We start from the raw sequence: 144,179 nt of genomic DNA on the forward strand, positions 1-144,179 counted from the left end.
GCACACTGCTGGGGTAGTACCTCTGTACTGACTCACCAGGAAGAGTGTGACTTGTTCATCAGTTCTAAATGACACTCCCCCATAATTCAGCTCTCAGTGTCCCCCAAAAACAACAACTGAGGCAGAAAAGATGAGTTCTGTATAATTCTGCAATACCCAGGCTAAGTTATTAAATACTTACTTTTTTTGTTACCTACAGTGACTGCACAATAATTAAGAAAACTAAGCTGGAATCTCACAAAGCAATTAATTAGACTATTAAAATATGCAGCCATATATAGAGTAGGATATGAAATACGCACAGCCAAAATTGGAGCCATTTCCTGGTTCATTAAATATGAGAAGAATTTGCACATGTTAGCCTATTATCTTAGCCACAGATGCATACACACAGGGAATATTTCTCACCTTTCATGGCTATTGTAAAAAAAAAAAAATTAAAAAGCCACAGACTTCAGTCTTTCTCAGATTTATAATGCGCAGTGGGTCTGGTGCAAGAGAACTGCACAGTGGGGCTGAGTAAAGTGTATGTACATGCTACAGACAGATAACTATTTACTGTGGCGTGTGTGTCAGGTACTCGTTTCAGGATCTATCATTATGGGAGAGGAAGGATGGTTGTGTGGTTAAAGCTATCCTGGGAAGCAGTGACTCTGAAAAAGATGTAAGGGTTCTGGTGGCTAAGCAGCTGAACATGAGCTCCCAGTGTGAGGCTGTGGCCAAAAGAACTAATGCGATCCTGGGATACATAAACAGGGGAATCTCAAGTGGGAGTAGGGAGATTATTGTACCTCTGTATTTGGCACTGGTGAGACCACTGCTGGAATCCTGTGTCTAGTTCTGGTGCCCAGGATTCAAAAAGGACATTGATAAATTGGAGAGCGTTCAAAGAAGAGCCACGAGAATGATTAAAGGTTTGCAAAACAGGCCTTATGGGGAGAGATTCAAAAAGCTCAAACTATGTTGCTTAACAAACATAAGGTTAAGGGGTGACTTGATTACAGTGTATAAGTACCTACTTATGGGGAACAAATATTTAATACTCTCCAATCTAGCAGAGAAAGGTAAAACACAATCTAATGGCTGGAAGTTGAAGCTAGACCAATTCAGACTGGAAATAAGGTGTCAATTTTGGAAAGTGAGAGTAATTAACCATTGGAACAATTTACCAAGGGTTGTGGTGGATTCTCCACCAGTGACTATTTTAAAATCAGGATTAGAGGCTTTTCTAAAAGATGTGCTCAGGAAATTATTTTAGGGCCGTTCTCTGGCCTGTTATACAGGAAATCAGACTAGATGATCACAATGATCCCTTCTTGTTGTAGAATTTATGAAAAGTGCAGGATGAAGAGTCTTGCAAATGCTGGCTCTCCCCCGGCCTCTGCGATCTAGGGCCTGGTCTATTAAAACGTTCTGTCCTTGAGTTTCACCTCCCTCACAAGTGGGGATAGTAGCATTACTAGGGAGAAGCCTAGGCAGCAAACTCCTTTAAGATTTGTAAAGTGTATTAAGATGCATGGGAAGAAGAGTGGAAATGCCCAGATACTACTGTGATGGGGACTGTTAATACTGGCATGTCCATGTTCCAAAAAAAAGATTTTCAGCTCTTTTATTGTAAAATGTATTTATTTGCAATTTGTCGGCCTTCTGCAATGGGCCAGATACCCTATCCTGCCACTCTTATTCACTGTATCCCCTTTGTCAGGTGAGTAACCCCACGAACATCCAGACAATTACCCACAAGAGTAGAAACGCTGTGCAAGTGAGGGTGGGAAGCTCAAACCCTAGAAATCTGGATGGGTTTGATTTTTGCTAAAAAAGCTTTTCTATTCATTTTTAAGCAAATGATCGGATTATGCTTATTGAACTACATTACAGATCGTGCCCTCACAGTATCTTAGTAAGGAAAAACACCCAGGTCCTCAGGTGATCAATATTAGCATCAGAGATGACTTGTGTCTGCCGATAGTGGGGTGGGCAGAGTGAGGCCAGCCAGATTCAGCAGTGTTTCTGAGCATGCTCAGTCCATACTCTAAATAAAGGACACTAAAGTAAGGGATGAAAAGAGATGTTTGCAAATTTCAAAAAAAAAAAAAAAAAAAATTAGGACTTACCTCTTCAAAGGTTTTACTGTTGGTTTTGGTTGCCTGACTTGAGATGCCTTGAAAGGGCTGAAAATCACGAAAAAGCTGACCCACGTAGAGTGCCCAAAATCATACGTTATTACTTTAGTTCTGGGTAGACTGGCTCCATAGGTAACACGATGGGGAAAATTATGGAGAATGAGTCTTTCCTTAACTTCTGTGGGCTGTAGATCAGGCCCTAAAGTGCATATGGGAGACTGGATGATCCAGATGCTTGTTAACAGGATAGGGAAACTGTCACTTCTGACTTTGCAGAATCGTCTGAGGTTAGGTAATGCCTGAAAGTTGCTTTTACTTACTGGCCTCTGTATGTTTGGCCTATTGGGAAACAGGTCCATGCAAACATGTTTATGGCAATGAAAACCACTACCAGGACTAGCTCTAATTATCCCCTTCTTGTTAGCAGCCCCCCTAGAGAGGCCAAGGACTGAATGGAGTTGAGGAACTGAGTTACCCTCTCGTCCTGAGAGGTCAGGAGAGAGGCATGTTCACAGGGGAAGCTTACCCTGCTACCTCTCGTGTTTACTTGTTCTGAGGATATACAGGGGAGGTCAGTCTTCAGGGCTGTCAACGTGGCCTCTTTCACCAGTGGCCAAATTCACACGAAAGGTTTCAAAAGCAGCCTGGACTGGCAGGGTTGGATTCCATTTTACTCAGCACGTTTGATGGCCACCATTTAGATACCCGAAGGGATGAGAATAACCTCCTGTAGCATTTACATTCCTTTAGGGGGATAAGGAGGCGGCTGTATCAAAGCGTAACTGGAAAACATTACGAAAAGGCTGTAAAAATCTCCTAAGTAGCTGGATGTGGAGTCAGACTCGAGAACATGGGCTAATCGTAAGAGTGTAGGGCTAGGCATCAGGAGTCCTGGGTTCTGCTCCCAGCACTTCCTGTGACTTCCTGTGTGACCTTGGGCAAGTCACTTAACCTCTCTGTGCCTGAGCTGTTCTGTAAAATAGAGAGAATGCCTACCTCACAGGAGGGTTTGGAGGCATACTAGCTTGTAAAGGACTTTGAGATCCTTACCCAAAAGATGCCATGTACGTTGCAAAGGGTTATTTCCCTTAGTGTTTGGCAACAGAGGGCTGCAATGGAAGTCACAGTGCTCACCGGCCATGCTAAACGATATTCTGGGGTGTCAGAAAGTGGAGTGATGCTGCTAGGGAAAAATCCCACGTGCCAGCACAAACTGGGAGAGTTTCACTGAGGCAGGGGAAGGGGGCACAAAGTGAAGAAACCCTCCGCTCACACACAGCACCTGTGGCCATCTCTGCGGCCTCTGGGCTACAGTGGCCGCAGCAGCTTCTGCAATCCTGCTGACTCTTCAGCTTCACTAACCCCATCTTCAGCTTTCCCCTGCCTGCCCCCAAGCCCACACACAGAGAATAACTTGCAGATCCCTTGCATGGGGTTCCAGCCGTCCACTCCCCTATGCTGGCCCTGGAGTATGGACCCTGCACAACCACTGGGAAGGGAAGAAGGATTTACCCATACATGCTTGTGGGAGGCTGGGGAAGGGAAATAGCATCAACACCTGAAGCAGCTTAACGTGACACATTTCAGTGCGCCGGGATATAAATGCCAGAGGGGGCAGTTTCCAGTTGGCCGCACTCCTACTGTACATACAGAACCTCGAAGGCCATGTTGCTGCCTGACAGCAAACCGATGCTACTGTAAACACTAGAACAAAGGACAAGAACAAAAAAGAAGGGGAAGGAACAAGGAAAAGGGAGCGATGGAAATCCGATAAGCAGTGAAGGCTAAAACAATGTTGGGAAAACCTGAATTTGCTCAGCACCTATTCAGACCTCTGCCAAAGCTAGCGACTAACATATTCCCAAGGCCGTTAAGGAAGCCGTGTGGTCTAGGGGATTTAGGCATAAGAGCAGGTGCTGGGACTCCTCAGTTCTAATACCGGCTTTGCTGCTGGTGTGCTTTGTAGTCTCGCTATCCTTAGTGAAATTCACTCCTGTGCAAAAGGTCTACGCACCATTTAGTCCCTCAACAGAGGGTCATTTAAATCACCAGATACTGAATAATTTGGGTATTGTCAATGTTTTAATGGTCAGACTGGAATGTGCCCTAGATTGTTAGAAGTTGAATGTTGAGCGGTATGCTGTTGGAAAGCCACAGATTGGCAGTACGAGCTCTGATTTTGACCTATGGGCACACTGTGTGAATGGTTTCCATACAGCTTACGTAAGTGGAAACCTTGGCTAGTGGTTGAGAGTGGGGATCTGGGAGCCAAGATTCTCCCAGACTCTCAGCTCTACCACTCACTCGGACTTTGGTCTTGGACCTGTCACTTAAATGACTGCTAAAGCTGAGTCTGGATCCGGAGCCAAAGCATGGGGTCATGTTGCTCCATGCTTTTGTTCGACCCATGTATATAGTCGGAGAGGCCAGTTGTGTGGGAATTCCCACACAAGTAAAGGGGTATTCAGACTAAGCCCATCTCTGCCTCTTAGTATCATTGATCGAGAGCTAACTGTAGGCTCTGCATCATCCAGATATAGAGGAAGATACGTTTCCTGCCCCAAGGTATTAAATCAGACTCAGGCAATAGAGTTCAGATACATACCATGTCATCTGAAGGACCAAATTTAGGCCTTGACAGGGTTATTTTTTATATCTTTCGTTATTGAAGAGGCCATGAGGAAGAACGTTAAGGAATCATTTGAATGGGGACATGCACATTGTTTGGTGCATAAAACTTTGTCTGAGTTTACCCATCTGCAAAGAATCAGTAAAATAATACTCCATCAACTAACCCAAAATGGCAGTTGTGAGGCTTAATTAAAATCTGCAAGTGCTTTGAGATCCTTAGTTTATAGGCTCTGTGTACAGTGAGTTATACAGGCAAACAAATGTACAATTTCTGGTATATTTGCTAGGATTTTACTTATTTGCAAGGCTCAAGTCAGTTAATACAACCCTAGAACGTACCTTCTTTATACAGAATATACACATTCTTCTGTCGGGGGAGAATTCCACTAGCTTTAATGATAATTTTGATATCTGTAATCTACGTAAGGCATAAAAATCTTGAATAAGTCAATAATGTAGCACAAACAAAGACTATCTAAATTTATAGCATATGTGTAACTTTTTCAAGATTTTTTGCCTGATCCCCAGGAAATGTGGCACTGATTCTAATGGAATGGAAAACCGGAGGAGGTAAATTTAAAACCGTGTACAAATAAAGGTAACCCCAGCAAAAGGCAAGCAAGTAGCAGTAGAATCACAACAAGCAGACAGTGCATGTTTTGTGTCCAACAATAGCAGCATGCGTGACTTGAAATGCTCTTTCCTTATAAACCAAAATGCCCACTGGTATGGCTTATTAACACTAATCTTCAAAGAGTCACCCAGTCCAGAGGTTCCTGGTTCAATACATAAATTCAGTTCCACTCTAGCAAGATTCATTTGTACAAAGTGCCATTGTTACTGATGACCATGGATTGACTGTATATGTGTGAATCTTTTATATTTCCCCTTCCGTGTGTGTGTGTGTGTCAACCTCTTATATTTCCCCTTCTGTGTGTGTGTCAACCTTTTATATTTCCCCTTCCACTTGCATAAGGAGTATCCAAAACCCCTCAGCAACATGCCTCTGATGTATAGTTTACATGTGACAATGCTGCATTTGAACTTGCACTGACTCGCGCAGAGCGGATTGGGTTAAATAGAGTATTACTATGCCAAGAGCTCATCTGGAACTAATAATTTTTGAGGCCACCAAAAGTGAAGAAAAGGAGAGAGAAGGGAAGGGGGAGAGGGGAAAGGTACCTAGTTTCAGTTTGGTTTTCTATAAAATAAGGCGTATGCTGCCATCTACTGGACATGTGCATTACTGTGCAGAGTATTAATTCTTCGTTTAATACTTCCAAAGGACTGGATCATACACAGAATTGATTATTCCCTCTGTAGCCTGTTTTGTTTTGGAAGTAGCCCACTCAGAGCTCTATATGCTCTACCCAGTCACCAGCTCTGTATAAGCATAGTTGAAATCAGGCTTGCTCTTCTCTAACTCCATTGTTGAGCATCCAGTGAGTCTGCTGCAAAGGGAATCGACCCATATTTCCATCTTAGCTCAGTTTTGTATTGCTGCCACTTGCTTAGGATTCACCCCCAGGGAACGAGCTTTGCCTTCAATTTGTTGAAACGTTAGCAAAGCCCTAGGCTATTGCCTGCAAATGGCAGCAGCACAAATCGCACAACACAACCAGAGCTGAAGACACCACATCTGTCTCGTCTCGGAATGAGGGACTGATCCCACTCGTTAGCCCCACCTGCTGGAGTTGGCTCAGGCATTCCAGAGCTCGTCTGCCAAACCAGACAATAAATGTGGTCTATTTATTTACAGTGACTGGAACCTAACAAGTCCTTGGCATATTCTCCAAGGTCAAGGCATTTCAGTCACTTTTCCAATTTCTTTTTACTTTCCTCACCCTTGGTTGCCTGATATTCTTCGTGCTTATTCTCCCAGAAGACCTGTGCTTGCAACACATAGCTCGCAGCCAATTGCCAGTGCTCAGAGCAAGGTTACATAAGTGTATGGGGAAAGCAATGCTGTGTATTCAGCTAGATGAGCCAAACTATCCTGTCATCCTATCAGCTCAGAGGCTAGGTTGAAGAGGCCATTGTGCCTGACTATCTAGACAGATCAGCTCTGAGCTATGTAAAACTGTTGCTGAGCTGGGAATTACTTTCAAACAAATGGGCCTCCACTAGAGAGAGGCTGATTTTGAGATTAAGGAACAGGAGTGGGACTCGGGCCTCCAGCATTCTTTTCCTACTTCTGCCAATGGCTCCGTTTGACCTTGAGAAAGCCATTTCGCCTTTTGCTGCCTCAGTTTCCCATCTCTGAAATACACTGTCTGCCTGTGAGTGTCAGAGAATACCAGGGTGGGAAGGGACCTCAGGAGGTCATCTAGTCCAACCCCCTGCTCAAAGCAGGACCCATCCCCAACTAAATCACCCCAGCCAGGGCTTTGTCAAGCCAGGCCTTAAAATCCTCATGAGGCTCTTCTTATCAATGATCGTAAAGCACTTTGAGCTCTTTGGCTGGAAGATGCTGCCTCTGACGTTAGCTCAGGTACATTTTGTAACAGTAACCAGCAGTCCTGCCCAGACCTAGGTGTGAGCTACCAGCCCTTTTTCCTTGCCCCCCTCTGGCTCTGTGCTCCAGCTTCTTTCCTAGTGACTGATGTGACCTCAGGTTGCCTGTGGTGTCTCTGGCTCCTGCCACCACCTAGGGGCCTCTTTTCAGTGTGACTCTGGTACAGTGGCTCCCCCTGCAAGCGCAAGCAGTTCAATCCTCTCTTTTTAGCACCACATGTTCAGTCCTAGGCACCTTGGCAGGAGAGTGCAAATCAATGGCGCCTCAGCTGGACTCGACACTGGACATTTTGGGGATGTGGGCTTGAGTTTATCTTCTCACATCCTAGAAGAGCCTGTGCCGTTTTTCTGGTGTCTCACGTTTGCCGGGTTGCGAGGTGTAAACCCAGAGTCAGGGTTTTGATTTTTAGAACCAATCTTTCGTCTCGCAGACCCTTTTCTTCCCACCGACAGTGACAACTGGGACAGTCAGAAGCTGCGTTCTCTTAATCTTAAAACCAAGCTCTAGTCCTGCTTTGGAGTTGTTTTTTCCGCGTATTTCCTGCCACGAGGGGTTAACACAAACACTGGTGCCAGGGCAAAAGAAGCTTGGGCCGCAGAGGGAAGGAACACATGAACCAGTTCTTCAGCTGTTGTCTTGATGGCAGAGTTCAACTGTTTCTTGAAATGCTACATGCCTGTCAGGAAATACTTTTGCAATTCTGGCTTTGCTCTGCTCACAGCTATCATGTTTAGTTTGCTGTGCTGGGCTCTGGATGGGCATAATGGGATTATTATTTATTTTTATTGTGGTGGGAGTCCCGGCTGTGGGCCAAGACCCTATTGTGCTTGGTGCTGTATAAACACAGGACAAAAGGCCGTCCCTGCTCCAAAGAGCTTACAATGTAAGTATAGGACGAGCCAAAGGTGGAGACAGACAGATGGGAGCATAAGGAAAAAATAAGACACTCTGTACCTCAGTATCCTCATCTGTGAAATGGGAGTAACGAGACTGACTTGTAGGTCTTCTGATGAAAAGAGCTGGGTAATACATGTATTATCGTAATAAAAATACAATGTAAACACAGTCTGGAAATTAAACAGACGTCCAGGCCTCCAGCTATGAGATTTTCTGCCCTTATGTGTATATTGTTTCACCTTCTCATGTCCTCCTGCTATAGATGCTCCCCTTCTTCATTTTGTCAGATAGGGTACAGTGGCCTTGTGGGGGAAAACAAGGAGAAAGCCAGTGGGTTAAGCTCCATGGGGCAGGAACACATCATCTCTGTTTGTACTGCACTGGGAACAATGGGGTACATGCATCACACAAACATGCACATATTACTGTATCACAACTCATTATGGGTGAGATTCAGTGCTGTGCACCATATTTTAAGCCCCAAAGCAGCATTGTCAATCCCAAGAGTTCAAAAACTGTAATTCAGGTTCCCCCCAAATCTTGAGATTGCCTTGAAAATCATGAGTTTTTGAGAAATCAATGAACGTTTTGTTCTTTAGAGGTCATATTTACAAGCTTATCTCTGTAACCGCAAGGGCAAGAAACTTATTTTTTAAAGGAAAGCTGAGAATCTTATATAGTCACATGACTCCAGGAATTGAGACTTTAAGGAAAACAAATACCATGAGCCTTGTGATTAAAACCATGAGTGTAGGCATCACTTCAGTGAGAACAGCTGGCATGTCACAGTGGGTCAATTTCAGACACTGTCATTGACAGCTCTGTTTACAAAATACATCCTTTAAATTAAAAAAAAAAGCAGTGTTCAGAAATAGCACTGGACACATTTTTATTGTACTCCAAAAAATAACTCAAGACACATGTAGAATAGATTTTTTTAACATCCGTTTTCTTGACTCAGTTAAGTTTTATTTATTCCGTGAAAAAAGTTAGACATTGAAAGACAAAAAAAACCTTCAAAATTGTGCAATGAGTTACTAAAATCTGCAGCAGAAATCATTTGACTGAAAAACCATAGAAAAGCAATTGAAATGATAAATGTCTAAACGTCACTTTAAGAGCTTACAGAGGTGAAGCTAATGCTGATGAGAGTGGTTTAGACTGGTTGCCTATACTGGATGCTGAAAGTTTAGAATGATCACTGTTTGTATATATATAAAAAACCCTTGAAGTTGGCACTATATGAAGATGCTTTCTGGATCCAAGGTTACTAATTCAATTACGACAGTCACATTCTGAAGTCCATTTGAAAGAGATGTGGAATTTGTATAGGAAAATATTGTTCTTGTCTTTCTTGAATACAGTTTCTAAAGTTGTACTGACAAATCAGCTAAATCTTTCATTAAATCTTTTGAGGTCCCTTAAACAGATAAAAACATGCTGATTCTCTGTGGCACAAGGCTGTACTGTTTTGGGAAGAGAATGTTTTGCATTCTAGAGACTGACGCCCCTTTGTCCACAGAGCGTGTGATCAGTGGTAGAGCAAGCTACACTTGCCTCGCCAATGTTACTTCACACCAGCCCTGGAGAGACCATCTCTAGGTCTGAGAAGAAAGTTCAGTCTCCATGACTCCTGGCCATATAGTTTTGGATTCTCTGAGTCTGGAAACAACTTTACTAATTAGTGCTGTGTTGTAGATAGGTTTTAATGTTGTGGCTACCTGTCTGCTGAGAAATGGACAGAGATCTTCCAACTCATTTACCAAATACTGATTTGTGCTGGATTCAGTCTAGTGACCTGGAAGTGAAAATTCCATTAACTGGTAGTACCATTCTGCAAGAAAGCCAAGAAAAGTAAATATGGGTTTTGGTAGTCAGGATTTTCGTGATCCTACATATATAATAGTTTTGATCTCTGACTGCTAATCATGTGTGAGTTCTACATGCAGAATGTATACTTCAGTTAGTGGGGGTGCAACGTGTGAAATCAGTGTAGCATTTTCAGTAGAGAGCTGAGTGTAGATCACCATTTTATGGATCAGGCTTTTGCTATACAGCGAACTGAAGTAATTTGTTCACGGTGAAGGGAAAAACCAGATCTGGTTTCATTTTCCTGAAGGGGCCCCCAGATTTCAAGTTTAGGAAATGGTACCTCCATGTATATTCACCATATAAGATCAAAAACCAAAGGGCCAACACAGTTAAAAGTTGTTGTCTTTCGTTCAAATGGACTTAAGAATGCAGGCTTGCTTCTAATGTGTGTCGTGAACAATAAAACAGACTCAAATGTTAAATAACTGGAAGAGTCACCATAACGGAGGGTACAACTAACAGCCTTTTAGCTGAAGTATTCAATAGTTTTGTTTTGTTACAGTAGGAAAAACCCAGTCACCTCCCAACTTTTAGGGTAACAATTCGCTTCACATTTCTTAAAGCTACTGAAACAAAACAAGAACAAAATCTGGATCTGGATCGTGTGTACCGTATTTACAACAACCCCCGCCCATATCTGTGAACAAGATTCTGTGCTTCAAAAGTTCATAAAAAATATACAATTTTTCCATAACTGCATCGATCTTGCTCATGCTCCCTGGAGCTTATAATTTTCTATTTATATAAAATACACTAGCCCTGTAAGGCTGCTTTGCCAACAGCACAGTGGTTATTTTTGCTGAAAGGGAAAGTTTTGAGGGTTGAGGATGTCTCTCCATTACAGCACTATTCACACAAGGTGAAATTCACCCCAGGAGAACTTGCACAAGGTCTATGACCTGCTTAAGTGCCATTTAAACCCTTCAGCGAGCAAAAGCAATGCTCAGGCAAATGTGCAGACCCAATGCACTGAGCTTTATTCCACGCACATTGCATTAACTGAGGCACTGTTAACCAGGAGTATTTTTCATTTGCAACCAAGTGTTTCAAACTGGAAACAGTCTATGTTTTGTACAGCTGAGAAGTGAATGCAGTGACACCGGTCTGAGTGACCAGCAATGATCAGTCACCCAAGCTGAAGTAGGTCTTTAACTTCAAAAGTTTGAAAACATCACGATCTGAGGAACTGTCATAGCGTATTTAAGTGGCCATGAGGTTAGTTATTGGAGTTGGTCCTTAGTGTGTGTTTCCCTATATAGGAACAAAAGGCAATAGGCCAAATTCTGCTTGCCTTACTCAGGTGAGTAGTTCCACTGAAGTCAATGGGACTGCTTAGGTGAGTAAAGCACACAGGATTTGACCAATATCAGTGTTCTATAGACCCCACCCCCCCTTCTGAGATACTCTTATTCTAATTTTTGTAGCGATTGTGCAGAAATATCTGTTTAATAAGAAATAATAACCACATCCCTAGGTTTTCTTTCTTTCTTTTGGCCATTTCCCCACTTTTCAAGTATTTGAATCATTCAGTAAATCTAGGAATTTGTCACTCAGGGTCAGATTTTTGATTTGGGTACGCTAGTGTAAATCAGGAGTGATTTCATTTACACCAAAGTTTGCTGCTCAAAATTTGTATCTCAGAATAGCATCTGGCCCTCAAACCAAGTAAAGAAAAACACATCACAACTCTACAAGCTTAAAATAAAGAAGCAGTGTCCACAAAAACCCATTCAATTCTGGTCCCCCGGAAAAAAAGAAAGAAAAAAGAACCAATTTGTCACTTGGGAATGACACTCTGTCAGTAGCTGAAAATATATTTAGTATTTGTTTAGTGTATTGAACCATACAGAACTTCTACAGCTTATACATTTTCTTATTTGAAATTAAATGAATCACTTGTTTATCTAAACATAGTTGACCCTTCTTTTTCTCACTCTATCCATAGGAAGACTGTAATTATATTTTCAAGTTACACAACAAAGATACTTTTGGTTAAAATATTTATATCATGACAAGATGGCACATTGTATTTTAGTGGTGTAGAGCTGATAGACTTTGCATATACAAAGTATGTATAGATGTGATCTGTGAACACTCACTTACATCATTTGCTCTCCAGCTGGCAAGAAGTTTTGACTCTGTGGTGGGATTCAAACTCTACTGTCACAAAAAAGCTAGACAATGGTACCAGACGTTTTTAACAGCTAACGTTTAGCTTTATAGCCAATGGTGTGTCTACAGTAAGTGCATAACAGATAGTGATCTGTATATATGTTTTACTTCTGAAGTTGAAGCTAAAACCACAGCTACTTTTAGGAAAAAGCAAGGAAGGAATATAGTATCCTTTTGTAACCTCAAATGAATTCAGATTTTCTAGCTTCGTAAGACTGCGGAAAACCTGCAATCAAAGCCCTTCCTCTAGTTTTAGGTAGCATGTCCCCACCCCAGCTGTCCATCAATATATTAGCATCTTAAAGAAGTGCCATAGAGGAAACACGTTTGTCTAATTGCATGTGACAGCATGTACTGAAATGTGTTTTTAAAGACAGTCAGTGGCCACATTTTCCTGTTAGTTTACAATTTTTGTCAATAATATATTTAACTAAAGGATCAGGCTACAAGTGAAGGGCAAGGTTAGCAAATCCACTACTGTACGTAACCCTAAAGCATTTAGGACAGTGCTGGTGATGCACAGAACTGCATAGACTGTAGGTTTGTGAGGCAGAAAGTAAGGGCCAGAACTGAAAACTTTGGGGCTTAGGGTAGTCATCTAAATCCATGGTAAGGGCCAGATCACTAACTTGTGTAAACTCACCCACGTGCATAAATATCTGCACAGTCTGGACCTTAATCCCCTAAATTAGACACTGATTCAGCAGTGTACTTAAGTATGTGCATAACTCTATGTACATGAGTGGTGACTTCCATGAGGGATATTTACGTGAATATTGGTAGGCACATACCTCAGTACTTTGACTGAATCAGGATCAAAAAGTGGCCTGATTGACTCTGTCCCTGAAGCTGGTGGGAGCTGTGGGTCCCCTTTCTGAAAATCAGGCCACTTACATTTTTAGGTCTTTAAACAGACCTCACTTTAGGCCCCCTGGTCTGATTCAGTAAAGCACTGTACGTGCAAAAGTCCCAGTGAAATCAATGGGATTTCAATACATGCTTAAAGATAAGAAAGTGCTGAAGTAGGGATTGGTCCTGCTTTGAGCAGGGGGTTGGACTAGATAACCTCCTGAGGTCCCTTCCAACCTAATATTCTATGGTTCTATGAAGTGCTTTGCTGAATTGGGCCCCAATGTTTTAAAATTTTGACCCAGTTTTTTAATAATGGAGGGGGGGAATTAAAATTAACGATTTTTTTATTATTACTGCAGTAACAATGATTGTGATACCAAAAATCTACTGCAGGTCAAGATAAAGTGGCACACATTCTATCTACACAGTGTGTACAATGTCCGATGACTCTGAAAATCTGATCTAAAGCATATTTCCCAATAAATTAACACAACAAAAATACTTTCATATAAAACAAAGTCCAAAGGATTTTTTTAAAGTAAATGTAAAACCTTCAGGGACTATATTACTTGTCTCCTTCTCTCTCTCTCTCTCTCTATATATATATAATCTCCTGAATTTTTTAAAATAAATTTCTTATTGTCTTAGAAAAATAAAAAGAGTAGCCAATTTAGTCAACAGAAAACATCTCACAGACTTAAAAGCATGCCCAGCAAGCATAGCCTTGTAAGACTAAATTAATGTTAAAACAAAGCAATTCGGTTCTAAATCAACCTGGTCTGCAGTTCACAGTTGATTACTACAAAGTGTATTTTTTTATTATTTTTTGGCCCATATAAAAATAATGTATTGCAACTCAAAGTGCATTTTTAAAATAAACCATCAACTATTTTTATCAAATGAAATATTTACACCATTTGGTTTACAGTCAGAAATGCGCTTCACGCGATGACCATGGGAACGTCATCTGAGAATCCAGTTATCATAGGGGCTTCGTCATCGTCGTCGTCTCCTGGAAAGTAAATGCAACGCTCTGTCACACAGCTACAGTAGTTTCATGCATTCTAAGACTAGAAGGGACCATTACATCATCTCGTCTGACCTCCTGCATAACCCAGGAGAAATGTAGCAGGGCAGGCTAAGCAAGCGCTCGACCGTTTGAGCCAATTTTCCCTCCCTAACTGAAGTAGCAGAGGACAATTTTTCGGTTCCAACACAGCAGTTTTTGCATGATTGGGAGATCTTGGAGTAATAATAATAAAAACCATCTTATGTTTATGTCGGGCGTGATCCACCACATGGGATCAAACCCTACCAACAGACCTCAACTAGAACAAGAACAAATCTACAGAGACTCATCCCAGAACCCAGAACAGCAGTTAGGTGCCTGTTCTGCTCCCATTTAAATCGATGGAAGTTCTACAGGAGTTGGATACAGCCTGATACACACACACACACACACGAATGTATTTGCCGTTGAAAATACAGCTGTCTCTGGGGTGGAGTTGGAACTGGGACAATTTTGGCTGAGGACACTAGAGTGAACTCGGATTCTTACAATGAGTGATCTGTAGTATCCTCTCACTACAGACATGAGACTAGATTCTCTGCTGGCTTCAGTGGAATTATGCTCGCAGAGAGTTTGTTCCAGAGGTTCTAAACCTTTGAAGTGCATGGGAATCTTGTCTCCAATGGGCATAGGGCGGAAACCCCAACACAGTAAGCTGCATGGAATTCTCAATTTATCTGACTCGGAAGGATGAAGTGGCTGAGTTGGGAGTTGAACCTGTGCTCCCATGTATCAAAAATGCCAAGAGATGGTAGATAAGAAGGGAGAAAAAGAATGAATCTGTCCACGCTCTGTACATCTTTCTTGGTCAGAGCTGTGCATGTGATGTGCCATGTTTGCGCATGGCTAAGAGGTCACCGTCAGTGGGGCTGCTCACATGCTGTACAGATTACACCCTTGTAGATGTCTGCAAGGGAGGCTGAGCCTAGAGCCAAAGGCAGATGGGACAGGAGCTGCAAATAATGCTGCTACAGCCACGTGAAATTGTGCATCGCTTGGAGCCTGCTCCCAGAAACGGAAATGTGATCAGGAACTACAGTCATTTCAACAGCTTATCCACTACCCAGGTCAATGCACCAGGAGAGCTTCAGTGGATACAGGTCCACAAACCTCTCATAAAATTTCAGGACATGGACTAGCGCTACTTACCTAAATCGTCACCAGAAGAGAATATGGCTGACCCAAGACGGGAGCTATAGTGGCTATTTGCAAAGGCAGTGAAGCTATTCTGTAGTCTTCTGTGTCTCATGTATAATACAACAAACCCTATCCCCACGGCCACGAGCAATAGGAATAATATCGGGACCACGATGGCAGCTACATCTGTGGATTTACCAGTTTTAGACGAAGAGGCATCTTCACCTATGAAGGGGAGGAAAAAACTGCCATTTGCAACTGCTGCTTTACAGTGTTCAGGTAACTGCTATGAATTCAGTTTTCTGAGGATCTGCCAGTGGAATAATGAATCTGCATCGTGTAAAATCACAGTAACATTTAAATCCTGCTAACTGTGGTGATCTCCTCTAGATGCCCTCTAGCAGAACACAAATATAGATTTTATTAACAATATTGTATTTCATTAAGTCCTTGGCCTGAAGAGCACACAGTAAAAAAACCACAAAACAGCTTTGGTTCTCATATTTAAAAGTTAGGCTTTGATCATGTCTGGGTGAAGGCAGAAACACAATGAATGAAAACGTACCAGTTCCAAGTTCATCGTACAGAAGAGTAGCAGGCTCCCCACACATCTGTCCGCTATAAAGACATCTGGCCTGAACGGTGAATGAATAGTTATGGCCTATCTTCAGATTGGAAATTTTGAAGAAGTTCTCTGTGGTGTTCCCAAGATAGGCTGTGATGTTCATCGAGCTGTCAAACATGTGTATCTCGTAACCCTGATATGCCGGGGGGGGGGGAAGGACACGACACAGAGAATAAAACAGATCACTCAGTTCTTCAGCTGAATGAGCCCTCCCATTCAGGGTTTGCTACTTCTGACACCGTTTTAAACTTCTTTTTGCTAGTGTATTTAGCCCTGTTGATACCTCATTGACAGCAATAGTGCAAAGCTTCCTTCAGGAAACCCTGTCAATAAGCTTCACCCCTGACCTGGAGAGACTAGTCTAGAACTGAGAGATTTCAGCCTCCGTGGATTACTCAATGCTTAGCATCTCCCTGAAATTGCCAAAGAGGGAATGACACTTTTGTGACATGGACCCCCATCCACTAGAACTAGACTGAGAGCCCCAGTAATTCACTTCCCATAGATCTTCTATCTTCTTTAGATACTAACACTTTTCAGGCACTGCTTCTGTGGTGACCTACATGTGAAAGGCTCTGCGTCCTACTCCCGTTCCCTTAGACGATTTGATTGCCCCATGTAATAGAGATTTTCAGGAGGAGAGCGATGTCCTCAAAAGCCAATGGAATGGGTCTTGTATCATTAATCAATAAACAAAGCTACCTGCATGCAGGTAATATCAGGAATATCAGGAAAACTTTGTGGAATAGAGTGTACTGCCCTTCTAATGTCTTTATGAAGACACCCCTCCTAGGCCAGTGCTACTCCATTCCAGGTTTTCCTTGAACAATACCTGTAGGATGGGGATCTGGGTCAATGAGGGGGGAAGAACTGGCAAGGAGCAATCTGGAGTTCATTAAAAACACCAGAATGCTGACCCTAGCTCTGAGTCCTGAGGGTGGCATTCCATGAGCAAGGAGGGTGGGTTGGAACTTGCCTCTCCCTTCAGTCTGTCCTGGTTCCTGGTGGTTCTAGGTGTCTCACCTCCAACAACAGGAAGGAAAGGCAGGTTGGGTAATGAAGTCTACTGGAACAGCTGTACTGCAGTGCTAGTGTGGGGCACGGCATGCTGGGAAATAAGGGAGCGACCTCTCTATCTATCCACACACACACAAAGGCATGTATATACAGACACGCACATCAGTGTATTGTGTTCTCAAACCGTTCTGTAAAACGTCACCCATTTCACCTCTAACCAAACCAGTTTCTTAGTTAAAAATAAATAAATAAATAAAAACCAAAGCAACCTCTGGGACTTACCCGGCTTTCATTAAAATTACTTTCTTTCAAGGCTAAACTCTTCCAAAAAAGCAGAATGTGATCATTTTCCGTGATAATTTTTAAGGCATCTGGTGCAGAGAGTGAAACTGCAAATGGGGAAAATGGGCAAACACGTTCCTTATCAATAATATCTCTGTTTTTAGAAACTGCACTAAACAAGCTCACTACTGAGCATTTATATCTATCTATCTATCTTCTATTCAGCACGGTATTCTGTGTACACTGACATGACACACAGGACTTGCATCATCGAAATCAACGAGAGTTTTGCAATTGGTATCAATGGGAGGGGCAGAGGCCGAGTAGGTATTCTGTTTCCTCACTATGACAAAAAGGACATTTTTAATTCCTCCGTTTAAGCAGGTGAAAAATTCCCTGCCTGCCACTTTAGTGACTGCCCTCTATTAAAGGGTTGGGTTTTTTTATTGCTTTCCCTGGAAGCTGCAGATGCTCAGCATCTCTCAGGATCAAGCCTCAAGTATGAAAGATGGACTGGATGACACAGGAACACGGGAGTCTCATACCAGATCAGATCAGTGGTCCATCTAGCCCTGTATCCTGCCTCGAACTATGGGCAGTATTGGGTGTTTTGGTGAAAGGTGCTAGGTTCCCCTAGTGGACAACCATGCAATAATCTGCCACACTATCCAATGTTAATACTCTTTCCTTACCTGTGGTAATTTTCATGCTGGATTCTTTGCTCATGTTTCCGAGTTGAACAATTATATGATATTTTCCTCCTGGCTCCAGCTTTTTAATGGTGTATTCCACTGTGCTGTTACGGGTTTTCACCTTGTAGATTTTATCTGTTTTTTTAATTAAATCTTTTACTGCGACAGCGTACAGCTGCAGGGAGGAAAGTGACACACAGTGAATGACGGAAGCTCCTACTTCCCATCCAGAGGCTGGTGATATAAAATGCCAGTTAGCACACGAGACTGGGGGAAAGAACCAAATTTAACAAAGTCTTCTATGTGTTGGAAACCTATAAAGCCAAATGGGATTTTAAACTTCTTATAGCACATTATTAGCAGCAGATGGACCAACACCCCAGAAAGCTATTTACTGACTCACTAAATCTAGCAGCTGGGGAATAAGATAATTTTTCTTTTTTTTTCATATCTGCCCTTTGTGTTGTAGTTCAATGTAAAATACAATCTTTTTCCATGTTTACATTCAATTTAAGATACCAGTTTTACAAGGATGATTTATAACTCTTGTATTATTATATATACAATAGTAATATCCTAGCTCTTTCATACCACTTTTCATTAGCAGATCAGCATTATTTCAAAGAGCTTTACAAAGGAGGTTGGCGGCATTATCCCCATTTTACAGATAGGGAAACTGAGGCACAGGGAGGTGACATCACTGACCCAGCTCACCAATGGCCCAGGGCCTGATTCTGATCTGAATGCCCCTTTGCAAATGCACTGACTTCAGTGGAGTTAGTCTTGAGTTACCCCAAAGCAAGTGAGATCAGAATCAGGACCACTAAGATGCTGAACGCTCTCCATTAGTAGGGCACTGATCTTGCAGGTAGAGTAAGTGTCTCCCAAATGAATCTGAAAGCACTTTACAGAGTTGAATATCCTTTTCCAACAGCATAAGTCACGTGCGCAAAGGTATTACCATATCCTGGTCAGGCGAATCGTAGGGAGACTCCCACTTGATGACAGCAAATGTCTTTCTGGTGAGCACAGAATGCAGATGCCGAGGGGGAAGCCTATTGTCCGGTATCATCTTCACCACGATGTAGTCGGAAGGTGGTCCTTGGTACGGAGACATCACACGGACCTTAAAGTGACAGCATGCTGGTTAACATCATGTCTTAAGATATCAGTAGCAAAGGTTAGTCCAAGCTGTACGTGTGTGAAAAGTAAACAGAAAAGCACCCTACCAGAAACAGGTACTGCTCGTCCCTGTTCACGATCACAGTGATGTTGTGCAAAGCAGTGGTGGTGTTATGAGGGTTTCTATATAGTTCTAGGAACGATGTGGCATAGAAAACACCATAGACCTGTAGAGAAGAACAAAGAAGAGACTCTTCAGCAGCTGTGCTCTGCAGCTGTATGGGATACAACCGACCAAATGACCCAGACTGTGTGCGAAATCTAGGGTCCTGTATTACTGTCTAGGACAAAAGAGGGGCTGGAAATTTAGCATGTGGCACAGCCTCCCTCCCTTTGAATCTATAATGACCCGATGTCACAGCATGGTGTTTTAGTTTGGAGTGGAGGTGTTCCTGCCCTTTTGAGGAGACAAAACACTTTGGTCCAGACCAACTAGGGTCATGAAAGATCCCATGGAACCTCCGATACATCGAGGGAGTTAAATGTGTATATTGCAGTTGTCCATGTTACTGCACAGGCATCCACAGTCTGCCTAAATCCCCTAGCTGGATGCTGCCTTCTTCACTCCCTGTCTTAACTGCTGTGCGCTGCTCTGCCTCTGGTATCTACCAAGGATGGCCATATAGCCTTACAAAGACCTCACCCACTTTAGCTAATTATATTCGAGATTGCATATGATGGTACGGTGAACCTAATCGCAGCCCGCAGAGCGGTGATACTCAGACCTCAGTGATTCCCGAGCCAAATTAGTGATCAACATTACCCATAAGAGCCACTGTCACGTGAATTTGCTGTTTCATTTACTATACTACTAGATATTCATATTTAAACAGTGCGAAAGGGGAAATATTTAGCTTAGCTATTTATATATGTATAAAGATAAAAACTAAATATACATATTATTCTCACAGCAAAATGACTGACCAAGTATTCTTATTTTTATCAACTACAATTGGTTAATAACCTAGAAAAAAGCATTCTGATTGGTTAATAACTTAGATAGATTAATAATTAAATCACACCGTGTTTTAATATCATGTGCTGAAAAGAGCCACAGGAGACACATTAAAGAGCCACTTGCAGCTCAAAAGCCTCAGTCTGAGTATCACTGATTGAGAGGCCAGGGGCTTGTTGTGTTAGGTGATGTACAAATACCTGAAACAAAGATAGTCCTTGCCCCAAAAAGCTTACAATCTAACAGGATACTTGATGTGATTTGCATCATTTTTCACACATGTGTTTTGCAGAGTCCATGGTGCAAATCACTATAAATGGTGCAAAGTTCACCATGCTTTTCCTAGGGGATAGGATTGGATGTCCACACAAGCCTATCAAACAATTCTGTCCAAATGGCTTATGGCCTGAGGTTCCAAGGCTAAACTGAAGACAAGTCATGACTGGTAAGAAAATAACGGAGCCTTACGACGTTCCTCGGTCCGGTCCAGTTACACTCCACAGCAGTCTGATTGATGGCTTTGGCTTTGAGGCTTGGCGACGCAGGTCTCGTACCACTGGTCACAACATGTGCAAAAGACAAAGGGCTGTCACCCAGTGCAGTCTTGGCCCAAGCAGAAATTTCATACGGTGTGTGCGCTGTCAAATTACCCACTGAACAAGAAGAGAAAGTTGAGCCATTTCGTTAAGTGAATTATTTGTAATCACTTAGACAGTAGTGAATGCTTTAATAAATATTAAGCACTAATACACAGTCAGTCACCTGGCCATTTGTTTTGTATGTTCATTCATTAGGAGTCATTTTTTATTACAGTTGCACCTAGGAACCTGTCATTTAATCGAAACAGTTGTTTTATTGGGATGACAGTAAATGGAAATGATTTCTCCTTAACTGATTAGCAGGGACACATCTGATTAGCTTCAGTGGTGCTTTGACCCAATGCTGAGAAGGTACGAATTTCTAAGCCGCAGTCTTAATAGGAAGGTAAAATGTTCAAACTCATCTAGCCAATCTGGGCTTTTAGACATCTAAGTTGCTTAAAATACACCTGCAAATACTCATGGGGTGCAAAATTGCACCTCCTTTGCTCACAATTTGTGTCCACCACAGGAGCCAGTGTCTGAAAATCTGGCTCGTCATCTGGCATTTTCTGCAGATCTTTTTTTCTTTTGTTTCCACTTGTGTCTAATCCTTTCTCCTTCCCAGAGGGATCCAGTTGTGTATTGGCGGGGGAGAGCAGAGCCTGTGCTGAACTCTGTACATCCATGGGTGCATGGTCCCACTGCGGCAGTGCAGAGCAGTGCAAGGGGGAGGGATGGGGGGGCGGGTTCATGACCACTCCGCCGCAGTGGCCATAACCCCGTGTAAAGGAAAAGGGCAGGGGCTACACGTGCCAATGTCACTCTGAGGCTGGTGGCTTCATCCCAACTTACCTGGGCTTTTCACAAAGGTCAAGGATTTGCAGCCCAGCCCTGAAATCCCTTGCTCACAGGAGTAATTCCTACTTACATGATTAATCATCCTAAGCTAAGGACTGCTCAGTTGAGCCCTATTTGCAGGACAAGCCCTGAACCCCGCAATGCCAATCTGCTCATCGGGATGTCTGAAGGCAAGACAGCTCCAGCTACAGGTTTTACCTGTTTGTGCTGACTTTTCACCGTCTAGGAACAAAGTCCTTTTTTCTTGCCTGTGGGTATCGAAGGTCCAGAAGAAGTTCACGATATAACCATTCACCTGTCAAGGAGCAACACCACAGAGAATGGATGATCTGTTTGTTATGCTGTTTTTATATGCTGTTGAATGAAAGTTTTAAGTCTTCATATTATATTTCCTGTAACAACTAAGGGACCTGGTGTCGTCAAAAATGGAGTTTATTTACCCTCCCCAGCCCACTGTCTCTGAGGGTCTCAATCCATTCCCCATCTTTCCTCCCCTAAGGTTCAGAGGCAGTATAATAGGGGAGCATCAGGGAAACCAGATTGTGGAAAAAGGGCTGAGTGTTTTTAATAGAGCTGGTTGGGAATTTTGGTCAGAAAATGTTGATTTGTTGAAACCGAAACTGTCTGCAAGAAATCGTCTGTTTCGCCGAATCTTCCAAATCAAAATTAAAAAAAAAAAAAAAAGTTCTGAATAGAAAAGTTTTCGCTTTTTGATTCAAAATAGTTTTGTTTGAAAATATTAGTTAAGTTATGCTTCTAAGAAGTTAAAAAAATAACAAAAACTTGATATTGAAATAAAACAACTGACCCAATCTGAAATGTGTTTTTCAGATTATCAGTTCATAAAATTTGTTGATATTTTGACTTTTTCCCATCCCAAAACAGGACAATTCCCCTCCCCCCCAAATCTCACTCTAGCAGGCTGGGAAAACCGTTTCCCTGTGATTTTTAATGATGAAGGCAAGGGAAAGCTATTTTTTGTTCTTGCTTTGCTGGCTTGTTGTTATTTAGGATTCCAACACATACAAATCTCTATCAAACAATTCACAGCCCATGCAATAAGTGCAGGTGCCTTCGTTGTGTTCTGAGTGAAATCTGATTATACAGGATAGAAAAAAGCCCCACTTCTCTATCTTTCCCTCGAGCTCATCTGAAACTCTCCAGGAAACACCTACCTCAGGTAGACCTACCTTCTCACATGAGATGAACTGTGTTAGCCCACAGCATAAGGAGATGTCATTAATTCTCTAAATTACAAGGCATACATAGTTCTACCAGCATCCTCTGCCTTTGTATGGGAGCTGGGAACCCTTTCATTACATGGTAAATACCAGACTGAAGCAAGGTTCTTACACATTAAGTATTAAATAATTCTTAAAACAAAACCCCCAAACCCTCAATGACAGTATATTTGTTTTCTAATCAGGTCATTTGCTTGAGGACAGGATTATTTTTGGCCAAACAAGACTCGGATTGTCATTCTTGTTTATGTTTGCAGTGTTGTTGTAGCCATGTTATATATCCTGCCAAATATTTATGACTGATCTAGCTCCCTCTGCTCTGGTTATAGCCAGGAAGTTCAAACTTTACCTTAATGTTAGTGTCCACTTTCAGGGTGAAACTTATGGAGTTTTCATTGCAACTCTCAATACGGATGGTAGGCGGTGGGATGACTGAAGGGAAAGGAAGAAACAGACATGAATTAAACGCCAAAAACATAAAACACAATCCTATTTTTATGGGGCTGGATAAATGCAGAGTTTCAGTTACTAACTATCCTGAAGGTGTTTTTCAAAAAAGAGTTTCCCAATCTATAACAGTTGCTAGAATCTTTCTAGCACCCATCACTGCTCCTACAGGAACCTGTTGGAGTAGTGTGCCGACGCTTGAAAGGTACATCTTAAAGGGAAGTTACTGTTTTAACCTGGGGTTGCTTAAATGCAAGGGATCCTATATACCAGGCCATCCTAAAATACAGCCCTAGGCTTCCCTGTCTTTCTAACCACAGGATGAAGACAGAGCGGATCGGATGTAGGTTTTTTATTGCTTGTGAATTCAAACAAGCAATTATTTGCTCTTGCAACTCCTGAAGTAAATGGCACAACTCCCACTGACTTCAATGAAGCAGAATCAGGATTGTATTGAGAAAGATACAAGTACCACTAACACATTTCTTCCAAGAGGCCCCAAGGCCTTGGTCCTTCCCTTGAAGGAAAGTTTAATAAAAGCAGGATGCGTGGCAAACACCTCTGTTCAGTCTTATCATCTTACTTCCCATCTGCTGCCCTACTGTATCTGTTTAGATTGCTATTATGTCCCCTAGGTGTTGTAAAATATGCCTCCCTTCCCTACAGCAGGTGATAGGCAAACTGCCCTCTCTGCTACAAAAAGCCCTAATTGTGGAAGGAAAGATAGACTTCTGCTTCCAAATGTATTAAGGTAAGACCTGACAGGACCAGTACTTTAGAGTAATGGGTAAAGAGAGGAGAATGAGGTTAGAGAAAGCAGAGCTGCTTAAAAAATTCAGATGAAAAAAATGCAGATGAAAATTGTTGCAATTTATTCCTCCTCTGTTTTCCCAACTAGTTCTCACAATTAGTTACTGGTTGCTCTTCACGTTACCAAGGATACTGCATTTTCAGTAGCATCGTTTCCTCTTCTCTGTCTTTGTTACAATGGGGAGAGAGCACTTAGGGCTTGTCTACATTACCCCCTCCCCCTTCAGTGTAGACCAGGCCTTAGATCTAACAAGTTAATGCTGAATTTTTAAAAAAGGACACTGTCAGCAATTTAGGGATGAAAAGTATGTTTTATTTCAAAAAAGTTTATATAAAACTTGATAATTTAAATGATTTCATGATTTAAAAAAAATGCCACAGAAACAGGGTTTTGTTGTATTTAAACAATTATCTGCGACCTAACCATTGCAACCTTGTTCTAAAAAAATGCCACAGAAACAGGGTTTGGTTGTTGTATTTAAACATTACCCTGCAATGTCTGCAATCTAACCATTGCACCCTTGTTCTAATGCATGGGCTCCTGAGTGAAACTGACTCGCCTACGTTGACAAGCTACATGAAATGCAAAAGGCAAAATCAACAGAGCCTAACAACCCCAACCAAATAGATTTTAAAAGTTCTTCAGTATAAATAACCAAACGATTTATTAGTAATGGGAGTATGAAATTTGGTTGTCTAGAGCTATGATTTTTAATTTGACAGTCTACGTTCTTTTTAAGGTTTCCGAGTAGCAGCCGTGTTAGTCTGTATCCGCAAAAAGAATAGGAGTACTTGTGGTACCTTAGAGACCAACAAATTTATTTGAGCATAAGCTTTCGTGAGCTACAGATGTAGCGAGCTGTAGCTCACGAAAGCTTATGCTCAAATAAATTTGTTAGTCGCTAAGATGCCACAAGTACTCCTGTTCTTTTTAAGGTGTAAATGCTATAGCTCCTCTTAATACAAAATACAGCCAATTCAGTACAGATATGAAATCACTAAGGAAAAGACAGAAAACTACGATTCATGCTAATGCTTAAGTTCAAGGTTTTTTTCTGTGTTGTCCAAGTCCATTTAAACTGAAACCCAGAAAAATGTTTACCTTTGCCTTTCATGGTGGTTATGGACTTGGAATCACTCCAGTTTCCTACGCCCCGGCTAGTTACTGCAGCAACCTTTTTCAAATTAGAAGGTGAGTTAAAATTTTATAATGAGAACAATGAATGAGTTTAGAAAAGGGTTACTGGTGCAGTGGAACTGATGAGAAATGGACTTTGAAACAAAACACAACAGCTTGTTTAATGACTTGGTACTATAAGGTTTGTGAACAGAGATAAAGCAGAGCTGCTTAGAGTTAATTAAAGTAATCTATTGAGATACATTGCAGATAACAGTATATGGCGAGATCTTTACCAAAAAAGCATGTAAATAAGGGGGGCTGGAATAATTCTGCCCAGTATAACCTAGCACTCCCATGCCGGCAGCAATTTTAGCCCCAACAATTTATTAGAAAGTGTCCTGTATACAGAAGTGATAGTGCATATAGTAAAAGGTACCCGCTTCTTGCACACACATGGTATTATACAAGTAACAGTAAGAATAACTTTGATTCATGAGGGTTGTATCCTGCTATCTGAATTGCCATGAATATCAATGAGAGTTTAGCATGTGGAAAATTGGCAAGTTAAGGCTGTACTCTTCGCAGTGTTCGCTTTGCAGGCTTGCCTCTCAAACTCAAATCCTGTCTGATTTTAATCTAGCCTTTAGCCCTCCCTAGCATCTCTCCTGCCCCATCCCCAACCTAGAAATACAGGGCTGGAAGGGACCTTGAGATGTCATCATTACTTGCTGTCCTACAATCAGTGGACAGAAAACAATTGATTACAGTCCTCTTTACAACAGTCCTTAACATATCTGAAGACTGATATCAGTTCTGTTTCTTTCCCCCATGAAACAATTACAGCCAAATCTGTCTCTGACCTATATCCTGTGCAACCAAAGTGACTTCAGAACTGTGCCATCTGTGGATGACTTTTAAAACTGCAACTTGGGTTTCTTGGATGGGGTGAAAATCTAAGGACAGAATTTGAGCCTTAACTTTTGCCTTTTTTTGTCAGTACACAATGAAGGAGTCCGCAAATGTGCTGGCCTTCTATGTACTTTTAGCAATACAGTGTCTTAACTTGCCACGGTGGCACTAGTCTGTCAGTTAACTCAGTGCACTGCTCCGATCATCCAGTAAAAGAAAACCCACTTGAGAATGTGTACAGTACACCTAGAATCACCGGCTTTTAAAATACTCACTCTTAGGGTGTATAATTTGTTGACCTGCAAATTCTCAATCTCGGTATAGTTCTTACTGGCTCTAAGTGAGGACCACTCCTTGGAACCATTTCTACTGTATTCCACCTAACAGGGTGAAAACAACAGAGGAAGGTCACAGTCAACAATACAACAGGGTGGGATGGGGGATGGATGGGTGGCTAGCTTTAAAGTACCACGGACCATTAAAACTACACAAGGGCCAGAACTCAAACCCTCAATCTGAATGCTCAGATCTGGAGTGGGACACAGCACACTTGTAATCAAAACCATGCAACATTTTCCCCCTGTCTTATTTAACTCCAGGGATGGGGAGAGACTGTCTTTACAGTATTTGCTATGTGGAACCCTTTCTGCAGAGTATAGGGACCCCTGGCTGCATTTCTCCTGTGAGAAAGTGGATGGAAGATTCCACTCTGCTCCACTGTACCCAAAGGCAGAACCTGGTCTTTATCAATGATCAACAAGGCTATTCATTCAGGGGCCCCATCAAGCACATAAAACCTTAATATAATTGATTAAAGAACTAATACAAGCTTCATCTTACCAGCTCTGACAAGTATAAAGGTTGGATTTATTCTGTGTTTAGGAGACAGGTGCGTCTTAAAGTTGCCAAGTTTTTTGAACTTTTTTTTTTTTTAATTATTTTTTATCAGTCTAACTCAGGGGTAGGCAAACTTTTTGGGCTGAGGGCCACATCTGGGTGGGGAAATTGTATGCAGGGCTGGGGCAGGGGGTTGGGGTGCGAGAGGGAGTGCATGGTGTGGGAGGGGGTGCGGTGTACAAGAACGGGCTCAGGGCAAGGGACTGGTGCAGAGGAGGGGTGCGGGGTGTATGAGGGGACTCAGGGAAGGGGGTTGGGGTGCAGGAGGGGTGTGGACTGTGGGAGGGAGCTCAGAGTAGGGTTTTGGGGTGCAGGAGGGGTATGGGGTGCGACGGGGCTCAGGGCAGGGAGTTGAGATACAGGAGGGGTGCGAGGTGCAGGCAGGGAGTTGGGGGGTGGGGTGCAGGAGGGGTTCGGGCTCTGGCCCAGCGCTGCTTACCTAAAGCAGCTCCGGGGTGGCAGCGGCGCGCCCCGGGGTCAGGGCAGGCTCCCTGCCAACCTGCCCTGGTCCCACACTGTGTCGCTCCAGGAAGCGGCCGCACCATGTCCCTGCGTGGCCCCTGGCGGGGGTGGGGGGCCCACAGGGCTCCGCATGCTGCCCTTGCCACTCCTCCAGGTACCTCCCCTGAAGCTTCCATTGGCCACAGTTCCCCATTCCCAGCCAATGGAGCTGCGGGAGGCGGTGCCTGGAGATAAGGGCAACGCACGGAGCCCTCTGCCCCCTCCCCGCTCCTGGGGCCACAGGGATGTTGTGCCGAACACTTCTGAGAGAGGTGTGGGGCCTGCGGCACCACGGGGGGCAATCCCGCGGGCCAGATCCAAAAGCTCTGAGGGGCTGGATCCGGCCCACGGGCTGTAGTTTGCCCACCCCTGGTCTAACTGAAAGAAAAAGGAATCCACCCCATAGAAACAGGGACAATCACTGCCCTCCCATATGTCTCTAATAAATGCAGACGACTTTCTTACATTATTAAATCTGAACTGGAATTTCAGTGACTATGTATAAAGGCGATTTTGCCTGAGCTCCCCAATAAAACTCAATTTTCCAACATCCGCACCTCAATCTCATTTATTCATCTTCCTCGGTATTATTGTAATGGACCTGGAAAAAAATATTTACATGATCTTTGCAATAACTACACTGTGTCTTCTGCTCCTGTTTCGACTCCATCTCTCATCATTGTTAAAGCCTCACAATCTAAATTAACTGAGCTGAAATTCACTCTAATCTCCAATGACTTGAATTGTAAGCTCTGTGGGGCAGGGACCATCTTTCTGCTCTACAGTGTTTCTACAGTGCCTAGCACAACAGGATCCTTGTCCATGACTAGGGCTCCCAGGTGCTACACTAATACAAGTAATTAACTGTAATAATTCAGGAAAACATTTTAGCATATGTTTAAATCCCATTGATTTAAATGTCAGGTTTCAGAGAATGTATCCGATGAAGTGAACTGTAGCTCACAAAAGCTTATGCTCAAATAAATTGGTTAGTCTCTAAGGTGCCACTAGTACTCCTTTTCTTTTTATTGATTTAAATGAGATTCAATCAATGCTTACAATTGAACATGTGCTTAAGTGCTTTGCTGAATTGGGACTTCTGTGCAAAGGGGCTCACACAGGCTGTATTAAGGGCTTGAGTTATGCTGAATCTTCCTGCAGATGGTATGTATATGCACGGGGGGGGAGCGAAACATACTTCTGACCACTTCAGTCTCACTTAAGTGCATAAAACAGGCCTCTTTGGAATTTAAGGTGGTGCACAGGCCTTGCACAGATGTGATTTTCACCATGAGTGAACAGCTGCAGATAGTTTTGTTCAGAAGGGTCAAATTCCCAGAGCCATAAACCACTGACGCCCTTTGCAGTGAGGAAGGAATCCTTCCTTCTGCTGCACATGCAGGGCTCCCATTCAGCTTTGGGTCTTGACTGAGGAACAAGGCGCAGAATACTACTTACAATGTACTCTCGGATGAGGCCGTGGGCATACATGGGCGGAGCCCAGCGAGCGATCACCACGCCTTCCACCTCTTTCTTTAGGGACAGCTGAAGATGAAGGGGGGGATCGGGTACTACCAAAGAAACAAACGAGTTAGGGACAGACTGACCACAGGGATCTGTTCATCAGAATCATAAGGGGAAAAAAGTAAAGAACAAGTGTCCAGATATTAGTGAGCAACTTATTCCCTACTGGAGCTTGGTCACACCACGGAGCCAGTGGGCGGGGGGAGTCAATGTAAGAGCGCACCCTTCCCATGGATCCTCAGCTAGCAGAGTGCCCTCGGAAGGGGCAACTAACAACCTATTGCTCATGGGAAGTGGAGACCCACATGTGGGAGGCTGCCTTCTGTGTGCAGATCTGCAGGGAAAGGATCCAGGCTCTGAATGTGTACCACTCATCCCTTAGAGATGCTGTAACTAGAGGGTGCAATCTGGCCCCAGTGGAGTCAACGGGGGTTGTTCTGTTGACTGCAATGAAGCCAGGATTTTGCCCAAAGCGGTCAGCATCAAACTTTATTTTGTACCTTTCCCCACCCCCACCCCAAAAAAAGCACAGATAAAATGGAGGGACATCATTGTATTCCCTCCACAGAGCTCTTCATGGCTCTGTAAGAGGAGATGAATTTCCCAGGAACACCTTTGTTTTGGGTAGATTCGCAAAATTACAGGGGGCAGATCCTTGAATCAGTGGAGTTATTAAAATTTACCCCAGCTGAGGCTCTGTCCCCTTGCCTTCTGCAAAAAGTTGTGGGATGCTATTCAGAAAGCACGTCTCCATCTTCTCTTTTGTGGAAGCACAGTGCTGTGGCTACTTGACGGATTAGAAGTGTTACATATACAGGAACTTAGAAGAGAACATGCAAAGACCACTTACAGCCCTCAGGCGTACGCAGAGTGATAAAGTCATTGGTGTTGTACACTTTGCTGAGGCACTGGACCTGAACTTTGACCTGATAGGTGCAATCTGGCTTGAGGACTTTTAAGACACTGTTTGTTTTGTTACTGTGAGTTTCTAAAGTTTTCCACATGCTTTCGCCAACCATTCTGTGGGAGAGAATAAAACCACTTAACTCAGGAAGTATTTCAGTAGCCGGAGGTGTTAGCTTGTTCTAAGAGCACCCATCATCTAATGACACTTTAAAGGCCTGCTTAACGGGACACTATTAACTTAAAGCTAGTCCGCTTCAAAATATGAGTTAAAAGTCATTGAAAGTTTTACACTTGCCACTTCCTAAATTTTTTTACAACACTGCCTTAACTTCTTGACACTTTTTCTTTCATGGTAGCTCTGTGCCACACAAAGGCCTAAACAAACAAAAGGGGAAACTGACTACACACAAATGGCTGGAAGTTGAAGCTAGTCAAATTCAAGGGTCATGGTGGATTCTACATTACCGGCAGATTTTAATGTCACAACTGGCTTTTTTAAAAACAGATATGATCTAGTTCACACATTAATTATTTTGGGGAAGTTGTACAGGATGTGTTATACAGGACCCCTGACTAGACTATCACAGTGGTCCTTTCTGGCCTTAGAAAGTATTAATTTAGAAAATGCTGGCAAATGCACAAGGTAAACAATCTGAAAAACACAAAGACAAATAATTTTTCTGTAATCTCTTCTAGCTAAAGCCATTTCAAGTCTTGTTGGTAACACTAATAGGTAAAACAGAAATGAGATTTTTAAGTTGACTTCACAAGGTGCTTAAGAGAGTGCCTGTCTAGCCTTAAACCAGGGTGGACTGATTTAAAACGAAGTGATTTAAATTATCAATTTTAATCAACTTTTCCATTTGTACATCACTTATTTTCTAAAGAGCGGTGCATTCTAATTGGTTGATATAACCGTTTTGATTTGAATTATGACGTGATTGGAATAACAGAGACTTGGTGGGATAACTCACATGACTGGAGTACTGTCATGGATGGATATAATCTGTTCAGGAAGGACAGGCAGGGCAGAAAAGGTGGGGGAGTAGCACTGTATGTAAGACAGCAGTATGACTGCTCAAAGCTCCGGTACGAAACTGCAGAAAAACCTGAGTGTCTCTGGATTGAGTTTAGAAGTGTGAGCAACAGGAGGGATGTAGTGGTGGGAGTCTGCTATAGACCACCGGACCAGGGGGATAAGGTGAATGAGGCTTTCTTCCGGCAGCTCGCGGAAGCTACTAGATCGCACGCCCTGGTTCTCATGGGTGACTTTAATTTTCCTGATATCTGCTGGGAGAGCAATACAGCGGTGCATAGACAATCCAGGAAGTTTTTGGAAAGCATAAGGGACAATTTCCTGGTGCAAGTGCTAGAGGAGCCAAGTAGGGGGGGAGCTTTTCTTGACCTGCTGCTCACAAACCGGGTAGAATTAGTGGGGGAAGCAAAAGTGGATGGGAATCTGGGAGGCAGTGACCATGAGTTGGTTGAGTTCAGGATCCTGACGCAGGGAAGAAAGGTAAGCAGCAGGATACGGACCCTGGACTTCAGGAAAGCAGACTTCGACTCCCTCAGGGAATGGATGGGTAGGATCCCTGGGGGACTAACATGAAGGGGAAAGGAGTCCAGGAGAGCTGGCTGTATTTCAAGGAATCCCTGTTGAGGTTACAGGGACAAACCATCCCGATGTGTCGAAAGAATAGTAAATATGGCAGGCGACCAGCTTGGCTTAACGGTGAAATCCTAGCGGATCTTAAGCATAAAAAAGAAGCTTACAAGAAGTGGAAGGTTGGACATATGACCAGGGAAGAGTATAAAAATATTGCTCGGGCATGTAGGAATGAAATTAGGAGGGCCAAATCGCACCTGGAGCTGCAGCTAGCGAGAGATGTTAAGAGTAACAAGAAGGGTTTCTTCAGGTATGTTGGCAACAAGAAGAAAGCCAAGGAAAGTGTGGGCCCCCTAATGAATGAGGGAGGCAACTTAGTGACAGAGGATGTGGAAAAAGCAAATGTTCTCAATGGTTTTTTTGCCTCTGTCTTCACGAACAAGGTCAGCTCCCAGACTGCTGTGCTGGGCATCACAACATGGGGAATAGATGGCCAGCCCTCTGTGGAGAAAGAGGTGGTTAGGGACTATTTAGAAAAGCTGGATGTGCACAAGTCCATGGGGCCGGACGAGTTGCATCCGAGAGTGCCAAAGGAACTGGCAGCTGTGATTGCAGAGCCATTGGCCATTATCTTTGGAAACTCGTGGCGAATGGGGGAAGTCCCGGATGACTGGAAAAAAGCTAATGTAGTGCCAATCTTTAAAAAAGGGAAGAAGGAGGATCCTGGGAACTACAGGCTAGTCAGCCTCACCTCAGTCCCCGGAAAAATCATGGAGCAGGTCCTCAAAGAATCAATCCTGAAGCACTTACATGAGAGGAAAGTGATCAGGAACAGTCAGCATGGATTCACCATGGGAAGGTCATGCCTGACTAATCTAATCACCTTCTATGATGAGATTACTGGTTCTGTGGATGAAGGGAAAGCAGTGGATGTATTGTATCTTGACTTTAGCAAAGCTTTTGACACGGTCTCCCACAGTATTCTTGCCAGCAAGTTAAAGAAGTATGGGCTGGATGAATGCACTATAAGGTGGGTAGAAAGTTGGCTAGATTGTCGGGCTCAACGGGTAGTGATCAATGGCTCCATGTCTAGTTGGCAGCTGGTGTCAAGTGGAGTGCCCCAAGGGTCGGTCCTGGGGCCGGTTTTGTTCAATATCTTCATAAATGATCTGGAGGATGGTGTGGATTGCACTCTCAGCAAATTTGCGGATGATACTAAACTGGGAGGAGTGGTAGATATGCTGGAGGGCAGGGATAGGATACAGAGGGACCTAGACAAATTGGAGGATTGGGCCAAAAGAAATCTGATGAGGTTCAATAAGGATAAGTGCAGGGTCCTGCACTTAGGACGGAAGAACCCAATGCACAGCAACAGACTAGGGACCGAATAGCTAGGCAGCAGCTCTGCGGAAAAGGACCTAGGGGTGACAGTGGACGAGAAGCTGGATATGAGTCAGCAGTGTGCCCTTGTTGCCAAGAAGGCCAATGGCATTTTGGGATGTATAAGTAGGGGCATAGCGAGCAGATCGAGGGACGTGATCGTCCCCCTCTGTTCGACATTGGTGAGGCCTCATCTGGAGTACTGTGTCCAGTTTTGGGCCCCACACTACAAGAAGGATGTGGATAAATTGGAAAGAGTCCAGCGAAGGGCAACAAAAATGATTAGGGGTCTGGAACACATGACTTATGAGGAGAGGCTGAGGGAACTGGGATTGTTTAGTCTGCGGAAGAGAAGAATGAGGGGGGATTTGATAGCTGCTTTCAACTACCTGAGAGGTGGTTCCAGAGAGGATGGTTCTAGACTATTCTCAGTGGTGGAAGAGGACAGGACAAGGAGTAATGGTCTCAAGTTGCAGTGGGGGAGGTTGAGGTTGGATATTAGGAAAAACTTTTTCACTAGGAGGGTGGTGAAATACTGGAATGCATTGCCTAGGAAGGTGGTGGAATCTCCTTCCTTAGAAGTTTTTAAGGTCAGGCTTGACAAAGCCCTGGCTGGGATGATTTAATTGGGGATGGGTCCTGCTTTTGAGCAGGGGTTTGGACTAGATGACCTCCTGAGGTCCCTTCCAACCCTGATATTCTATGATTCTATGATTTGGTACATCTTTTTTGCTATCCAGGGGGCACACTATAACTAAATACATTTATTTCAGCAATTACATAGCTTAATATTTTCAGATTCTTATTTATTGTACATGTTAGTATGTTAGAAACTGGTAAAAGATATATTGCTTGTTTACTTGATACTTAACTTTTTTCTTATGATGAGAATGGTAACTGCAATTTAACACAAAATGGTATATACAAATATTTGTATTAAACAAAGCAGCCTTGCATATTTTGGATGCATAAACTTCCTTTATCAAAATATGTTTCACATTTACAACTACATGATTTATTAAACAGAGGGGTTAGCTGTGTAGTAAGCTGATTAAACATTATTTCAGGTCAGCCTGGGAAAATTTTCAAATATGCCTAAGTGAAAGTGACTGGCCCTTAAGTGCCTAGTCTCACCAGAGCCTCTTGAAAATGAGACCGTCTCCTTTGTTACTTAGGCTGAGCTATTGCACCTTATTTATAAAGCCTGACCTCAAAAGTTTTCCCCAATTTTCTTTGTATAGAAAAGCATCCTTTAACTCAAAGTTTTTGATAGAGGCTCATGGATTTATCGTATTTATTTTGTATTAAAATTGTATTTAAATATTGTAAGCTATTATAATAAATTTTGGCCTTAATGTGTTTTGTATTAAATTCAGATTTCACTTTAAACAAAAACAACTTATAATTTAAATAACAAAATGAAAAAAAATCTGATCTCAATTAAAGTGTTACAGATTTTTATCTACCCTGCTTTTAAACATGAGTAGTCACAATGAATTTAGGACTACTCACATGCTTCATCTGATAAAAAAAATAATCAAGATTCGTGCAATTTACCTGTAATAGACATTATACACACAGGATGTTGAGGACATTTTTTTAGGTCGAGCCCACGTTAAAGTGACTTCACCAGAGAAATCAGCCGTCCACTGGAGATTCTGGACTTTGTACACAATTGTGTCATCTATGCAGACAATAGAAAATACTATTTTAGAGAGGAAAATGAAAGCAGTGCTTTACAGAATAGGGGGCAAAGGGTTACGTGGCAGAAGCAGTGCATATAGCTGTAGACTGAAGCATACACTTAAACAATCAATGCCCACAGACAAAGCACCCTCTGAAATTATTCAGAAGAGCATTAATGGTCCTGGATTGGCCCTTTTCACCAATATGATCTAAGAAGTCACTTTTCTACTTGTGGAACACCTCTAGGTCATGAATCTCTACAAAGCTTGTGAACTGTCCGGATCATGGACCTTTTCTGCACGCTTTTCTTTATAATGCCTCGAACACAGAGGGAGGATGGCGAAGAAGGCTGGTCTTGGGGCCAAGGCAGTGAGATTCAGGTGATCTGGATTCTGTAGCTTGCTTTGCCGGAGTCTCCCTCTGTGACCTTGGGCCAGTCATTTAGTTTCTCTGTGCCTCAGTTTCCCCACTTGTAAAAAAGAGGAAAATTGCACTTCATTACCACACAGACATGCTGGGAGGATCCATTCACTGATGTTTGTGGGACACTTGGATAATACAGCGCTGAGGGCTGCGTAAGCGTCTAGACAGATAGCTGGTGCTAACCACCAGTGTTCAGATAGTGTCATTTATTCCTTTAGGTCACCTGCTTCTTTCTCCTTATTGGAGAATGTGTGCGAGGCTCAATGTCCGAGTAAGCCGGGCTGCCAATCGGCTCTACAGTTCGGCTCTGTGGAAGGCAGCGCGCTCTAGCGGCTGCAACAGGGGACTTGCAACCAGGACACGTCGTTTCTAATTCTAGCTAGTGCCCTGCCCTTCTCTGTGCTTCACTTTCTCCATCTGAAACACATGAGGCTTAATCGCCAGCTGTTCATTAAGTACTTTGAGATCCTCAGCTGGAAAGCTCTAGAAATATTATCAAAGCTAACGAATGTCTGGTAGTTCCACACTCTCCACTCGCTGCAAATACAACCCCCCCCCCCCCCCCCATATCTGCAGGCCACCTTATTCCCCTTTATGTGCAGTCTGTCGCGCTCTGTGTCCCACTTCCCCCCCCCTCATTGCTCAGCTGCCAGGCCTCTGAGCTGTGGACTCCAGCTCCGCTCCCAGGACCCTACTTAGCCCACTGGTTTCATTTCCAGTTTATTAAGGAAACTAAACAGAGAGCTCTGAGTTGCTCCTGACAGTTTCCTAATCAGCTGAAAATTAAACCAATGAGCCTACCAGCCTATGGGGGAGGAGATGAAATCTCCCAGCACCAGCAAGTCTAGCAAAATAAAGCAAGGGTTTCTTGCCTCACTTCAGCATTCCAGCCCAGCTGTGGGTCTCAGTGGCTCCTTGGCCCCCAGTCTGGGCCGCTTCTCAGAATCAATATTTAATTAAAGAACTACAAACTGATTGATGTTCAGTACCCCAAGCAGTTTACTGGGAAAATGGCTGAATCCCACATCTGGGAAAAGACAGTGATCGATGTTGTTATTATCTACCCAGAACGGACCAGGACTTCCAATCAACGTGTAACACGTCTGGCTCCAGGGGTAATGATGGAGGGGGAAACTGAAAGTGGGGGAGCGAGGGAGCTTAGCTCTGTGCCTGTGCACTCCGGGATATATTTTCAGAGCAGGACACAGTGGGCAAAACGCACCCACTTATTGGCTGTGCTAATCAGGGAATGTCCTGTATTTGTATGCCGCTAAATGACTAATGTTATTTGCCTGCGTCTGCAATTGCTGTAGATGCATTGAAGGAAATTATGTGTGTGGAAGCAGGAAGGGAGGTGTCCGATTGTGAGCGGGAGGGGAGATGGACCATACGACTGTGAACAAAGCAGGGTTGATCAAGGTGATTGTGAATGAAGGACAGGCGCCCGTGAGACAATGTCTGTATAATAATGTGGTCTGTGCTATGGAAAAAATGAGAACTTCCATGTCAGTGCATTTACTTACCGGTGCAGTTTCTCTCATCGCTACTATCTGAACAGTCCAGAAATCCATCACACCGTTCTGTTGTCATGATACAGGCTTCCCCATCTTCACACTTATAACCATTCGGGCATGATAGTGTGCTGTGAGTAGCTGGAAGATGGAAAAGCATTGCATGATTCAAAGCAGGAGAGCTCATTTACAAGTTTCCTATCCGGAACATCTCACACAGTGCTGTCAAGCACGACGCTAAACAGCAGCCATACTGAAATGCAGAGGTGGCCGCATCTCGTTCATGGGTAAAGTGATCCCAGTATAGAATTTGTAATTATTGTTGTTACTACGTCCATATTAGAACATCTTGCTGAGAACTTCTGGGGTGAATGGCATGACAGTGTCAATCACTAACCATGCTGGTAACTAGAGTGCTCTAGGAGGGTTATATTTTGCACCCTGAGGTTTAGAAACTAATCTTCAGTTGTGCCAAACGGTAATTTTAAAAAAAGCAAGTGATAGGTAATGGTTTTATTGTGAGCTTTTAGCATAAAAACAGAAATTTTAATGCATCTCTCTATAGATGAAGGGACTGAGCTTAATTTTCAAATTTGGGAAGTTGAGGCAAAATGGCAGTCTGGCATCTAAAAAGGTGCCCACGTTTGTTTGAGTCTCTAAGCCCAATTTTCAAACACTGAGTCAGATTTTCAAAAGTGCTCAGCCCCCAGCAGCTCCAATAGTTCTCTGAGCATGTCTGAAAATCTGGTGCTATATCTTTCTGTCTGTACTTAATATATATATTCATATATATTTCCCCGCCGCGTGAATTCTGAATGTGACGTCCGCCTTTGTATTGTTTTCCATATCCTTATCACATTTTCACACTAGGCCAGCAAGAACTTGACAGTGCCCCAGTGAAGTCAATAGCAAAACTCCCAATGAGAGCAATATCACACTATGAAGCTACCAACTACCATCCTGTTTTAATTAATGTTTTCTGATCAACTCATATAACATTGTCAGGGTATGATGTTATAAACAGACACAAACTGAGTCTCACTCAAAACTTATTTTTCCAATAGGAGGGAGGAACAGACACCCAAGCATTAGTCTTTTCGCAACATACCCTTGCTATTTCTCTGATGTTAAAGCCATATAAAGAGGGCAGTCTCGTCTAGTGGTTAGCGCAGTAGGCTAAGAGTCACACGAACTGGGCTCTACTTCTTATTCTGCCCTTGGCCTGCTGTGTGAATTTGCGCAAATCACTTCCTCTCTCTGTGCACATTTCCACTTCTGCTCTTTGTCTACCTTGTCTGTAGAGATAATGAGCTCTATGGGGGCAAGGACCATCTCGCACTAACTCTGTACAGCATCTAGTACCGTGATGCTCTAACCTAGGCGCTACCGTAATACTGCTAATAAATGTGTGTCTGTTTTTACTTTGGTACTGCACTAAATGCATTACAGTGCATTATTCATTGCATACCACTAGCATGGATTCCGCTTGCACTGACGCGATTTTCTGTGGTCTTTTCTTTAAAGAAAGCCTTGCTCAGAGAGAGCTAAAGCACCGCTCAGCCTGTGGGAAATGAGCACTTACGACAGTTCATTTCATCTGTGCCATCCTGGCAGTCTCTCAAGCCATCACATCGCTTCCAGTTAGGGATGCACTTCCTCAGTTGCTGACACTCAAACTCAAACCTGCTGCACCGGCCGAGGGAGGTGGTGGAAGTCGCAGTTACATTGACTACTGGGAACCAGAGGAAGAGAATAGTCAGCAAACTACACAAGCAATAGCAGAACCCCCCCACTGGGCAATGGCAATGACTGACAGACTGAGTTGTCTATTGGTTCCTCTAGTTCAGAATCGGTTTGCATCTCCCCACTCCACCAGATGGCAGCCGCTTCCTGTATAAAGAAGTAACTAAATCCACCGCTGCCTCCTTTACCAAATCCCATATGTCCTAACCAGGGCCAGCTCCCCTCACCGTTTCAGGGGTTACAGTGCAAAAGCTGGCCTGCTACTCTAAAGGCAACCTACAAATGGAGATGCTGGCATGTGCTCAGGCTTCTAAGTCTGCAAAGGAACCAACCGCAGCTCGCTCCCACCTGAAAGGTGTCTCTTCCTATACACAAGCAGAGATTGTTATGGCTGCAAGCATGTAACAACCTACTTTGAGCTGGGACAGAGATGTGTTTTCTAAGCAGCCACTGCTCCATGGCAAATATTTCCACTGATTCTCAGAACTCAGAGTGAGTGAGCCAAATTCTCTCCTGCTACAAGTGGGTGCAAGTCCATGTGAGTGAACAGATTGGCACCCTTTCACCCAGCATATAGTTTGGCCCAAATCTTTTCTAACATTTACATTTGGGGCTTTATTTCTCAGGAACACATTTGCAGGGAATAACCACCACTGAGTGTAAAACGAAGCGGCAGGGAAGGAGAAAACCTTACATAAAGTAGGGCAGGCTTCTTCATCTGAGCCATCTGTGCAGTCCTGATATCCATCGCAAACCCAGCTGTTCATGATGCACGCGCCGCTGTTGCAACGGAAGTGGTTAGGTAAACACGTCACTGGGGCGGATGTCGTAAAGGGAAGGATCTGTGAACCTAAAAATAAACCAGTGAGAGTTGATCTTACTGGACATGTTCCTACGTCTGATTATGTGCTAAAAGCTTTTTCTGTTCCTAGGAGACTGAAAGGCAAAATCCCAGGACATCAGTTGGAAAAGGAGGAGGATGGGGAGTATGTCACAAGCATAGTGTTTTTATTCTAGCAGCACAAAGCTGGCTCCGAGAGCCAGACCTAAACATAAAACAAAGCTGCAGTCAAAGGACAGGAACCTGAGGGTGAAAACACAGTGATGCATCTTACTGGTGTGTTTTTAAAAGGATAGTACCACTTTAAGTGCGGGAAGGTGCACAGTGATTGCAGTGAGCTTTGTAGCCTTGGTCCCTGCAGGATGCAGACTATTCTACTGCCCCCTAGATTTCCTGCAGACATTTCCCTATAGCAGCTTCCAATATACATGGGTCTGCTCCTATGCACCCTCCCCATAAGTGGATACAGACAAGCCACAGCCTCGTCAGCGCAGAGAACTCCAGTAGGTCAACACAGACAAAGTATGCGTTCTGGCTCAGCACAGAAACCCTCTCCACATGCTAAAGCCATGGTCCTGCAAATCAGATCTACCTGGGAGGACCCTTATATAATCCCAAGGTTCCACTGAAATCAAGGTTTTTCCATAAACAGATCTGATTGCAGCACTGGGGCCTTGATCAAGACAGCCCAGATGCCTTGTTGACCAGATAAAACAGTCAGGAAAGGGTGAAGGGCTTACCTGTCTGTCACACAACTTAGCAGGGGATTTAAGGGAAGGGTGTGCTTTCCTCCTAGCAGGAGAAATAGGCAAGAAGACCTCTACAGACTGCAGCCCAGGTGGGGAAGGGGAACTGCTTTGATGTTACTCGAGTTTTCAACTTAACCAATATTGTGCCTGAGGGAAGGAGCTGTAACAGACACAGAGACCACCAGCTTACACGATAGCACGCAATCCAAAGAGCCTGGTCTACATGCCGCATGTGTGCCGATTTCACTAAATCTGTTTAAAAACCAATTCAGTTAACTCTGTGCAGCCTCCTAGTGTGAACGTGCTCAACCTGGTTTAGGTGCATCTATGCTAGGGAACAGAGTAACAGCCGTGTTAGTCTGTATTCGCAAAAAGAAAAGGAGTACTTGTGGCACCTTAGAGACTAACCAATTTATTTGAGCATAAGCTTTCGTGAGCTCATCCGATGGAGTGAGCTGTAGCTCACGAAAGCTTATGCTCAGATAAATTGGTTAGTCTCTCAGGTGCCACAAATCCTCCTTTTCTTTATGCTAGGGAACTGCATCAATTTAACGACACGGGTTTCTAAACAGATTATGTGAAATGGGTGCACATATTTGTCTGTAGACCACGCTAAAAGATTCTCTGCTGGACAGGAAGCTTCTGTACTGTTTATTTAAACAAACATACTGTGTAAAAATGACTGAGTCAGGGTACTTTTGTTTTGTGCTACAATCAATGTAAAACATGGAACTCACTGCTTGAACAAGGCAATAATAAGGACTCAGCAGAGGGCTAAGTGCTACAACTGTGATGTATCAGCTGTTTTAAAAATGAGTGGCTCGATGGACCATAAAATCATCACTGATAAAGTCTCCAGATGACACAGAGATTCAGGGAGTGGTAAATAAGGAAGAGGACAGGTCACTGATACAAAGCAATCTAAATTGCTTAGTAAGCTGGACACAAGCAAACAATATGTGTCTTAATAGCTAAACGTAAAATTATACATTGAGGAACAAAGAATGTAGGCCGTACTTACAAGAGGGGAGACTCTATCCTGAGAAGCAGTGACTGAAAAAGACTTGGGGTCATGGTGAATAATCAACTCTCATTGTGAAGCTGTGGCCATTAAGGCTAAGGTGTGATCCTTGGACATATAAACAGGGGAATCTTGAGTAACATATAAACAGGGGAATCTTGAGTAGGAGTAGAGGCTATTTTACCTCAGCATTTGCCATTGGTGCGACCACTGCTAGAATACTGTGTTCGGTTTTGCAGTCCACATACCAGAAGGATGTTGATAAATTTGGAGAAGGCTCAGAGAAGACCCATGAGAATGATTAAAGGATTGGAAAACATGCCTTAGAGAGAGGGATTCAAGGAGCTCAATCTATTTAGCTTAGCAAAGAGAAAGTTAAAGAGTGACTTGATCACAGTCTACATGAGGAGCAAAAATTTGATAATGGTATAGCAACTGCTGGAAGTTGAAATTAGACAAATCCAGAGTGGAAATAAGGTGTAAATGTTTAACAGTAAGCGTTATTAGCTTTTGGAACAATTTACCACTAATTGTAACGGATTCTCCATCACTGGCAATTTTTAAATCAAGATATGGGATGTTTTTCTAAACTTTGTGCTCTAGTTCACACAGGAATTAATTCAGGGAAGTCCTATGGCCTGTGTTATGCAAGAGGTCAGATTAGATGATCGCACAGTGGTCCCTTCTGGCTTTATAATCTATGGAACAGATAACTGAGGCAGCAGCCACCCTTGCTCTTACCCCCACATTCCTTCTCGTCAGACCAATCACCACAGTCGTTCTCCTCATCACATTTCCACCGGTTAGGGATGCAGTGGCCATTCTCACACTGGAACTGGTAGTAGCGAGAGCAGTTCGGCACTTCCGTTGGGTTTTCTAACAATGATAGGAAATTGTCATGAGGTCCAGCATTCCTGACTCCTCGGTGACCCAGGCTCTGTCCATCCTAAAGGTGAAGCCTGACTAGTGGTGCTCCATAGCTCACAGAAGCAGTGCTGTTTTCCTGATAAGCAAACCCCCCATCCCTCACAATCTCCACTAGGGTTTTGTCATTGTTATTTACGCAGCTCCCGAAGTGGGCTAGATGGTGTATGGACAGGGAATAGAAACACCCTCTGCTCCATGGAGCTTACCACTGAAAACCAGATCGCGCACAGTAAGGCAAGAGATGAGGTAGGGGGGAATGGAGTGGAAAACGTGGCTAACACAGTCTGAACATGCGGTTGGCTGTGCATGTTTTCCTAAGGCTTGCAGGGAATAATTACTAACCCTGCTCTCAGATATAAGACTGGACTGGGAATCTGTGCAGCAAATGTGCTCACATATGGCTTCAAGTCAACCACAGTATAGAGAAGGCCCGATATCAGATTATCAAGAATTCAGTGGATATGGTCATGGGAGGCAGCACGGTCTAGTGGATAGACACGGGACTGGCATTCAGGAGACCCGAATTCTGTTTGCAGTTCTGCCACTGGACTGCACGGTAGCCTTAAGCAAGCTAAGTTACTGCTCTGTGCCGCAGTTTCCCTAATGGTAAAATAGGGATAATGATACTGCTCTCATTAAAACAGTGAAATCAACAAACAAAAAACGCTATCCACCTCTCTCTCTATAAAGTGATTGCAGTCTTCCGCATGGTGACCACTTGGTATCTTAGGGTAAGGCAATGCTGTTAATACTCAAAATAAGACTGAGCTGAGGTAGGAAGGGTTAATGATCCTCTCTGCTCACCACAGTTTGCTTCATCAGAGTAATCCCCACAGTCATCCATCCCGTCACATTTCCACACCAAACTGATGCACACGCCATTCTGGCACTGGAAGTTGAACTGGTCGCAGGTCCGGTGAAACTCTGGGTCTTGAGCTAAAAGGGACAAAGCGAAGTTAAAAAAATAAAAAGTCAAATGCAGCTGTTCTTTCTGAGAGATTTAGTACAAAGGCAAAGGGCTCAGATCGTGGCTAGCTGTGAGGAGGAGAGGGCAGGGCACAGAGAATCCAGTCTGCCTCATTGCAGAATGGTTCCTTGTGCATGGTTGTGCAATGGTTCCTTGTGCATCTGGCCTGCAAGGATTGGCACTGCTTCACACAGACAATGCTGCTAGCAACCCATAGGAGATGGAGCAGCTTTCTGGCCAGACAGGGGGAATGGAGCTGATGCACGGGAAGCACCAGCTGTACCTTTACAAAGAGCGGAAGCAGATTCCTTATACAGCAGCAAGACATCAAATGCTAACTGCCTAGAGCTTGGAAGAAACATCCTCTGCGCGCAGAATAGCCCATAACTGTCTATTATGGGCTTCCCTGCACCTTCCTCTGAAGCTTCTGGCACTGGCCACTGGAGGAAAGAGGATACAGTACTAGATGGACCACTGGTCCAGTTTGGCAGTCCCTATGTTCACACACAGACGTACACTCCTCCAGCTGCCCTGGCTGGCATTACATTGACTCAGCTGGAATGATCTGCGAGAGAGGATGTATGCACCCACTGGCCCCAAAGCAGCGTCTGGCTGTAAAAGCCAGGTTAGAGTCCTATGGGCCAAAAGCCCAGCTTTGTCAAACATGCTGGTGAAACAACTGGTCCCACTGAACTTGGACTAAAAGCATCCCAGGGATAAAAGTAATTGCTTGGATTTTGGTGACAACCCACCCAAAACAGCAGCCAACAGAAACCAGGATTTTTAATGTCAATGAAGTGCTACTCAGATCATTTACATCCAGAATGGTCCTGATTTAAAGGAACATACAAGTGGCTTGGTATGTCACTGACACAGTCCAGAAATGACACACTAAACCCCTCTGTGCTCTCCCGAAGGATGCTTATTTATTCCCTTCTGGTATCTCTTCAGAGCGGTGTTGCCTAGTGGATGGAGCATTGGACTGGGGTGGGGCTCTGCAGACCGTGGTTTCTAATCACAGTTTTGCCACTGGCCTGCTGGGTGATATGGGGCAAGATATTTCACTGCCCGGTGCCTCTGTTCCCCCCCATGAGGATAATGGTACTGACCTTTGTAAAATACTTTGAGATCTACTGATGAAAAGCACCAGGTATTAGGTAAAGGCGAGGTTATTGGTATTGCTGTCACACTTACAGCATCCAGCATAGTTGGCGTCTTCATCCGAGCCATCCCGACACTGCACAATGCCGTCACACACCATGGAGTGGAACAGGCACTGCTGCCGGTTCTTACACACAAAGTCCATGTAACGTGTGCACAGGGGGTCTGGAGGAATCAAAGGGATTGCAGGGGGAATGACAGCATTTCAGTGCATGGCGGTAAGAAACATTTGTACAGTGCCTAGCACAATGCGATCCTGGTCCGTGACTAGGCTCCTACATGCTATGGTAATACAAATAATATGTAATAACTACACTGTACACCAAGTTCTTTTGTTGTCTAATCTATCTGTACTTAACCACCCTCTCTGACTTACAGAGAGTCAAATACAGTGGCTAGATCTTATCAAGCGCTGGATAATTTTGATGACCAATAATACAAGCTACGCAGCTATTCAGGCTTATCTTGTGTCATGTGTCAGGATGAAAGCGACATGCAGTAGGTATCAAGAAGGAATCGCCCGCCACCCTGTCTATAGAGCTACATAGGTGGCTATGTACATTATACAGGGAGCTTTTGCTTTCCTTTGAAGCATGAGGTGTTCCAGACGGGATGTGGTATTCAACTGACCCATCTGGTGCTGCAAATTCTGAGTCCCTGTGTGTACCCACCGCAGTGCTGTTCATCAGAGCCATCAGAGCAGTCATGCAGACCATCACAGTGCTTGCTATTTGGGATGCAGGTTCCATTCGGACACTGGAAACCGTTGCACTTTTTTTCTGAAATTCATTTGAAAAAGCAGCCTTAAGTATGGAAGAACTTCAGCACAGAGGAACATAATTAGGGTTTGGTTTTGTCTGTTAGTCCAGAATGGCCAAATCCCAGGTGCACTCGACACCACGAAGAAAACCCCCAGGATCAGCTGCACCCTTTGTCCATATAGTCTATTTAGATTGGAGGCTCTTTGGGACAGGGACTGCGCACGCAAAGGGGCCCTGGTCTTGGACGTGTGCCACAATAAACCAAAGAATAATTATGTGGTTTTAGGGCTCCCCAAGTTTGCTGCTGTTCTGTTGCATCCGTGACACAGCTCGTGTCCATTCCATAAGACGACAGGCCAGTGACTTAGAAAGTAACAACTGTAATTTCCCCCCACCCCTCGGGCGAGATGAGAGCTCTCACCACACTTGATAGGGTCTTCGTCGGAGCCATCCTGGCAGTCAGCGTCGCCATCACATGCCCACCTCTGGGGAATGCAATGCCCATTGTGGCACTGGAAACTGGAGGCTTCACACGTATGGTATACTGCTGAAAACAAACAGAAAAAAAGGAAGCATTTACAGACTCATTGATTTCAACTAGGCTCCATGTAAATCAACCACCATTCTTTTCTTTTGTTAAGTTTATTTGTGACACATTTAAATATATGTTCACATACATACTATTATTAATAATTACTATTTGTATTGTGACAGCATCTACGAGCCAGAGTCATGGGCCAGGACTCCATTGTAGTAGGCACTCTACATGTTGATTTATCGTCCTCTAATGGGTGTCAGGGCTCCAGGGTTCCATTTGGCTGGCTTGCTGACTTGCTCTGTGATCCTGAGCAAGTCATCTTATCCTCTTGTGCCTCAGTTTCCCCACCTGTAGAATAGGGACAGTACTTACCAACCTACTGTACCTCATAAGGTTGACTATGGAGGTTAATGAATGTTTCTAGAGCTCTCTGAGACCTCTGGAGTCAGCCCTTTCTTATCGTTTCAGTCCTTTGGGTCAGTTGGCAAAGGTAATGATGTCTGGCCCTTGCTGAAACAGCAACTGACAAACCTTGGTGAGCTGGCACCCCCCTTTATATCGGAGGTGATACCACCAAAAGGGTTTTGAGCACCATTGCCATCTGCTGGCAGGGAGGATCTGCACACAAAAGTCTGACTTGGCACTGAGTGTCAAAAAGAGAACTTGTTTGTATTTTAGGTTCTCGAAGATATTCCTAACTAGACTTAAGATGGGATTTTTCAAAGTTTCCTAGGAGACTTAGACACCCAATTCCCAGTGGATATCGATAGAACTTGGGCACCCACCTCCCTTAGGCTCCCACTTTGAAAATCTCTGCCTAAAATATATTTTGTTTAAATAAGTCATTCTGGAGCTTAATTTATGTGCCGTACCTCTTCAAATAAAAAAACCACCCTAACATGAGAGAATACTCTTCATCACCTAGAAAAAGAAAAATCAACATTTGATTTAATTAACTTGCATGCTACTACATTTTAACCTAGCTAGTGACATGAACTTCCAGATATTTGAAAATACTAGTCGTCTGGTACGAATATTCTATTAGGTATTCACTGTGAAATGTTATTATTTTAGATAAGAGCAATAAATGCGGCCAGCAGAGTTAGACGACATGTTTCTCAAATAATTGTGATTCTTATCGATAATTTCAATTTTAAGCTTAAAAAACCAATACACTTTCTGAAGTAGGTTCACTTCTTCCTCGAGTAATTCTCACTCAGAAAGTCATGAGAGATCAGCGATACCAATATGTATGTCCTTTCACACCCACACACTTGGAATACCAACTACTGGAATCCCCAAGCTAAACAGTTCCAACCATATATACTGAAGAAATTCTGTAATGGATTTAGTAATTACATATGTCTAAATTCTGTGGTTATGGTTTAAGCATAACTCCCATTGATATAAAAGGGAGTTTGCTCAAGTAAATTCTCCAGAACTTGATCCAGAACCAGGACATTTATTGTTTAAAAATATATATGTTTGGAAAACCGCACTTAAACCTGAAGAATTTACACTGCGTAACTTTAAAGCCAAAAGAGACCATGCTGATAATCTAATCTGATCTCCTGCATAACCAGATTAGAGACCTTCACCCAGTAATTTCTGCATCTAACCTATACCTTCTATTTGGGTTAGGGCATATCTTTTAGAAAGACAGCTCATCTTGATTTAAAGATTTCAAGTGATGGAGAATCCACCACATCTCTAAATAAGTTAATTAGCCTCCGTAACACTGCACCCCGTATTTTTCATAGTGATATTATGATATGATTATGATGCATTTTATGAAAGATAGGTGATGTGAGATGTCATTAGAAGAGTTATATTTGCTGAATATGATTATCCTATTTGTATGCATGTATCATTTTTGTATCCGAAGGTATGAATATTGACTATGTAACTGTATTTCAAACGTAGTCACCCCTGGGCAACACCCACTAGACAAGATGTTTTCAGCCTAGATAGTGGGTGGGGAAGGGCCTATTCAGGGCAATGGGCCATTAGGAAAAAACAATAGCCATTAGGAGAAGCTTATCTCCCATCTGGGGAGCCTTCCCGAAAACGATACAGACAGCCTCTGAGTACTGGCTGCTATGACTCTACAAGGACATATGATGAAACCATATGTCTCTGGACTCCATCTTGGGATGTCAGTATTTTCCCACAGACTAGTCTGGGAACCACGCTTTGGGAACACAGGATTCCTGCCCTATGCAAAAACTATATAAAGCAGGGAGTGACATCATCTGGACTTCTTCACTTCCCACACAAGAAGACTCCTGGAAACACCTGAGGAACAAAGACTAATTTGGGGAAGTGCTGGACCCAGGCTAAAATGATTTTTAGCCTGTGAATGAGACACCTGGGGATTCCAAGCTGTAAAACAAGTGCAGCTTGCCCCTTAAGAATCTGCAGCCTGCTTGTATCATCATAGAATCATAGAATATCAGGGTTGGAAAGGACCCCAGAAGGTCATCTAGTCCAACCCCCTGCTCGAAGCAGGACCAATTCCCAGTTAAATCATCCCAGCCAGGGCTTTTTCAAGCCTGACTTTAAAAATCTCTAAGGAAGGAGATTCTACCACCTCCCTAGGTAACGCATTCCAGTGTTTCACCACCCTCATAGTGAAAAAGTTTTTCCTAATATCCAATCTAAACCTCCCCCATTGCAACTTGAGACCATTACTCCTCGTTCTGTCATCTGCTACCATTGAGAACAGTCTAGAGCCATCCTCTTTGGAACCCCCTTTCAGGTAGCTGAAAGCAGCTATCAAATCCCCCCTCATTCTTCTCTTCTGCAGACTAAACAATCCCAGCTCCCTCAGCCTCGCCTCATAAGTCATGTGTTCTAGTCCCCTAATCATTTTTGTTGCCCTTCGCTGGACTCTCTCCAATTTATCCACATCCTTCTTGTAGTGTGGGGCCCAAAACTGGACACAGTACTCCAGATGAGGCCTCACCAATGTCGAATAGAGGGGGACGATCACGTCCCTCGATCTGCTCGCTATGCCCCTACTTATACATCCCAAAATGCCATTGGCCTTCTTGGCAACAAGGGCACACTGCTGACTCATATCCAGCTTCTCATCCACTGTCACCCCTAGGTCCTTTTCCGCAGAACTGCTGCCTAGCCATTCGGTCCCTAGTCTGTAGCGGTGCATTGGGTTCTTCCATCCTAAGTGCAGGACCCTGCACTTATCCTTATTGAACCTCATCAGATTTCTTTTGGCCCAATCCTCCAATTTGTCTAGGTCCTTCTGTATCCTATCCCTCCCCTCCAGCGTATCTACCACTCCTCCCAGTTTAGTATCATCCGCAAATTTGCTGAGAGTGCAATCTACACCATCCTCCAGATCATTTATGAAGATATTGAACAAAACCGGCCCCAGGACCGACCCCTGGGGCACTCCACTTGACACCAGCTGCCAACTAGACATGGAGCCATTGATCACTACCCATTGAGCCCGACAATCTAGCCAGCTTTCTACCCACCTTATAGTGCATTCATCCAGCCCATACTTCCTTAACTTGCTGACAAGAATACTGTGGGAGACCGTGTCAAAATCTTTGCTAAAGTCAAGAAACAATACATCCACTGCTTTCCCTTCATCCACAGAACCAGTAATCTCATCATAAAAGGCGATTAGATTAGTCAGGCATGACCTTCCCTTGGTGAATCCATGCTGCTGTTCCTGATCACTTTCCTCTCATGCAAGTCCTTCAGGATTGATTCTTTGAGGACCTGCTCCATGATTTTTCCAGGGACTGAGGTGAGGCTGACTGGCCTGTAGTTCCCAGGATCCTCCTCCTTCCCTTTTTTAAAGATTGGCACTACATTAGCCTTTTTCCAGTCATCCGGGACTTCCCCCGTTCGCCAAGAGTTTTCAAAGATAATGGCCAATGGCTCTGCAATCACAGCCGCCAATTCCTTCAGCACTCTCAAATGCAACTCGTCAGGCCCCATGGACTTGTGCATGTCCAGCTTTTCTAAATAGTCCCTAACCACCTCTATCTCCACAGAGGGCTGGCCATCTCTTCCCCATTTTGTGATGCCAAGCGCAGCAGCCTGGAAGCTGACCTTGTTAGTGAAGACAGAGGCAAAAAAAGCATTGAGTACATTAGCTTTTTCCACATCCTCTGTCACTAGGTTGCCTCCCTCATTCAGTAAGGGGCCCACACTTTCCTTGGCTTTCTTCTTGTTGCCAACATACCTGAAGAAACCCTTCTTGTTACTCTTGACATCTCTTGCTAGCTGCAGCTCCAGGTGCGATTTGGCCCTCCTGATATCATTCCTACATGCCCGAGCAATATTTTTATACTCTTCCCTGGTCATATGTCCAACCTTCCACTTCTTGTAAGCTTCTTTTTTATGTTTAAGATCCACTAGGATTTCACCATTAAGACAAGCTGGTCGCCTGCCATATTTACTATTCTTTCGACTCATCGGGATGGTTTGTCCCTGTAACCTCAACAGGGATTCCTTGAAATACAGCCAGCTCTCCTGGACTCCTTTCCCCTTCATGTTAGTCCCCCAGGGGATCCTGGCCATCCGTTCCCTGAGGGAGTCGAAGTCTGCTTTCCTGAAGTCCAGGGTCCGTATCCTGCTGCTTACCTTTCTTCCCTGCGTCAGGATCCTGAACTCAACCAACTCATGGTCACTGCCTCCCAGATTCCCATCCACTTTTGCTTCCCCCACTAATTCTGCCCGGTTTGTGAGCAGCATGTCAAGAAAAGCGCCCCCCCTAGTTGGCTCCTCTAGCACTTGCACCAGGAAATTGTCCCCTACGCTTTCCAAAAACTTCCTGGATTGTCTATGCACCGCTGTATTGTTCTCCCAGCAGATATCAGGAAAATTAAAGTCACCCATGAGAATCAGGGCATGCGATCTAGTAGCTTTCGTGAGCTGCCGGAAGAAAGCCTCATCTACCTCATCCCCCTGGTCCGGTGGTCTATAGCAGACTCCCACCACTACATCACTCTTGTTGCACACACTTCTAAACTTAATCCAGAGACACTCAGGTTTTTCTGCAGTTTCGTACCGGAGCTCTGAGCAGTCATACTGCTCCCTTACATACAGTGCTACTCCCCCAACTTTTCTGCCCTGCCTGTCCTTCCTGAACAGTTTATAACCATCCATGACAGTACTCCAGTCATGTGAGTTATCCCACCAAGTGTGGGCTCTTAGGGTGAGAATCTGCTAATTCATATCCAGTCTATTTCGTAGATTAAGCTTAGTTCGCGTTTTTTATTTGCTAGGTAATCTGCTTTGATCTGTTTGCTATCACTTATAATCACTTAAAATCTATCTTTTGTAGTTAATAAACTTGGTTTTGCTTTATCTAAACCAGTGAGTTGGAGTAAAGTATATGGGAATCATAACTCAGGGGCAAAGGCTGTTGCATGTTCCTCTCCACACTGAGGGAGGGGGCGAATTTTATGAGCTTATGCTGTACAATTCCCTGTGCACCGCAAGACGGTTTAATTTTGTGTTTATACTCCAGAAGGGGTGTGCGCCTGGGAAGCTGGGAGTTGCCTAAGCTGTAGCCTTCCTATGCAGAGGCTGGTCAGAGAGCATGCATATAACTGCAGCTGGGTGTGTCCCGACCTGTATGTATGCTGGTGAAAGTGAAGGCTGGAGGGCTTTGCAGGTGATCATAGTAGTACAATGGGAGAGGGAGCCCAGGCTGGTGGGAAAGGGGCCTCAGTGGTACCCCAGTTCCAGGTGGCACCCCAGGGGGAACCTGCCACAGCTTCCCTCAAAAATCTTCATCTTGTTTCTTGTTTCTCGTCTGAATTTGTCAAGCATCAACTTCCAACCACCAAACGTCATTATACCTTTTTCTGCTAGATTAAATAGCCTTCTACAATCAGAATTCTCTTCACTGTGTAGATACTTGAAGACTGTTTAACTGAAAATATCAGAGCAGATGTAAAGTATGAAAAGTGGGGACTGAATTTTAGTATGTTCTTAGGACTCGTCTCACTTATACCCACTAGTGTAAACTCCGTTGTCATCACTGGGTTGACTCCAGTGTATGAGTAGAGAATCCGGTCCGCTAATTCAAGGCCTGATGTAAAAGTGTCAATCCGGAGTGACTCTATTTTCTCCAGCTGAGTTGCACTGGTGTAAATCAGCTGTCAGTAAAAGGGGAATCAGGTCCTTAGTGTACGACTTTGCATAAATTACATCCTCTTTATAGCTCAACCGCTGCAGCTGGAATGCTAGGCAAAGAGGCAAGCATGCTGAAGACCAGTCGCAATTGGAGCTGAGCATCCCTTCTCTGAGATAAATAGTTTAGAAATTGCTAAGAAAACCCTTCTTTCCTGCAATGCGTTTTACTGTTACAAAACAATCAGAGTCCAAGCTGTAAAATTAGGTCAGTGCACACCTAGCTTATCTTCAGTCTGTACATATTGTAACAACTGAGCACTTTTCAGGGAGAAGTATTCTTATTAGTTAACATCTTGATCTTCAGGACCAACGATTACAATTATGCCTCCTTATTTTGCAGATCTTCAAAGGTAGGGCAAGCCTGTTTTTATAGCAGACCATGGGGTAATACATTTTTTAAGCAAGTTTTGAAGCACTGTCAGGTGTAAACGGCTCTACAGATGAATGACCTCAACATTGATTTGATTCCATCAGTGCAATCTTGCAAATATAAGCAAAAATGAATCATTGCGCACATCAAAAAAACAGTCAGCACTTTCAGAAACGCAGCAATTAAGTTGCTAAAATCAACACATCGTAAGCTAGATGCTTATTCTCTCAGGAATAAGATCTTATTAGTTTCCTGGCCCAATCTGTACATGCTGGGTCACCCACAGCTCCAACTGACAAGTTGTTCAGCACCTGGGAAAAACATGGCATGTAGCAACATGTTTGTGGGGCTTTATGCAAAAAGGGCATTCACTGGTGAGAGGTTTTTATTTTTAATAATTTTGAAAATCATGTTTCTCCCTTACTATTTATAAGCCTACAGAAATTTAAAACCAAAATTTGTTTCCCTGAAATTATTTCCTCTATTGCTTGTATCTGCCCTGGTTTGTTATTGTAGGGTCACTCATAACTATTGGGCTCCTACCACGGTTTGAGTTTTAGACTGTATTTCATACGCACTGTGACAGGGCCGGGCCAGATGGCTACAGGAGAGTAATAGAAGGCAAATATATTAGCCCCAGGCTAAGTAGCTCCCTTTTCCCTGGGTAAGGTAACAGGGAAGGTTCCAGAACAATCAGGAACCTTCTGGAGACAATTAAGACAGGCTGATTAGAACACCTGCAGCCAATCAAGAAGCTGCTAGAATCAATTAAGGCAGGCTAATCAGGGCACCTGGGTTTTAAAAAGGAGCTCACTTCAGTTTGTGGTGTGCATGTGAGGAGCTGGGAGCAAGAGGCACTAGGAGCTGAGAGTAAGAACACAGACAGTTGGAGGACTGAGGTGTAAAAGCATTATCAGACACCAGGAGGAAGGTCCTATGGTGAGGATGAAGAAGATGTTGGGAGGAGGCCATGGGGAAGTACCCCAGGGAATTGTAGCTGTTGCACAGCTGTTCCAGGAGGCACTCGAGACAGCTGCATTCCACAGGGCCCTGGGCTGGAACCCGGAGTAGAGGGCGAGCCCGGGTTCCCCCCAAATCCTCTCAACTCCTGGTCAGACACAGGAGGAGTCGACCTGGACTGTGGGCAGAAAAACGGCCAAGCTGAGGGCTGCCGTGAAGCTCCAAGGTGAGCAAATCCACCAATAAGCGCAAGACCCACCAAGGTAGAGCAGGAACTTTGTCACAGCACAAAACGATACATAGTTTGCCAATAAATATTAAGAAGGTGAAAAGGGGAGATGATCCACATTTTCTGTCTGCTAATTAACCTGGAGCATGTTTTAAATACAGGGGAGTTTTGTAAGGGTAGGGGAGCCACTTCAGCTAAGAGAGACAATTCAGAGCTAAGGCTCTCACTGCATTCTTCATTCATGCCAGAACAAATACTTAACAGGTACCTTATTTTCAAATCACATTAACGTACTCCTCTTCAAAAACCCCTTGCAAGGCAGGTGACTATTATCCCACTTTTACAGATGAGGAAACTGAGGCATGGAGGTTAAACAATTTAGCCACGGTCTCGGGGCAAATTACTATCAGCCATGGGATTAGAAATTGGTTCTGGCTCCATGCTCAACCCACTCGCCCGTCTGCTCCTATATTAGGATCTAGCACAGTGGTTTCCAAAGTGGGGCATGAGTTTGTTTTAATGGGGTCGCCAGGCCCCGCATTAGACTCCCCGCTGCTCTGGGGCTGAAGCCAAAGCCCAAGCAACTTAGCAGGGTCCCTTGTGGCATGGGGCCCCCTGATTCTGGACTTTAGAATCTAGAGTAATACAGGGCACTGGGATCATGTAGTAATTTCTGTTGTCAGAAGTGGGCTGCAGTGCAATGAAGTCTGAGAACCGCTGATCTAGTCCAAAACCCACAGGTATCTCTCCACTGACTTCAGCCAGTGCTGGCTCAGTCCTTCAGTTGCAGCAGTGTTTCCATCTTAACTTCTGTGCCACTGCCCATCAGGATTCCCCTGCAGTAGCCACTCGCACAAAATACAGGAGCAACAGGGCAACGGAAGATTCAGTCTCATGACACGGCAGGGTTAAATTGACGCCTTCCTGCGCAGCATGTGCTCTTCCGCACAGAGCTACCCGAATGCAAACCCTTTAAAAGCACAGCAGCTGATAGCTAGCAACGAGCAACTCCAGCAGAGGGTTTCTCGATCACATCCCAACGCTTACCCGTGCAGTTCGCTTCATCTGACCAGTCTCTGCAGTCGTTATCGCCATCACACATCCAAGAAAGACGAATGCACATCCCCGAGCTGCAGCTGAATTCATCACTTCTACACTGGTGAGCGTCTACAAACAAGGCACCCAAAGTTCAGATGGGGTGACGGGGGGTGGGGGGGATTGAACATAAGCTGTTGACTTAGAAGAAAGAGCTGACATTTCATAACCGGCAGCCTAAGCAGCTCAGAAAATCTGTTCTGGTCTTGAAAGTATTTTTAGTGCATTGTTTCTAGCCCTGAAAGATCAAGAGCTACCACGTCACTCTGATTCCCATCTTCTGTTCTTCCCGTGGATTTAACAGTCTGCTGCTCAGGAACTATTAGCCTTAGCCTTAGAGGTTGACAGCCTCACCCACAACCCATTCAAGACGCTGGGAGCTGCAGATGCTCAGCTGCCTTTGAAAATCAGGCCAGAATCTCCTTTGAAATTAGGGATTCTGAGCTCCTGAGGAAGTGCTGCAAAGAACTTGCTAGTGTGTGCCTACACCACTGCCCCCTGCTGGATGGAGGTGGAGCTGCTCGACACTTTGCCATACACCCTAGACTGCATACAACTAATGGAGACTCCCCTTTCGGTTAGGAGCCTGTGCTGTTAATGCAGGAGGCTGAGTCCTAACCCTGCTATTACTGTGCTCATGATGTGCAGCCATGAACTTGCTAAATGGCCAAGGATTTCTTACCAGTACGAAGCAACTGGGGGAGGGTGAAGGGGAACCTACTGTTGCAGCACTTGAATTTGTAGCTTCAATGGCTTTAGGAAATACCAGACCTTGGAGCTGTCTAGCCTGTCCGGGTGCCTTGAGGCAGCTGTGTTTTTACCCTGCTCCAAGACCAAACATATCAACTCTCAGAAGCTGCATGAGTATAATTTTTAATCCCTGCCCGATTATTTTGTTTTAAGGCAGATGTGTATGGCAGGTGAAGGGAGCTGGGAACATCTGATATCAGCGCCTACCTGCCAGCTCAAGGCGTCACGCCTCGGGTGGGGTGGATATGGGCTGTCATTGCACTTTACTGCTCCTTTGTCCTATGCATCTCATCCCCTCCCCGGACCACATCTGCACTAGCTGCCTGACGGCATCCAGGGAGGGGCTAGCAAGCCCTGGACAGTGCAGCAAGGTGGGTCCCCTTCAGTGATCTCCTGAGAGCCAGAGATGCTGTCTTGCCCTGCCTCCATCCGGGCAGGCTTACCCCCTGCCTGGTGGAGAGAACAGTGATATTCTTCCTAAGGGGGGGAAGGGAAAGGACATCCAACTGAGACAAACAGCTCGCTCCTTATCACGCTTACCGCAGTGGCTTTCATCACTGTTATCTCCACAGTCGTCCTCCAGGTCACATTTATAGGACAGCGGGATGCAGGTCCCCGAGCCCTGGCAGCGGAACTGAGTCTCGCTATCACAGACTGTTGTGGCTAAAACAAGGCGGAGGAGGGAGGGAAAGAAGAGAGAGGTTTCAAGGCCACCAATTAAATAATTCTGCCCCGACCCAAACTCGCATGTTAAAATAAAAGCAAGGGGAATAACATGGAGGGAAAGAGCTTCCTCGGAGCTATTCTTGCTACGGATTCTGGCTATGTGCTGGATGAATTTCTCCTAGTTCAGGGCAGTAAGGGCTTAATGGTCTGACCTGGAGATGGGACTGAAACCAGTTCCACACTGCAATACCACGCCTGGAGAAAGTGCCCTCCAACCGGAGAGAAGAAAAGATGAGGAATTTGGTTTCACGGCTGGCTTGGCCTGACGTGGGGGACCTTGAGTCTAAGCAGCCATCAGTTAGGAACCTTAGGAGCAACTAAGCCTGGGGAGACGGTTTGGCCTGGACTTTATTGTCTTATTGTTCAGTTGCTTGACGTTCGGACCCAAATCCAGGTCCTAACTTTGAACCTGGCCCTGTTTCTGTAATGGGCTGAGCCACACCTCTATGACTTGGGGACAGTTCGGCCAGATGGCTGTTTCTTCCCTTCATAAGCTCATTGGGCTCTTTGTCTGATTTTCATTGAGAGGATGGCTTTCTCCTTGAATGTACCTGAACTAGCTTCATTAGGATATACCACGCCACAAGGGCTTGTAGGAAGGGTGGAAAGACCATATTCATTATTACTAATCCCCTCTCCATCACTGGTGGAAGCATTTTGCTCCCCAGGCAGGCTTGATAAATGATTACCGATCAGGACGCATACATAAAGTGACCACAGAAGGACACTTACGGCAATTCTTCTCATCACTCATGTCTCCGCAATCGTTATCGTTGTCACACTGCCAAATGCTGTTGATACAATTCCCGTTGAAGCATCTATACTGATTAGGCAGACAGGTGTTATCTAGTGCCCAGCGTGTGTTTAAAAAAAACAAACAAACAAGCTACAATTAGGCACAGCACCGTTATCTTTGCCAAAACAAAAGGAGTACTTGTGGCACCTTAGAAACTAACAAATTTATTTGAGCATAAGCTTTCGTGAGCTACAGAGCTGTAGCTCACGAAGGCTTATGCTCAAATAAATTTGTTAGTCTCTAAGGTGCCACAAGTACTCCTTTTCTTTTTGCGGATACAGACTAACACGGCTGCTACTCAGAAACCTATCTTTGCCAAGTGTTCGTCGCTCTTTCTAAGCTTTACACTGCAGGTCAAAAGGTAAAGTCAAGCTGACCTATCTCCCAACCAAGGAATTTATCATTTTTCAGGATTAAATAGCAGCAGGAGTTAAATAGGGTTTTACCTTCCTTGATGCAGGTGTTGTTCTTCATCACGTATCTATGTGGACAATCACACTTCACTTCCCCTGATGGGAGCACGCTGCTGGAGACTCCCTCAGGACACTTGCAGCTTCTGCTGTTGTTTGATTTGGGCAAACACAACAAACTGCAAGGCTTGGTGATGCAGGCATTCCGCCCTGTCGGGAGGGAACACAGTAACTATCTGGCACTGCAGTACAGGGCAGGGAATCTGACACCACGTCTCTCATCATCCCCTTGATTCAGGCTGCTACGCAGGCTCTCTGGGCACCTGGGTGTCAGCTTCACTTGGTTACGTATTGAGTCTGGCCTTGGGAGATGCCAAGAGCCCTCCACACCCGCTGACTTCAATGAGGCTTGAATGCACGCTCAGTGCCCCACTAGATCAGGCCCTTCGATCCTAGTGAGAGGCGGTTTTCTGATTAATAAGTAAACACCAAGCAGATCCCCCACTGCCTTATATAGTCGTGAAATATGAATAATTGACTGGAGGTTTTTTCCTCGCCTCAAATGAGATGGCGAAGTCAAACCACGCTCTTTGGGACAGAAACCATGCTTTTATTTTGTGTTTGTACAGCGCCTAGCACAACGGGGTCTTTGTCTACGAGAGAGGCTTCTAGCCATGGCTACAATACAAATAAATGATAATTAATAATAAACCAACACTGAGAATGCAGTGCTCTCTCGCTTGAGCCTGGGGAAGATTTAATTTAATTCCCTAGAACACAAGTTTCAACTAGGGCTCGGTACCACCCTCCATTTCTTAAGCGCTTGATGGGAAGAGTCATAGGGCTTAAGACCAGAAGGAACCACCAAATTGTGAAGTCTGATCTCCTGCATATCACAAGCCACCAAAACTACCAACCACAAACACACTAATCTCAACAGCGAAAATGAGACCGAAGGATTACAGCCCACAGGCGCGAAGACTATTATGTGTCACAGGCAGAGAATAGGAGGGACCGAGGTGCACCAACGCCCGAGGACCCTGCAATGGCAGGAAACTGATGGAGATAAACCCAGATGATTCTGGCAAGTGGTCCCTTCTAACCCTACGATTCATGCTGCAGAGGGAAGGCAAAAAAACCCTGCAGAAGGTCCCAAAACTTCTTCCTGTCCTGACAAGTTGTGGCAGCCTGGAAAGGGTCGAGAAGCACCGTCCTGGAGACCCTTCTGAAGGCCACCCCAGGAAGCATTTCTTTCCAAAGGCTCGCTAATAAACCTCATTCAAGAGTCAGGAAGGAAGCAGGGGTTTCTCCTCAGCAGCTTCCATGCTAACAAGAGCATTTCAGAAAACACAGCGACTTAAGGGCCAGTTAATCGGCACTTAACGGCCTCCTGATCAGGCTGAGCACCTGCTGAGGCTTAAACACAACTGAACGGCCTTTTGTTTCAGAAGGATCAGATGAAGTCCACAGCATCTCCTGGAAACTAAGGGGTCAGTGACTTTCTGCTCGGGTGGGCTCATTTTAAGATGGTACTTTAAATTCATTCTAAGCCATCTGGAGGCCTCTCAGTCACAGGCTCTGAACTCTAAATATTCGTGCTACTGTTTCATCTAAAGACAGTTCACTCTCAAAGCCTGTTCAGTCCCTGACCTCTCCGCTTCGAACTGTCAACATGGGCTCCAGCAAGGCCAGTGGTTTTGTAATGAGTGCACATCTGCCCTTTAGCCTGAGACCCAACAAATCCTCTTTCATGTAGGTCACCAAGGAGCTGTCGGATAGTAACAACTGCTACCTAACCAGACCTGCACTGGACTCAAACCAGCAACCTCGAGGTGACAGAGAGATTTTAAGATTTTAAAGCTGAAATGTGATAAAGAGATCACGATGTACATCTATCTTGCTGAAATTTACCGTCAGCAAGCACCATTCACAAAAGATAGACAACGCTTAGTTCTATGGCTGAGAGCTGCAAAGTCACCTAAGGAATTTGGATGTATTTGGACTCAAAAAATTTGAGGAAGGATGGTCCAGTGGTTAGGGCACTAGCCTGGACTTTGGAGACCTCGGCACAATTCCCTGCTTTGCCAACCCCCCCGGGTGATTTCCCTCCCTCTGTGCCTCACTTCTTCATCTGTACAATGGGATAACAGCTCTGCCCTACCTCAGGGTGTTCTGGGGATAAAATACATTAAAGATGGTGAGGCACTCAGATACTATGGTGATGGGGGACAATATAAGCAGTTAAGATAGACAGACTCCCAAACCCCATTCAATGGGAATTAAGCAGCCAAACACCCTAGATGGCTTTTGAAAACCTCTGCGTACAGTCTACTTAGAAAAGGTCTTTACAAGCACTCCACATTACCTGTTGTCTTTCCTCTGTAGAAGATTTTCATATCCATGATCCCATTTAATCGACCAACTAAAATCTCCATTCTCGACCCACTGTATTTAGATGCTCTAAAAATACTCAGCTGCGACCAATCATTCCAGTAGATTTCATTCTGAAACACAAGCTTTGCTCCTTAGTCCATGCTTTGGTGGAAACAGGCAAATAACATGACCTCTGCAAACCTATTCTTTTCCAAATTCAGGATTTGAAGGAGGATCTACAGATCAGGAACTCCCAGTTAATCCTGATTTTTCATCCAACTAGCCAGTGCAGAAGACCAATTTCATAAAGTCATTTTCAACTGAAAACCGAGGGTAATATTTTGCATGGCGGCTGCCTGTGCTCCCTAAGGTTTCATAGACCGCTAATACTACTTTGCACTTATCTATTGCTCTTCATGTGGCTTCAAAGCACTCGGCAAGGCTGGGTCAGTGTCATTACCCCCATTTTATAGATGGGGAAAGTAGGATTGTATTGTAATGGAGTCATAAAGTGAGTCAACAGCAGGGTCTGGAACAGAACCCAGGCCTTCTGAGTCCCAGCCCCTGCTTGCGCGTGTCTGCTTGCATGGACACAGCAGTACAAACAAGAATTAGTGAAGCACAAACATGAAGCTGGGTTCAGATAAGCAGGCAGACATCTCAGAGACGTTAGCCAAAAGTTATCCAGATTACTGCGGTTCTCAAACCTACGAATCTCAGAACAGGATTGTCGGAATGTTTCTTAAGTCCAAAGGAAAGAAGCTAACAAAGGCTTAAAACTGGACCTGTGCAGAACCTGAAACAAAAGCCATGTGTGTGCGTTACAGTTGCAAACCATTTGGTGAACTGGGTCAGAGTTCATGGTGAGCTTGGGGCCTCCCAACACAGCTCAGTGTCTATCACAGTTTCAGTCCCAAACTGGGCAGTCTGGGCTGAGCCCCTATATCTACTATACTTATCTCCACACACACTGTATAAATACCTTAAATACAGCAATAGCATAGGGATGAGGAAGACTATCCAGTATCACAGATCTCTGCATCCCATTGAAATCAATCCTCTCGATTCTATCCATATAGGCTTCCGTCCAATAGATCCAGTGATCATCCACAGAAATGCCATTTGGCCATCTCACTCCCTCAGAGACAATGCAACTGGCCGACGAACCATCCATATCGCTTCTGTAAATGCCAGGTCTAGAGTCTCCCCAGTCTGTCCAGAACATCAACCTGATTATGTCCATAAGCAGAGTTAATTTAAAATAATAATACAAGGCCTCATCTAAACAGGTGTCCACACGAAACAGTGAACTCCACCCTTTAAATCCTATCTCGCAGAAAGAGTATGTCTTTTTAACAGGAACTCAATGGAATTCAATGGAATGCACCTGGCAGGGGGAATATCAAGGCTCCAGGACTGTTTAAATATCACATGAACCACAAGTAAAGAAGTGATTCAGCAAACAGTCAGTTTCGAAAAGGTCAACTTCTCACATACTTCCACTGAAGAGACCAGTATTCTGCCTCCTCTACTGCATAACCATTAGCAGCTTTGCCGGTTCTTACCAAGGCAACGTTATTGTGAGGGAAATGGAAAATTGCTCCCAATCTCAATCGAACCGAAGCCCAGTTACCCAGATCATAATATTTAGGTGAGAAAGAGCCACGCAGGGAAACAGCTTTCAAAACAGCACATGGAGGAGCGCACTACGTTGATCTGGTATGAATTTAGTACTGATGAAAAGTGCTGGATTGACTTGGTTGGTTTTAATACAAATTAACACGACTATTCACAGATAGGTCCTACTCACCCTTCTTTAGGCACCAAAGCTAGGGCTCTGGGTCGTTCGAGTACAGAGGAATTCAGAACAGTAAATCGCAAGTCTCCATCTGGGTTGGCAACCTAGCACAAGATGTAGAGGTGGGTGGTTTTTGTTTGCAATATGAAGAGCAATTGCATTGTTTAAAATTAAATGAAATTCTGGAGCATTTAATTACAACCACTTAGCAAATGACAGTTCAACGCATACATACTTGACAAACAGTTATCTTAAGGCAAGTGATAAAAGTTTATGGGCTTCATTTACTTATGTGATTTCCACATTGCTGAACAAATTGCTTACTGCCGTAATGCACTATGTGTAGCTAATTCTATCCTGCCACATGACAGAGAGGAAAATGTTCCATTTAATGCAGTTCAAATAACCTGTTGCAGGTAAATTACCTGACAAATTTATCCCTGATGTTTGCCAGTCGCTCACAACTTGTCCTTAATTTTGATGAGTGTGTTTGTTATTGGGCAGTAGTTGAAGAACAGGTTACGCATGCAAATTTGAGTCTATGGGCTCTGCTGGGAACTCTTCATTTGAACCATTTGCAGTCTGTAATTTGTCACCAACCATAAACCACGATATTGTTTCTGCTCACTGACTGGATGAGTAAAATTTTTAACTAGGAGAATGAGGAAGAGTGATGCACAAAATTTGGGGGGTGTAAGAGTGATCCAAGTGATGCACAAAATTTGGGAGGGAGTAAGCTTTTGTGATAACGTTTGTGCATCTTTCACGGTTCACCGCTGTTTTCCTGAAGGAACCAGCAGTTATCCAAATACTGGTGATCAACAACAGAGCAAACTTGCCATGTTTATTTATGAGCGTACTTGTGAATCCCTTTTTGGACTGTTCAGCCTTCCCTGAATGTGTCATATGGATCTGAAAGTGTCAAACTGATTTACAGTGTAAGCCCTCTTCCATCATCATCATAGCAAATCCTAAAGGGATGTAGCCTCCTTGCAGATCGAGCACCAAGCAGATTGATCTCTACTTAGGTTCATAAGACAGTATGGCTGGATATTCAGTCTATGTCCCTCACTAGCCATCTTACTGCAGCTTTTGATGCCTATATGATTACCGATGGTGGAGCGTCATTCCTTGGTAAATGCATTTTGTAATTCACTGATCTTCCATTTTAAATACAAAAGGCTGAATTCTACTCTGTCTTATGCATGAGTAGTTGCAATAAGGCCTTGGATGAGAAGGCTGGATGGCCTTACTGTCCCTAATATGTCAGCCAACATTCAGCTGCCCCCCCACAACCATCCTCCAGGAATGGAGACTCAAAGATACACATGGTGCAACGGATTGAAGGCCTGGTAAACACACAGCAATGTGGCTACAGCTACCTGCTATCATGAAGATCGGTTGCAGACATACCTCAATTTTTGGAATACCAGCGTTCACCCAGTAAAGCAACTGACTGAGAGGTTCAAAGGCCAACGCTTCCACTGTTTCTAGGCCAGTGCTAATGATTATCTCCTGTCCAGAGCTGCCGTTTAGACAAAGACGCTAAAACAAACAAATAAATAGAAAATTCTAAGTATCAAGGTTAGTGCACTCAGCTGTTCGGGGTGGGGAATTAGCAAAGGAGCCACTAACGAGAAAAACCTACCAGCAGTATTTGCATTGCAAAGCGTATCTATTACAGCTCCCCTGAGATACATCCATTTCTGGGATGTAGGGAGGCCAGGAGATAAACAGGTGTCCAGCACAAGAGAGGGAATAGGAGACATTTTTGGCTAAAGGGGAAAATACTCCTCTTGTGATATGTGCCACCCTTTATTTCCATTCAGAGCAGAAGATAGGCGCTTTGAAAAGTGCTTTGTAATGGTTTTCAAGGTCTCACCCACAAGGACAAGACTAACGCAATTTAATTTCTCCACCTCGGTAGAAGGTTCTCTGCTTCAGTAGAAAATTCCCAACCTGGGGTTTAACCAATGAAATCCTCTCATGTGGCTTAAAATAATTATTAACTTTTTCCTCTTATCATTTTCAGTAGCTGCAAAAAGAACAGGAGGACTTGTAGCACCTTAGAGACTAACAAATTTATTAGAGCATAAGTTTTTGTGGGCTACAGCACTGGATGCACAGAATGGAACATGTAGGAAGAAGGAAGATAGATACATACAAAGAAGGTGGAAGTTGCCATACAAACTGTAAGAGACTAATTATTATAATAATAATCATCTTAATTAATTAGCCTCTTACAGTTTGTATGGCAACTTCCACCTTCTCTGTATGTATATATATACCTTCTTACTGTATGTTCCATTCTATGCATTCGATGAAGTGGGCTGTAGCCCACTAAAGTTTATGCTCAGATAAATTTGTTAGTCTCTAAGGTGCCACAAGTACTCCTTTTCTTTTTGCAGATACAGACTAACACGGCTGCTACTCTGAAATCTGTCTTTATGTAGCTGCTATCTTACAAATCAGATATACAGGGCCAGATCCTCCGCTGGTATAAATCAATGTAAAGTCATTTACACCAGCTCAGGATCTGGCCCTTAGAACCTAAAGGACATTCATGACCAGACTAGCCCTTCTAAGATGGGTTACATGAGGGTCTCAAAGACAGAAAAACATAGCTCCGTCCTGGCTACGGCTGTGTTTTTCATTAATAATAAGGATGCTTCGCTCTTATACAGGGCTTCTCATCAACAGACCTTAAAGCACTCTACAAGGGTGGTCAGTAGCATTCTCTCCATTTTACAGATTGGCAAATTGAGGCACATGAACGTGAAGCAATTTACCTAAGGTCACCCAGCAGGCCAGTGGCAGGAACAGTACCCTAGTCTCCTGAATCCCAGTCCACTGCTCAATCCACTCGGCTATTATATCACACAAGGTATACGCTCTTCTAGGAAAACATCCCAGAACATTGTGCTAGGCAGGGACTGCCCAGAACCCCGCTCACCTGTATAATGTCAAGCGTCACATCTGCCCAGTACAAACAGTTGTGGTCGTAATCAAAGTCCAGAGCCACTGCCCCTCGCAATCCAGTCAGAGGCAACTCCTCGCTGATTCCAGAAGAGAGATCGTACCGGTGGATGGAGTAGCGCGTGGCATACAGAATAAACTCATTCTCTTCTAGAGGTACAGAGAAATATTTATGTAGAAGCCTTTTCCCACGAGTTCCCTTGGGGATAAGGGGAATAAATGGGGTCTTCTTCATTTCTGACCAAAACCACACAGTTAGGACCTTATCATAAATGAGACTCAGGCCCTTGTTTTTGGAGAGAGAAGATTTTAATTGGTGTATGTCACTAGCCATAGATTTCTGTAGCTCACCCACAAAAGTGAAAGGAAATTATTACCACTATTATTTATTCAGGTTGGTGGAAAAAGAGGCTGAAAATTGCAAAAGTAGGTTCTTTCTTTTATTTATAATGTTAAATTTTGTCAATATTAAAAAAAAAAAAATAACCAGCTCAAAACATTGGCCAAAAAAATAATTGTCCAAGTGCTTTCTCTGGAGCCTAAATGCATTATGTTTGCAAGCCATAAAAGTGCCTAAGTCGATAGATCCCAATTGGCGTCTTTGGGGTCTAATGTAACATAAATACTTATCATATAAGAAATTGGGGACCATCCGTCTGTTTTGTACAACACCTAGCACAACGGGGTCCTGGCCCAGGACTGGGACTCCTAGGCACGGAAGTCTGTGCCAAAATCCCAAACCAGGTGAGGTTTGGTCCTGTAAAGAACATTTCATGCCTCTCTGATTACCACTCGGCCCTTCCCTAAGACACCAGTCAGGCTAGGGGCTGGACAGAGGGAGGGAAAAGAGTAGGGGATCTTGATTGACACCAAGAGAATAACTCCCATTGATTTTGGCTTGCTTTGGATCATGCTGTACTTCTCCCTTGCAGATACCTCTCCCCCTCTCTCTCTTGCACATTAATCACATTGCACATAACGCAAGATTCAATTAAGGCTCTAATGACCGGAATGCTAATTACGTTGGCAGCACATGGGTGAATGAGATCACTGCAGGGCCCTCATGTCTGGAAAGAGAAGGGGAGGAGGCAATATATTCGTGTGACTTGTCTGGCTCACACCACTGAAGTGCTAAGGCATAAATTTTGCCCCACATGGGCACAGAAAGCCCCAAATGGCCATCAGACTCAGTGGGAGCAGGACGGGGAGCCGTGGCTGTCTGGGGGCTCTGCAGGCTCAGTAAAGGGATGGAGAGGTAGAATTCTTGCTCTATTTGTTCTGTTTTAATCTTATTCTAAACCTACTACAGTATGAGTCAGGAAATCATGGAGGAGTTTGGTTCCCAGTTCTCACCTATTTTCATGTCTTCAGCTCCCCTCAGTGAGCAAAGGGTGTTTAGCACCATGTGGAATTGAGCCCTTACTCTGACACCCAATCAAGTGGAGTTGGGGCATCCAAACTCCATGTCACGTAAAAGTGTAAATTCAAACCTGCTCCCATGTCAGAAACTCTCACTGACTCCAGTGTGAGCAAGGCTAAACCCTCAAAAACTGTGTAAGGGACCCAGAAGGAAGAAAAGACTTTTTACGTGCTCAGATATTTCAGATGCAGTTCCATTACCTTTCTCAGATTTCTGAGAGCCTCACGGGAATCTGTGGATAGTCCCTAAACAGGCAGTGAAAGGAACACAGACTTTGCAAGGAAGCCACCAGGGTGGCAGTGTTCCCACAGAGACTTACCTGCGAGAGGACATGGCACCAGTTCCCCTTCTAGCCGTGATTCAACGTCTCCTCCTACACACGTGTCCCCAGAGATCTTGCGGTAGCTGGAATATATATATATATACACACACACACATTCATTTCTTAAAGGAAAAAGCTAGCATACTCTCATGTGCAACCAACCGGTTCTTGTCGGATTTAGAATTAAGGGAGTTGATAAATCACATTATATTGTGCACTCCATGGGTGCATTTCCCTTAATCACTTATTTATTTGATCCTTCTTTTAATATCATTCAAATAAATTTCAAAAACTTAGATTGTAAACTCCTCGGGGTAGGAACCCTCTTTTTGTTCTGCGTTTGTACAGCACCTAGCACCATGGGGGTCTGACTTGGGGGTCCAAGGAGCTACAGTAATGCAAATACATAATAATAATTTGAAAAGACAAGTTTCTTGCCCATGTGCAGTACGTACCCTCTAGTCTTTCTATAAGTTGAGCCAACGGGACAAGGCACAGGTGGGGAATATGGTTTCCCAGCAAATTCGGGATCAGGGATGCAAACTTCTAATGATAAGTCATCGCTCAGTTTAAAACCAAAATCACTGCGGGCAGAGGGAGGGGGGGAAAGGAAATGCTATCAAGTTATATTGCTACTTTCATGTATTCTTTGCAACAGTGCTAGAATCACAATGTGTTGGGAAGACCATTAATGGTAACATTCAAATTAATAACAATGTTTTGACATCAGACAGCAGCTTGTATCGAAAAACCTCAAAACATTTTACAGGCATTAAGTAATTAAACCTCACAATCATCAAAACACATTAGGGCATGGGTGCCAGCACTGGACTGGGACTCCAGATACCCGGGTTCCATGCCCAACTCTGCCACAGGATTACCGGGTGACGTTGGGCAAGTCCCTGTGCCTCAGTTTCCCATCTGTACAATGGGGATGCAGTAGAACCTCAGAGTTACGAACACGAGAGTTAGGAACTGACCAGTCAACCACATACCTAATTTGGAACCGGAAATACGCAATCAGGCAGCAGCAGAGACCCCACCCACCCAAAAGAATTAAACGAGTACAGTACTGTGATAAACATAAACTTCTAAAAACAAAATGGAAAGCAGCATTTTGCTTCTGCATAGTAAAGTTTCAGAGCTGTATTAAGTCAATGTTCAGTTTTAAACTTCTGAAAGAACCATAACGTTTTGTTCAGAGTTATGAACATTTCAGTTACTAACAACCTCCATTCCCGAGGTGTTCGTAACTCCAAAGTTCTACCATAATGATGCTTACCTCCTTTGCAATCTATGCAAAAAAGTGCTAGATAAAAGCATTATTGTTACATTATCTTAATTTTACAGATGGGTAAACCGAGACACAAACCAGTCAAGTGACCTGTCCAAGCTTACACAATGAATTAGTTGCAAAACTGGAAACCAATCCCACAGTCCTTATTCCCCTTCTGACCAGCTCTAACCAAATTCATCATTATTCCTTATTTAGGTGCCTAACAGGGAACAGAACTCTTTATAAAAATCTGGCCCTGCCCAACAATTCACACATTAACGAATAACCTTTACATGCGATTGTCAAAGCAAAGCTCCTTTATCTTGACAGCTGTTTAGTCTCACTGATATCTAAATTAAAAATAAAATTACATAGCAGCACCAATCACATCCATCTGGTTAAATGGTCTCTTAGCTTTTCTATAGTAGCTCTCTGTCATTGGAAATCATCCATTTTAAGGGAGAGGTGATGCGGTAATAATACTTTGCTTTTCTATTGCACCTTTCAGAGTCTCTCAAAGTGCTTCAAAGACATGAATGAAACCTCTTACCTCCTATTAATCAAAGAATGTTTTCAGTCTATTTAGCCTGTTCTTTGTTATAAAACCAGGCCATAGATACAAAGAGATAAATAAATTGGATCTGTTTGTTTGCTCACTGTTGTTAGTTACTGATATTTATAACTGAATAACAACCCAGACTAAAGGGAATTAATTGGTACTTACCATTCAAAGTCTTCTCTTGTACATGAGCAGTTGGAGACCATAACTGGTCTATCAAAATCTTCCCCATTGAAGCAAGTCGCATGAGGAGTCCTCCTTTTGAAAACTGTCTTATGCCCCAGTAAGCACTCATTACCTCGCTCATCAGAGGGTGACCACAGTTTGTAATCATTTTCTGTGCAAGGGACGCCTATGATAAATGACATGCTTGGGTTAAATAAAAAAGTCACCATGACCTACATACCCAAGACTTGAGATTTAAAAAGAGGGGGCCTGATTTTCTTCTGTCCCTGTATCGGGAGTTGTCTTTTACCCCTGTGCAGAATGGATGCAAGATGCTGGGGGGCTGAAGATACTAACCACTGCTGGAAGCCAGTTGATCTGCTAGCATTTTAATCTTTGCACAGCTGCCAATAACCACACAAAGCGCAAAACTGTGGAGAATCAGGCCTAGTATTTTGTCTTTTCAGGAGCCTGAGTTACATCGTATGAACATTCACATTCCCTGCCGCTTTTGTACCAAGAACAGCACCTCAGGCTAACGTCACTGATTCCCACATACTCCGCCCCTCTCTCTAGGGTGCTGGGGTTTCACAATATAAAGGGCTCCCAGAAGCCCATACAGGGGATATGAGCACATTTTGTGTGCTGCAGAGCAGGCTCTTAGCAAGGATTTATGGACTAGAAGATCTATTGCTACATGGATTTTCTGAGGCTTCGCCCTACAGAGCAGGCGAGCAGGGGGAAGGAGGTGATTCCAGGTCTCAGTGCTCCGGTGGCAGTTTGCAGTGGGATTCCTCTCCACCATGCCCTGCTGAGTTCCGCAGATTCCAAGCCCAGTTTACAGGCCCGGTGCTGCGGAGAAAGAGTTGCATTTAATATCTTTGATGCCTTGGGTTTAAAAGAGGGAACTGGCTAGCTCAAAGGCTTGCCAAGGCAGCCTTTCCACTTCCTCCAGGTTAACTGCTCAGTTCCGGACAAAGTTGGTAGTCGCTGAAATCCTCTTACGGAGCCAATTTTCCCTCTCTTTCACATCGGGGGAATCAGGGGTCTCTCCATAGGAATCAGTGGAGTAGGACCCACTTGCCCAAAACAAATAGAAAAAGAGGCACTATTCCGATTCAAGACGCACAGCGTAGGGAAGAGGAGAGACGTTCGGTGACAGAAGGCAATAAACGACTCCAAAGCTATGACAGTGCATTTGCGACGACTTACTTAAATGAAGTCAATCTGATCCCCAAACAGATCCACTTATAACAAAACATCAAGGGAATCGGTTATAAATTTTAGTCAGGCAAATTCCTCTGCCAAGCATAACTGTCCTTTGATTAAAATGCTGCTGCACAATCAAAGCTGAAATTGGATATAAATCATTCATTGGCCTGGCTTTCAGAAGTGGGTTGTTGGGGTGTTTTGTTGTTGTTTTCCCTTTTTAAAATCCTTCAATTCCCTGAGAGGAGATTTTAGCTACAGAGGAAAAATGCAAACGTCCTTGGCGACCATTTCAATCTAAAAGTTCCGTCAATGGGCATGAAGGGGCACAGAACCTGAGGAAGAGGAACAGTATCACTGAAGTTCCTGGCTTCTGAAGGTGAGCCTCTCTTAGGGTACGTCTACACTGCAATGAAAGTCTTCTGGCACAGGCTGCCGCTGGCCTGGCTCAGCTGACTCAGGCTCACAGGACTATAAAACTTCAGTGTGGACTTTCAGGCTTGAGCTGGAGCCTGAGATTTGAGACCCTGCAAAGGGGGGTGGGTCTCAGCCCAAGCCCAAATGTCTACACTGCTGTTTTTAGCTGTACAGCCCAAGCCCTGTGGAGCCCGAGTCAACTGACCTGGGCTCTGCCATTAGGTGGCAAGGGTTGTTATTGCAGTGTAGACATACCCTTAGGCTCTGAGCCTGCAAAAAGGACCACATGGGTGGCGCCCTCAAGCCTTGCAGAGCCCTGCTGAAGAGCTGATTTGACTTTCAATGAGACTTGGGCTCCTAAGTTACTTTTGAAAACAGGACTAATGCCCATAAGTGAGTTAGGTGCTTTTGAAAACGTTATCGTTGTGATCAGATGACTAGGTTGTACTTCCTCTTTCTCCCTCTCAGCAGATAAGCGATGAGAGCCCATGAGTACATGAACTTTTAAAGGCCCTACTTGTCCCCACATTAATAGTCAATGGGGGAAGTTGCAGGGATCTGCTGCTTTTCAATGAATGGACGGACACCCATGTGTTTGAAAAGCAAGGCGTTGGGATAAACAGACGCCGTACATGCAAACCTCAATGCCACATTAGTACACCAGGTCCCTTACCAAGCACGTCAGTGGTGTTGATCTGCAGTATCAGCCAGCTGTGGCCGTTCTCTTTATAGGAGCCGAAGATGGTGAACACAGTGCTCTTCTCCCCCGGCTCGGTGAGAAGCCCATACACAAATACCGGTTTCTCTGAGAAAGTGAATGTTTTCCAGGTCTCCCCTTCATTTGTGCTGTACCTAGAGGGGGAGAGACAAGGACGGTGGGACTGCTGCAAATAAACTCCTGGTGGCCTCCTGGTTGGGATTTATTTGCTCATTTCTAAATTTACACAAAACCAGGTTCTTTCAAAACCTTACTAAGGTCATGGTCATGACTAGTAACACTTGGCTTTTCCATCCATAGATCTCAAAGTGCTTTACTAAGAAAGATCAGTGTCATTAGCCCCCTTCTGCAGGTAGGGAAACTGAGACACAAAGAGATGTGACTTGCTCAAGGTCAGTGATAGAGCCAGGATTAGAAGCCAGGTTTCTCAATTCCAAGTCTACCGGACCACACTCATCACGAAACAGAAACAAGCAGCTGCATAGTTTATCTGGACGATATCTTTTTTTCATAGATACACCTGCACACGTATGTAACAGGACAGTGACAGCTGCTTGCAACTATGTGGCTTAAAATTCTGTCAGTGAGAAAAGCCAAAGCTTGTGAGAGTCTGTGCACAAAAGGAAGAACGTGGCAGAAGCTGCTCTGTAGACGGTAGTTGGTTTCCCAACACCACAGATGTGAACCAGATGCAAATTCCCTACAAGGCTCTCTGACCTTTTTAAGAGAGACTGACCCCGAAGCAGCCAAGGGACATTGGTATGAGGCAACACATGTGCTTCCTTGACACAACAGTGATGCTCATATCATAGACTAAGTTTTAGGCCTAAGTTTTTGGACACCAAAGCTATGTCAGAGGGGATGCTCCCTTTCAATGTACATCTCTGTAGCATATTTAACTTCTGTAGGAATCCATGCTCTTTGTCATGTTGAAACCTTTCCTGTATAATATTTAAATTAAGCTCTTAAGTTAGTTCACTGTCAGAACAGCTGAGAAAAGCAGCCCTTCCAGTGCAAAAAGAAAAACAAGGGAAATTAAGCCAAAGCATTTAATGGCATTCGGGAGAAAATAGGCTAGACTTCTCCCACATCTCTTTGCAGTTATCTAAAACAGTGGGCTGTAAACTGATCCTGCAAACTGTTACGTATGCAAGTAACCCTTGCTCATGCTAGCTGCCCCCAAGGCTTCTGAGGGACCACCCACACACGAGCAAATGCTTGCAGGATCAGTCCCTATGCCGGTAGAGCAAGCATAGTAATTACATGCTCAATGACCCACTGTCAACGGCGGGTGTTAAATATTTGGGGTCTTAGGCATGCATGTAAAGGCCAGGGGAGACTGGGATTGTACAGGGGAGAAAATGGGGAATGTGTAAAATCAAAACAATAATTTAAAAAACCCTCTCCTCGGTTCTATCGTAATATATAGCTCTGTCCCTGACAAGTTGGGGATGTGTGTTTAAAAAAAAAAAAAAAAATCCTAAAATATATATATATCCTAGTCCAAAGTGTGGCAATGCTACAAACCCTCATACGCAGTCCAGTTCTATTGGACGGGGGCTGGCCGCCACTGCGTTGCAACAGCATACCTCCACCGAAGTCAATGGAATTGCCCTATTGCAAAATGGAAGGATGTACTTGGGGTTAAAGCACTGGGGTTCAAGTGATCTTGGTTCAATTTCTAGCTCTGCCAGGGATCTCCTGTTGGACACTTAATGGCCCAGTGCCTCAGTTTCCCATCTGTAAAACAGGGATAATGCCATCTCACCTCGTAGAGGCTGTGAGGATAAAGCCTGTAGTGTTGGTCACGCACTCAGACACTTTGACTATAGGGGCCATATAAGCAGCAAGGCAAAGAGAGAACAGTGAAGAATAAGGCACAGAGCCATGGAAATACAGCACTGTACCACAAACACATATCCTGTATACCTCAGCCTATTCCTGTTCCACTAGTGAGAAGTTTCTTTAAAATTTTTAGAACGGGGCAGGGGAGAGGGTGATGGATTAGCATATCAAGGATATGTTAAGGGCAAAATCAAGGGGTCACTTGCTAGTCTATTGTTTTTGTTGGCTCACATCTCTTGGGAAGTCATCTGCTTCTGTCAGGCAATTTGAAAGAAAACCCATCCACCCCAGTAACTTACTTGAGCTGGTCTGTCTCTGTGCCCTGCGTTATTGCTACGAGAATGCCACCATGGTCACCCCAAGTGTAGTAATGGGGTCCGGACAGTGCCTGAGAAAAGAAACACCGACACAGGAAGCTTAATGAGAGAATGTTGAGGTGGCTTTGATATGAGGTTATAAAGCATCATATGAACCATAAAATATAACCACAAAGGCTCTTGTTCATTTGAGTCCTTAAGTATATTCATCGTGTATTGAAGTCCCATTGAAGCTTTGCTGAATCAGGACTGAAATCCTTGGTATAAAACACGCTCTATATGAACTGGGTATTTGAACTGGTGCTGATTTTCAGGTCTCCTGGGCTCCGGCAATAGAGACTCAAGTGTTTACAGGCTGTGGTCTAGGGTCAACTGGAATCATCGGACTGGAAGGGACCTCGACAGATCATCTCGTCCAGTGGTTCTCAACCAGGGGTCCGCGGCCCACTGAGGGGCCGCGAGCAGGTTTCAGGGGGGCCATCAAAATAGACCAGAAAGCAGGGCCAGCGTTAGACGCATTGGAGCCTGGGGCTCAAGCCGAAGCCCGAGCCCCACTACCCTAGGCTCAAGCTGAAGCCTGAGCAACTTAGCTTTGCGGGGGCCCCCAGACAATTTCCCTGCTTGCTACCCCCTAATGTCAGCCACGGCTTTTAAAAATCCGCTGGATATGCAGAAAAAGAGCTATTGTGGCACAGGTGGGCCATGGAGTTTTTATAGCATGTTGGGGGGGCCTCAGAGAGAAAAAGGATGAAAACCCCGATCCAGTCCAGTCCCCTGCACTCATGGCAGAACCAAGCATTATCTAGACTGCAGCTGAGTTACTCTGAACTTGCACAGCTGTAACCAAGAGCAGAATAGGACCCTGGACCCTTATTCTCCTCTCACTTAAACTGGTGTAAATCAGGAATAACGTCACCGAAGTGAGAGGAGCTGCACTGGTGTAAACGAAATCTAGAGCAGTTTGTTATGTTTGCAAACCTTCCGGTGAGCTGAGTGGAGACTGGTTGGTTTCCCAGGATTTCAGCCAGTTTTATGTTTGAGTCTGTGAGGTTTCTTCAATACTAAGAAACCAAAGGGTGCTTGGAAACCACATGTTAAATGGTCCATCAGCCAGTTCACACATCCATCATGGGAAGAAGAACTGTCGTGTGTCAGACCCACCCGCAGCTCTGTTTTGAAACAATACCAGCATTCGACAGACTGCTACGCTTTCCAGGCTGGAGCAGATGATTTTCACACAGCTGCTTGCCAAAACCGAGAGGCAGAAACCGAGGTCACTCCTGCACAGCTGCAAACTCGAAAGTGCTGAGTCATTCCACTTCTGCTCCCCTCTTTGCACCAAGAGGAAGATTTAGACAATCCCAACAAGAAACTCAGAAGCCAGGGTCTTGTGAACTAAAGCTCCCTCTTGCTCATCACATTTTTATCTTGTACTTTTACATGGAGCCCTCCCCGTGCAAGGTCAAGTCAGAACAGGAAGCACGCATGTGGCTATCTCGCTTTTAAAGATCAAAGACTTCCACGTCACTCCAGAAGCTCCTACGTGAAGAAACACGGCTCCCCCATTGCCTTTCCTAGGTTGAATCTCTGATATGTACATGCTTTCAAGGACAGGGGTTCTTTGGACAAGGTTGTATCTCGGCAATAACAAAAACAGCGGCATGTTCCCACTGCTGCCCCAGCAGCCCAAATGTTAACCAAACCGCACAGCATTTACTGGGAGGAAAAGGAGGCCATTTTATTCACAGGATTAAACAGTTTACAGATGTTGAAACACCATATTACACTAACAGCAAAATGTACAGACAGACCACAAACCATGCCACAGACCAGAACACCCAGTCAGTAAAGAACATTCAACACCCGTAAACCGAGAACAACATCTCATTCCACTGGAAGGTGCCAAGGGGTTTCTCAGCCACTCAAACAGGCAGAAAGCACTGGCTTTTCTCTGAGTTTTGTCTGCATTTTAAGAGGGCAGCACTCAAACATAGAAGATATATAAATAGGTACATCGAAAGCTTTAATCCAACATGTCTGACGCCTCTGAAAATCCAGACGAAAGCAGCACTAAGCGCAAGAGGAATGTAAACATTATTCTCGCTTCCCTGGGTCCCCTGAATTCAGCAATCCTCAGTGATGCCCCAGTATGTGCTATTATTATTATTTCCATTACATTGGCACCTAGAGGTGCCACCTGACATCAGGTCTCCACTATGCTAGGTACTTCCCCAAAGAGTTTGCTATCTAGAGAGACAAGAAAAACAGAGGAAACTATACTGTCTCTCTTTGCAGATGGGGACTGAAGTTTAATCTCTCTTGACTAAGTGACTTGACCAAGTTTGCAAGCAATCAGTCTGTTGCAGAGCTAGGAACTGAATGCAGATCTTCTGAGTTCACTGCCTTTAACACAAGGCCAACCTTCCTAACCACCCACTCTGGCTGATGGTTCAGCTGCATCATGCTCGTCTTGGTAAGTTCAGCCACAGAAGGCTCTAGCTGTATGGTGTCCAATGCAGAAAGAGAAATCTGGTGCTTTCTACTGTTCCAAGCCCTTCTATGGTTGAAATGACATCACCAGAATAATAGCACCTGTCAGAGTAAGTAGGACCAGGAAACATCGGTTGGACGCTCAAAGCCCTTTTTAATTCCATTTCTAGGGCTTTCAGCACGTTTCAACGAAAGCTACTTGGTTTGTGCTTGAATTAAGGATGTGTCGGTCACCTTTAATACATAACATACTGTATATAATAGTTACAGACTAACATAGCAATGCTTGCCTCACAGAGGTGCCTTCTTGGCCAAACCGCCATGCAGGTTCAACGCAAATGGCATCCTTACCTCTCTCCACCTTGCTCCTGCACTGCTTGAAACGTACACGTTCGTTTTGCTTGCCATATTCTTGCCAACTGAGCCTAAGAGAACGAGAGCGTCATTTTTCTTGATGTTTCTTAAAACAAACTCAGCTCTCTCTGAGCTATTTTTTAACTTGTAATCAAATGAGTTGTTTTTGAGGAGTTGATTTTTCACACTATCAATGAGTTATTTTAAATAAGAAGTTTTAAAAGATGATTACAGGTTTTAAAAGCAAGCAGGAAAACCACATCAAGGTAAGGACGGCCAGATGAAATCAGCTCTGTTTGAAATGTTCAACAGAGCGAGCCTTCCGCAATAGAATAGTGAATCAGAGATGAGTCCCTGTATGTTTTTTAAAAGCCTTCATTTTGAGAGAGGCAGGCACAGACTACAAAGCGTGTAATGGGTTTCTACCTCCAGCAATAGGGTGGTGAAATTTATATGCAGTAATAATTATATGAGGCGTGCTGAGGACAAAGGATTGCAAAATTCATATTTTAATTGATTTTTTTGTCACAATGTTTTTCACAGATGCAATGGCTCCAACCCACAACGTGCTGAAGGCCTGCAAGTCAACAGGGACTGAAGACTGAAGACAGTACTCACAGGATCAGGCACTTGAGGAAAATATACCTGTGGCAATGATCAGCCCTGGAGCAGATTCTTTGGAGAGAATTGGCATCCTACGCAACTGGAAGTTAAGCAGCTGACTCAGTCGCTGGGCCAGATGAAGAGAGCAGCCTTTTGAAAACTGGAATAGAAAAAACACACTATGCCACTTGCTACTGTAAAAGGCATTTCATGTGCCATGATCCTATGTGAGCATCTCAAAATGCTTCCCAAACCTTTGTAAATTCAACCTTCCAACACCCTCATAAGGTAGAGAAGAAACCTTGGTCACCTTTCAGCTTGACTAGAGCAAGGTGATATATCTGCACATAAAGCCTTCAGTGTTTAAGAAACTCCAGTTGGTACAGCCCGCTGCAGCGTGTCACCTCAAGGTATCACGAGCACATCACACCTGCCGTCCACTTCCTACACTGAGCTCCCACAGAATATCAAATCAAGTTCATGGTCTTGGTCCTTCAAAGCATGCAGTGGCCTGGGCCCAGGATATCTAAAAGACCCACTAAGGATCCAGTATGAAGACCACCGTGGAAAGTTTTACTCCTCTGGCAAAATGGAAATCTCTTCAGTAAGGGTAATGCTTGTCTATATATGGAAGAGAGAACTGGCCCAAGACTGTGCAATGAACTCCCCCAGGAATTAACATCACAAACCTCCATGCCTCAATTTCCCCATCTAGAAGAAGAAGAAGAATGCTTCCCTACCTCACAGGGGTGTTGTGAGGATAAATTCACAGGTCTACATGAGGTGCTCAGATACTACAAAGACACCACCACAGAAAAGGCAAAAACCAATAAGATTATATGATGTAAAATCTGCCCAAAGTGAACTCTTATGATGAAATTCCTTTTACAGGGGATGTGCTCTGGGTTTTCTCAGTGCCCTGCAAAATGTAACTAAACATATAATTTATTTCTTCTGAATAATAAAAATAATAAAAGGGGCCTCCACTGTAATCTTTACAACGCCTAGAAAAACCGTGACCTTCAAAACATTAATTAAAAGCTACATTTGGAAGAAAAAAAATCCCAAAGAACACAAGGGAAAAAAACTCCCAGCACTGTAATCAAAAAGCCACTAACAGACACACAGAAAGTGTTCTATTGTCCAGTTTAAACTGCTTCATGTTTAAGAGACTTTCACAATGAGGAGGCCTTTTAAATATGTCATGCTTGTTCAGTGCATCAAGCCACTTCCCCACGCCAGGTTCTTGTGCCTGGCCCCGAACTGGGGGGGCTAGACTTGGCAGTGAAGCCGGCAGGGGAGCAGGGCTTGAGCTCTCCAAAAAGACAGAGTACATCCATCCATACATGGGATTCACAAAGACAGGTTGCTCCTTAAACCCTCTTACCCCATGCTAAGCGACATCGAGCCCTATATTTTTAGCATCTGTGTGATTTGATATGGAGACAACAGGTGGAATCCTGGCCCTACTGACGTCAATGGAAGTTTTGTCACTGACTTCAACAGGGCCGGGAGTACACCCACAATGTCTTCAAACTGGTACCACCTCAGATCCTTTCAACTGACTCTGTTGTAACAGGCATTTCCTTTCTTTACAATAGACACACAGGAGCTTCATCAACAATCAGGGCTAACATCGGCCTCCTGTAACCAGCCGGCTAGGGACATGAGTGGAAAGACTCTAGCCCCAGTACTGATCCAGTGCTCCAGCATGATGCGGGGGCTGCTGGAGGTGCCATCCTTCTGACCGCAACATCAAACCAAGGTCCTGTCTCACAAGATCCTCAGACACTTTTAGTACTATAGGGTGCTTAAGCCTGTTTGTAATCTAATTTTGTAACCCTTCCTGTTTGTAATCTAATTCCCTTTAAAATGATCATTCAACCACAGTCTGTACCACGGGGACTGATGACCGGATATTTCATAAAACAGATTACATTTTCATTTTTGTCATCTTTCTTTTCCTTTTCATTCTTGCACTGATCCTTCCAAGGGAGCAAATGGTTAATGACTGACCCAACAGGGGAAACAAGGTTAAAAATGCTCCCTCCCTCCTGCAAACACCAGGTTTTGCTCATTGTTACCTCACAATCTATTTTTTCTCCATAACCCGTATACGCTGGAGCCTGCAGGAATTCCCAGGTTCCACCTTTGTCAAAGGTGATGACAGACCTCATGTTCTCTTCACTGAATGAGCCGTTTATCAGGGTGGCAATGTACACTCCTCTCACACCCTCGACACGGTGGAAGTCTGCAAAAGGCTCGTTGGCAAAATACCTGCAACAGCACGCACATGTGGGTCGTTTGGTTAACTGCAGTAAGCGCTGGGATTCTGGGGGAGAACGCGCAGGTACGTTCAACATGAGGGACCTCTCTCCTCAGAGAAATAACCAGATCAAACAAAGCATGGAAAGCCAATTTACTAAGCGAGAGTGACTAATTTACCTCTGTCAACTATACTGAGCCCTTTCATCAAATGCTTCTACTGAGTCACCTCAAAGCCCCCAGTAAAAAGAAGCCCCAGCCTCTCTGTACCTTCCTCATAGTGTAGGTTCTTCAGACTGAGAGAGGGAGTAATGCTCCGCTCACTCACGCTGGTCTTACGCCATTAACACAATGCAGTCATAGGCGCCGATGTCATGGGTGCTCCGGGGCTGGAGCACCCACGGGGAAAAATTAATGGGTGCTCTGTACCCACCAGCAGCCAAGCTCCCCTCCCCGTCCCCCCAGTCCCACCTCACCTCCTCCTCCGCCTCCTCCCCTGAGCGCGCCAAGTCCCCGCTCCTCCACCTACCTCCCAGTGCTTGCGGCCGGGCCGCGTAGCAAGCCCTGGGAGGGAGCGGGGAGGAGTGGGAACATGGCGCGCTCAGGGAAGGAGGTGGGGCCGGGGTGGGGATTTGGGGAAAGAGTTGGAATAGGTGCAGGGAGGGGGCGGAGTTGGGGCGGGGACTTCAGGGAAGGGGCTGGAATGGAAGCGGGGCTGGGGCAGGAGGGGGCAGGGCAGGGGTGGAGTCGGGGCAGAGGGCGGGGGGGGTCGAGCGCCCACCGGTGCGAGTAGAAGTCGGCACCTATCAATGGAGTTACACCTAAGGACCTGGTCTAAACATAGGAGCGGGAGCCCAGAACTCCTGAGATCTAATCCCAGCTCTACTACTAACTTCTTCTGTCATCTTGGATGAACCACTTAACAACTCCACCTCCTCTGTAAAATGGGCATAATGCCTACCTTTTAGGGAGCTGTGACGTTAAATGCTCATTACCTGCTACCCACTATGTTGCATCCTCTCTCATCTTGAGTTCCTCAAGCCACCTAGCCCAGGAGTCCCATCAAGCCAGCCCAGCCCTCCTTACCTGACCAGAGTATCACTGCCTGCCCCTCCAGGGCTATAGTACAGCACGTTTTCTAAAGACAGAGAAAACTTCAGGCCTTCTGCTTCTGAGATGTAGAGGTTGGTGCAGTTGTTACTGTGGCTGACACACACGAACACCTGGTCCTCGGACGCATCCGCAATGTAGTATTCCTTAATCCGGGGGGGAGGGGTTAATGACATTAATTTACTCAGCCTATCCATCACTTACATAGACACACGCTGGGAGGTTTTCCCACCCTCCATTGTTTGTCGTTTCCCCTTAAATGCCTAAAAATAAATCCTCCTCCCTCCACCAAAAACAGCTTTTCCACTTGGCAAACAAATTTCTCTCCTCTGCTTCTTGCACATGTCATCTCTCTCTCTCGCTCTCTCCCCCTCCACCAAAACCCTCCTCCAAGCACAGTCTGCCGACAAAGTCGCCCAACAAAGATTATTAGAGCGGCACCATTCTTAAAATTCATCCCGCTCACACTGGCTCGCCAAGCCGTATCTCTGTCTGGCCCATTTCTGTTTGGATCTGAACAAGGCTGCCAGCGCCTCGAGCAGGGAACATGCCCCTGTGCATACACCTCAGCAAATACCACAAAGACAGCAGGGCACTTGTCTGTGAGCTCCTGCTTTGGGAAGCGGCAGAATCAGCGGTGCCAGACCATCTCTGGGTTTGAACCCCTGACAGATCCACTGTGCTCCTTCTGAGTGGCAGAGCGTGAAACATTCCAGACCAGACTGTTCTGTCAAAAGCACTGGCCCACACTGAGCAAACACACACACTCAGGAGGCACAATCCTTCCCCCCAGCCCTCTCCCCGAGTGGGACACGTGTATGCCGCACCGTCCTTTTGCAAAGTGCTGCGAGCTCAGCTCGTCCCATCTGCTGCCAGCCAGCTCCACAGGGTGGTGTAGAAGGTGGGGAGGCCATGACACTACTCTCTTCCCTGCCCCCATGGGCTGATTTGTATCCACAACAGTGCTATCAGGGAGCAGTCCCCACACTGGCCCAGATTATTGTGGCAGGCCCTTGCATGAGGGGAGAGAAGGACCTCCCTTCCCCCCCTGCCGACAATGATTTTCTGAGACACAGCAATGCTGTCAGTATTTAGAATCCAGAGGCCATTCCCCTCTAGATTACACTAATTTAAAAATCTATGCCTAAAAAAAAATGATCAGAACTATTTATCTCGGCTCTACCAGGCTCGATCCTGCAAACACATATGCACGAGTGATTTTACTCTTGTCTGTAGCCCCATTTATATCAATAGGCATCATGAGCATGGGTAAAGTTACTCCTGTGTAAACAGCAGGATCATTGTAACACTTTGCTTCCATTCCATTCCAAACATGAGAAGGCCAAACTGTTTTGAACTAAGTATAGAATAAGGCTACTTTTCCTACCCATCTAGCTACTGTAGTTACTAGTTTACAAGTAAAAATGCTATTCGGATCCTAAGGTGCCTTTGGCTGAGGGAGGAATAAGTAGATGCCATAAATCAACTCCATTTTACCTTAACTGGATGTCTGGTTACAAACTGCGCAGCTCGCATTGGCTTGCGGTTGAAGGAAACCCAGAGCTGGACTGAAGTTTGCTGCTGGCTGCCCAATAAATGCTGTGAAGAGGAGGAAAAATGCTAGGAATCTTTTTTTATTCCTAAATTCACAATTCCATAGAGAACAGGTTAAAGACAGATCAGATACAAATTAACAAACTCAACAGTACAAAAGGCAAGCAACTACCTTACCCACTCTCCAAAAAACCACAACACAATTACTTGATGGCAAGTTTGGATGGGATCCTGAGGTACTAGGATACCACAAACATTAAAACAGCTTAACTGTTCCCTGTCATTGTGAAAGCTGAAAACTGTATGCCCCCTTATGCCACTACATGAGATATTATTATTGGTAACATGGCAACCTCTCTGCAATTTATTCATCTATTCGCCCCATACACTGTCAGTGCTAACTAAGGCGACAGGAGCCTTGGAAATCCCACAGCTTGGCTATATGGCTAGAAAACTAGCTTGAACCTGTTGGGGATTTCTGTCCTTTTGAGAAAGGAGAGTGAGACCCCTTTCAAATGCACAGCATTAAGTCTTTGGATTCTTCATTGTTCTGAGCACTCTTTCGGAAGTTGGAAACAACCCCACCTCTCAACTGATTAGCCAGGTTGTCAAAGGCTGATGTTTTCCTCCCATAGTTCTTCCAACCAGACTGCATGAAATTAACGTGTCTGTTTTTATGTATGCCCTTTGCAGATTAGCCTCAATGCTTTAATGTTGATGTTTACTGTTTTAGGGATGAGTATCACATTATAAAAATCATGGCCAAAATTTCCATACATGGGATGTCTAAGTTAGGCACCTAAATCTGTACCTGGGCTCCAAAAAATGTGGCCTAATTTCTGAGTTGCTGAATACCCACTGAAATCAATAGGAGTCAAGGGTGCTCAGCACACAGGCAATGAAGGTGCCTGTAACCAGATGTATCAACCCCCCACTGAGCAAACAGAGGCTGACCAATCACTGTGGGCCTAGGAGACCACACCCTTTGCCCCTGCTGCACATGCTCCAGGTGGAGGGGACAGATAAAAGGAGGCAGCCCAGCTCAGTTGGGGCTAGTGGAGGAGGAAAAAGGACATGTGTTGCAGGCTCCTGGAGAGGACCAATTGACTCTTCAGGCTGTTGGGACTATGGAGCTGGATTATGATGCACATGACTAGCCGACCACAAAGACTGACAGATGCTGAGTCACTGCCAGCCCAGGAGATGCCTGAGATGGGCTTTATGGTAGGAAGTGACCCAGGGAATGTGTTAGGAGCTGATGTTTGAACCCTTAATGGGGAGTTTACTGGCTTCACAGGGCCCTGGGACAGAACCCAGTGGCCTGGGGGGGCCTGGGTTCCCCTCCCCCAGTATTTACCACTAGGCATGGCTACTGTGGACTCCTGATTTAGACTGATTGCTCACTCTGCCCTGCACAGAAAGTCAGATTCTCCCCTCCCCTACTCTAAACTGCTTTTATTTGCCTTAGCCAGGAGGCTCAGGGGCTACAGACTGATAGTTTGCTCAGTCCTGCAAGGAGTCCTGGGCTCCTTGGTCATGATTGTTTCTCTCAACAGAGAATCCTGACAACTGTGTGGTGAGGTGTATCAACCCCACAGTGAGAAAATGAGGCTGGCCCTACTCAAAATGCTGAGCCCCCATTACAATGTCTAAATATGGATTTAGGTGCCTAACTCAATATTGTCCACTCACCCAATTTTATTGCAATTTTCACAATAGTTGTTTGACTTAAAGCCCAAGCTCCAGGAGTCATTGGATTATGTGAGATTCAACTTTTTTTACTAATCCTTATGGTTGCAGAGGAAAACTTGAAAATGTAACCAAAGTGAATCCTAAAGGCTAAAAATCCAGCAGGCAAACCAAATAAAAAAATAAATTTTATTACATTGTTAAAAATCTCATGGTTTTTTGGGGCCTGACTTGGGAATTTTGAACATTTAGGGTTGGCGATGCTGCTAAACTTCATGCTCCCAAATTGGATATTTAAAAATAGCAAATTTTCTTCTCTGTTACTCAAAAGTGCTCAGATTGTTATAACTGTATTGCCAAGGGGAACAACGGGCAGAGGGACATCCTGAAAACCTCTCTCCCCCAAATCTGCAGCGCTGGGGACTGATCTCATCCACTTCGACAGCAATAAGGAAGACTGATCCAATGATTGAGGCACTAGTCTGGGGTTCAGGTTCAATTCCCTGCTCTGCCACAGACTCACGGTATGTCCTTGGCAAGTCATTTAGACTCTCCGTGCCTTAGTTTCCCAGCTGTAAAATGGGGATAATAGCACTACCCTCCCTCAGAGGGTCATTGTGAGGAAAAATGCATTAAAGATTATGAGGAGCTTAGATACTAAGGTAATGGGGGCAATATAAGAAAGACGTGGGGGACAAAGGCCTGTATCTCACAAAACAAGACAACAGAGTACAAACTTGCAATGTCTGCTTCCTATTTGGGTTAATTTAGCACTAAAAAGCATGCAGCTCCCATTGACAATAAAGCAAGAGAGAATATCTTAACTCTCTCATATGACTCAGGGCCTGATCCTGCTTCGGAACAGGCCCAGTGCCAGCTCAATATATTCAAAAAGTTGAGGGTTTCAGTTTTTGCAGGACTCAACTTTTAGCAATTTAAAGTGTCCTTCAAACCATTCTCTTCAGGCATGCTTTTACCTGTTGAGTATTCACATGGCTAAGGGTAAACATTACTCCTGCTCCAGTGTACGCTCGTGACTTAATGCTGCAGAAACCACAGAAGCATTAAACATTTTGGGGGAACCACAGAGAAGTGGCTAGGGGCTGGCTTGTTAAAAAGTCGATAATGTTAGGATAAAAACATCATGTGTTTATTCGGGGGCGGGCGGAAATAAAGCTTTTCATATCAGATTAGAATAATTTTGAAGTCGGTCAATTTAGTGGCCTTAATCTATTTGACACGTGTCCTTCTAACTAAATTATTGCAGGCATATATCCTCTTTTCCTAGCTCCATTCCACTATTGTCAATTTCTGCTTTCCCTTTACTTATAAGCATTTAGTTCTTTCCTGCCAGAATTCGAGCCCTTTGCAGCCTGACCTAGTTCTGCCTAACTCCCTAAAATCAAATAAATATATAAAAAAACTGCTGTTCCAAGCGGATCTCCTATTAATCCTGCACTGCAAATTGTTAGATGAAGTGTCAGTATTTTTCTTTATCTGGTCATTTTAGACCATGTCTTTCCAACAGAGCCATTTAGCCATTCTTGTTCATGTGTGCTAGGGTAAGATGCCAGATGAACAGCCCTGGAGACTGGACTCCTCTATTTATCCACACAGCATGGTGGTGCTTTTACAGTGGACGCAATAAAACATCTCAAAGTACTCTGATGCAGCAGTAGGCATAGTTTTAGATCTGCTAAATGCTCTAATCATCTCTCTAGACTATTCGTTCAAATGCGTGTCAGCTCTCAGCAGAAGTACTGACTGGCATGTCCAGGGTGCTGTTTGTTAATATGCTGTGGGTTTTTTTAATTTTCACCCCTGGTGTCAGGAGCTGTATTTCTCTTAGAAAGCACAAGGCTGAGCACCAGTCACTAAAGGATAATGAAGTCAGCTCACTAACTCCAGCCAATTTTTCCTTCTCAAACTGACCATGACCTTTTTACACAATCTTTAATGCTTTGCCTCAAGGCTTAAAGTATGTTCCCTTACTTTTGTTCTGTCATTAATGGAGCCTGACTAGCTAAGCACTGTCTGTTACTATACTGCATGTTTGGAGCCCAATTCAGTTCCATGAAATCAGAGCCCTTCCACTGACTTCAAAGGGTGTTAGATGGGATTCAAATCATAATACCTAGCTCCTTATATAGTGCTTTTCATCTATAGATCTCAAACTACTTTATAAAGTAGGTCAGTATCACTATCCCTGTGTTTCAGATGGGGAAACCAAGGCAGTGAAGTGACTTGCACACGGTCACCCAGCAGATCAATGTATTACATCAGCCTACACAGTGATTTTTCTTACATGCTACTTACCACAGTCTTTGTGGCAAACAGATACTTGTCCCTGAGCTGGAAGTCTTCAACCTCTTCCAGAACGATTTCTTTATTTTCCCTGGTTTGAAAGAAATCTGTGCTGCGAATTATAGTTGAGGACCCTGTAGGCTCATGTCGTTCTATGTAAACTGTCTTCAGCTTATCATATGGGTCAATGCCCCTTGCATTTAAAAAAGAAGAAAAAAAAAAAAAGGCAGGTATATTTTTTTTGTGCTCATGCCACGATCAAGATAGCACCAGGTATTTATAAGCAAGTCATTTAACAAGAGATGGGCTCAAACATCAAAACTTGGATCAGAATTTTGAACACCCTGAAATTGGACAATGAGATCCAGGGTTTTGGCTCACCTCATAAAGAGAGGTTATTTGCAAAATTTGGATCGAAATTCTGATTTCAATTTTCAAACCACTCACAGAACAGCTGGTCAAAATAAAGGGTGACAACTGCAAAAAAATCTGACATCTCCCCCCCATTTTTTAATTGATGTTCAAGATACACTGAAAAGACCAAGTAGGCAGCTCAACAGCTGGTTGAAAACCAAGGAAATTGCAATGTTTTATTATTTTTTTCCTTGTTCGTTCTTCATAATCCATCTGAAAGTCCATTTTCTCCCCAACCGCCATACAAGTTATAAGAGGAGTATTTTATTAAAGTTAATAAATAATATTCAAGATGTACAGAGAGATGGTTTTGGTTCAGTCCCATGTGCATGTTTCAGAGATTTATCAAGGCAAGTTACTTATCAGTAGAATGTAAAAAAAAACCTGCAAGTTAGAAACTGATGGATTCTTGTACTGGACAACAAAAGTAATCACAATGGCAGAGCAATCAATAACTGGGGAGCATGTGCTATTTTTTGTTTAGTACTCTGAAATCTCTTTATAGTGACCACTCAAGGAACAAGCAAAAAATCACCTCCCAATCGGAAATGGGGCCCTTAGTGCAAGTTTCACGGCAAACTGATGGCATGAAATAGATGTAAGTAGTTTTGATCTCCAGGGACTTTCATTAGCTCTATTAAGGCCTGATCATGTGCCATTTATGTCAATAGGAGTTTAAATCTTAAGAGGTCTTTCATTCAAAAGGCTCTCATTGCAGTTAATGATTAGAGTAAAACTGTCCCCTCAGACCCACATAACAGATCTTGATTCTGATATTTTGCTGCAGCTGTTTAACAGTGCACAACAACAATTTAGCACTGGAAGTGAAGGAGAACAGTCTCTACCTGAAACTGCAGAAGGAGTTCAGGGAATAACTGCATGAGCTAGATTTTTTTGGGGGGCAAGACACCCCTACTCTTTAATGAACAGTAAGTTTTAAAAATGGTTTTTAAAAGTGCCTCTTAGTATTATGTCTTGCTGCAGTGCCTAGGGACTCCAGTCCTAGATCAGTATTCTAGGTGCTGTACAAACATGGAAGAAAAAGATAATCCATGTCCCTTAGCCTCACAGGTCAAAATCAACTGACAGGGCACCCTACTGACCCACCAACACCAGCTATATGCTGGTTTTTCCTTCGCAGACTCTATCCAAATACCAACACAGCTTCATAATCCTTAGCTTGTGAAAGCTGTGGGGGCATAATATGAAGAAGCTGGAGAAGCTCAGAGTACTGTTAGCTTTCTTCTGTCATGCTTCTGCCCCATATCCCCATGGTAAACTGCTGTGATCTGATTGCCACTTATTACAGGGTTAACTTTGGGGGTGAACAGAGTTCTGTATCTCAGTACTTGCCAGCATCTTCTATGCCTGAGTTCTTGGCAAAGGATGGGGAAGAAATAAGGAGGCCTGGGAGGACATAAAGGGGGAAAAGGTTCCAAAGTGACTCAAAGATCCAGTACGTACCAAGAAAAAGATTTCACGTGTTCCTGAATCATTATCCAGGTCTGCCCAAAATCGTCAGATTGCCAGAGCTGCAATACAAAATGTCAGACACAGGTGGGACTGAGATACTCTAGGCACTAGAGCAGGGATGGGCAAACTATGGCCCGTGGGCTACAACCGGTTCTCCAGCCGGTTTAATCCGGCCCTTGAGTCCCTGCTGGGAGCAGGGCAAGCCCCAGACCTTGCTCTCCGCACTCCAGCCGAGGAGCGGGGTCTGAGGCCACTCCGCATGCCAAGGTTCGGAAGCTAATGGGAGCTGCAGGGGAAACATCTGTGAACAGGGCAGCTTGCGGAGCCGCCTGGCCGCACCTCCAGATAGGAGCCGGAGTGGGGACATGTCGCTGCTTCCAGGAGCTGCGTGAGGTAAGCGCCACCTGGCTCCTGCACCCCGATCCCCTCTTGTGCCCCAACCCCCTCCCTCAGCCCTGCACCCCAATTTCATGAGCATTCATGGCCCACCATACAATTTCCATACCCAGATGTGGCCCTCAGGCCAAAAAGTTTGCCCATCCCTGCACTAGAGCCTAAATCATTGCCCAGGCTGGATAAAAACTAAAGGGCTAAATTCTGGAAATCTGCTTTGTTGCTCCCCAAATCATACACTACATAAGCAGGGCTGACGTGGGGACCTGGATTCTCACTCGAAGCAGCTCCATGTACTACTATTCTACAAGTGAATGCTGCCAGGAGCAACTATTATCTGCTTGTAAATGTGCAGGAGCCAGATGCCAGGTTCAGGTGAATGTGCAGTCCTAAAACCTGGACACATGCCATATTACTGCCTGCAGAGACGTCCTTGCAGGAGGCTAACCAGAATTAGGAATAACTTCTAATGTGAAAGCAATAGCAAGCGTGATGCCTCAGGGGCAGAGCCCGTCTTGCGCTGTTTCTATTACAATACCAGCCACCCTGTTGGCACTTAAATCATAATAATTACATTTATTGCTGGTTTGTGCAAGGAACCAGCTAGATTGCAGACCCAATGTTCAGTGTAACAGTTCGATTTCAAAAGGCAGTGATCACCAATAAATCTAGCATGACTTCTAAAGGCAACATTGCCACCCATTAGCAATGTAGCTCAGCACATTCAGAGAGGAGAATTAAGCTCTTTAGCTCAGAATTAAGAGTACAAGGCTGTAACAGTCTGCAGTACAGTGACTCAGGACTGGTTATTGCCCTTTCACTGATCTAGCAGAATGGTGATGTCTGATAGAAGTGATGTGTGAGCATTAGTCTTAGTCCTTTCCATTTCAGAGACACAGCACATTTATTTAATCCTCTAAAATATTACTCTGTGCTTCCATGGCACCTTTCTTCTGCAGATATCCAAAAGCTTTTGCAAACATGAATGTAGACCCTTACAAAGAAGGTAAGTATTATCTGTCTTACAAATAGACAAATTAGACTTCAGTGACATGATCTAACCAATCACACAGTGAGTCAGCTACAAAATAGGGATGAGAACCCAAAAGTTCTGACTTGGACAACTGATCAAACCGCAAGATCAACCCTGTCTCTGCATTCTCAGCTAGCCTAGTGACAGCAGCTAATAAAAACACAGGGGCCAATTCTGACCCTTATACATCGTTCCAGCTGTGTACGGGGTACACAAATGAATTGCGAAGTCCTGGGGGTGAATTCCCAAGGTGCAGGAGCATGTCAGGCAAAGGAGTAGACAGGCTGAGAGTAAGCGCAGGAGTAGGTATTGAGTTCAGCACTGTGCAAGTTGTGAGCACGGGGTAACCCCGAGGAGGCTGCTTTAAGTTAGAGGGGTTTGGGGGCTGCTCTATCCTTTTTGTAGGACTCACTTCACACATTCCAGCAGCAGCCCAGAATCAGGACAACACACACAGGTGGCATAAAGCTTACCTTTCTCCAAACTATGCCTGTGTGCCTTCTGTGCTGGCTGTCTGATGGTGCAGCACAGAATCCAGCCCCCTAGTATGTAACTTAAAGATCGGACTGTAGGGAGCACTAGACTTTCATTTGTGTTTTAGGCGAGGGGGATCTAGCTTTAAAAGGTGTAGGCACAAGTATTTAAAAAGCTTTGGCACCCACCCATTATGGCCCCACCCCCAGCCTAAAAAGAAGCCATTTGTGCCAAAGCAGCAACGTGCGGCGCAAGGCCAACTGCAAACATCTGCAATGCAAACCTTTGCAACGCAAAACCGCCAGCCCATGGTAAATGATCCAAAGGTCATTGCTGACTTTACAGGCAGTGATCTGGCATGAGTTACTAATGATGCAGTCAGTGGATCAGTAGGACTGGGGGGAAGGGGCACAGGGGAGCCTGTCGAAGGCTGATTCTGTCCCCCACCCCCCCCCCCCCAAAAATCCCACCACTTTTATCCTTGCTGCCCAAGGGAAAATGCATTTATCTATTTAAAAGGGAGTATCCTGGCTAAGCAGGGCTGGGACAGTAGTGGATGTTCTGTGTGCTCTACCCTGGGTGAAGAAATCATCTACTAATTATGGCAAGGAGATATCAAAACACAAACCCACATGATAGTGGTATGTGACTTTCCAAGACAAACACTTGGCCACTGCCAACCATAAAGCCTGCAAAACATGCAACAGCCTAGTGTTTGTTAGCCTCCCGGCTTCCTCCCAGGGCAGAGTACAAATAAGGCTTACGTCTTCTTTGAAGTGGGCTCTAGTTCACCTTCTCTCTATGACAGGTCTTAAATTAAGTAAGATTGCTAAAGAATGTGCCTGAGGAATGGACCAGAAAGTCGGAACTCCTGGGTTCACACCCTGGCTTTGTCCCTGATGCGTTGTGTGATCTTGGGTGAGTCTCTTAAGCTCTCGATGTGCCTCAATTTCCTCATCCAGGATATTTTTACCAGCAGTGTCCGCTGGCCCATACGTGTGCTGTAGCTCTCCTCATGCTCTCAATCAAGGGCATAAAAGGTGATGCGGCCACTTTCCCATTTCTACCGAAGTCCAAACCATTTGCAGCAAAGGGGACAGAGGGCAGGTAGTGGAATACAAATAGGGACAACACATCCCGAAGAACTTCCAGTTCCAGGCAACTAAACGCCATTTCTTCTTTGATGATCCAGTGTATATTCCACAGGTGGGAGATTAACAAGCAGTAGTCCCACACGGGCTGGGTGCGAGGACACAGAAGTGATAGCTGACTGGAATACTGCTTGCCCCTCGGCTGCATCAGCAGCTGATGACTGGACCAGAGCGTAATGTCTCCTGAAGGTATGCAAAGAGCTTCACGTAGCTGCACTACATATCGCCAGTACAGGTATGTCTCTCAGAGATGCAGTCGAAGCAGCTTACCCTCTGGTGGAATGAGCCCTTATCCCTTCCAGGCGGAGGAATGTGAGCTAATTGGTAACTGAGGGTAATACACCGCAAGATCCATTTTGAAAATCTCTGAGCTTATATAGCTTGACCCCCCTCAATTGCTCTGCTATGGGGGAAAAAAAAACAGTTTAGGAGCCTTTCTAATTCCTTTGTTCTTTGTAGAGAAAAAGGTCAAAGCCCGTCAGACGTCCAGAGAATGCAGCTGACTCTCCTCTTCCAAGGCATGCCGTTTAGAGAAAAAGACAGGTAAGTGAATGATCTGACTCATATGGAACTTAGAAATTACTTTAGGGATGAATCTGGGGTGTGGGCACAATGAGACTCTTTTTCTTTGTAGCAGGGAGTATGTGGTGGGTCTGCCATGAGTGCCACCAGCTCACTGACTCTTCTGGTGTTAGCTAGCTGAAAAGGAACTGGGAAGGGGGTTTGTACGTAGGATTTACCAGCACCTCTATCAGACAGAAATAATTCATGGTGGCTAATACCCAACTGTCTGTAGTTAGGGCCCTCCAGTTTTTGGCAAATGGGGTAAGGCGACCTGAATATCTGAGGAGGGGAATGAAGAGGCATCAATAAAGGGAGTGGGTCTTGACAATCCCCTCAAAAGAAACTTCGTTGGGGGTCAGAGTTTGATGTGGCGGTGGATGTTGCAGAGGCTGGGTTCCTGCGTCTATAAACACGTCTCTTGTATGGTGGTTCCTGAGGACATTGATTTAACACACAAGGCTGAGGAGGTGCCCTACACCCCATCAATGGTGTTTTCTTTTGAGAGCAGGGGTATAAGTGTCCAGCAAGTGAAACTTTGTCCTTGAGTCTTTAAGGGAGTGGAAAGACTCATCTGCCTTCTCGTGGAACAGGCTGGTTATACCAAGGGCAGATTCTGGATGGTACTCTGCACCTCTAGGGAAAACTGAGGACTGCAACCATGAGTCTCTCTCCTCATAACAGCACAGACATCATCCTAGACACAGTATATGCTGCATCCACTGCGGCCTGGAGGGAACGGTGGAGGCCAATCTGCCCTCATCCACTGAGGCCTGGAAGCAGACTCTATCCTCTTCAGGGAGCTTGTCCTTAAATTCATAAGCTTGGTATAATTGGTGAAATCCTGTTTGGCCAAGAGGGCCTGATAATTCAATAAACTGAACTGGGGGGAGGTGGAAGAGCAGACCTGACTTCCTAGGAAGTCAAGTCACATCTCTTATCAGAGGGAGTAGTCTTTGGGTGTTGTTGCTTGGACCGCTCTGCAGCCACCTGCACCACCAAAGAGTTCAGTGGTGGTTGAGAGAACAAAAACTCTTCCCTCCACCCCCATGGCATATGCTCTTGTCCCTCTTGGGAGCAGAAGCAGAACAAGCAGAAGTGTGACCAACTGTCTTTGCTGGTCCATGATGACCTCATTGACGTAGAGGGCCACTTGACTGGGACCACAAGACTGAAGAATGTCTAGTAAACTCTGCTGAGGTTCCTGGACTTCCTCAAGCAAAATCTGTTGCTCTGCCATAAGCCTGTGCATGAGCTCTTGATATTGCTTGAAGTCATCCGGTGGAGATGGAGAAGATGGAGTTACTGCCTCACTGGGGAAGACTACGAGTTTGCTCACAAAACTGTCAGATCTGGCTCACCTTCTTCCTCCAAATACTCAAACAGGGCTGGTTGTGGATGGCCAGGCAACAGCAAATAGGACTCGTGAACCAACCTTGGGTGACTAATGTAGGGCTCCCCTGGTCCCCAATATAGCCAGCAGAATGGATCAATCTGCAGAGGAGGACCCCATGGCATAGGGGACCACCTGTCTCTTGGACAATCATGTCTGGTCAGAGGCTGGAACCCTGATCTTGCACTCCTGTCCCGTTCAGCTCTGTCTGATGCTGCAGAGACTCCTGCAGGGCCTGTGACTCATCCCAAGAGAAAGCTGGATCCCGTACCTCCAGTGGAACCGACGTTATCGATGGCCGCGCCTCAAAGGTGGGAGGAAAGAGTCTCTTCCTGTGTCAGGAAGAGATGGTCCTGATAGAGATGAATGAGGACAGGGAAGAGCAAAGATGTCTTCTGGGTAGACGTAGATCTCAGGCTGCCCTAGAGTAAGAGGAGTGGCCACTGGTGGCACCATAGGAGCCAGAGATTCCCTGGTCACCACAGCAGTCGGCTCCCTTCAGGGCTGTGTTACCAGTAACACACCAACTCCAGAAGTGGGTCGGAGCACCAGAGCTGTTTGTTTCAAGTCTTCGCCACCAGAGTCAATACTGGAACTGCCGGAGGCATACCCTTGTGCACCTCCTTCTCTTGCCTAGATTTACTTGGGCCGAAATTCTTGGCGCTTGTACATGCCAGCTCTCCTGACTTTGATAGGGTTGGAGAGGGATCCTTTCTCTTCAGGGCAGCTTTAGACAAGGATGGCTTGTCCTTACACCTATGAGTGCCCCTTACACTCATGTGAAACCTTCTCCTTAGGCTTAACAGCCTTAGCCTCCATTCCCCAGCTCGTGCTCGGAGAGCCGCTGCCTGTTTATTCAGACTGATTTACAGGGGGTGAGGGATCCCCCAGCCCAGATCTGATAGGGGCTTCATTACCTCTTCCATCAGATATTTTCTGAGTCTCTCTTCCAGCCCCCATGAATTTTGTGAATGTGAAACTGGAGAGGCATCAGCCTGCACCATCTTTTATGCCCTCCATTCGGAGCATGAGAGCTACAGCACATGGGCAGACCAACAGACCCTGCTTGTAAAATAAATACGCATACAAACACACACATTCCAGACTCGGCACAGGGTGTGCATGCATTTCCCACATGTGGCATACACCCACACTATCACTTGAAGTATTACTGCTTACTCAGTTTGACTGTAACACCAGAGTAAGGATGGAAGATGGATACCACATGGATAGCTGCCTTATCAAAATGATGGATGGATAGATGACTGGAGTCACATGCTTCTCAACCCCATATGCAAAAGGGAAGAGGTGCACTGCACCTCTTCCATCAAGCACATCTCGCAGCAAACCTCCCAACACGTATGTAGCAGTTTAGGTACTCAGAAAAGCAACAGAAGCAGCGTTACTTGGCACTCATCTCCGACTGCAGCTCCTCACCTGTTTGTTGGGATGAGACCTATCGAAGCCCAAAACAAGGTTAGGGATCCTACTGTGTAACAGCAGATCTGCGGCTCTGAATGGAATAGAGAAGCCCTGGATATTACTGCAGAAGTCCATGGTGATCCAGAGGTACTGGGTGTAGGCATCCACAAAGATGTACTGGAGAGGGGAAACAGGAACAAAAACAGTCAGCCAATGGGAATTATAAGCAGAAGATGATATAACCGTACAGAACAAGGAAGCCAACGTCAGTAGTGGAATATGGACTGCAAAGGCAGTGCAGGAGAGCTTACCATCTAAACCTATCTGCAGTGGAATGCATCCTGTATCTGCAATACTCATTCTAGCAGAACTGGAGCTGAGCTACCTGGGATGTTTGCTACGATACAACCTACACTAAAGACAGCACCTGGAAGAGGCAAGAGCACTGTCTCAGGGCCTAGCTACTGCACAAGGAACACGCTAACGTCCGTTCTGCTCAGGGAAGAAAAAAGCGCCTTGCTGCTTTTTACCCCGTAAGCACAGCAGGATCAAGACCACTCTAGCAGAGCTAGCTGGAGACTTTGCCGTTCCCCTCCCCCCCACTATCATCAGGACTGGTAGCTAAGTTTCAGTTGCAGGGCCAAGGAACACCTGTGCAACTACACTGAAGACAAGGGAATTGCAAAGGTGTAAGTGAAGGCGGAACTTGGTGATGTAGGTTCTCATTCTGTTTCTTGGTTCCTAGGCTCAGGTCCTGTCTTGTCCCCAATGTATATCCCCCTAAAGCCTCTGAGATTTACAAGCCAGGAAGGTTCTAACCTGACTCTCTGATCCCAGGGTAAGTTTTCAGGGATGGAAGTTTGGGGGGGCGGGCAGGAGGGGAGGAGGAATCTTTTAACTTGCAAACTTGACTTGCAGTCACTAGGGCACAATTAAATGGAATCTCACAATGGAGTAACTTCCCAGAGGAAATATGAAGTTTCCCCCATGGGGGGTGTTGACAAAGGGGCAGGCAGGAGATAAGACTAGGGATGGATTAAGTCAAGCTGACTGATTACTAACCCACTTCACCTTCAGCTTTCCAGCTCAGTGTTGAAGGTTATTGGGTTGGCGCACCACTTAAGAGTGGGATGCAAGAGAAGCCCTGTGGAGTGGGGCCACGTGCTACAGAGCGTTTGTGGACCCACTCTGTAGGTGGTGGAGTGGGGCTGCATGCCAAAGAGGGGTCATGGACCCATGCCGTAGACTGGCCCTCATCCAGCACAGAGGAATTTAGGTTTCTGTTGCATTTCGCACCTTCCACAAACTGAACGGTTGTTGCTCAGACACCTGTTGAACCCTAAGGTCTCCTTCACCATTCTTGCCTCTAAGCCTTCTTCCTCACCATCCTGTCTCCACCTTCAAGAAACCATTAACCCCACCTCTTCCAGGAAGCATTGAACTTGGCTGTCTTGTTCACCCATCCGCCTGCCTTTTTGCCATAGATTTTAAACCCTGCAGGAGGGGTGGGAGGTGGGAACCTGTCGTTGGTTTTCCCCCACTCCCTGGGCACAATTTGCTCCTACAGAATTATACAAATGGCACATAACAAAGCTGCCTAGGTTCCTACTAGAGAAACTAAAATTACTGGGTGTACTTCTTTCTTCCCTAGGAACAGTCAATTTTCTTGATCAAATTCAATTTATAACTCCCAAGAGACACACGTTTTCTTTCTGCTGTAAACCTTGGAGCTACTTCCTGCAACACTAAGCAATCCTTTAATAATAATAAAAAAGCTAGCAAAGAACATTATATAAACACTACTTCTATTTGCAGAAGCACATACAATCTCCTGAGTGCTTTCCTGACACATGGGAAAGATTGCCCCATTAAAACACCTAACCAGACAGGTTTGTCTAGTCGACAGCATGGTGGACTGAGAGCTGGATTTTATTCCCACTGGTCTACTGGGTTCCTTTGGACAAATCACTTTAATGCTCTGTGCCTCAGTTTCTCTATCTGTAAAATGGGGATAATGATACTGACTCCTTTGTAAAGCGCTTTGAGATCTACTGTTTACCAACACTACGTAAGAATTAGGTATTGTTCCAGCTCATAGACTAAGGCCAGACAGACACTGGGGAAGAGAACAATAAAAAGAATATTCTATACAAATGGACAAGATTCACTATAGCTGGCATGGCAGTACTGGGCTTTTAAGAGCCTCTTAAAACTGGAGAGGGGAAGCTTTATTTATGTAGCCTATTTAGGTTTTGTACTGGTGTAACTAGTTTAGCTAGGGGTGTGAATCTTTACCAGCATCATTATGCTGGCACATCTCCTAGTGTGGATGCAGTTCTACTGCTCTAAAGGTGTCTTTATACATGAGTCGCTTATTCCCCTTCATGTACAAGAATAGAGATACCAGTATAAAGCACCTGTCCACTGGGATAGTTAAAGCTGTACAACTTGTGTGTGATGGGAAAGCCTTATTTCTGCTTGTTCATTTCTTACCCTTTTGTTGTCAGCAGGGCTGTGGTAGAACTGTGAGATGGCCACATCGCTGGTGTTCCCTGCACCGAAGCTGAATTTCTCCGATATCTTTTTAAAGGCCTTCCCATAGTCATATGACACATAAACCTGCAAAAGAAAAAGCTCCTGCTGTTATGGAGAGACAGGTTTAATTTCCCTGATGGCAGTCCCTTCCTTGCTCTTGAGAACAATGGCTTCTTCAAGTTTTATGCAACTATGGGGAAAAATATACACAGGGTAATGCACAAAGGGAAAGACTATAACATGACAAGATTTGTACGCTCTGCACCGGCTGTGTGCCAAAAGCCAAGGCAATAAAAGCCTAAGCCAATACTGTTCGTAGTATTATTGTAGTCTTGTTGGGCCAATGATATTTGAGACAAAGGGGTGGGAGGTGAAATCTTTTATTGGACCAAATTCTGTTGGTGAAAGAGACACTCAAGCTATGAGGGCCCAAAGAAGAGCTCCATGCAGCTCGAAACTTTCTTTCACCAACAGAAGTTGGTCCAACAAAAGATATTACTTACTCACCTTATCCCACCGAGACAGACCTGAAGTAGTTTCCTAAGCAAGCTGTTCCAATGGTCTCTATCCAGCTGGCAGAACAGACAGGTAGTTAACTATCTACGTCCTCTCTCTCCAGCCAACGTCCATGAATATTTCAGTGCGTGCATTAATATTTATTATTTGCATGACCACAGCATCTAGCAGCCCCAGTCATGGACCAGCACCCTGTTGTGCTAGGTGCTGTACAAACACAGAACAAAAAGACAGTCCCTGCCTCCAAAGAGCTTACAATTACTTGCGCATTGTTGTAGTGATATGAGGAATGTCTTGTCTAAGTGCCTGGAAATGGGATACAGAACTTTTCCTCTCGAGAGAGGGGGCCGTTCAACATTTATCACCACAGTCGTTGACTTTATCACCGGAAATGGGGTATCTGCCATTCTGTGTAGTGATACCACAGAAGTGCAGTCAGTCACCCCTGCCCTGTACCTTAGGCAGTCATTTATGCCAGTGCAAAATGAATGTCAAGTGCTACTCCTTTGACTGGGGTAGTGTTTTACACCTGCTTTCCATAGCTGTAGCCATGGCTACACAAGGTGCTGGGCAGGGGTGAATCTGGCCCAAAAGCTATAACTAGTAAATGGTGGTTCTTATTTTTATTTTCAGTGGTACCTGCTGCCCCCGTATGAATCAAGCCTGAGCTGCTATAAACCAAAAGACATCACCCTGCGATTCTCGTTTGCTGGCCTGTGTGAAATGCACCAGCAGGGGCTTCCGATTAGTTCATTCTGAGCAGGTGTCCACCTTACAGTAACAGCCACAACAATTGACGCTCTGCTCCCTCTTCTTGGCAGGCAGAGATGAGAGGCCAATGATTTAATGAGGCAAGGAGAATGAAACCCCTTCTTTGCCCTCCAGAGTTGGGTTAAAGTATGTTGGCACAGGCCAGTTTGGTGAGGCCTGCACTGTTTTTGCTCAGAGCGTAAAGAGAGAGCGAGAGCTACATTTTCTGGGACTATCAATCTGCCACCTCTCTCCAGCACAAATTCACAGAAACGAACAGTTTCTAGCGCGCAGGTGAATACAGTGAAGTAGGGAGAGCCACCACAAACACACCAAGATTATAAGATAAACACAGCCCAGTATAAGAGGAAGGGCTAAATAACGTATTCATACTGGGCCCTATACTTCTGCATTCATGTCTTGGCTTTTCTATTACAGTGCATGGAACGCCCTTCGGGGAAGCCCTGGGGATAGCAGGTGCCATGATGCCCAGCGTGTGGAAGGGGTCGCAGGGAACTAGAATCTAGTATGGAGATATGGCGTCTTGGAAGGAACAATGGGCTTTGGAAGCTGAACCTTGTGATACGTTGAGGAGAGACCGATTCCCCCTCTCACCAAGGGAAAAGACATTCAGGAAACTTGTCAAGTCTCAGTTTCCTATCCCCTACCTGCCATTAACAGCACACAGTAAAGGAAATTTAACAAACAATATGATGCAGATCACTAGGACTCCATTTGTCTGCCTGGGCAGGCTCATGGTTGAGTCAGCCCTAGCCCAATGGGAATCTATGGGGCAAGAAAGTCTATAGGTCTGATACCTGAAGTCCAGATGAATAGGCCATTGTCTTTCATGCATAAACAGAAAAGCCCGTTCTTACCAAGAAGTAGAATAGATTAAAATGTGTCCCCTCACAAAACAGTACTTCCAAGTCTCCCTCTGTAGTAATAATAATAAAAAATCCCCATACTTACATCACTTTTCTTGGGCCTCAGTAACCCCAGACTGTCTCTAGCCAAGGCCACAATCACATTGCTCTTTTCTCCTGCCCAGTGAACGACCATCTGATTGTGAGAATCATTCAGGCTGACCTGAAACCCAAACAAAATGAATATTAAAATGGTGAGCCAGGGCCCTGGACATAGAAATATGTGGACAACCCCCACACAAGTCAATTTCTTTCTCTCTTCCCTAGGAATGTGCGAGGATGGAGAAAAATGGTTGTAGGAACTGATTTAATTCATATAAAGAAACTGAATGTTCCGTGTCACCATGAAGACACTAGCACGCAGAAGTCTGATTTTAGGACTATGCCCTTGGAGGACAGGACAGCTCAGGAACTGCTGCTTTGACACAGTGCATGGATTCTCTAGGTCCACATTTCTCAAATGTGGCCCCAGCCTCCTGGGCGGTCACTGAGGGTGGGGGCAAAGCAGTGGTTCCTCCCCTGGAGCTGCAAGGAGGGGTTGGGTCCTGCCCCCCTTTGGAGCCACAAGCACCAGACAGCTGGTGTGTGTTCCCCACCTTCCCGGGGGCGGTGGGGCTCAGGCTTCCAGCTTCAGGCCTAGGGTGGTGGGTGGCAGGTGGTAGGCTCCAGCCATGGGCTCTGACCAGGGGGTTTGGGGCTCTGGGTTTTGGCTATGCAGTAGAGAGCACCGTTTCCCTGGCCTCTGGGCTCGCCACCCCCCTCACCCATCTACCCCATTGGCCTTGGCCCCCACTGTCTCCCTGCGCACCCCCCCATCCAGGGCTTAATTTGTCCCCCAGCTCGACCGGGCTGAGTAAATCTGCAGTGAAAAGTGGTATACGTATGTTTGTAAGTATTACTCATCACTGCCTCAGAGCTAGATAACAAGTCTGCTCCTGTGAAAAAGTGATATTAACAAATGTACGAATATCACTTTTTCACAGGAGCAGACTTACTAGCTAGCAAGTCTACAAAAAACCAAAAGCCACAACCAAAAAAAAAAAAAAAACAACAAGGACAAGAACATGCAAAATACCTTATCTGTGTTTTTATTCTGTTTAGGTCCAGTAAAGAAAAGAGACAACTGCATTATTATTGTTGTGTGCAAATAAAAACCCTACATAAATAAATTACTATGATTTGGCCTTGTGTATGTACATACATTTGTTTTTTCCGACATTAATTATTTTAGGGAAAATTGTCATAGTGGCCACCAGCAAGATTTGGTGACCGAACGCTGAGGCCACCAAAAAATTTGTGGTAAGAACTATTGCTTGAGGTGGCCTGTTCATATTCAGCTCCAGTTAGTAGGAACTGGGAGTTGTAATTCTCAGCTAGCTATGTGGATGTTTCTGAGAAATAAGTTTGGAGGTGCCCTTCTACTGCTGTAGTACACACCACAAAAGAGTGCCTTCATAACTGGTCCCCCTCAAAGGACTGAGGCCCCCAAAGCACATGCCTAGCTTTAAGCACAGGGGCAGTTCCATTGATTTCAAGGGCACCACTCAGGTACTTAAGTGCTTTGCTGGATCAGGGCCTGAATGAGCTGTTATGACTTGAGCCCTCCTCCTCCTCCTCATGCTGGAGGGTCTTCAACAAGGAGAGGTGAAGCATGTTAACAAAGAGCAGCGGTGCAAGCTTCCCCAACACTGATATCTGTTCTTTGGAGAACTAGATTCAATCAGCAGGGTCGTGCGTCTAGTGCCTCTCATCAGTGCTACTTTCTTTTTGTTTTTTTTTTCTTTGTTTGTTTTTAAGGAAACCAGTTCCTTAGAACAATGCCCACACTACACCAGTTCCTAAACCAAGCTTAAAGGAAAAAACCAAGAGTGCTTTGTATCTAAAAGTCACTACAGGTTGCTGTGACCCAGACCAACCCAATTCTTTCCATTCAGTTGTGTAGCTCAGCTCCATTGTTCTCCGGCTCCGCAAGAGGCCATGTATAAAAATTGGCCTACTGCAATTATGTCAGAGGGATGCCAGCAATTATACCCAAGGCTATCCTGATGCCAATGAAAGGGGAGAGAGTGACAGATATGCATGCTGCCATTCAACCAGAAAGACAGCTTGGAAGGTGACTGGTAAACCTTCTGCCTAGACTAAAACCCCCTCTGTTTACATAGCAAAGCCCTCCTGTAGAGCTGATCCTTCTGCCATTGCCTTCAACCGGCACCACCTGAAATAGGCAATTCCTCACCCCCCTGATGATCTCTGGCACTTTAGGACTATTTCTAGCCATAGCACTGAGATTATTAATGGCACTCCTGTTCACAGATTCCAAGACCAGAAGGGACCATTGTGACCATCTAATCTGACATTCTGTATGCCACAAACCACACAACTTCCCCCCAGGTAATTCCTAGCACATCTCTTTAGCAAAACATCCAATCAGCAATTAAACATTGTTTGTGATGGAGAATCCAACACAGCCCCTGGTAAAATCATTCCAACAGTTAATTACTCTCACCGTTAAAAATTTACACCTTGCTACAAAAAGAAAAGGAGTACTTGTGGCACCTTAGAGACTAACCAATTTATTTGAGCATAAGGTTTCGTGAGCTACAGCTCACTCACAAAAGCTCATGCTCAAATAAATTGGTTAGTCTCTAAGGTGCTACAAGTACTCCTTTTCTTTTTGCGAATACAGACTAACACGGCTGCTACTCTGACACCTTGCTGCAGTAATTTGTATAGTAATAGGCCCCAGTCCAGCAAGATACACAAGCATATGCCTAGCAGACGACACCCATACTTAAAGTTTAAGTGCCTTGTTGGACTGGAACCTTAATAACCCATGCTTTAGCTGAAATAAGAGTGTCCATATGGCAGTTTAATCCAGTTTAACTAAACTGGTACATGTTTTGAGTGTAGATAAGGCCTCAGATTGATTGAAGGGGCCTAGTTACCCACCCTGTGCAGTCATTTACAGCAGTGTGAAGTGAGTGTGAATGGTTACCATTCAGATTTGCATTTTACATCCATTCTGCACCTGTGCATGGTCACAGGCGTTGCAGGGACTGGAGACGCAGGCTCGCAGGCTCAGGGAGTTGGGAGCCCTGTAAAAAATGCAGGGTCAAATTTGCAAGCCGTCCTCGCACTCTTTACTATGGGAAAGCTCCCCCTGTCCACCATAGGACTGCAGCCTGTGTTAAGGCTTTTGGAGAATCTTCTAGCAATTGGAAAATAAGCATTTAAAACACAATGCCATTATCCTGAGAGTGCTGCTGGGAAAAAGGGAATGAAATAAAAACTGCACTTATGTAACTGCTACATGCAAGAAAAGAAAAGGAAAAATGAAAATGTTCCTATGACCTGGCAGCAGCAGCCCATGGGGTCACGTGATCAACTCCCTGGTGCACCCTCGCTGAGTCACTCACTGCCTGTCAGTAAGAGAAACCCCCTGACAGAGGCGAGATGAGCCAAAGCAACGTGTCAGCAAATGCTCAGGAGATGTAGGTCAGCAAATAAAGCAAGCACCAGCCTCGCACAGTTTCTAATGAATAAAAGAGCTGGGGGTAGTCGAGTGTGCGGGGGGGCTCAGAATTTGTGAGGTCTAAGCCCAGCTGTGCCAGTGACTCAATGGGTGCCCTTGGACTTTAAATCAGTTTCCCTCACGCTGTACAAGGAAGGTAATAATACCAATCTCACAGGGGTGTTGTATGGATTAATCTTTGTACAGGGCTAGCAACAACAATGGGCCTGATTCTGCCACACGGACTTACATCAACTATTGTCTCAGTCAATGATTAGCACCAACAAGGCTACTGTGAGCGTGAGGGTCTACGGTGCACACACCAAGCAGGCAAAAGCCAGGCACTAGATAATTCTGGCAGCACACCTCTCAACCTGCCAAAGCCCAAACATGTGGAAGAGACCCAAAACGAGGGACACGCAAAAAAAAAAAAAACACCTTATGATGGCAGGAAACCTGAAATGCAGGCTTCCCTCCTGTAGCATAAATAGCTCTCTCTGGCCCCTTAGTTCCATGCTGCTTTATTTGAAATCGCAATAATTTTCAGCAGCAAAAGTGAGGGGACATCAAATCTGAAATAAGCAACATTCCACGGGATGAGGAACATTTGGGAGGCACAGTGAGGTTTTTTGCTACTAAATGATGCCAAGTTTAAAAGTGGGGCTCTCATGCACCCCAACATTCTCAAGGGTTTGGATCAGAGGTTTTGCTTTAGCCTGCTATGAATTCCCAAAAGCCTCCTCCACACTGGGCCATTATGGAAAACTTGTGGGATTACACAAAAAAGCCAAAAAAGTCCACCACCACCCATCACTGCAGTATCAGGGCACTTGCCACCCAAAATAAACAACACCTATTGAAGTCCCTAGTGAATTTCATGGAATTTGTGGCATTTCTCCCTTTTGGGGTCACAACTCTGGGGATAGGGTAGTTTGGTTTTCTGTTTGGGGGATAGATTTTATGGATTTCCTCTTTTTTTTAATTGGTTGTTGAAAGGGATTTAGGGAGGCTGTCAATGGTGTGTCATTCTTATGGCCAAAAGCCCTTTCTGAAGAGGACAGTTTTGCAGCGTTCCCTAAAGACAGTCAGATTCTGGATGCACCTGATCTCCTCTGGGAGTGTTCCCTACCTGAAGCCCCTCCACTGAAAATGTTCTGGCCCCAACCTGATTCCCCTTGATCATATTTACAGTTGCATTTTGTGTTTCCTTTTCTTTATACTGGGGAAAATTTGGATGAACCCAAGACTGTGATAGCATGTACCACAGCCCGTGGTGTGGGCGTAACATCTCACCCTGCTGTACACACAGGAACAAACCTCCTTGGTTCTTTCAAATGATGCTAGGTCATATACCTTGCCCAAGACACCTATGGAAGTTAGGTGCCTAAATCCCTTAGGCTCTAGGCTAAACTCCTGAGGAATGGAGTGGGAGGGGGGACTGTGTTTGGGAGGAGAAGGAAGACAGCTGAGTTTTATTAGGAACATCAGCCAGTCAGCCCCCAGGTGACCCTGTTACCTTTAACAAGCCTATTTAAGGTTGAGTCTTTATATAGAGGCTAAACTGCCAGTTGGTGAAGTTTTTCTGAGAAGGATCATACAGCTGAGCAGGGTAGTAAGAGTCTTAGGAGGTTAGTTAGTATGTAGGCTCTTTGAGCTATTAGGTAGGGAATCTAGCAAAAGGGCTTTCCCTTTTTTATTCTCAAGCTTCCTGTGAAGCGCTGACCCAGAATTAGGAATTCTCTCTGCCTCTGCTTTTATTCCTCTGATCCTCCCTGAAGAGACTCCAGTCTGTTGCTGTGCAGTCTTATGATCCTGGGGGGGAACTACTAGGAACTGAATGGCTGTAGGGATTAGTAATGGGCCTCTGAGCCTTGTTTCTTTGGTTTGCTGGTCTAAGTTATGCCCCAGGTTGGTAATGTCTGATGCTTATCACCTGAATGTTTTATGTAAAGTGAACTGTAAAGGAAGGTTTATGTTATCCTAGAACCTAACAATCTAACTCTCCTGGCCCTGGGGTGCCTTCCTTAAAAACCTTTTAAATCTTGGCAACTCTCCATATGCCAGAGTGCACAGTGCTGTGCTTAACTGGGGAAAATCTCCCCAGGAACTGATTTAGCCTAATGAGAGGGAATGGCAAAGTCTGCTGTTTAATTGAGACAGTATTTGCATCAGTTCCACTTAATGGAGATGTGTTTTGGTCTTTGCCAAGTGATTAAGTAGGTATGAAATCTGCATGAAATTCTAATTGTTGTCCTGCTAATACAGAAGCTACTGAAAAGTTCAGAAGGGAAAAATCAAGTCAAAATGCAGTGAAGATTTTCCTGTATTTGTAGTTTAGCATTTTGCTACTGGGTCTCTTCCAGTTGTGGGGTTTTTTTTGTATTTAAGTATTTTCTCCTTACTGGAACCACTGCTTAGCTGAAGCAACAAGATGTCCACCCCAGCAGCTCCACCTACAAGCACTGTCCTTTGCAGAATTACAAGCAGGTAATTGCTAATGTAGACCAACAGACTAGCCTGGGGAAACAGCCACTGGGCATCTTTACTGCTCCTGCATTTTGTTTCTTTCTGTGAAAGGGGTAATATTCTCTGGCACCCAGCATTCTAATGCAGATATCTACACAGATGAGCAAAGCTAGATTCTGATCTATTTAGCTTGGCCTGTAGAATGGCTCAGGAGGGGAGAAGGTTTGCTGTGTTTCAACAACCCTCTACCTTCATATTTTAGCACTTCCAACAACTACAAAAATACTGCTGTTTAAACGCATTTTATACCCTTAAAAGTTACTACCAGGCTGTGTAGCTGTTGTGAGGCTGCTCTGCACACACAGTTGTACCTATTTAACTAAAATATCATTTTTATACTGAAGTTAAATGAGTGCAATTTTGTGTGGATGCTGAATCAGTGTGCCCAGTATGGGGGTTAGCACTCATCTAATTAAACAGGTGCTGTTCTGATATAAACTGATGAACTTAATCTAATTTGAGGGCAAGTGTCCCCACCACAGCTGACACTGACCAGCCCCTTTGCTAAGGATCTCAGCAGCAGGACTCAATAGATTGTGCCCCCTCCCCTAATGCTATAGAGTTTCTCCAGGCCATGACTGAGACAGTAACTTAATTTAAAAAAAAAAAAATTTACAAATCATAATACTTAAACATACAAATGTAGTGGTGGCCAAATACCTGCCATTAAAGCTCTTCTTAATGGGCTCAGTCATCTGCATCAGTGAATTCATTCTGCTGTGAATCAGCAATCTGACTATATGACTCCAACAACAGCATGGGCTCCCCGCTTCCCTCCCCCAAGCAACTTTATTAATGAAAGTTCTGAGAGAAATACTTGTAGGCTGCTGCTATGCACTTCAAACAACCAGTACTGCACAAATGTGTGTCTAAGTATTTGATCATCTTCTCCCTTCCTTGTATGGATCTCTTCCAAAATGTGGAATTTAAACAAATTTTGTTACATTGTTTTGAAGTCTAGGAGTAACAAAAACAGTCATTCAAAAGGCTGACAGCTGTGTACATTCAAGTTAAAGGGATACCATCACTTAAACCTTGGTCTGACGCATTTAACTTTGTTACAAGTAGTGTCTCTCAGATTAAAAAATATATATATATTCTGTTCAGTTTATTTACTTAAGCCATTTGGCAACACTCTGTAGAGTCCTCTCCTTGTTTCCCATCTCTGTGGACCTTTCATAGGCCAACAGCAGGTGAGAGAGGCTCAAAAGCAGACTGTGGTTTTAGGCAGGGCAAGTGCAGTATCTGAAACTGACTAGACTTCCAGCTGCCCACTGACAAGATTTCTATGTCCCTTTAAAAATACTCACAATATCGTAACAGGAATATTCACTCTACTATGCTCCTCCTCAAATATTTAAGCAGTTACCCGAGATATCTCAAACTTGATTGGTGAAGAAGGAATCCCAAGAGAAAACCTTGTAGAAAACAAGTTAATGCTTTAAAAAGCTTAGTTAGGAGACCTTCGAACAGCCTTCTGAGAAAGTTGTGCAATTTCCTTGTGTGCTACTCTCTAGTGGGTCAGAAGGGAAACTATGCTATGACATGTATTGACAAAAGCAATGGGGCTTTAAGGCAAGGCCATCCTAACCCTCTTCTACTTGTCCTTTAATGAAAGTCATGCATTAAGTCTGGTAGGTAAATACCACACCCCCCTCTTCCTCCTGCTCACTCCTGAGAGTTCTGCAGCATCTTGGCACCGTGGATGCATTAAGATGGAGTGAGAACTTGAATGTTGTCTCCATGCTAGTGCCTTTGCATGTCACGTTCCCCATCACCTCCATCACGGTACCTTCTGCTTTGCTTCCGAGCATCTCTTTCTATCCCTGCCAGCGTGCATCACTTCTTGTGGCGCTTGGGTTGAAAACACACATGTGCCTGGATATGAAACATGGATGATTCGTTTCAAAGAACTAGCAGGCTAGCCTCATCCTTTTACAGTGAAGTCCAGTGTTTCCTCCTTGCGCCTAACGTCTCTGCTGTCAAGAAACCACCTCTACCAAACCCTTTTTAAGGTGTGTGGACCTCTGAAACATTGGGCTTTTACAAAGCTTAGGATAATATGGGTCCTCATCTTAGAGAGGTGGGAGCAGCACCCTGTTGGAATTCAGCTCCCAGAAATTGAAACAATGCTCCTGGGGCCCTCAGTTACTTGGCAAGAGTGGAGTCTCCAGGAGCAGAGAGGGAGTTGGTGCAATCCCAGGGAATATAAGGGGGCTTCAGTCATGGGAGCAGGGAAAGTTAAGGCTCTGCTGAGGTCAGTGTATTCTAGAGATGGCTCCATAGAAAGCATTAGATGTAACAGCCACCACGCTAGGGGGCTGTGACCTCTCGGTTAAGATTGCAGCTAAATGTTTTGCTAAGCGCTCTGGCTGAAGGACACAGGGTCAAACTGTGCAGCAGAGTAAAGCCACTGACTGCACCAGCTTTACTGCTGACTTACCCCAGTATAAATAAGAGCAGAATTTGCCCAAATGCCAGCCAAACGATAAACGCTGAAACCTACTGTTGCATAACAAAAATACAATGAAACCTTGAATACTTCTCCCCACCTGCTTTAACTGGAACAGTAGAAACACTGTGATGGAACACTGTTCCCAGGTAAATATCTCGCCTGCCAAGTTTCAGCATAAAGCAAGCATCAGAGACCGAGATAAGGCCACCTCTTCCCACCAAAATCCTATTGGTGAGGACAGCATGTAAATGCAGAAAGTTATAAAGTTATAGCACTAGCTGCAACGGTATGGTCAAGTTTATAAGAGGCAGTGTTGTCCAGTGGATAGATCCGTGGACTAGGACTTAATAGACTTGGGTTGCAGTCCTGTCTCTGCCCCTCGTCTCCTGAGTGCTATTTACCCTATTTATTATTTTCCCTTTTGCACAATGCTTAATGGGCAGCAGGTTTAAACAAATAAAAGGAAGTTCCTCTTCACACAGCGCACAGTCAACCTGTGGAACTCCTTGCCTGAGGAGGTTGTGAAGGCTAGGACTATAACAGAGTTTAAAAGAGAACTGGATAAATTCGTGGAGGTTAATAAGTCCACTTATGGCTATTATTCAGGATAGGTAAGGAATGGTGTCCCTAGCCTCTGTTTGTCAAAGGGTGGAGATGGATGGCAGGAGAAAGATCACTAGATCATTACCTGTTAGGTTCACTCCCTCTGGGGCACCTGGCATTGGCCACTGTCAGCAGACAGGATACTGGGCTGGACGGACCTTTGGTCTGACCCAGTATGGCCGTTCTTATGTAAATCGGGGATCACATCATGAAGTTAACAGGCAGCAAGTTTAAAACAAGTAAGAAGTACTTCTTCACACAATGCACAATTAACCTGTGGAAATCGTTGCCATGGGATGTTGAGGGCCAAAAGTGTAACTGGATTCAAAAAAGAACTAAATAAGTTCATGGAGGATAGGTCCATCAAGGCTATTAGCCAAGATGGTGAGGGATGTAACCCTATGCTTGGGGTGACCCTAAACCGCCTGCAGCCAGGAGGGGAAGATAGGGATAGATATCTACAGAATTGCCCTGTTCTGTACACTCCCCATGAAGCTCTGGTATTGGCTACTGTCGGAGACAAGATACTGGGCTAGATAGCCCATGGGTCTGACCCAGAGTGCCCATTCTTATGTGCCCTTGCATAAATCACTTCACTTTTGTGCCTTTATTGCACCATCTGTATGCAGGGTGTGTGGGGGATGATACTGGATGCTTTTGTTAACCAACTGATTTATATCAGCTGGGTACTGCTATGATTTTTGGGAATGAATGGGAGAAAATGGAACTTTTGGCTGATTTTCTGTATTGCTACAAGTAAGCTTGTCTGAACCATACAAAAGTTACTTTGACAATCCAGACTGGCTACCTAATGCTCAAGGGTTGTTTAATTATCATTTGTATTAGACACCAACAAACACCCAGCACAAAAGCTGGATGCTAGAAGGTTAAACTCTGTTCTTGGAAGGACAATTATTGATGGGCTGGCAAATTAGGTCAAAATTAAGTATGGTTCATTTCAAATGTAGTGAAATTGATTTCTGCATTCACATAAGATGGAATTTGCCCTGCCAAGCAGATTTCTATACTCTTCAAAAATAGAATGTTCTCTGTCCACATCACCAAATCTCCTCTCTCCCCCTCCTCCCTCTCACAATCAGATCAGTCCCCAGAAAAGGTTTGTTCCCACAGATGTTGGGCTATTTGCCCCTTAAACAAATTAACAAAATGTGATCTGGCAATCCTCAAATGTGATCAAGTTGAAAACAAAAAAAAAATACAGTGAAGCAAATTGAGCATGGGGTACCAGCCTGGGACTCCGAAAATCTAACCTTAGCTCTGCAGCTGAACTGCAGCACGGCCTTCAGCAAGTTACTTTACCTCTGTTCTTCTCCCTCGCCACCCCCGGATGAAACCTATCAATCTGATATTTCTGACAGTGCTTTGCAATGGGCGAGTGTGCTACGTAACCCAGCTAAAAATACTCTTTAAAAAGCCAGCTGGATATTATTTATTGGATGTGGGGTGCAGGGGGACTCAAATGATTTTTCTCACCAGCCTTGGCAAATTAACACCTTGAAGACCCAGTCTGAGTTTCATTGTAGGGACCTACTACATTGTAATATAATGTAGGTTGCAGTAGGGCTCAGCACGGTAGGTGTTATGCAAACACAAGGACGAGACCGTCTCTGCCCCCAAAGAACATGCATTAAGAGGAAAGGTTACTGAGGTGACGATAGGCCTACAGTTTATTAGTGACATTTCTTTTGTTTAACATAAATGCAAAAGGGCTTTGCAGACCCCTTTGGGGACGATGCTCCATGCATAGCCCTTGAGTTGGAATCGAGGCTACTGTTATTGGCAGAGTGAAGAGGGCTGGAGCACCAACACAAGGGGGGTAGTAAAGTAGTCTTTAAGGGGCAGAATTACACATGGCCTTGACAACAACAGCAAGAGTCTGAACTTGATGTGGCGGAGAAAGTCAGTGGCTGGTTTCAAAAGGGGTTTAACGTGGGGTCAATGAGCAAGACTTTTAACTGCTCTAGTTTGTCTGAACTGGAGTGGGGAGGATGGCATGGGTGTCAGAAGCCAGTGCGGAGGAGGCTGCAAAAACTGAGGCAGGAGACGAGGCCTGGATGAGGGAGGTCTGTGTGTGGACAAAGAAGGGTCAAATTTTTACACACCGCTTCATCGCTTTAAACTAGGAGCAAGGCTGTAGAAATTCCACTCCTTAACGTGTCCATTTCCTTTGTTTCCATCAGAGTTGGGAGACAGCCACTGAGATCTCGCTTGTGCTGGTTCATCGGTTCCTCTTCCAAGCTGGCTACGGCACGAAGCGGATTTAGATACTGAATTCCACGGTGGTGGAGGAAAGCTAGTCCAGAGAAGAGGTAAGCCATGCAATGACAGTGGGGATCTCTGTTCTCCCCCTTGCACACACAATAATATACACTAGGAATGGAATTCCCCTTATTCCTAAGGGGGACACATCTGCGTGTCCCAGGAAGTTTTTCAGGTGGCTGAAATGTGCTCTGGACGCCAACAGAGATCTGTGACAGCGGGCTGCGAATGGCTCTCTCAGGATTCTCTGGGTGTAGGGGTGCTATTGTTGTAAGGAAGCACGGAGTTAAAAGCACTGGAACTGTTAGACAGGAAAGGAGCAGCTGCGGGCAGGTTAACAACAACTAATGTCTTGGGTCCAATCACTTGATGACGCCTTCAGCAGGGAAGGGGCTATCCAGAGGCAACCAAGTTGCTGATGCACGCCCAGCAGTGCAGGTGTCGAAAGAGCAACCTTCAGAACTGTAGGCACGTCTCGCCAGGCTCCATGGAGCTCTGAGCAGAACACGGGGTTGCGCTGTGTTGATTCGTTTCAATTTCACCCATGAGCAAAAACCACTCTTATCTTGAAACCGAGTCTCCTGAGTCTAGCTCGCAGCTTGTGAGGCTGAAACACAGCAGCCGATGCCTTAGAATAAGCAAGAGCCAGATGGAGAAAAGGGGCGCAAAGGGAAGACAGAAAGCTCCCGACAATCGGACCTGGAGCATACCACTAAGTTAAATACGTTGTACGTCTCTGATGCAGGGCCTGACTTCCAGAGGCGCTGAGCACCTGCAGCTCCTACTGAGTTAAGCTGTGGGTGCTCAGTGCTTCTGAAAACTGGCTCCCGGAAACCATCCAGGGAACTGTCGCTAAATACAGTGGGGGAGAAAAGGAATGTTATAATTCCTTAAGCTTGCACATTAAGCCAAGTGACAGCTGAGAGGGAAAGTTTCCCGTCCTTGCCACCCATCTTGTTGGCTCTCTGGAACAGGGAATGATCTTAAAGCACCTAGCGCTAGGTAAGCTATACCCTGGTCTCATAGAGTCCCCCAGCTTTAGGTCTTTCCTTTCCTGTCTCTGGCTCCCTGATGATCCCCAGACACACAACTAGGAGCCAGGGACTCTACAAACCCTTAACTGCAGCATTCCCTTTGAGATAGGAAGTACTAACCCCTAGCTACGGGGGGGGGGGGGGAATCAAAGGATTAGCGATTTGTCCAAGATTTTGCAGAGCCAGGATTAGGTTTGTAAAGATCCCTGAGGAGCTGAGAAGTGCTTAGTATTGCATTTTCGTTCAGGTTCTCTATCTCCTATTTGGAGAGGGCTGAGGGGGACGCGCAGAGCTGGACTTCTTATTGGAGAAACAAAATGGGGATATGAGAGCTGACGTGACCACTAGCAAAGGCCCCAAATCGTGTCTGTCACATTGGGCTTTTAGTCAATATATCCCCAAAAAATCACGCTGCCCATCTGCTTTTGTTCAAGTCAAAAGGAACCAATGGACAAGCAAACTTTTAGCAAGACCGTATTGCTGGATGGGGCCTCCATGAGATTTTGCCCGATATGCAGCTGTTAGAAGGTACGGTGAATAGAAGCTGGGCAGTATGTTTCCTTTGTCTTGCTGACTGTAGCAGTCTTGGACTGATCTATCCAAGGTACTTCACTCAACTGGAGTCTAAAGCTGATGCTGACCCTTTCTAAAATTGCCCTTCTGTCTGAATCTTTTCCTACTATTGTTACGAGAAACACCTGTGACAAAAGGAGAGGGGTTCCTTTACGTTGGTGCATTTGACAGTACTTCAAGGGTAGCCAGTTCTAGAATGTCCCTTGCCTAATCACTAAGCTCATCCTTTCCCTCTGTTTGGGTAAGTAACAGGGGACAGGACACTTTAGAAAAGAAAAAATGCCATAGTTAAAAACTACAAGATGGTACCGGAAACTTCTTTCTGCAATGAAGTTTCAAGCTGACATTCGCCCTCTGCTATCTGGAACCTGGGTCCTAGATTTCTCATAGCCTGTTCTGTAGCAGTGGAAGGATAAGAGGTTAAAACTCAAGCCTCAAAACAGCGTATCATGCTGTTAGGAAGAGTGACTCAGTTCTCCAGGGAAAGCGCTCTTTGAAAATAAAGGCAACAAGAAAAGGCCAAATAAAGTGGAACTTTGATGTTTTACTCCTACTGCTGCTTCCCATTTGTCCTGGTCTGGTTGGCAATGGAATTACTGTGGTCGGTTTTATTCAATCTCTGATGTTGCAGACTGCTGCCAAAACTTTCCACCTGAGCTGTTCAGGAGGGTTGAATGAAAGCCACTGGAGGCTGAGTGGGAATTGATAGAATAGTGGTACTAAAAGCGAGAGTGAGTGTCAGGTTCTCTGCAAATGACCTCATTATGCTCTCTCAAATGCAGTAAGTGTCAGGAAAGCCAACAAGCATTGTGTCAGATGTGTAGGAACTGCTCTCTCCAGGCGTTCGGAGAAATGACCTCAGAGCAGCCTTTCCCCAACCTGCTCTTTTCCTGCTTCACCATTAAAGCAGCTCTTACTGTGCCAAAGAATCTACATCCTCTATTTCAAATGGGATGGATCAGTAGATCCCATTCCACATCTTGCTGCTTTGCCGTATTCTCCCTTCAGGATATCAGCAAAAAAATCTGTAAGATGTGATGAACTGAAATGGCATTAAGGGTCAGAATGTGTGGGGAAACTAGACTTCTTTATGTGGCAAAACCCAGACTAAAGCATGAAGCAAAACATTGCTCAATGATGGCTAGTTACACTTCCCCTGAGCAGCCTTGAGCTAACGCGGGGTTCAGAACCAAGTTCAAGTAAAGGCCATCGCTTGAATAACTTAATGTAGTGGGGCCTTCTGTAAACTGGACGAGCTGCTTTGTTAACTTCAGGGCTGCCTCTAGCAGGCACCAAGCAAGCTGCATTACAACACTCCTTTCCTGTTCCTGCTTAAAGTGACCCCCTGCAATTCTCAAAAAGGGTTTCTGTGAACTATTGTCAATGCAGTGAAACGTGTTCAGTATCAAAACTTGTGCTAGGAGACTACAGTGAAACACTTCTACTCTCTGATCTCCACACCACTTTCTCTCAACACTATTCAGAAACAGGTTTCAGAGTAACAGCCGTGTTAGTCTGTATTCGCAAAAAGAAAAGGAGTACTTGTGGCACCTTAGAGACATCCGATGAAGTGAGCTGTAGCTCACAAAAGCTTATGCTCAAATAAATTGGTTAGTCTCTAAAGTGCCACAAGTACTCCTTTTCTCTCTCCTCCCTCTTCCCCTGCCGCGCCCGGGGTTGATGGAAGGCAGATCCTGAATCCATTGCATGGTGGCTTCAGAAAGGTGCATATAAAATGCCGCCTTGGGATGCGATTTCTTTTATGGCGGAAGGGTGGGATAAATGAAGTACTAAGTGCAAATCACTCAGCCACATTCATTTTAGCTGTGCTTTGTATTATGTTCAGTCTGAATAAAATGCCTCTACCCCTTCAAGATGTGCATTTATAGTTTCACAGGCAAAGTGAGTGATTTTTTCCATGCAATCCCCTCTTTCCCCTTCATTGTTTCCAGAGAAGGGACCTACCTTGCTCCAGGCAGATCGTTCTATAGGAGATGCTACCCTCTTTTACACAGGTAAAAGTCTCGTGTATTTATCTGTTGCTAACATTTAGATGACTAAAATCAAGAGGTTTTCCTTCAAGTTCTGCTGCTACGTGTGACTAAAGCAGTCTCTAGTCTAATGCACTTCATGCCAGCGAAGGAGTTGGAGTGTTGTGGGCTACAAGCTGCAGGGGGAGGAATGTCTGTCTCCAAAATCTGTCATCAGTTTCTCAAAACTGTCATTTCAGGACACCTACTAGGCTGAATAACTTTCAGCACCCAAACTTTCAACCTGTAACTGCCTGCCCATGTCCCATCTACAGGAAAGGCCACCCACGCCTTTTTGCTCGAGGCAAAAGGTGAACATTGTATTTATACACAAAATGGGACTGGACGCCACTTTAGCGGGAATGGAAGTCATTTGCACAGCACCGAGTGTCAGAACAGAGCCTGTGCAGTTGATTTCAAACTACTTACAATTTTCAGTCTGAAATTTGATTTTTTTTAATTGATTTGTTTACATGTGGGCCAGACAATGTCACCTTGGCATTGTCAATACCACAACCCGACCACCGATCTCCCTGAATTTATCCACCAAGCCTATTGTTTTATTAGCACCGTCGGGGGGGAGGGAGGGTTAAAGGAGGTCCTCAAGAGGAAATCTGATTTCTTGATAAGAGGACACAAACTGGGGAAACCATCTGCACTGTTTCTGATTGTTTACAAGATAACCTAACCTCTGTATGGCAGAGGGCAATTTACCCTTCCGGTTGCAGCACCCAGAGCCAACCTCAAGTAAAACGGTTCAGAGTTGCCATTTAAATTATTTGATGAGGGGGTGCATGCAGGGTGATTTTAATATTAGTTCTAAGCAGAACAGTGTTTACTCCCTTGCACTGGACTGATGCAATGCTCCCTTCTGCTCGGTTTGGTTTTAACTACCAAATATTAAAATAAACACTTCTGAGTTCTCCAACCAGGGAGCAACGAATCATGCTCTAACGGGACCTGTGCGTGACCTGGGCCACCTTTCCTGAAAAAACGGGGGGAGAGCTCCGGGAATGTGCACGGAGGGTCTGGTGCTTTGGACAGGTGAGAGAGCCTAGATGCAAGGTGCTCCGGTCATATTTAGAGTGCGTGCCAGTGACCGGGGGGGCGAATGACTGCATGCATTGCTTTCAACACCCCGCTCTATAAGGGGAGCGCTGCACAGAGCCACAGCGCTCCTAGCAGCCCCTTTGCAATGGGAGGGGAAACGCGATGCAAGGAACGAGTGCCGCTGGAAGCTGGGGCTGCAAGGCGTGCACACAACAACATGCCCCTCATTGCACGCGACGCTCCCCTTTCTCAACTGGGGGGGGGGGGTTTCCGTGGCCGGGAACGCCTGCAACCCGGGGTCCTGCAAGGGGACCCCGGCAAGGCAAGCGTGCAGCGGGGGAGTCGCAGGGTGTTGCCAGGCTACTCACCTGTCCGTACACCGTCATGAGCTCTTGCTGCTGTTCCGCAGCGCCCCTCTTCCTCCGCGGCTGAAGCCTCTCGCCTGCCCTGCCCGTCCCTCTGTCACCCGGGCTCAGCGCCTCTCCCTGCAGCAGCGCGAAGCCCCGGTCCTGCGGCCGGGCTGCAGCCCCCCCGGGCAGCCGCAGCGTCCCGGCGGCGGCCGGGTCGGGGCTCCAGGCGAGCAGCAGCAGGGCTGCCAGGCAGGGGAGGCTCCGCTCCCCACGGCTGCTCCCTGTCGCCATGTTCCTCCTCCTCCCTCCTCCTCCTCCTCCTCCCGGGTGCTGGAGGGGGCTGCTGCAAAGTGGGGCGCCGCCGCCAGGAGAGAATGTGCAATAGGGACGGGGGGGGACGCAACCGCGGCGGCCGGGGCTGGCGCGAGCCGCGGCCGGGCTCTGCACGCGCGGCTGCGGGGGCTGCGCGGCGCCCCTTGCTCCGCGCGTGTGGCCGGCAGGGGAGGGGAGGGGAAGCGCCGCCGAGCTTTGCTCGCACCGGCCGCCTGGGTGCGACTTGCAAGTCACGTGTAGTAGCCGGACTCTAAGCTGCTTTGCTTCCTCTCCTGACCCAGAGGAAACAGGGCAGCCCCAGAAGCAGGTGACCTCTTCCCCCCCCCCCCCCGCCCCCGCCGCCACCCCCAGAAATCCTAGCTACGAGCTTCTTGAAGATTTTTTTTTAAATCTGTTTGCAAGGCATGAGCTGGAACGGCCAGTGTGTTCGCTTAAGAGGGCGGTGAGGCCGCAAGGTCTGCATTTGCGGGAGTAAGAAAGCATCCCACGTGCACCCCAAACTCGGGTGCATCTGAAAAGGGGTCTGGATGCAGATGGAACATGACATCTGGGCCTTTCTATCTCGGGGTTTTATACTGCCACCTATCACTGCAGCATCTGCCTGCACTTTCAAAAGTAACCTCTGTGTCTGAGCTCGTGCAAGCTTTTTGCATGTGTGAGGTGGTAATTATCTAAATACAGTTTATTTTACAGAGCCCCCAAAAGCATGCAAGGTGCTACACCGAGCTAGAATAAGTCAGCTTTCTCCCCCTACCACTTACAATCTTACACCATCATGGTTTAAGAAGACGACAGGTTTCAGAGTAGCAGCCGTGTTAGTCTGCATCCGCAAGAAGAACAGGAGGACTTGTGGCACCTTAGAGACTCACAAATTTATTCGAGCATAAGCTTTCGTGAGCTACAGCTCACTTCATCGATACTCTAAGGTGCCACAAGTACTCCTTTTCTTAAGACAAGTGAGTGTGGACACCAGATGGGTGGCTTTGTGGTCACGTCTTAGGTCAAAATGATCAGAGATCGGGGTGGCCAACCTGTGGCTCCGGAGCCCCATGCGGCTCTTCAGAAGTTAATATGCAGCTCCTTGCACAGGCACCGACTCCAGGCCTGGAGCTACAGGCGCCAACTTTCCAATGTGCCGTGGGGTGCTTACTGCTCAACCCCTGGCTCTGCCACTGGCCCTGTCCCCACTCCACCCCTTCCTGCTGTGCCCTGGCTCCTCCCCCTCTCCCCCGGGGCCTCCTGCACACCACGAAAGGCGGCAGGGCACGGATCGGCTTAGCTGACAGTGGGCGGGAGGCGCAGGGAATGGGGGCGGGAACTGATGGGGGGCTGCTGAAGTATTACTGTGGCTCTCTGGCAATGTACATTGGTAAATTCTGGCTCCTTCTCCAGCTCAGGTTGGCCACCCCGTCATAGACAATCACTGGTGTTGGTTGTCTTCGCTGTGGGGAGGGCTAACTTGAGACATCTTGTACCTGGTTTTCATAAGCCCTGAGCATTGACAACTCCACCTGAACTCAGCTGGAGTGATGGATGCATGGCATTTCTGCAGATCATGCCCAAGATATCTACAGCTGAGTATGCAAAAATGAGATCGCTAATCAGAGGCTGCTCAAAAAATTGCGGTGGAGCTTTCTTTGCGTTACTTTTCCCTGTCTATAAAACGGGGGTAACGTGCCCATCAAGCAGGGATTTTGTGAGGCTTTATTACAAAATGTTTGAAAAGCGTTTTGAGAACTAAATGCCATATAAATTACAAGTGTTCTTTGCACCAGCAAAAGATTGATTACCCACGTGAAACTGCAAATGCAATATTTTTAGGCACGCACCGGTTTCAAATTGCCTGCATCTAAAATTTTACTGCACACAACAGTCATTTTGGAGGGGAGGATGGCAAGTCGTATTGTTTCAAAGTCTACATTTTGTGAGCAAAGGTAGAGGCCATGTGACCGCATCTGAAGCTGGTGCAGTCCATCTCTTAACCAACAAAGGCAGGTAGCAACATATCACCTCCCTACCCACATGATGGGGATGTTCCAATCTACCACAAGGAATGCCAAGCCATTCACACTGCTCCAAGACACGTACAGCATAAAGATGGTATGATAAATGTAAGTCATGAAGCTGAGGCTAGAAGGTTTATAGTGGTGGAACCTGAGCTGGGGAGCACCTTACAAGAAGGAAATTAGAAGGAGCTTGACCTTGGTATATCTGGGGCTAAAGACAAAAGCCACCTCTTTGGAAATACCTTTCCTCTGCAATATATTCCTAGGACCAATCCACAAATGGAGAAACTGGAACAGAAGAAATGTGAGGGAAGAGGAAAGCAAGAATCCCTTAAATCTGCCCCAAGAACAAATGCAGACTGTGAGAAAATTGCTGCTTGGTTACCCTGTGTCCTATCTTTAATTTCAAAGGCTACTCTGGCCTAATAATACTGAGCACCAAATCTCCCCACTTTTGAAAACATGGCCATTAAGTCTTTAATGGAAGAATGATTTATTTTTTTTAAAACACCTCAGGATGGTCCATGGCGGCAGCAGGTCTTCTAAAAAAAAAAAAAAAAGTTTTAGTATGAAGATTTGAAGGCTAATTTTTTTGATTAATTCACAGTTCAAACCTCTCTGGCTGTATTTGGGGTAGGTTTCTTATTTAGATTTGAATCAATTGACCTCGGATCACAAATGTGTTGTGAAGGGTACATGTCCCCTTTCCACTCCGCACACCTGTCACCCCAGACTTGGTCTGTGGATGCCTACAAGTGACTTGTGCAAAAACTTGGAAGATTTTGAATGATAAAATACTTAATGAGGGCACAATCCTCTCATCCCAATCACATTTGTTCTCCATGTATGTTTATTTATTCAGCTAAGCAAGGAGATGCAAATGAAGTGGTTTAACTTAGTTCATACCAAAGTAGCTTCTTACATGTGGTAGTTAATGAAAAGAGTCTGATGGTATAAAACAAATAGACTATTAAATTATGAGAATATTTCCGGTCAAAATTGACTCCTGTTTAGGGCCAGAGCATCTGCAAACATTGGCCCTGATCTTCTAAACAGTTATAATTTTACTCACACAGCTAAAGCTAAGAATATGCATAAGCGTTTGAAAGCTTGGGGTCATTCTCTGTGCAATCATTTATATTGTATATTGATAATAGCCTGGACATGATGTGTTTATTATGCAGATGACATTTTTTTCAATACAGCCTGTATTTATGCTACTCAGAAAGTCTTCCTTGAGCAAGTTCATCATACTGGCTTTTTTATTTTTAGTGTAAGTTGTTTTACCAAAGCTCAGTTACTCTAGCCACAAATGTAGTTCCGTATTCCTTCTGGAATTCAAGTAGAAATTGCTAATGAGAGAACCCACTCATGGGACAATTTTCTCTTTACACTAAGCCAAACCCCAAACGCATAATAAATTATTAAAATAACAAGATGTTTGAACTATACCATAACTAAAGAGGTCCTAGATAATGCATTTTCTCAAAGATGGAAGGGAATGCAGTGAGTTAGAGGCTCTTTAGGGAATAGAATATCAGCCATATACATGATGAAACTTGATGGGCTAAATTAAAGTTGCAGTGATAACTCTACGTTTTCTGGCAGTTTTTAAGTCAGCCATACCGTGTTATTCTTAGCACAGTTTACTTTGTACGTGAATTTTCTTTTCCATTTTCTGTGGGAGCCTGTGGGGCCAGGAAATATCCATGGAAGTGTGTGAGTTAGCACAATTTTTAGAATGCACCTTGTTTCATTTTAGAGACTAACCAATTTATTTGAGCATGAGCTTTCGTGAGCTACAGCTCACTTCATCAGATGCATACCGTGGAAACTGCAGCAGACTTTATATATACACAGAGAATATGAAACAATACCTCCTCCCACCCCACTGTCCTGCTGGTAATAGCTTATCTAAAGTGAGCAACAGGTTAGGCCATTTCCAGCACAAATCCAGGTTTTCTCACCCTCCACCCCCCCACACAAATTCACTCTCCTGCTGGTGATAGCCCATCCAAAGTGACAACTCTTTACACAATGTGCATGATAATGAAGTTAGGCCATTTCTTAAAACAGAGAAACTTCAAATCCAGACTCCAGCGAGAAACTGCTGAATTGGAATTCATTTGCAAATTGGATACTATTAATTTAGGCTTAAATAGAGACTGGGAGTGGCTAAGTCATTATGCAAGGTAGCCTATTTCCTCTTGTTTTTTCCTACCCCCCCCCCCCCCCCAGATGTTCTGGTTTAACTTGGTTTTAAACTTGGAGAGTGGTCAGTTTGGATGAGCTATTACCAGCAGGAGAGTGAGTCTGTGTGTGTATGGGGGTGGGTTTTTGGAGGGGGGTGAGGGAGTGAGAGAACCTGGATTTGTGCAGGAAATGGCCTAACTTCATTATCATGCACATTGTGTAAAGAGTTGTCACTTTGGATGGGCTATCACCAGCAGGAGAGTGAATTTGTGGGGGGGGGTGGAGGGTGAGAAAACCTGGATTTGTGCTGGAAATGGCCTAACCTGTTGCTCACTTTAGATAAGCTATTACCAGCAGGACAGTGGGGTGGGAGGAGGTATTGTTTCATATTCTCTGTGTATATATAAAGTCTGCTGCAGTTTCCACGGTATGCATCTGATGAAGTGAGCTGTAGCTCACGAAAGCTCATGCTCAAATAAATTGGTAAGTCTCTAAGGTGCCACAAGGACTCCTTTTCTTTTTGCAAATACAGACTAACACGGCTGTTACTCTGAAACTTGTTTCATTTGAAGACTCTATAGCAAGGTAAAAGAGCCATTGCTGTTTGTCATGCAAATGGGGCACTCAAGTCTACAAGCCTCGCTCAGTACTTATGTCTGGTCTGTGCTTAAAAATTAGGTAGACCTGGCGATGTTGCTCCAGGCTGTGGAACATTTCATACCCTGAGCATCATACTTAGGTCAACCTAACCTCCAGTGTAGACATGGCTAAGTCAACGGGAAATTCTTCTGTTGACCTAGCTACCACCTCTTGGGGAAAAAGATTAGCTACATTGGTGGAAAACCCCCTTCCGTCAGTGTAGGAAGCATCTATGTTATGGTGATGTTTCTATAGCTTAGACATGTCTTAGCCCAGTGGTTCTTAACCAGGGGTACGGAGAGGTCTTCCAGGGGGTACATCAACTCATCTAGATATTTGCCTAGTTTTACAACAGGCTACGTAAAAAGCCCTAGTGAAGTCAGTACAAACTAAAATGTCATACAATGACTTGTTTATACTGCTTTATATACTATACACTGAAATGTAAGTACAATGTGTATATTCCAGTTGACTTATTTTATAATTATGTGGTAAAAAGGAGAAAGCAAGCCATTTTTCAGTAACACTATGCTGTGACACTTTTGTATTTTGTGTGTGATTTTTGTAAGTAAGTAGTTTTTAAGTGAGGTGAAACTTGGGGTATGCAAGATAAATCAGACTCCTGAAAGGGGTACAGTAGTCTGGAAAGGTTGAGAGCCCCTGCCTTAACCTTTCTACTGAGTCTGCTAGGGAGGGTGCTGAGTATTGCTAAAGGAGACCTGAATACTTCTTCTCTAGGCACTAGGCTGTTATCCCCAGATAATACCATATGAATCACTAAACAGCTCTCTACTGATGGAAGCTTTTACAGCCAAAGCAGAAGATCCACCACGGGTTGGATCTGTCAGTGTGTGTGCTGCTCACCCACATGGATAAAATTACTACATGAGTTAAGACCACTCCTTCCTTTTTTACCCATTAACGATATATAATTTTGAAGGCTAGAACATTTGTATCAAAATAGAATTAGGCCAAGACTGCCCAGCAGAAATCAATGTGCTTTCTGCTTTTGTGACTTGCTAGCCCAGTGAACTGGCACATGTATAGTCTTTCATCATGGTTATTACCTGCATGCCACAGCTGAGCAGTGCAGGGGGAAGGACGCTGCTGCTCTGGAAGAAATGGAAACGCAGAGGATCCTGTTATGCCGCTTGAAAGCAGAGTCGTGTGATAGGAAAGCGTTAAAGGGAATAAGGAGTTAGGGCCCCATTCTCAAAGGTATTTAGGTACCATTGATTTCAAGGGAGTTAGGAGCCTAAAGACATCTGAGGATCTGGGCCTAGGTCTGTACACTGCCCTCTGTTTGTTTTGTTGTGCTTTTATTCATGCAAAACTCCCCCCTTGAATTCCACGGGGAGTTCTGGATACAGCCTCTTAGCATGCTAAGGCATTTAGTGGGTGTAAGGACTAAAGGACCGTATCCAGTTCCCAAGGAAATCGATCAATGTCTTTCCATTGGCTTCAATGGGAGTTGGATCAGGACCTAAATGCAAATAAGACACATGATTGATGATAATGTAGGAGCAATTCCACCCTAGCAAAGAGATGCGTTTGGTGACCTAAGATATTTTTTCCATCTCTAGCTTGTTTGAAAAAATCCCTGGAGTGAGGCGCTCAAACTCTCCTCCTATGTTAAGAGGGAGAGAATGTGATTAACTTCATTGTACTTGCTATATTGATTGACTTTCCCCTTACATACCGTGAGGTTCTATTACTGAATATTAACACTATTTTAGAATTGCCCACGGTGATTTCTTTCCTCATCTGACCATAACATCAGGTAGGAACAGTGGCTGCTCCTTAGCAACCCACAAGAGAGAGCCCTTTTAGCAGGGATGTAAGATCATGAAGAACAGCTAGATAGGAGTCCACGGCCCTGCAAGAATAGGGTATAATTTCTGGCTGCAGAAGGGCTCAGATATTAAACTGATACAGTTGATCTTAGCCAAGAGGCAAAGAGGAAATGAAAAAGGCTGTTGCCCTTCACAATTAATCATCCTACCGCTACTTTTGTGCTAGCACAGTGTGCTCATGCCTCAGAAACCCAGCCCTTTCCTTCCGGCGTGGCTCACTTTTAAGCTCTGTATTTCATCTGAATTGTGCTACTATCATCCTATCGCCCTCACTGCCTCGAACACGCAGCCATCCACGAGGCAGTGCACTGCTGCTGTTCTGTCAGGCCTTTACGTCACCACAAAACACTGGGTAGAGCAACATGATTCACACAGCCAGAGAATTCATCCGCCTGCCCTTGGGGATGTACATAGGGGTAATACAGAAGCATGTTAGATTATGGTTCTTCCACATGTCTTGGCTCAGCAGCGTTGTCTTGCACGATCTTGGGGCATGAGGAGACCCCAACAACTTGATAGAGCTCCCCCTGGATATCCCAGGCAGCACACTGTCCATCAGGGATGCTTCTAAAGTGTGTATTGCTTGGTTTCATTTCTACAGTGGGAGTATTTGGGGGAGCTGGAATCTTCATTGCAGAATGCAAGGAAGGGTACTCCACACAGTAGACTTTCACTTGCATGCTTAAAGACTCAAGACTTAAATTGTGAGCTCTCCATGGCAGGGAGGGCCTGTCTTTTTGTTTTGTGTTTGTACAGCACCTAGCGCGGTGGAGTCCGGGTCCATGCCTGGGGCTCCTAAGTGCTAGTGCAATACAAGTAATCAATTTTATAATAAGAAGTCTAAATCATATTCAAATCAGCACACTCAAACCGCTCCTTATCATCTTATTAATAACGTTTTAACCTAGTGTAACCAAGATGCATCACATTTCTTTTACTATTTTCCCCCATCCACACACACAAACCAAGGGTTTTAACTTTCAGTAACAGAGTTAAGTTCCGTTCCAGTAACTGGTGACAAAGGGAGAGATTTTCAAAGGCCCAAATGAGCGTTAGGGCCACCAACAGCCATTAGCTTTCGATGTCGTTTGGGCACCTAGCTATTGCAAATTACTACAATATGACATTTGTTACACGTACAGTGCCAAACTGCAGCAAATACCCGCTTAGCACAATGTGCAACTAATGTAAAAAAATGTATTTACTGTATGGGTGTTTTCTTTTAAAACTGTCATCTGCATGGAGTTCATTCTTAGCCTTGGCCAGGAACTTTAATGGTCATCTGTCAAATGTTCCTTTTAGTAGCTAATTTGCAACATCACTGTCATCCTCTCTCTCAGACACTTCTTTGGCCTCTGTTACCACAGTGTCTGAGCACCTCATGATATTTAATATGTTTATCCTTACGACACCTTCTTTGTGAGGCAGGGCAATCCCCATTTCGTATATGAGGAAGTGAGTCAGAAAGAGATTATGTAACTTCCCCAAGATCACATAGGATGTCAGTGATGGAGCAGGGAATTAAGCACTCTGAAGTGACAGGCTACTGATCTAACCACTGACCCATCCTTCCTTTCCCGTCTTCCTGCTTCTCACCATCTTTGGCAGCTCCTTCTTACCATCCTGGAGTCTGACTAGGATTCTGCTCTTGCTTTCTGCTGATCTTCCCTTTTCCTGTGGCAGGCTCAACCATTCTCAGGTACTTAGCCATCTGCAGCTCTCTGTGTTCCTACTTAGAGAAGACAATACCAGTGACCCTGGATGACTGAAAAGATGTGACTATGGCTTTTGGTTCCCACTTGGCACTTTTTGGTCTCTTATTGGTAAACCACAGATGTCTGGTAGGAATGGTAGCTGCGCCAGTAGGAGAAGGTCTCAAGTCGTTTCCATTCATGGTTTTCCAGCTAGGAGATTGAAACCAGAATAGTAGATTTCCCTTCTTGCTTCTCATGCACTAGCTGCTGTCTGGAGACTTGCAACTGCTGGGAAATACATAAAAAGATTCAAACTGGCAACCGATGTCTGAAAGTTCATAAATCCCGTGAACGACCCCTGGGCCATTCAGTCCCCCATGTTTTGGTTGATATTAACTGTAGAAGTGTTGTCCAGATCTTTCCCTGGGGTACTTTTCTCCTAGAAACCGAGTTAATGTATTTCACTTACTGAGTTAATTCAACTATAAGGCTTACTAATAAAGCGTGTAGCTATCTTGATTCAGTGTAAATGTCCCTCTAGAGGATTAGAGGTCAGGATGGATAAGGGCAGAGTCGACTGTCATGCTTATAAGATTTTTATTGTGCAAGAATCCATAAAACTGATCCTTATCAAGAACAAATGTGCAGTGCAGATAAGAGAAATTGGGGGAAAACATGTCATTATTTGGAAACCACTGCTAGAATCTGATTACTTAGGCCATGTCCCTTGAATTAACAAAAGGCCCTTTTTTTACAAACAAATATGGAGAAGTCTTTATAACAACCCTCCCAACTTGGGCTGTAGTCAAGGTTTGAACCCAGGGCTTTCCAAACTAAAATCATGAGACTTTATGAGCTAAAATAGTAATTCCCTTAGCTAGAGGTGACTCAGCTTCTCACCTGGATCAGCCATTATATGGGGACCAAGACCCATACTCTCCATGTGTGGGTTGGATCAATTAAGATGACAGTAACTGGCTTATCATGTATTTCAGCCCAAATGGTTAAAGTTTGGCAAAGGTATAAGCAACTGAATACAGGGTCTTATAATGGAAAGTGTTGGGCAGCACTAACAGCTCCTGCCTGTTACGATTTGGCTTATATAGGCTCTGGCTTAATTATACAGCATTTGACTTTGTTAGATAGAGCTTTTCTTCCATCATGTTATAGTATTTCATAAATGCTCTGGCCAAGATTTTCAAACCAGCTGCCTATGGTTGGCTCCTAAATCAATATTTAGGTTCTACATTTCTAAAATAGCTTGATGTTCACCTAATTGGAAAGAGGAAGGGTAATTTAGTCAAGTTTTGTCTAGATACCTGTCTCCCCTTCCCTCTCATGAAGGATGCAGAGGTTCTAAGCTAGCTGAATTCCACCCTCCCTTGTTTTAGGAGTTTCTGATCTCGTTAAGCATTATGGGCCTGATCCATTGTTCACTGGAGTCAGTGGGAAGACTCCCACTGAGTTCAATGGTTGTTAGATCACGCCCTGTCAGAACTGGCCTTTCCTGTCCATGCTCCGTATAGTGATTCTTATACAGTGGACAAAGCTATCTGCCATCCACTATACATAGAGGAGAGACGAGAATGCCTGTTTCGTTCTTAAAGGACTTAACTGTTTGAGGTTGTTTTGTGTAGCGGTGGGGGGAAGGTGCCAAGGACCTTTTGAGTGTATTTAGTGTGCTGGTAAAATGGTAATGGGTGCATAATCGTTTCTTTGCTGAGGGAACTAGCCTATCCTTCCTTTTGAAGCAGGTTTTAAAATCCATCCCATATTATGAAGGGGAGAGGGACAACACAGCAGAGTTTGTTAAGGAACATCTGGATTTCATTGGCAATTTACAATGTGCACTTAGAGCTTTGAGGTAAGGCGCTCCCCCCAACCCTTTCCTTTTCCACTCTCTTAAAGGCACTTGTGTGCACTTTGAGGAATGTTTAACTGCATTCTAGCCACGGAGTGGTAAGATAAAATGCATCAGCCATGATTAGAGTATAGTCTACAATTGAGTCTACAGAGGCGAACGGATAAAGAGCCAATAAAGCAATTGAAACAACAATCTCTTATGTGGCTGCAGGTGAAAAACAGAGTAAAAAGGTACACTCTAGATGGGGCAGTGAGGTGGAACATGATTCCTTTCCCTGAGCAGTCAGAGGCCAAAATCCCAGGAGTGCGAGGAGGGAGATAAAATTTTTAGGGTCCAACTACGTTGCAATAAAAGACCTGAGAGGTGTGGCTACAGCCAGCCTGGTGAGCTGACTCGGGCTCAAAATTGCGGAATAGATGTTCCAGCTCAGGCTGGAGCCCGGGCTCTGAAACGCCATGTGGGGGATGGGTCTCAGACCCCTGGCTCCAGTCTGAGCCCAAACATCTACGCTGCTATTGTTAGCCCCACAAGCTCGAGTCAGTCGACCTGGGCTCTGAGATCTGGTGGCACAGATTTTTTTTTATTGTGGTGTAGACATACCCGTAACACACACACACACACAACCCCCCTGTCAAGGTTCCTCCCCCACTCTGAACTCTAGGGTACAGATGTGGGGACCTGCATGAAAAACCTCCTAAGCTTATCTTTACCAGCTTAAGTCAAAACTTCCCCAAGGTACAAAGTATTCCACCCGTGGTCCTTGGAATGGCCGCTACCACCACCAAACTAATACTGGTTACTGGGGAAGAGCTGTTTGGACGCGTCTTTCCCCCCAAAATACTTCCCAAAACCCTGCACCCCACTTCCTGGACAAGGTTTGGTAAAAAGCCTCACCAATTTGCCTAGGTGACTACAGACCCAGACCCTTGGATCTTAAGAACAATGAACAATCCTCCCAACACTTGCACCCCCCCTTTCCTGGGAAATGTTGGATAAAAAGCCTCACCAATTTGCATAGGTGACCACAGACCCAAACCCTTGGATCTGAGAACAATGAAAAAGCATTCAGTCTTTTACAAGAAGACTTTTAATAGAAAATAGAAGTAAATAGAAATGAAGAAATCCCCCCTGTAAAATCAGGATGGTAGATATCTTACAGGGTAATTAGATTAGAAAACATAGAGAACCCCTCTAGGCAAAACCTTAAGTTACAAAAAAGATACACAGACAGAAATAGTTATTCTATTCAGCACAATTCTTTTCTCAGCCATTTAAAGAAATCATAATCTAACACATACCTAGCTAGATTACTTACTAAAAGTTCTAAGACTCCATTCCTGTTCTGTCCCTGGCAAAAGCAGCACACAGACAGACACAGACCCTTTGTTTCTCTCCCTCCTCCCAGCTTTTGAAAGTATCTTGTCCCCTCATTGGTCATTTTGGTCAGGTGCCAGCGAGGTTACCTTTAGCTTCTTAACCCTTTACAGGTGAGAGGAGCTTTCCCCTGGCCAGGAGGGATTTCAAAGGGGTTTACCCTTCCCTTTATATTTATGACACGCCCCCCAAATCTCAGCTAGGGTGAAACACTGGCTGGGATTTCTTCCTGGAGCTCTAGGAAAAACAGAGTTAATAAGACACATGCATCTCTAAATATACTACCAAGTACATAAAGACTAACAATATTTTCCACATCTCAAGGACGATTTTAACCAGTTGACTCTGGGAAACTTTCACGGGAGAGTGCATCAGCCACTTTGTTAGAAGCTCCTGAGATGTGTTGAATGTCGAAATCAAAATCTTGGAGAGCTAAACTCCACCGAAGAAGCTTTTTGTTAGTTTCTTTGACGGTGTGAAGCCATTTTAGTGCAGCATGGTCGGTTTGCAGGTGGAAACGCCGTCCCCAAACATATGGGCGTAGCTTTTCCAGAGCGTAGACAATGGCATAACATTCTTTTTCAGTGACTGACCAGTTGCTTTCCCTCTCAGACAGTTTTTTGCTGAGAAACACTACAGGGTGGAATTCTTGATCAGGTCCTTTTTGCATTAAAACTGCTCCCACACCACGCTCGGATGCATCTGTGGTTACTAGGAACGGTTTGTCAAAGTCTGGGGCCCTTAGTACAGGGTCAGACATGAGTGTCGCTTTAAGCTTGTTAAAGGCCTTCTGACACTTTCCGGTCCACTGAACAGCATTTGGCTGTTTGTTTTTGGTTAGGTCTGTCAGTGGGGCAGCGATTTGGCTGTAGTGCGGTACAAATCGTCTGTAATAACCGGCCAAGCCTAAGAAGGATTGAACCTGTTTCTTTGACTTTGGGACAGGCCACTTTTGGATAGCATCCACTTTGGCCTGTAGGGGGCTGATAGTTCCTTGACCCACCTGGTGTCCAAGGTAAGTCACTCTGTTTAGGCCTATTTGACACTTCTTAGCCTTAACAGTTAGTCCTGCCTCCCTTATGCGCTCAAGGACTTTTTGTAGATGTTCCAGGTGGTCTGCCCAGGAATCCAAAAATATGGCCACATCGTCAAGGTAGGCGACTGCATATTCTCCTAATCCCGCTAGGAGACCATCTACAAGTCTTTGGAAAGTGGCGGGTGCATTTCGCAGCCCGAAAGGGAGTACATTAAATTCATACAGCCCGAGATGTGTGATGAAGGCTGACCTTTCCTTGGCAGATTCATCTAGCGGTACCTGCCAGTACCCCTTTGTTAAGTCCAAGGTAGAGATGAACTGGGCCCGTCCCAGTTTCTCTAACAGTTCATCTGTGCGTGGCATTGGATAGTTGTCTGGGCGAGTTACAGCATTTAGCTTACGGTAGTCCACGCAAAAACGTATTTCCCCATCTGGTTCGGGAACTAGAACCACTGGAGATGCCCATGCACTTTCAGAGGGGCGGATTACACCCATCTGTAACATATCCTGGATCTCCCGTTCTATAGCAGTTTTAGCTTGAGGAGACACCCGGTAAGGTTGGACCCTAATTGGGTGAGCATTACCTGTGTCAATGGAGTGGTATGCCCGTTCAGTCAGTCCTGGGGTGGCTGAGAACGTTGGCGCGTAGCTAGTGCACAGCTCCTGGATCTGCTGTCGCTGCATACGCCCAAGGGTCATGGAGAGGTTCACCTCTTCCACACCACCAGCACATTTCCCTTCGTAGTAGACACCTTCAGGCCACTCAGCATCATCTTCTCCCTGGGCTGTAAACTGACAAACCTTTAATTCTCTGGAATAAAAGGGCTTTAGAGAATTAATATGGTACACCTTAGGCTTTCGGTTGGAGGTGGGGAATGCTATGAGATAATTAACAGCTCCCAGGCGCTCCTGGACCGTGAATGGCCCTTCCCACGATGCTTCCATTTTATGGGCCTGGAGCGCCCTTAAGACCATGACCTGGTCTCCTACTTTGAAGGAACGCTCTCTGGCATGTTTATCATACCAGGCTTTTTGCTCTTTTTGAGCATCCTGTAAGTTTTCTTTAGCAAGGGCTAAAGAGGTTCGGAGGGTGTTTTGTAGGTTGGTTACAAAGTCCAGAATGTTAGTTCCTGGAGAAGGTGTAAATCCCTCCCATTGCTGCTTCACCAACTGCAATGGCCCCTTAACCTCACGGCCATATACAAGTTCAAATGGGGAAAACCCTAAACTGGGATGTGGTACAGCTCTGTAGGCAAAGAGCAACTGCTGCAACACTAGGTCCCAATCATTGGAGTGCTCATTTACGAATTTACGTATCATGGCCCCCAAAGTTCCATTAAACTTCTCCACCATGCCATTTGTTTGATGGTGGTAAGGAGTGGCAACCAAGTGATTTACCCCATGAGCTTCCCAAAGGTTTTTCATAGTTCCTGCCAGGAAATTAGTCCCTGCATCTGTGAGGATGTCGGAGGGCCAACCTACCCTGGCAAAAATGTCTGCTAGTGCCTGGCACACACTTTTAGCCCTGGTGTTGCTTAGAGCTACTGCTTCCGGCCATCGGGTGGCAAAATCCATGAAAGTCAGTATGTACTGCTTTCCTCTGGGTGTCTTTTTCGGAAAAGGACCCAGAATATCCACAGCTACTCGCTGAAATGGAACTTCAATGATGGGGAGTGGTTGTAGAGGGGCTTTGACCTGGTCTTGGGGTTTTCCCACTCTTTGGCACACCTCACAAGACTGGACATAGGTAGAAACATCCTTTCCCATTCCCTCCCAGTGGAATGACCCCCCCAAACGGTCTTTGGTCCTGTTCACCCCAGCATGGCCACTAGGGTGATCGTGGGCTAAGCTCAAGAGCTTGGCCCGGTATTTAGTTGGAACTACCAACTGTCTCTGAGGATGCCAGTCTTCCTGGTGTCCACCAGAAAGAGTTTCCTTGTATAAAAGTCCTCTTTCTACAACAAACCTGGATCGATTAGAAGAGCTGAGAGGCGGTGGGTTGCTCCGTGCCGCTGTCCAAGCTCTCTGGAGGCTTTCATCTGCTTCCTGTTCGGTCTGGAACTGTTCCCTTGATGCTGGAGACATCAGTCCCTCATTGGATTGTGGACCTAGGCTTGGTCCCTCTGGAAGCAATATAGGGGATGGAGCTGTTTCTGTTGACTGTGAACCGCTCTCCGCTGGTGCACTATGTTGGGATTCAGGCTCCGGCTGAGCCTCTTGTGTAGGGTTATCGGCTGCTGCCAGTTCAGGTTCAGTGGGGCCCTCTGGTGTTGAGGTTGCAAGTACTGGATTCAGTGCTGACACAGGGTCTGGTGTTGGTTGTTCGGCTGGTTCCGGTTCTGGGACTGGTTCCGTCTGGGTCTCTGGGACTGGATCCACTACTGCTGTTGCAGACATTGGCCTAAGGTCCAGGTCCATCACCTCTGACTGGGTCCTGATAGCAGTTTCCGGAACAGAGCTAGGCCTCACGGCTTGTTTAGCCTGGCTGCGGGTGACCGTTCCCACCCTCTTGGCCTGCTTCACATGATTGGCCAAGTCTTCCCCCAACAGCATGGGGATGGGATAATCATCATAGACTGCAAAAGTCCACATTCCTGACCAGCCCTTGTACTGGACAGGCAACTTGGCTGTAGGCAAATTGAAAGAGTTGGACTTGAAGGGTTGAATCGTCACTTGGATCTCTGGGTTGATTAAATTGGGGTCCACTAAGGAAGCATGGATAGCTGACACTTGTGCTCCGGTGTCCCTCCACGCGGTGACCTTCTTCCCGCCCACACTCACAGTTTCCCTCCGCTCTAAGGGTATCTGGGAAGTATCTGGGCCTGTGGACCTCTGGTGTGATTCCGGTGCAATGAACTGTAATCTGTTGGGGTTCTTGGGGCAGTTGGCCTTTACATGCCCCAGCTCGTTACATTTAAAACATCGTCCAGCTGACGGGTCACTGGGGCGAGGAGGGTTGCTGGAGAACGGGGTGGCAGGACGATAAGGGGTCTGGAGGGTTCTTTGGGAGGTAGGTGGGGCCTTGGGCGGCCCCCGGTAATAGGGTGTGGTCTGGGGTGGTCCCTTCTGGTCTCCGCTCCAACTGCGACCAGTTTTCTTCTTCTCTGCCACCTCCACCCATCTGGCTCCAATCTCTCCTGCCTCGATTACAGTTTTGGGTTTCCCATCTAGGATGTATCTTTCTATTTCCTCAGGAACACCCTCTAAGAACTGTTCCATTTGCATTAGGAAGGGCAAATTTACTGGAGATTCAACACTTGCTCCTGATATCCAGGCATCCCAATGTTTCACAATGTGGTAGGCATGTCGGGTAAATGACATGTCTGGTTTCCACCTTAGGGCTCTGAACCTCCGACGAGACTGCTCGGGTGTTATCCCCATTCTGACTCTCGCCTTGGATTTAAACAGTTCATACTTGTTCATGTGTTCTTTAGGCATTTCAGCTGCCACCTCAGCTAAGGGTCCACTGAGCTGCGGCCTCAGCTCTACCATGTACTGGTCAGTAGAGATGTTGTACCCAAGGCAGGCCCTTTCGAAGTTTTCTAGGAAGGCCTCAGTATCATCGCCTGCCTTGTAGGTGGGGAACTTTCTGGGATGGGAAGTGGTACTTGGAGAAGGATTACTAGGGTTTGTTGGGATATTCTGCTGAGCCTTTATCTTCTCCATCTCCTCCACATACTTCCTCTCTTTTTCCTTCTCCTCCAGTTCTTTGTCCCTCGCTTCCATAGCTCTCCTGTGAGCAGCCGCTTGGTGTTGTTCTGCCTCCCTTTCTTGTTCCTTCTTCAGCTGCATGAGTTCTATCTGTCTTTCATGTTCCCTTTGTCTTTCCTCAGCCTGAAATTTGGCTAATTCCAGCTGTAGTCGAGCTGAGGATTTGGTCATTCTAACCTCTCTGTTTTTAACTAACTTTACACCCGAGGTTTAGAAATAAACAAACAAAACTTGGCTGTAAAATTTTGCTGTGCTGGAATAGAATACCTATTCTCTGATAGTGATTGTCAGCCTACAGAAAAAGACAATTCCCTTGTCTCTGCTCTGGGCCCAACTTAAAGCAAAAAACCTCCAGCTACTTGGAAACCTGCTTACCCAGCCCAAAGAAAAAAAAAATTCCCTTTCAAACCTGTGCTCCTTGTAAAACAAAAAAATCAAAATCCAAAAAAAAAAACCCCTGCCACTTTTGTCTCCAGGCAAATGGGTAGAGCACACACCCCCTATTTACTTTTAGGAAGGAAAAAAAAAACCTCTGGGTTGGAAGACTGTGAATTTCCCTGCAGGAGTTAAGTACCCTGCCTCCAGGCAAAGAAAACCTGCAATTCACAAGATAATCCCCTTTTGTCTCTGTTTGGCCACAGTTTCAGCTTTCAGTTTCAGCTGCTTTCCAAAGGAAAAAAAAATTTCTTTTAAAATCTGTATTTCTAGTTCAAAAAATCTCAACTGGCTCTCAAAATGATTTCAGGTTAATCCCACCACTATGCCACCATGTCAAGGTTCCTCCCCCACTCTGAACTCTAGGGTACAGATGTGGGGACCTGCATGAAAAACCTCCTAAGCTTATCTTTACCAGCTTAAGTCAAAACTTCCCCAAGGTACAAAGTATTCCACCCGTGGTCCTTGGAATGGCCGCTACCACCACCAAACTAATACTGGTTACTGGGGAAGAGCTGTTTGGACGCGTCTTCCCCCCCAAAATACTTCCCAAAACCCTGCACCCCACTTCCTGGACAAGGTTTGGTAAAAAGCCTCACCAATTTGCCTAGGTGACTACAGACCCAGACCCTTGGATCTTAAGAACAATGAACAATCCTCCCAACACTTGCACCCCCCCTTTCCTGGGAAATGTTGGATAAAAAGCCTCACCAATTTGCATAGGTGACCACAGACCCAAACCCTTGGATCTGAGAACAATGAAAAAGCATTCAGTCTTTTACAAGAAGACTTTTAATAGAAAATAGAAGTAAATAGAAATGAAGAAATCCCCCCTGTAAAATCAGGATGGTAGATATCTTACAGGGTAATTAGATTAGAAAACATAGAGAACCCCTCTAGGCAAAACCTTAAGTTACAAAAAAGATACACAGACAGAAATAGTTATTCTATTCAGCACAATTCTTTTCTCAGCCATTTAAAGAAATCATAATCTAACACATACCTAGCTAGATTACTTACTAAAAGTTCTAAGACTCCATTCCTGTTCTGTCCCTGGCAAAAGCAGCACACAGACAGACACAGACCCTTTGTTTCTCTCCCTCCTCCCAGCTTTTGAAAGTATCTTGTCCCCTCATTGGTCATTTTGGTCAGGTGCCAGCGAGGTTACCTTTAGCTTCTTAACCCTTTACAGGTGAGAGGAGCTTTCCCCTGGCCAGGAGGGATTTCAAAGGGGTTTACCCTTCCCTTTATATTTATGACACCCCCACTCTCCCAAAAGAAAAAAAGTGAGGGGCCAGCATTGTGCCAATGATTTTCCAATAAGGAGGGTAATCCTGACACTTAATCTGTATTGAAAGACATGCCATGGCTCAAGCAATATTGTTACATTCATAACTGACATGGCAAGCCCAGAGTGCCAGGGCTACGAACTACCAAGCCCAGAGGTGCCGGGGCTACGAACTACCAAGCCCAGAGGTGCCAAGGCTCAGCCCTGACACAAATTAATCCAGCACAGGGACATCTTAGCAAGGGAAGTGGTGAATTCTTCATCACTTAAGGTCTTTAAATCGAGATGAGATCTCTCTCTAAGAGGGATGCTCTAGCTCAGCCCCAAGTTATTGGGCGAGATGGTGCGTAAGAATAGTTCTTCCCCCCGCCAGGGAATCACCGTGTAGGATCCTCTCACCTGTGTTGTGCGGGAGACCAGACTAGATTCTCATAGTGCTCCCGCCTGGCCTTAAAAATCTGAGTCCCATCAGCAGAGAGACCTGCTGTAGTAAATAAGCTGGTTTGGTGACACAGACAGGCATTGTTTGGAAGCCACTGACTATTTCATTCATGCCCTAGCAGAGTGCTATAGCGTAGGATGCTGGGATACTATTGCTTATAGGTTCTAGGATTTTTTAACATTCTATTCGAACACAGTTCTAGGACAGGGCATTAAAGAGCAGATGACCTCTTCCAAAAAACATTTTAATTGAGAAACAGTTCTCCTTTTGGACCACATTCTTCCACGCTTCCTCCTGTCAAATAGCACTTTATTCTGTGAGGGGTTTCATTGAAATCGGACTTTTATGCAGTAATACACAGCACTGAGGTTGGCAAGATATGGCCCTTTATACATGAAGAATGGGACATTTCTATCTTTGTTTTCTCTTTGTGCATGGTAAGCGCATTCCGCCCCCCCGGGAAGCTTTTTTTTAAGTACTCCCTTGCGTCAGTTGTCTGCTCCCTACCTATCAGTTGTCTTCTGTCCATGCTATCCCATTGGAGATGAGACAGGAAGAAGGGACTATGATTTTACAGAGGATTATACCTCTGCATGGGAATTTCAGTGTGAGTGCTTTTCCCTGCCTGTTTTTCTTAGATTGCTTGTATCAACGTGTCCTATTATCAATTTCTAATCCTGGGGGAATTGAGAAACAACTTCTGCCATGTTCATATGCCTTTGCTTTTCTTGGTGCCGCATCTGAAAATGAGATCTTTACCCACGCTGGAATTTTCCCTGGAGCCTGACAGAGTTGCCTGCCCAGCTCTCATTGACATTAACAGGAGCTGGGCCTGGTCTAGACAGACTTGCACCAGTTCAATTGAACTGTTGCAATCAATAAAACAGATGTAGTTAAACCAGTACAACAAGCCACTGTGTGGACGCTTATTTCAGTTTAAGACTACTTGATTTTGATTTAGCTTAAACCAGTAGCTAGTTGATTAAGGGCTTGTCGACAGTACACCAGCCTGCCATGCACTAAGTCTCTGTATAGACAAGCCTTTAGGCAATGTCTACCCTACACAGCCTATGCTAGCAAAGCCCCCCGATGTAGATGCTTCACATGCCAACGGAAGGAGGAACACTCCCAGCATAGTAACAGTGTCTCCCCAAGAGACATTCCAGAGATAAAATTCTACTCATGGCTAGAGCCCTGCTCCATCATGGTGTATTACTGAGCACCGTTGCATATATACAGGTTTCAGAGTAGCAGCCGTGTTAGTCTGTATTCGCAAAAAGAACAGGAGTACTTGTGGCACCTTAGAGACTAACAAATTTATTTGGGCATAAGCTTTCGTGAGCTACAGCTCACTTCATCAGATGCATTCAGTGGAAAATACAGTGGGGAGTTTTATATACATAGAGAACATGAAACAATGGGTGTTACCAAATACACTGTAACAAGAGTGATCACTTAAGGTGAGCTATTACCAGTAGGAGAGTGCGGCGAGGCGGCGGGGGGGGGGGAGGGAGAAAACCTTTTGTAATGATAATCAAGGTGGGCCATTTCCAGCAGTTGACAAGAACGTCTGAGGAACAGTAGGGAGTGGGGGGCGGAATAAACAAGGGGAAATAGTTTTACTTTGTGTAATGACCCATCCACTCCCAGTCTCTATTCAAGCCTAAGTTAATTGTATCCAGTTTGCAAATTAATTCCAATTCAGCAGTCTCTCGTTGGAGTCTGTTTTTGAAGTTTTTTTGTTGAAGAATTGCAACTTTTAGGTCTGTAATCGAGTGACCAAAGAGATTGAAGTGTTCTCCGACTGGTTTTTGAATGTTATAATTCCGCCCCCCACTGTTCCTCAGACATTCTTGTCAACTGCTGGAAATGGCCCACCTTGATTATCACTACAAAAGGTCCCGTCCCCCGCCACTCTCCTGCTGGTAATAGCTCACCTTAAGTGATCACTCTCATTACAGTGTGTGTGGTAACACCCATTGTTTCATGTTCTCTATGTATATAAATCTCCCCACTGTATTTTCCACTGCATGCATCGATGAAGTGAACTGTAGCTCACGAAAGCTTATGCTCAAATAAATCTGCAAGTTTCTAAGGTGCCACAAATACTCCTTTTCTTTTTGCGAATACAGACTAACACGGCTGCTACTCTGAAAGATGTCTAGACAGCTATTTTTAGTGAGTAGCATGAGCATCGTGAGCTCGAGTCGGTTGATCCGAGCTTGGAGGCTGGCTGCCATAGAGACCCCACTGTAATTACTGAAGAAAATTGTGTAGATGTTGAGAACGTGGCTCATGCTTTTAGACACCCTCCATCTGTCTTTGATGCCAGAGGAAGAAATCTTTATTTATGTCTCAGGTTCCCTCTAGAGCTATTACCAATCTAATAATATATAGAAAAGGGATGGAAAGGAGGGTGGATGCTACTCAGTGTTCGGAAGAATTTGGACATGGAAAAATCTAACTACAACTCCCTAAGGCACGGAAGCCGGATAGCCAAACTGAAATATATCAGTTTTTGGGTGTTTGGTTTGTTCAATGAAAACAAACTGTTTCCAGCACAAAGTAGACACTTTTCATGTTTAGTTGAAAACTGTTTTCCGCCAAAAATAACAAAAAAATTTCAGTGGGATAAAATGTGACGAGCTCTAACCCTAGGCATGTTTGCTGTGAAAGTGGAGGTACTTTGTGTGATGAGGTTACACATCCATTAGGCACTGGGTTAAGGTCCCAAAGTCATTTCAGAGAGCCCAGCAAACAGCTTTCAAATGAACGCCACAGCCTTGGGCCTGGATTTGAACCAACATCCAAGAAACAACAGGGTCCATATCCCTGGACCTTCCATCTCCTTGCAGAACTGCCCTGTGCTGAATTTTGTGAAAATGTCTTGTATTGGGATGCAGGAAACCCAAAGAGTGGTGATGGCTCCTTAAGGTGCAGTAAGCATGTTCGTATTCTGGTGTAGGTGGAACATGCTACAGGAACCAGAACTATTGGAATACCAGAGTAGGGACTCTGTGCCAAAGTCCCCACCCTTCAGTAAGATGCAGATTTGACCCCACTTATGTAGTATTTTATGGGTCATCTAGCTTTTATGTGAGCAATTAGCAACCTATTTCCTCAAGTGCCAAACCTTTCAGCATGGCACAAATCTAGCTCTGCAGGCTGCTAATCCTTCTCTCACTCCACTCCTCCGCTCCCCCCTCCGCGCGGTCCAGCATTCTCATGCCAAGATTCCCTGGCTTGAAATCCAATGTAATAATCATTTCCCACAGGTCTTGGATCTTACTATTCATAGAGCTTCAGTAAAGCCACTTCTGATTTCAGAGGAGGGTAAAGCAAACTCCTAGAGGGATCTGATTGGGGAATTAAGATATGCAAAACTTGTGATGGACTCCGGTAGGGATACCAAGATGAACCCTAAATGAGAATGACAGACAGAACTGGAACAGGTCCTTGTCAGTTGCTATCTGGTCCTGCCAGCAGGCAACATCTAGGAAGCGCTACAGGAGGATACTTTGGTGGTAACTGGATTTGCCTGAAATACTCTTTCATCTCTCTCTCTTTCTAACAAGCTCTGAAATCCTGCCCCGTTTGAAGTCCGTGGGAGTATTGTCATAGGTTTCAGTGGAACCAGGATATCATCCAAAGTGTTTTGTTTGTGAATATGTTCACATCTGGGCACCTTTGGCCATGATGCCTGCTCCTGAGGTTTTGTTGGTGAAGTGGACAGAGAAGTGGGCCTTTACAGATGGAGAATCCTTATCTTCAGGACAAAAACGAGTCAATGAGAAAATTAGTCTGCCACTGACCTGCTGTATGACTGTGGGCATATCACTTCAGCCCAGATCAATGGGAGTTAGGCACCTAAATACCTTTAGAGATCTGGGCCTTCACCTCTCTGTGCCTCTGTTTCTAACCCAAACCTTTGTCTATCTTGTCTATTTAGATTGTAAACTCATTGGGGCAGGGGACTGTCTCTCCTATGTATCTGTACAGCACCTAACGCAAAGGGACACTAAACTTGATTGGGGCCTTTAGTTACTATTGTAATATAAATAATGATAATAATAATACATTTTAAAAGCGGAGCCTGCCATAAGTCTCTTTCTCATAGGCATAAATGTTACCAAGCAGCTGCTTGCATAGCTGCAGTTTTGTTTACATTCCCATCAGAACGGTCAAACCTTAGCAGGTATGTCTATACTATGATAAAAGACCCGCAGCACAGCCATGGCTGGCTCAGGTCAGCTGACTCAGGCTGGTGCTATAAAAATGCAATGAAAAAATTCCCCAAAATTCAGGCTTGGGCTGGAAACCTCCCTTGTGGAAACCTCCAGCCTGAGCCCAAACATCCACCTGGCAATTTTAGAGCCCCATCGTCCAAGTCAACTGACCCAGGCTTTGAGATGTGGTACCATGGATTTTTGATCTCTGTGTAGACGTACCCAGAGAGTTTGTTTTTTAAGGAAGTGAGATGCTTTGGTCAACACAAACTTTGAGAATTGGCCAATGTCCTCCTTGAGAATGTGTTTAAAAGGCCAGTGAATTTTATTTTGGTGGGAGCGTTATCTCACATAGGATTTTGATGTTCCAGCCACATAAAATAACACCTGAAATCTGCCTATGTCTTGTTTAGTTTGCGCCCCTTTATATTGTGTTTTACAAGAGTATTCTACTCTCCTAAGAAACTCACGGGCAGATTCCTCTTCTGTTAGCATATTTCTTTGGAAGTGTTTCTATAGAATCCCTCCAACAGCTGCAGTATAACTGTAATATTTCTGTAAGATGCCCCCCTCCATGTTATATTCGATCTCATGTTTCCTGCTGCTTTTGACCTGCAGTACAGTCGGAGTTTGCCAGCTTTGCTGCTTAAAACCACTGCACAGCAATAGATACTTTTGTGGCTGCCCATTTGACATTGTATCTCGTTTTATTGCTGTGGTGGGACCAATAAGGCATCTGCATGTGGTTTTTGTAATCTGCAGTAGAAGTCTTTAATTTTCAAAATAAATGTCCTGAAGGAGATAACTAAGAGTTCAAGAAACCTAATGTATTATAATGCAACCTAACGCTTTTGGTGTTCATGGCATTTTTACAAGCCACAAAATAGCCTTCCCCCTCCATCTTCAATAAAATGGCCTGGCAGGGAGTGGATTGGCTGAGGCTGCTGTTTTGTTATGAACACCGAGGATGTGTTTCTGCACTTTACAAGACAAAGACATTTCCTGCGCGAGGGGCTTGCAGTCTAAAATCATGATCCTGCCACACCGTTCTCCTGGTGTGTAGTACCTTACTCCTCAAGAAGAAAAGGAGTACTTGTGGCACCTTAGAGATTAACCAATTTATTTGAGCATGAGCTTTCGTGAGCTACAGCTCACTTCATCGGATGCATACCGTGGAAACTGCAGAAGACATTATATATATGTCTATATTATACTTATTTTATTATATTATATATATTATACATATATAATGTCTTCTGCAGTTTCCACGGTATGCATCCGATGAAGTGAGCTGTAGCTCACGAAAGCTCATGCTCAAATAAATTGGTTAGTCTCTAAGGTGCCACAAGTACTCCTTTTCTTTTTGCAAATACAGACTAACACGGCTGTTACTCTGAAACCTGTCATTACTCCTCAAGCCGTCCCAGATGCGGTGTGAGGCTTAACTACTGATCACAGAGTGCTTTGCCATCTTTAGATGGAAGGCACCATGGAAAGGAAAGGATTAACACTCTTGTTAGTGGCTCAGCTCTTTGAAGCCAGGTGCTGGGAGCTGTTTATTCATTCTTATAGCTGAAATTACCTAAGTCCCTTAGCCTTCTAGGTACATCTGGCAGAATCACAAGATATAAGCACACCGTCTGACTGTAGAGGCCTGAGCTTTGAAAGCACAGGTCCCAGTTATACAACCTACTCCCACCTCTTACAGTAGCATATGCTTGGCTTTGGAGGTGAATGTGGTGGTGAGCCTCGTTGCACACTAGCTTGCTCCGTATTCACATCTCTGTAACAAACTCTTCTTAAGTACATTCTGTCATTCAACCTGCTTATGTGGTTCCCTGGCCAGTCTGAATGGGGTATTGCTCAGAATGTGTAAGGTTTTTTGATTGGAGGAAATAATTCTTTACAAGTAAATGTTTGAATAACGATTTCCATTCCCCTTCTTTTTTTTTTTGTTTCGTTTTTTTTTTACTGGCTCCAAGGGCAAGCCCAGTGATATCTTTGCTGGGAACTTGAATACAAGGTTATAAAGCAGCTATTAAGCCACGGCACTATCTGCAAGAACACAAACTGTTTTTTCGCCCTGCACTGTTTTTGTGTCAACATTTTGGAGGTTGTGTGAACATAGAGACGTGATTTGTTTTTTCTTCCCACTCTGATTTGAGGTTGATCGAAGTTGCCCAATGACTGAACCAACCCACTGGGGCTGGGTGTTATAACAACTCCCCCAGGTCCTGAGATGCCTGAAGTTTGCCTGATGAGTCAGACCCATATAACTTGAGTATCCTTAATTGTTTGGATCTTACAGGCCTGATCTAAATCTCATCCAAGTCTGTGGGAGTCTTTCCAGGGATTTTGGATCAGGTGGGAATGGAACAAGATCACTGGAAAAATTGGTTTCAGAGTAGCAGCCGTGTTAGTCTGTGTTAGTCTGTATTCGCAAAAAGAAAAGGAGCACTTGTGGCACCTTAGAGACTAACAAATTTATTGGAGCATAAGCTTTCGTGAGCTACAGCTCACTTCATCGGATGCATTCAGTGGAAAATACAGTGGGGAGATTTATATACATAGAGAACATGAAACGGGTGTTACCATACACACTGTAACGAGAGTGATCACTTAAGGTGAGCTATTACCAGCAGGAGAGTGCGGGGTGGGGGGGACTTTTTGTCGTGATAATCAAGGTGGGTCATTTATAGCAGTTGACAAGAACTAAGGAACAGTGGGGGGTGGGGAGGATGGGGGATAAACATGGGGAAATAGTTTTACTTTGTGTAATGACTCAACCACTCCCAGTCTCTATTCAAGCCTAAGTTAATTGTATCCAATTTGCAAATGAATTCCAATTCAACAGTCTCTCGCTGGAGTCTGGTTTTGAAGTTTTTTTGTTGTAATATCGCAACTTTCATGTCTGTAATCGCGTGACCAGAGAGATTGAAGTGTTCTCCGACTGGTTTATGAATGTTATAATTCTTGACACCTGATTTGTGTCCACTTATTCTTTTATGTAGAGACTGTCCAGTTTGGCCAATGTACATGGCAGAGGGGCATTGCTGGCACATGATGGCATATATCACATTGGTAGATGTGCAGGTGAACGAGCCTCCGATAATGTGGCTGATGTGATTAGGCCCTGTGATGGTGTCCCCTGAATAGATATGTGGACACAGTTGGCAACGGGCTTTGTTGGAAGGATAGGTTCCTGGGTTAGTGGTTCTGTTGTGTAGTGTGTGGTTGCTGGGGAGTATTTGCTTCAGGTTGGGGGACTGTCTGTAAGCAAGGACTGGCCTGTCTCCCAAGATCTGTGAGAGTGATGGGTCGTCTTTCAGGATAGGTTGTAGATCCCTGATGATGCGCTGGAGAGGTTTTAGTTGGGGGCTGAAGGTGACGGCTAGTGGCGTTCTGCTATTATCTTTGTTGGGCCTGTCCTGTGGTAGGTGACTTCTGGGTACTCTTCTGGCTCTGTCAATCTGTTTCTTCACTTCAGCAGGTGGGTATTGTAGTTGTAAGAATGCTTGATAGAGATCTTGTAGGCGTTTGTCTCTGTCTGAGGGGTTGGAGCAAATGCGGTTGTATCGTAGAGCTTGGCTGTAGACGATGGATCGTGTGGTGTGGTCTGGATGAAAGCTGGAGGCATGTAGGTAGGAATAGCGGTCAGTAGGTTTCCGGTATAGGGTGGTGTTTATGTGACCATCGCTTATTAGCACCGTAGTGTCCAAGAAGTGGATCTCTTGTGTGGACTGGTCCAGGCTGAGGTTGATGGTGGGATGGAAATTGTTGAAATCACGGTCCAGATTTCCATGGGTCCAGATGATGAAGATGTCATCAATGTAGCGCAAGTAGAGTGGGGGCATTAGGAGACGAGAGCTGAGGAAGTGTTGTTCTAAGTCAGCCATAAAAATGTTGGCATACTGTGGGGCCATGCGGGTACCCATAGCAGTGCCGCTGATCTGAAGGTATACATTGTCCCCAAATGTGAAATAGTTATGGGTAAGGACAAAGTCACAAAGTTCAGCCACTAGGTTTGCCGTGACATTATCGGGGATAGTGTTCCTGACAGCTTGTAGTCCATCTTTGTGTGGAATGTTGGTGTAGAGGGCTTCTACATCCATAGTGGCCAGGATGGTGTTATCAGGAAGATCACCGATGGATTGAAGTTTCCTCAGGAAGTCAGTGGTGTCTCGAAGGTAGCTGGGAGTGCTGGTAGCGTAGGGCCTGAGGAGGGAGTCTACATAGCCAGACAGTCCTGCTGTCAGGGTGCCAATGCCTGAGATGATGGGGCGTCCAGGATTTCCAGGTTTATGGATCTTGGGTAGTAGATAGAATATCCCAGGTCGGGGTTCCAGGGGTGTGTCTGTGCGGATTTGTTCTTGTGCTTTTTCAGGGAGTTTCTTGAGCAAATGCTGTTGTTTCTTTTGGTAACTCTCAGTGGGATCAGAGGGTAATGGCGTGTAGAAAGTGGTGTTGGAGAGTTGCCGAGCAGCCTCTTGTTCATATTCCGACCTATTCATGATGACGACAGCACCTCCTTTGTCAGCCTTTTTGATTATGATGTCAGAGTTGTTTCTGAGGCTGTGGATGGCATTGTGTTCTGCACGGCTGAGGTTATGGGGCAAGTGATGCTGCTTTTCCACAATTTCAGCCCGTGCACGTCGGCGGAAGCACTCTATGTAGAAGTCCAGTCTGTTGTTTCGACCTTCAGGAGGAGTCCACCTAGAATCCTTCTTTTTGTAGTGTTGGTAGGAAGGTCTCTGTGGGTTAGTATGTTGTTCAGAGGTGTGTTGGAAATATTCCTTGAGTTGGAGGCTTCGAAAATAGGATTCTAGGTCACCACAGAACTGTATCATGTTCGTGGGGGTGGAGGGGCAGAAGGAGAGGCCCTGAGATAGGACAGATTCTTCTGCTGGGCTAAGAGTATAGTTGGATAGATTAACAATATTGCTGGGTGGGTTGAGGGAACCATTGCTGTGGCCCCTTGTGGCATGTAGTAGTTTAGATAGTTCAGCGTCCTTTTTCTTTTGTAGAGAAGCAAAGTGTGTGTTGTGAATGGCTTGTCTAGTTTTTCTAAAGTCCAGCCACGAGGAAGTTGGTGTGGAAGGTAAAAAGTGTACGCCCTGCAAGGAAAGGGCCCATTCAGTAGCAGCAGCAGCTAGCAGGAATGCAAAGGGATTGCAGCTTAAATATTTAGCCCTGTTGAGTTCAGAAGAACGCTTTACTTGGCCATCACTCAGGGCTTTTTTGGTCTCAGCCAGGGTCTTACGGCCTGCATGGGCCCCAGCCTGCAGCAAGTGAAAGAGTGGGAGGGGGATATCTGGCCAGGAGTTGCCTTTGCATCTGGTCACTCTGCTGCAGGGGATCGTGGTGGCTGGTGTGTGCTTCTCGTCTTGCTTCACAGCCAAGTTGAGCCTTCCCTTGGGTTTGCCTCCCTCTCCCCACTTAAAAAACAGCAGGGTCCCCAAATGTCTGCCTGGCTTTTTTGTGCTTAAGGCTGCCTCAGGTTACAGCTGTTCTTGGGCCCATGGGTGCAAAATGCTCCCTGACATCTGAGAAATGTTATACCCCAAGAACGCCTGGCGTGCAGCAATCTGGCCTCAATTCAGAGCAAAGCCTGCTTAGTCCAGACCTCAGCGCTCCTGGAGCCCAGACTGGTTCTATCAGCGGGGTACGTGGTGCGGGGAAGCAGACTGGCCTTTCCTTGTACAAAGACACTGTTGCTCAAATTGTTCTGAAGGGAACAGCAGGGAAAGTGTCTTAGGATTTAGTGCTGCATTAACCTGGTACACACATGACAATCCATCTCAGAGGGTGCTTACGCATTATCATATGTCCCCCTGACCTTCTTTGCTTTTTTGTTCGCCGCTGCATAAGCAGATCCAGGGCTCAGCTTTGGATCCTGGCAGAACTTCAACAGCCAAAGGCACCCACTTTGTGCCCAAACATTTTGCTTATTTTTGATTTAATTGAAATAAAAGCGCTTTGGAACGTCCACAAAAGGCTTGTAAGGAATCCTGCAGAATGGAGGGCAAAATATCTTTTGCATGATCACATAGTATCAAGCCACGGTCACACCATGCCATTCACTGAGCTTCAGGATCCCTGAAAAAGTCACTGCCCTTTCTGTGGTGGGTTAGCTAGCTATAAAGCAGAGATGGCAAAAGATTGCATTGCTTTAAGGTGAAGCTTTCAGAATTGCACTATAATGAGGCTAAGTATCAGAGAGATAGCCATGTTAGTCTGTATCCACAAAAACAACGAAGAGTCTGGTGGCACCTTAAAGACTAACAGATTTATTTGGGCATAATGAGGCTAGAGTCTTGTGAGTGATTTCTACTTACTGCCCTTGCAGTAATACAGCTCCCTGTGCATAGCTACTGGTTAAAAGTCTGCTAGAACTCACCAGGGATGATGCTTGAACCAAAACTCTGAGCCTGAAATCGGGAAAGGTCACATCTGCATCCAAATTTTTTCAGCTTCAGAACAGTTGTTTCAGTGTAGCCTGCAATAAAAAATCATACATATAAAAGTGGCAGCATGTGTGTGGTTGGAAATATATTTTGCCCTTTATGAGGGGGCCATTTTCCAGGCAAACTTGTGCTTTTCAGAGCCTCTTAGATAGGTGAAAAGATACCAAAAACGTCATCGCCCATCCTTCTGCTATTGCAAGAGGAAGTTATTGCTTCATGGGGCACGTAGGCCTAGTATTATTGTGTCTCTAAAAGACAACAGATAATCCAAACAAAACAGGAGCCAGTTCTTGAGAGAATATAGCGTATTTATTTAATCATGCAAACACCAGGGACTATTCATTTTCATCTGGCTTTAGCGAAGTCTCTTCTATTCAGCACAGCAGGGATACTGTACCTGGAGGAGAAAAGAGACTATATAAAATCTGTCATGTGTTCTGTAGAGGATGCATTAGATATTCCCAGTGCAGATTGTCTGAAGTTGTGGGTAAATTCCAATTTGCATCCCTCCAACACCAGAAGTTGGTGAATTGAGAGTGGAGGGAGAGAGGTAGATAAGTAATCCTAAGAAATCCTGGAAGCATCCTCCCACTTTAAAGGTGGAGAGAGAGAGATGAAAAGGGCAGAGAAACGAGACCCAGAATAAAAAGAACAGGAGTACTTGTGGCACCTTAAAGACTAACAAATTTATTTGAGCATAAGCTTTCGTAGGCTACAGCCCACTTCATTGGATGCATGCAGTGGAAAATACAGAAGGACAAT

At 44.9% G+C, this 144,179-nt stretch overlaps 1 protein-coding gene and 1 long non-coding RNA gene across 5 annotated transcripts; one reads left to right on the top strand and one right to left on the bottom strand.

The window, feature by feature from the left end:
• Nucleotides 1-9,046: 9,046 nt before the first annotated feature.
• On the bottom strand, nucleotides 9,047-114,150 carry SORL1 (sortilin related receptor 1). Of its 4 annotated transcripts, none has more exons than XM_077839753.1 (48): nucleotides 113,878-114,150; nucleotides 97,494-97,610; nucleotides 95,214-95,339; nucleotides 92,736-92,897; nucleotides 86,285-86,352; nucleotides 84,419-84,599; nucleotides 80,357-80,458; nucleotides 78,836-79,005; nucleotides 77,569-77,761; nucleotides 75,527-75,644; nucleotides 74,879-74,952; nucleotides 72,020-72,108; nucleotides 69,831-70,009; nucleotides 67,532-67,718; nucleotides 65,987-66,115; nucleotides 65,529-65,614; nucleotides 63,767-63,939; nucleotides 62,227-62,358; nucleotides 60,826-60,917; nucleotides 59,998-60,244; nucleotides 59,008-59,146; nucleotides 56,679-56,852; nucleotides 56,169-56,282; nucleotides 55,251-55,373; nucleotides 53,913-54,032; nucleotides 45,013-45,138; nucleotides 44,502-44,609; nucleotides 43,864-43,995; nucleotides 42,507-42,638; nucleotides 41,517-41,651; nucleotides 38,859-39,014; nucleotides 38,004-38,150; nucleotides 36,434-36,562; nucleotides 34,359-34,485; nucleotides 29,760-29,929; nucleotides 28,844-28,956; nucleotides 26,263-26,367; nucleotides 25,061-25,133; nucleotides 23,051-23,133; nucleotides 21,659-21,755; nucleotides 20,490-20,674; nucleotides 19,114-19,233; nucleotides 18,846-19,010; nucleotides 17,885-18,059; nucleotides 17,193-17,299; nucleotides 15,834-16,026; nucleotides 15,281-15,493; nucleotides 9,047-14,074 (listed from the first exon to the last, which is right to left on the bottom strand). In XM_077839753.1, the coding sequence occupies exons 1-48, from the start codon at nucleotides 114,148-114,150 to the stop codon at nucleotides 14,004-14,006; spliced, it is 6,630 nt and encodes a 2,209-aa protein (XP_077695879.1). In that variant the 3' UTR covers nucleotides 9,047-14,003. The 4 variants fall into 4 exon arrangements, with proteins under 4 accessions (XP_077695879.1, XP_077695881.1, XP_077695880.1 ...); XM_077839755.1 differs by having other exon boundaries at nucleotides 38,004-38,153; nucleotides 45,013-45,135; nucleotides 113,878-113,924; XM_077839754.1 differs by having other exon boundaries at nucleotides 38,004-38,153; nucleotides 113,878-113,924.
• LOC144278451 (uncharacterized) lies at nucleotides 81,570-95,354 on the top strand. The gene is made up of 6 exons (XR_013348589.1): nucleotides 81,570-81,637; nucleotides 82,517-82,626; nucleotides 89,400-89,533; nucleotides 89,804-89,887; nucleotides 93,466-93,558; nucleotides 95,231-95,354. It is a non-coding gene; the product is annotated as an uncharacterized LOC144278451 (long non-coding RNA).
• Nucleotides 114,151-144,179: the final 30,029 nt, after the last annotated feature.

The sequence above is a fragment of the Eretmochelys imbricata genome, chromosome 22 (assembly GCF_965152235.1).
Source record: "Eretmochelys imbricata isolate rEreImb1 chromosome 22, rEreImb1.hap1, whole genome shotgun sequence".
Taxonomy (NCBI): Eukaryota; Metazoa; Chordata; order Testudines; family Cheloniidae; genus Eretmochelys; species Eretmochelys imbricata.

Excerpts from the sequence above, each read along its gene's own strand:
- SORL1 (XM_077839753.1), bottom strand. The coding sequence starts at position 114,150 with ATGGCGACAGGGAGCAGCCGTGGGGAGCGGAGCCTCCCCTGCCTGGCA. Across the intron at positions 67,719-69,830 it reads CAACACCACTGACGTGCTTG|GCGTCCCTTGCACAGAAAAT; the intron begins GTAAGGGACCTG and ends CATTTATCATAG. Across the intron at positions 17,300-17,884 it reads CAGCATGAAAATTACCACAG|TTTCACTCTCTGCACCAGAT; the intron begins GTAAGGAAAGAG and ends CCCCATTTGCAG.